The following is a 106,003-nucleotide window of genomic DNA, read 5'->3' on the forward strand; positions in this document are numbered from 1 at the left end:
AGTCCCGTATGGTGCAACATACACAGACACGGAAGACAATCACCCACCAACAAACAGTGTGAACAGCCTACCTTTATATGGTTCTCAATCAGAGGAAACGTCAAACACCTGTCCCTGATTGAGAACCATATAAGGCTAATTACACCTGACCTAAACATAGAAACACAAAACATAGAATGCCCACCCCAACTCACGCCCTGACCAACTAAACACATACAAAATTAACAGAAAACAGGTCAGGAACGTGACACTTAACTGGGAATATTGAAGAACTGGGAATATTGAACCACCAGCTTTCATACATTCTGAGCAAGGAACTTAAAAGTTTTTTTTTTTTACATGGCACATATTGCACTTTTACTTTCTTCTCCAACACTGTGTTTTTGCATTATTTAAACCAAATTGAGCATGTTTCATTATTGTCAATGGTGGGTGTAGCTGGTGCATGGAAGTCAGGTGCAGGAGAGCAGAGATGAGTGAACACGAAGCACTTTACTGAGGCAAATAGTAAGACCAGAACGCAACAGCGTCACCAAAACCAAATGCCCAAAACAAGTAAGGCAGCACAAAGTACCACAAGCAAAGTACAAAGTACCGGCTGCCAAAAAACACAGGTACACATAAAACCCGGTGCTAACCAGCCGGAAGCGTGCCAACCTCGACAATAAACAATACCCCACACAGACATGGAGGGAACAGAGGGCTAAATACACATAGTAATTATGAGGAGACATAAACCAGGTGTGCAGGAAAACAAGACAAAACAAATGGAAAATGAAAGGTGGAGGGGCGATGGCTAGAAGACCGATGACGTCGACCGCCGAACGCCGCCCGAACAAGGAGAGGGACCGAATTCGGCGGAAGTCGTGACAATTATTTATTTGAGACTAAATAGATTTTATTTATGTATTATATTAAGTTAAAATAAAAATGTTCATTGTTCATTCAGTATTGTTGTAATTGTCATTATTACAAATATACTGTATATAAAAATTGGCCGATTAATCGGTATAGGCTTTTTTGGTCTTCCAATAATCGGTATCGGTATCGGCGTTGAAAAATCATAATCGGTCGACCTCTAGAAGGCACCACTAATCTCGACAGGAGGCACAACATTCAGAGAAATGTACAATTCAGGGTAACATTAAGCATTTAACTTCTATTAGATAACTGGACAGATTTAGCTATGCACAACCATTTTTCAACAACCATTTACCATCTAGCTAGTTGGGCATCTACATGTTGCTAGCTATACATATAGTTATTTGTCTGTCATATTGAGATATCTAGCTATAAGTTAAACCTGACCAATCAAATGGAGATGGTGTGAGCAATTATGGTAATTCCAAATGCCCTTAACTAGGTGTCTTCGCTAGACAGAAACAGACAGAGAGAGAGGGGTGGAGAGCGAGGAGGAAAGTGAGAAAGAAAGGATGAAAGTGAGAGAGGTGGGAAGAGAGTGGAAGATGGAGAGAGAGAAACAGAGAGAGAAAGTCAGCAAAGCAAATATATTTAGACTTGAGTATTTCAACAGCTCGTCTCTCCAAACTTGTTAGGCAATCACATGTATCTACGGGGGAAGAATGGCCAGTCACAGAGGAGGGTGATTTTTTAACTAAGGAGGAGGCGGAGGAGGCCTGCTGACTGAGATGCATGCTGGAGTGAAGCGCATGATTGCCAAAATCAACCTAAACTTCTTCTGACGTGGAATTGTCAAGGTGGACAGCTACAATTTACAATGTTTTTTGTTTTTCCATGGTACATAATCAGACATATTTCAATATCTTACATTGTCAATTGATATCGCTTTCCTACCCCCTCCTCCAGGTTTGGTGAATGGACCAACCAGACCCTCAAGACTGCCATGGGCAAGTCCCTTGATGGGTACCAGGAACAGTGGGAGAACAACCTGAAGGTAATTCTCTTTGCACACAACAACAGCGTCCAGGCCTGGTAGTTAAGTGGTAGTTAAGCTGAGCTTATAAAAATTTACCTCTTCAATTTACCTCTCCAAGTGACTTTAGGACCATTGACTGTCTGAGCCCCCCAGGAGGTATCCAATCCACCAGAACCAGTGAGTTCTGATCAGTCTGATTCTCTGTGCTCTGAGTCGGAACAGCTTGGAGGTAGGCTATGCCTTCCAAAACGGTTGAAAAGTACATGCCTCCCATTTATAACATTGCACTAATCCATCAAATCTTCTCACAGTAAAGTGTAACCTGTGTTTGCTTGTTTACGTCTGTCTCCTACCCTGTTCCCTGTAACTCTGCTTCTGTTCTCCGGGACCTAGGGGTTCTGCCTAACACCCAGACGTGGATTCACCTTATGTACTCCATTACCAACCAGCCTCCAACTTTTCATTACATCATCTACTGTTATTGTCATGTGGTCATTACCTGCTAAGAACATTTTCTTGCTCTATCATACTGGGCACATAATATGTGAGATACACAGATTAACAAAAACACTAGCACTGCAAACACTCAGAACAAAGAGAGCCGCAGTGCCTGGACTTTGCAGTCTCCCTCTTCAGTCCCAATTCCAAGACTGGCTTCCTGTTGAGAATAAGTGGCAGGCAGAACCTCCCACCCACACAGCAACCACTCTATATGCCACACACCAGAATTCAGTATTTTAGTCTGATTGCCATGTGAATGTACAACAAATCTGTGAAAATAAATTAATGACAACTGTACCCCAAAAAATATCAAAGTTTAGATATTAAAGGTTGGCCAGGTTGGTTTTCACAGCTGTTTCACAAGGTGTTTCATTAATGTACGTTGTATGGTATCCTTTGATGCTATTTATTAGTTCCTCATTGTGCATTGCTGTATCTTAGCACCTACAATAGATATATTTAACCACACGTGTGTACTAATGAGCTATGCAAGATAGAACAAAATTAATCATAATATAGGACTACTGAAATTATATTATTTCAGTGTAGATAAAGGAAAGGCTGGTTAAAATAAGAACATGACATCCAGATAAGACAGTGTATGAATCGAATGGATTTGCATATGAATGGAGTGGAAATTAGCTGACTTTGTGATCTTTAAAGGTAAGTAAATTAATGTGTCAAGCAGATTACATGTTTTCTTTGCTATTTCTGGAAAGTAGCAACTGCTAAGAAATGGATTTCATGTTGTAATGTTAACAAGGTAGCCAAAAGTAGTTCGAAGTAAAGTTTTCATTTTATTAACTAAACAAAACAAGTTTAAACAGCAAAATTGTCGAGGACGAGGAAATCAGCCTTGTTTGCATACCAGGGATGAAAAGAACGTAATTTAGGCGGTAATGAGATACAAAATTAGAATCATTAGGTCATCACACTGTTGATATGGCAACGAACGCTAATAGTTTATCGAATCCCATTGTGACGCAGGGGGGACACACTTTTTGTCTGGGGGACATTATTTGGCATGACAGCCCCATGGAGGTCAGGGCCTCTGGGCAAGTGCCCTGCATGCCCAGTTGGTATTTCAGCCATGAGTATTACACTCATTGAATGCAAGGGAAGCCAGCGAGCATTTGGCCTCCCCTGATTAAAAAAAGTATAAAATAATAGCCAATCAGAGTTGAGCTAAACTGAGTGAGCTCAACTGTGAATGGTCCTGGCGCACCCCAAAAAATGTCAAGGGAAGCCAGTTTGGATTTGGCTTCACAACAATCACATCAAAAGCAAAACGTAATTGTCAGAAACAACTTGAATTGTTTAATCTCGTTGTGTCATTGTCATCCGGTGGCTAGATAGCTAAAGTTTGCCCTTTCCTAAATTAGCCATGAATGGAGATAGGGATTTGGACTTGTGGTTTTACTTAATTCTCTGCACTGGCCAATGATTATAACGGCGATTCTGATCCAAACATAAATTCATACATTGTGCCCCTGGCCTGAGACGGTGGAAGATCAATATGTAGCTAGATGTAGCAGGCTAATGTTAACTACCTGGCTCATCGTTGCCCATGAAAGGAAGTTAGGCTAGCGAGCAAGTATGTTAGCCAGGTAACCCAGGACAACAAAAACTCAAAGCGTGTACTGTATGACAGAGTTATAGACCGTTTAGGCAACATGAAAGAGGAGGATGGCATTGGCGTTTCTCTATAAGTAGGTCTAGGGTGAGTGAACATGTTTTTTCTACGTGCACATACACACATAAAGAGAGATATCAGAACCATGGACAGCCACATCATACTTATCTTATGTTGATTGGACTAAATCATTTTTGGTATCTTTTAGTTGTCACAGTATTACACTAAGCATAGGTGATTTGATGATGTTGAAATGTTGAAGTTGAAATCGTGCTAGAATAGTGGAGGCAGCTCCTGTTTTCTTTGCGAGTTGTGGTAACTCTCCATGGTTCTAAATCAATAGTTGTTTAGTAGTCTGAAAATGTCGGAAACATTAACTTGCTTGACCATGCTGTAGGTCATGTAACTGTTTGTTACATGCAATGTTTTGTGGACTTCATTGGACAGATATTACTCTCCTGTTAGTGATGAAACAAAGGTGTGGTTGAATTGATTCTGCCACTGTGTCTTCCTACTGTCTCAGCCTTAGGCCTATATATCATGGTGGCAAGGCATATAAACAAACAGGTTATAGAGAAAATGCAATTGTCACAACACAGGTTGTAATAGTTTTTTTTCTGGCTTCCCCAGTGATTTTACCCATGCACTGTTACTGGTCACTGATCTTACCGTGTGCTTCGCGGTGTGAGCTTCCTGTTTGACGCTTGCTCTGCCCCCTTCTATGATGTTTTTGATCATGTGGTTTCTCTGCAGGGGCTTAGCAACAATAGTTTTGATTTTCTCTTGTGAGACCAAGAAATAAATGCATCAGGATTAAGCTGTCCAACTCTTTCTGAATTCACCCTACTGCTTCCCACTTAAGCATAATTTATTCACATCACTTTACTTTAATAGAATATTTAAGTTGTTGTGTATGTGACATCTTTTTTATTTGATGACTTTATTATTTAATTCTGACAAATTCACAATTTTAGTAGTTTTCCTGCAGTCTGAACAGCCCAAAAGTACATGGAATCAGACATTTCAAGCCACATTTCAAACCACCTTCGTAGCTTTTCCAAGCTGAGGCAGACCCTCTGCACTCCTTGCTGAGACAGACCCCTTGAATTGCTCATTGTCAGGAAAGGGGCTTACTTACAGCTATCCTATGCCTGACTCTGGGCCCACATCGGGGAACCAAGACGTTGTCCAACCCTAGCTCCCCCCATGATATTGGCCCAACCCAGATTACCCTTAGTCTGGCTTTCTGACTTTGTGATCCCTCTGCTCTCTGATGGGCAATTCTCATTGCAACGGTCTCCTCCTATCTCGATCACACACACACACACAATAAACAGCAGTGACCGCTGAGAGTCATACACAGAGGCAAACGTTGGTACAACGGGTACAAAATGTCAGTGATAGAACACATACAAAAAGACAATCACATAGCTGTGAGCAAAGCCTAGAGAACAGCTGGGGCATGATGGCATAGTCTAAAATAGGAGACAATAGTCCTCTCTCATCTCAACCACAGAATCTCTCCCTCACACGCGCGAGTAGAAAAAAACATCCACATGGCCTCCAGAGGGGAAATATGAGAGCTAGCACATTACACTTACTATAATGACATGGCTTTTTATGTACTACTACAGTATGTAGTACTATATGCATATACTGTACATGCCCTTTATATTTTGACTCCAATTTATTGTGGATTAGTCCTTTGGGATGTAACTAGAGAAGTAATGACCCTTTAATGATGTGAAAGGATTTATGTGTATCAAGGTATAGAGGATAAAGCAAAATAGAAATGAAACGTTTGCGTTACGTCTAAGCCCAGAGGACGTACAGTACCATTACATAAAACAATTATTGTTATCTTGATATTAACCAAAAATCCAACAATGTACAACCTCCAACCAACATGTATACCCTGAAAAGGGATATCACAAGTAACTTAGCCTAGATATCAGTAGATCTGAAATGAATGGATACTGGGAATTTGGTGAAAACTCCATCAAAGGGATAGGTGGAACTGTGGACTACGTTTGGCCTCCCCCAGCCCAAGGTCTTGGTAATCCTATTTTGGCGTTGATGTTATACTCGGGGTGCATTCATTCGTGCACACTGTAGCAAACAGTTTTGCAACAGAAGATGTTTCCAATGAAAACCGCTTTCTTATCGGGCAGATTCAGGTAGGTCCCTCCCAGTTTCATCCCGTTTGCTTCCTAGTGAATACACCACAGCTTTAGAAGCTTCTCTCATCAGGGAGCAAAGAGGACAGTTGTGAAACAAAGAGATGGATAGGAGTGTCTTATTACAGATTATGGTCGGTATATGTTTATGAGATGTTGCTGGCCAACATTGAAAATAGGTTGCAAAACATCACTCGCAAATTGACCTTTAGTTGATCAATTGCCATGACAGAATGATGTTCCTGCTTTAATGTAAGCAGGAACATTGAGACAATTGCTGTAACATTACTTCTTCAGTGTGTACAGGACTACCCTGCCGTCTACTGGGGAAGAACGGTTACTGCGGCAGGTAGCCTAGTGGTTAGAGCGTTGGACTAGTAAGCGAAAGGTTGCAAAATCGAATCCCCGAGCTGACAAGGTAGAAATCTGTCGTTCTGCCCCCGAACAAGGCAGTTAACCCACTGTTCCTAGGCTGTCATTGAAAATAAGAATTTGTTCTTAACTGACTTGCCTCGTTAAATAAAGGTCAAATATACCAAAGCTGATCTATCATATTGACAAGATAGTCGAGCGGCAACTCTAACAATGGAAAAACATGTCTTCAAAGATGGAGGGAGGCGGCGAGATCAGGACCATTCTAGCCAATGAGAGGAAATACAGGCACAACTAAGTTGTTTTTCTCAAAGTTAACAGAATGCCACGCACATCTGCTTATATCAGTACATTTGTAACAGCCTAAACATGACAAAACGTACATTCGATCAAATAAGCCTCACGTAATTTGACACTCTCTCATAAACCTCCATACAAAAAAAAGGGCGTGATCTCACGCGGACAATTTCTTTAGGTCAATTCAGCTCGCTTTGCCTCATCCTCTCCGATCGTACGATCTCGCAAGCCCTGTATCTCAATGCCCTCAACAAATATAAAGAACGAATCGTCGTAACTTTCCATGTGCGAGATCAACTAATTCACATGTATTAAACAGAATAAAAGGTCACATTGTAACAGCAAATTGTGAGCTAAGATCCTTTATTTGGGTTTATTTACAAAGAATACAAAACTTAACCCCCGAAACACATGGAGGCTTTGAAACAAAGAGTTCATTCACACACGTCACAATTCATTCACAGCACTCCAGTCCTCTGCATCTGGGATGGAGACAAACACCTAGGACCCGCAGCAGAACACAAAGGTCATTCTTTTCGTGGCGGGATGAACACAAACGTTTTGAAGATATTAGTTGACGGTTTGTCTGAAATGGCAAGATAATTATATTCTTTCCACAAAGTGGCAATCGAAACATCGGAGGCTCATGCAAGTCGGTCAAGAAAGAATTCAATGGAACCCTTTCCGAGCAGGTAATGGCTACAACACAATAAAAAAACACTAAAGTAAGTCAGCTTAGTAAATGACTAAAAAACTCCTATTTATAATTTATTTACCAGGTAAGAACGAAGTCCCCTTCTTCACTTGTGGTGAGCCTTCTTTCCAGCAGCTTCTTTGCGGCCTTGCTTTAACCCCTATAACGGAAAAGAAAAGAAGCAACTTAGGCACAGATTTCCTTTTGCGTCGGAAAACCCGTTTACACCTGGTATTGAACTAAAAATGTATTTCCGATCAATCTTCACGCGATCCATGGAACCGTGCTCCAGATTCGTCAAGTTTTAATGTCACGTGCACAAGTACAGTGAAATGCTTTTCTTGCCAGCTTTAACCCCAACAACGCAGCAATGAATAACAATGTAATACTAAAAATAACAAAAGGTAGAACAAAAACAAACCAGAGATATAAAATAAGAACAGAACGTGTGTCCATGTAGATGCCGCTATGCGTATTAGACAGTGAATTATTCAACTTAACCATCAGTAATAAGCAATTCCTGTCTCATCTACAGCATGCAAGACATGATGCGGATGGCATGTAACTGTACCAGGTAGTATCCGGTGTGGTATCCACTCATGTACCAGGCGATCAGCATACTTCCCAAGGCCTCATCGTCCTCTCCGTCTGGACTCATGGGGGGAGGGGGAGGGATCATCTGACAAGAGACAAAACAACTCAGACTGGTGCATCTTTCAGAACGTTGCATGAAGAAATGTACCGGCGACACTGCTCAATAAGCGCCATACGATATGAGAATAGAGTCTGATCTCTACAGGCAACAGTTCAAAAGCCAGAGAATATTTCTGTGCTCTAGAAGCTACCTTACCGGTGGCCCAGAGGCCGTCATGGGAGGCCATCCCGGAGGGGCAGGCCCGGAGGCCCCAGGTCGTCTAGAGTCTCCCTGTAGACAGAACAACACTCTTCAATATGCACACTCCGTTGTCAAATATAGGATTTATTCCATCCACACATACAAGATGTCAAGTTTCAAATGCCACCTCTGCCTGTCAAGCAACTTCCAAATGAAAGTTAAAGCAAAAGTTCACCAAAATGTGTTGGTGCTTTTCGTACGTTAAGAAGTAATGCACGGATGAATAGTGACTGACAACCTACAATTAGGGTCTACTTACCGTTCTGAAGCCAGGCATGGGAGGGGGACCTGGGGGAAAGCCAGGGAAACCTGGACCCCACATCGGAGGTACTTTGGGGGATTTGGATTTGGGTTTAGAGCGTGGCGCGTGACTGTGAGGGTGTGGGGCGGACGACCTATCGCTCTCCTTTGTAGAAGACTCTGCTTCTTTAACCTGCAATACAGAGAGAGAAATAAGAACACTCCAAAAAATGTCCCCATTCAAAAGGAATTGAGGTCTGACTTCTATGCCTAAATCCCTTCTCTCCAATCCGTGAACGGAAACTGACTGTCCAGTGTCCACTAGCCTGACTGCTGAGTTCACCATTCTATTTCACTTCACGTGCAGTAAAAACAGAATGGTGAATGCAGCGATCAGGCTAGTTCCACCAGGCTAACCGTCAGTAGTTACAAAACCAATCATACACCTAGGGTCATCTTCACAAACATCCTTAACGTACCTTGTCGGGGGCTTCCTCCTCTACCTCGGAGCTCTCAGTCAGAAGGTCTCGGAGGTTCTGCTCCTCCTCGTTCCCATAGTCTGTGAACACAACTATACAGGTGCCCCTCTTCTCGTCTATGGAGGAGATGGTGGCAGCGTAAAGCTTGCCGTCTTCAGACCAGTAGGCACAGCAGGGCTCGCCGACTTGCCACTGCAACACGATAATTGTGGTACATCTGTCAGGCTAGACCCTTTCATTTAACAGTATTTGTATTATTGGGCAGTACCTACCTCTTTATCGGAAGGAGCACCGCTTCTCTTTCTGCTGCGGTTCTTTTTGTGGTTTTTCCGTTTCTTGCCAGGGTTGTCTTTCTTTGAGATTGTCGTGTCCTCCTCATCCTTCAGGGCAGTCTGACAGTCAAGATCAATGGTGAAAAAAGTATCGTGACGTCAGAGGGATAACAGAACATTTTCAAGGATACTTTTCTGAGACGCTACTTTAGGAGACGTGTTTGCCTACCATAATGCACAAACCGTAGCTGTGTAATGGCATGATGCCGATGCATGTTTCTCAACCCAATTATCAATCCATATGAGGAAAATAAGAACACAGTCAACATAATGCTATAACAACACTGTAGAGGCACCTTAAATGACGCAACTGCTTTGTCGTAGGCCTTTATCAGTGCAGTGTCATCCCAGATGTCAGAATCATCACTCTAGGAGAAAAATACAATTAGATTAATCAGTCAATCATCTGAGAAACTTAGAGTAAGAACGTTATTTATAATAAGGGTTACATGGAGAAAACTGTTGTGGGTTCGCAGACCACCGTGGACAACAGTAGGGGTGGAAAGATCTCCTTTATAGTAAAAAGCATCGCATGAATCTATCGTCGTATTTGCAGGTTTGAGAAAAAAATTGCCGTTTAGAAACATTTCATGCAATTTGCCATCATTTCACATATAAGCAGAATATTTTTTAATATCACACAAATGACCGAAATTACAGGCTAAGAATGGACAGCGGTATAGGCTTGCGTGTTCATCTTATATTTCTCCGACGCCAAATCAGTGTGCCTTGTTTGCAACGAAGCTGTCCCTGTTTGCAAATAATTCAATCTGAGAAGTCATTAAGGATCTGAGTATGGCACTTTCAAAAGTTAGGCCTACCAGACAGAGAAGGCCTACCAGACAGTGAAGGCCTACCAGACAGTGAAGGCCTACCAGACAGAGAAGGCCTACCAGACAGAGAAGGCCTACCGACGCAGAGAAATGCCAACTTTAACTGCTGGCTACTCTTCTTCCATGGCTTAACCCAACGAGAGAAGGTGTCAAGTGTTTCTCTAAAAGCTCTCTTTAATCAATTGGTAGTGAACCAAATTAAATTACTTTCCAAGCAAAGCCTATTTTTTTGTTTCCTCTGCTATCAAAGGTTGTATCTCAGCCTCTGAATGTCAAAGAAACAAAACAATGATATTCCCGTATGCATCAGTCACGTCTTTCCCCGGCTGGTCTCATAGACTAGACGTAACACAGTAAATGTAAATCAGGGATACTCAAATTAGCGTGATATGTTACGGTTGGTATGGTTACATAAGTTAGAAGGTTCCTTCATGTAAAATCCACCCAAACCCACTCATTCCTTTAATTTAGGGTGTTGAATAACACTAATATGCGAGAACAGTATTTTTTGTGAACAAATGTTTCAATTTGACATTATAATATGGTTGGTAGCAAAACAGAAAATCGTTGTGGAAATCTGTTGCAGCTCAAGTCGACTACAAAATCTACAATGCAATGCTCTCTCTATGGGCATGTAACGTAGCTAATTACATGACCTACTTCTTAAATAGGATGAAATAGGCTCCAACACAAAGCCCTCTTGTTGTTAGTAAAGTATAATTAAAATGAAGATGGTTGAAATGAATTTAGCCGACTCAAATTTGCTTACTTTCAGCACCACGAGCTGTCCATTTCAGATCGATTGTGCAGCGATGCTGTTTGAATCTTCAGCACCAAAATGTAAGTTACTTACATCTGGCTTATTGTGAGGTCATTAACTCAGAAAAATACATAATGGGTAATAAACATATTGTTTTTAATACAAAACTATTATAGTAGTAGCAAGCTATCAAAGTTGACCTCGGGTCCTCCATCTCATCGTTGCGCACTCCTTCTCAAACTGAACAGAACATACATAGCGCATAGGCCTAATGACATATTTTTTGGGGGGGAAGAAACCCTTGACTCTCCTCCTGCACTGCCACCATAGGACTATACAGCACAGCCATGAGTTAGGCAGCACACAACAAGTTGTTGATAAGTAAGAGCAGATTGGAATATCCATAGCAGTGTAATGCAGCCCAGTTGTATTTACACCATCCCAGCAGCTATCTTATAAATATCTATGCGCTGTAATTCTCCCGAGCATGCACTTCGTAGCCTATAGATCATTTCATTGAGACCACACTAAATAGCCTATAGGCGCACTTGATATCGCGCCCCGCGGAGAATCAGAGATGAGGGGCAGCATCTGGCACACATCGATATATAGCCTAATAAGCAACTCATTCTAAAACACTGAGAAATATTGAAATTTTATAAAATTATAAATTACATGACCCTCCCCTTGACTGAAATTGAAAAAGCATGACCCTGCCCCATTTTCCTCCAGGTACGCATTCTGTACATTTCGATCCATCCCTTACATTATGCTTTCTACTTGCTAGCCAATATTCCATCTAGCTTGTCGTGATGCACTGCTCAATATTCATAGCTTCATAATAAATGTGTCATAACTAGGTGGCCAAGCTAACTAGCAGGTAATTGCTAGATAGTAAAACATATCCAATGCTACGTGACCTTCCTGGTTCCCGTTAACTACATTTGGAATTGGCCATCAGTCTTTTTAGTGACTGATGCTGGCATATCAACTGGCAATCTGACTTGTTCCCACTAACACCAAAGATTATGAAAATTAACCCTACATCTGTGCTGCTAACACTAAAAGTCCGGTGCTACCGAGTAGCTCGCTATCTATCTCACGTTAGCTAGGTGGCTAACTTAGTTGGTATCTAGCGAATCTGCAACCATTAGCTTAAATTCAACAATAGCTACTAGTTAGCAAGCCAATCTACGCAGTTATCTACTTACTGAGTAACTATATAAATTATAACTTACTTGTCCAGCTCCACGAGCAAAAAGCATATCTTTACACCCATTTGCCATGAATACGCAGAAATGTGGCTGCTCTCACAGCTTTGATTGTTGGGTTTTTACTGAAGCGAAGCAACGTGCGTCGCTGACGTTCCTAAATAATGATGACGTTGAAAAGCTGCGACAAAATTGTTGGCACGTTGGCTTGACAACGAACTGACGTCCCTCTGTCCACAAATACTTTTGTTTACATTTGCTGGCAAGAAGAAGAAGAAGAAAAAAAAAGATATACATTTGCTGGCAAGTCGTGATTTGTCGACAAAGAAAAAGATAGATCCAGCTTTAAGTTCGTTGGATGCTCAGGTTGTCTTGGCTGCGCCCAGCTATGCGTCTATACTAAAAAATGCATTATTAAACCTTCCTGTACCTATGTTTGTCCTCTGTTGATGCGCGCCTTTGTTTGCTGAAATCCATACTTTTTAATAAAACGTTAATCAATTACAACCGCTGACAGTTTCCCTGTTGATATTCAATTTCCACATGTGCATTCACGCTGCGTTGCCATCTTAGAACAGCTATTAGGAAATAAAAAAATCAACGGATTGTGATTAAAAAAGCAGACAAAGGTGGTGCTACAGTAGTGTGGTGTAAAGACAAATATGTGACAGAAGCCTACCGTCAATGACGAATTCTACCAATCTCTTACCTTCAACCCTACAGAGGACCTAAAAACTGAATTGAAAGGGATCCTCACAGAAGCTAAGGAAAATGGTTACATTTCAGACTATGAGTTCAAATTTCTTTTCAATGGCAGTCCGCGTATGGCTTCTTTTTACCTTCTTCCAAAAATCCACATAAAATCTTGAAAATCCCCCAGGCAGACCAGTCATTAGTGGTAATGAAAGTCTGACAGAACCCATCTCTAAGTACATTGATTACTTTATTAAGCCTTTTCTGATGTCACTTCCAGCCTATCTTCAAGATACCACAGATGTGTTGAACAAAATTAAGGAATTGAACAATATAGGTACAGCTTCCTTTTTAGTCACCATGGATGTGGAGTCTCTATACACCACCATTGAGCATCAACAAGGTTTGGCAGCGATGCACCATTTCTTGAGTACCCGGCCTGAAACTGAGATGCCTCCTACAGAATTCATTGTATCACTGACTGAATGGACTCTTAATCATAACATCTTTATCTTCCAGGACTGTATTTTTAAACAGGTCAAAGGATGTGCAATGGGAGCTTGCTACAGCCCTTCCTACGCTGGTTTGTACTTGGGTAAATGGGAAAATGACTTCATTTTGGATCCTTCTAATAACCATTTCTTTGACCAGATTATATGGTGGGGACGCTATATTGATGATGTTTGCCTGTTTTGGTCCGGCTCAGAAGATGAACTTATTTCCTTCCACCAATACCTTAACAGCATTAACCCTAACATCAAACTAACTATGGAGTACAGCAAGGATAACATTCATTTTTTGGACCTCGACATTAGTAAAAATGACAAAGGTTGTTTGCACACATCAATCTTTAGGAAGCCTACAGATGGGAATACCATTCTGAGGGCAGACAGCTTTCACCCCAAAAGGCTAAAAGAGAATATTCCATATGGCCAATTCCAAAGAGTCCGCAGAATTTGCGATCAGGAAACAGACTACAGTGTCAAATCTGCTGAATTGGAGAATCGCTTTTTGGATCGGGGCTACAGCGTTCAGGTCCTGAAAGATGCAGGTATAAGGGCTGGATTACTTGACAGAGAGAACTTGTTACGAAGAGGAGTGCCTCGTGATACATCAGAGAGAGTGTATTTTGTTACAAAATACAGCACTGAAGCAGAGAACATTAAAATAATAATTAAAAATAATTGGGGAATCATCCAAAGTGATACGCTACTACGCCAAGTCTTTCCTGAACCACCAGTCATAAGCTTTAAGAGATGTCCTACCCTAAATGACAAATTAGTCCACAGTTATCTTCCGGGTGACTCTCAAAAAACTTGGCTTGACCACAAACCCAAGGGCTCTTTTAAATGTAACCAGTGCAACCATTGCAGAAATATTGCACAGAAAAAGTATTTTGTTGACACAGCTTCTAAAATGGAGTATTACGTCAAGCATTTCATTAACTGCAAAACCACTCATGTCATCTATAGATTGGAATGTCCACAGTGCAAGGTGTTCTACATTGGACGGACAAAGAGACGCCTTCAAGATCGCTTGGCGGAATACAAGTACGCCATACGGGTAGGCAATGAAGACTACCCCATGGCAAGGCACTACAAGTCCTTACACCATGGCAACCCTGCCTCCCTACAAGCTATGGGTATTGATCATATTCCGGCCTCTATTAGAAAAGGGGACCGTCTTAAACAGTTAAACCAAAGGGAAAGTTTTGGGATTTACAAACTACAGGCCACTAAATACCCTGGTTTAAATGAAGATATGGATTTCTCACCCTTCCTGTAGGGTCGTGATAGGTCCATTTGCTGTCATCTAGTGGACATTTTGCTCAATTGCCCTCAGCTATGTTTAGACTGTTGTTCATGTTTTGCTGTGTTCTAGTGTACTATGGAATATATTGCTTTCTTATTCTAGACACTTCTCCCAGTCATATTTAAGGTTAGAACTACCTTTCTAAGTGTTCTGATACTTCTAGCTTGGAGTTGTATGCTTATGATAACATAGCTACAGTATTTCACCTTTTAATGTGTATATTATTGCTTACTAGGTGTGTCCAATTTGGTAACCACTCCCTCTTCTAATTAATCATATATAGGTGGCTTGTTTTGTGTTGGGGTTTGTGGGTGGTTGTTTCCTGTCTTTGTGTTTTCTCTGCACCAGATAGGGCTGTATCGGTTTGCCACATTTTGTTATTTTGTATCGTGTTAAGTGTTCACTGTTTTATCGTTTTATTAAACATGTTGAGCACTGGCTACACTGCGTGTTGGTCTGATCCCTGTTACACCCTCTTTTCTCGTGACGAGAGGGAAGGCTGCCGTTACATTTGGTGCGAAAAGTGCAAATCAATCCCGGAACAACAGCAAAGGACCTTGTGAAGATGCTGAGGAAACAGGTGCAAAAGTATCTATATCCACAGTAAAACGAGTCCTATATCGACATAACCTGAAAGGCCGCTCAGCAAGGAAGAAGCCACTGCTCCAAAACCACCACAAAAAAGCCAGACTACGGTTTGCAACTGCACATGGGGACAAAGATGGTACTTTTTGGAGAAATGTCCTCTGGTCTGATGAAACAAAAATGGAACTGTTTGGCCATAATGACATCACTATGTTTGGAGGAAAAAGGGGGACGCTTACAAGCCAAAGAACACCATTCCAACCGTGAAGCACGGGGGTGGCAGCATCATGTTGTGGGGTGCTTTGCTGCAGGAGGTACTGGTGCACTTCACAAAATAGATGGCATCAGGAGGATGGAAAATTATATGGATATATTGAAGCAACATCTCAAGACATTAGTCAGGAAGTTAAAGCTTGGTCGCAAATGGGTCTTCCAAATGGACAATGACCCCAAGCATACTTCCAAAGTTGTGGCAAAATGGCTTAAGGACGACAAAGTCAAGGTATTAGAGCTGCCATCACAAAGCCCTAACCTCAATCCTATAGAAAATGTGTGGGCAGAACTGAAAAAGTGTGTGCGAGCAAGGAAGCTTACAAATCTGATTCAGTTACACCAGCTCTGTCAGGAGGAATGGGCTAAAATTCACCCAACTTATTGTGGGAAGCTTGTGGAAGGCTATCCGAAACGTTTGACCCAAGTTAAACAATTTAAAGGCAATGCTACCAAATACTAATTGAGTGTATGTAAACTTCTGACCCACTGGGAATGTGATGAAAGAAATAAAAGCTGAAATAAATCATTCTATCTACTATTATTCTGACATTTCACATTCTTAAAATAAAGTGGTGATCCTAACTGACCTAAGACAGGGAATTTTTACTAGGATTAATGTCAGGAATTGTGAAATGTATTTGGTTAAAGTTTATGTAAACTTCCGACTTCAACTGTACATATCATATGCAATCACACAACAAAACCCCCTTCAGGAGGAGGCTTCTGATCGGAACCAGAAATCCATGAGTTCAACGTTTTATAGCCTTGTTGTAATTCAAGTTGCTGGTGTGAACTGGTAACCGGTACTCTGGCAACCGGGACTGTCCCGGGACCACTCTTCACATTTCCCAGAAAAATAAAATGCAAGAAATGGGAAATTACAACATTTTCCTCCAATGTCGCACAAATGCAAATCCACAACATGTTCAGCACTGCCGGACTGCACACGACCTGAATGCAGTTTAGAGTTCTCATCAGAACTGAAAGTTCTATCTCGGTCCAAGCCCGGGCCTGATCCGACATAACAGATATTGAATGAGCCTGAATCCTAAAAAAGGCCAGATTTCTAGATCACTAGGCTATATTGATTTAAACTGGTGTTGAGAACATCGCAGCAGAGGCAAGAAGGTAAACTCACCTTAGTTATGATCAACTAAATTATGAAAATATTGGAATAAAGTAGGCTAATGCAATTGAAGGCATGTATCAAATTCTTGCTTATACTGAAACACCCAAAGTTATAGGCTATCCAACCGTTATACTAATTTAAAGCAGTAGTCTTGTGTGGTCACCTAGGTTATCAATTCTGGGACAGTGCCATTGCATCGTGCTCCTTTGAGACAAGCATGGTGGACTCCTATAGATAAATCGATCAATGCCAGATTTATGTTTTCACTCGATCTTTGTTTGCATTTTTGCTAACAATTAGGCTGGGAAATGTTAGCTAAAATTGAGGTGAATGCTAATGATCTTTATTCTAGTTTGCTCACACACTTCATGGCCAAACGTATGTGGACACCCATTGAAATGAATGGATTCAGCTATTTTTGCCACACACCCGTTGCTGACAGGTGTATAAAAGCGAGCACATAGCCACGCAATCTCCATAGACAAACATTGGCAGTACAATGGCCTGTACTGAAGAACTCAGTGACTTTCAACGTGGCACCGTCATAGGATGCCACCTTTCCAACAAGTCAGTGTATTAAAATTCTGGCCTGCTAGAGCTTCCCCGGTTAACTGTAAGTGCTATATTTGTGAAGGGGAAACGTCTTGGAGCAACAGCGGCCTAGCCGAGACAAGCTCACAGAACGGGACTGCTGAGTGAAGAAACGCGTAGTTGTCTGTCCTCGGTTGCATTACTCACTACCGAGTGAGTACAATAACTGTTTGTCGAGAGCTTCATGAAATAGGTTTCCATGGCCGAGCAGCCTCACACAAGCCTAAAATCACCATGCGCAATGCTAAGCGTCGGCTGGAGTGGTGTAAAGCTCCCCGACATTGGAATCTGGAGCAGTGGAAACAAGTTTTCTGGAGTGATGAATCACGCGTCACCATCTGGCAGTCCGACGGACGAATCTAGGTTTGGCGGATGCCAGGAGAATGCTACCTGCACGAATGCATAGTGCCAACTATAAAGTTTGGTGGAGGATGAATAATGGTTTGGGGCTGTTTTTCATGGTTTGGGCTAGGCCCCTTAGTTCCAGGGAAATCTTAACGCTACAGCATACAATGACATTCTAGACGATTCTGTGCTTCCAACTTTGTGGCAACAGTTTGGGGAAGGCCCTTTCCTGTTTCAGCATGACAATGCCCCCATGCACAAAGCGAGGTCTATACAGAAATGTTTTTTTGAGATCGGTGTGGAAGAACTTGACTGGCTGCACAGAGGCCTGACCTCAACCATTGATCAATGTGATTTTGTTTCACTGAATCTGTCTCTATATTTGGTTAATTGATTTCTGGCTGGACAAGTGGTCACTGATCTATCACTGATCCGAAACATTTACCATGCAATTATGTAGCCTAAATCAACTGTAGCCTATTATGTATCTATTGACTCACGTAGAAGCTTTATAGCCTTTTATATAGTAGAGCCTAGGATATTTTCCTATTGTTCCTAGCCCACTCAAATCCTGAAAATTCCTAACTTTATTCTGTAATCCATAGATTGCATTATCAAAGCACGTCTCACCTATGCATGTGATAATATGGCTATAACATTTCCCCCGCTTCTCTGAGCTGTCTCATAATTGCTGCCCATATGAGAGCTTCGGTAGAGAATTCGCTATTTTTTTAAAACAGAGTTGGTCCCCATTAAGATACCTTGATATTTAAACAATTGCCTCTCTTCATCTCATCATTATTCATGAGCTGATCTGCTATCTGTATAATCATCATCTCGATTTTGCCAATAGGAGATAATCTGTCATTCGTTGGAGGTTATCTAGCAAGCTTAGCAATTTTGGTCATTTGACTTTTGTTTGACAGCCATTACAAAGTTTATATGGGGACAGTAAAATAGCACTCTTAAATGTGCAGTTTTGTCACACAACACAATGCCACAGACTTCTCAAATTTTGACGGAGCGCTCAATTGGCATGCTGACTGGAGGAATGTCTAACAGAGCTGTTGCCAGAGAATTGAATGTTCATTTCTCTACCATAAGCCACCTCCAACATTGGTTTAGAGAATTTGGCAGTAGTAATATACATCCAACCAGCACCACAACCGCAGACCACGTGTTACCACGCCAGCCCAGGACCTCTACATCCGTCTTCTTCCCCTGCGGGATCAGTCACCTGAACAAATGATGAAACTGAGGCGTATTTCTGTCTGTAATAAAGCCCTTTTGTGGGGAAAAGCTCATTCTGATTGGCTGGGCCTGGCTCCCAAGTGGGTGGCCCTATGCCCTCCCAGGCCCACCCATGGCTGACGTAAAATCCATAGATTAGGGCCTAATTATTTGATTTAAATTGACTGATTTCCTTATATGACCTGTAACTCAGTAAAATCATTGGAATTGTTGCATGTTGTGTTTATATTTTTGTTCAGTATAAATATCAGTTTCCGAGCTGTAAAATCTTTACATAGTGGTGCAGCCATGCCGGAAATGTGACGCAGCAACAATTTTATTTTGGGAGAATCCTGGAATAGTGACCATATCTTGATTTTAAATGCTTTAAATGAGCACAACTGATTTTTTGGCTGTATTTCCAGGGCCTTTCGGGGTAAATATGAATTATTCCCGGTATTGAAACTATTAATCCCTAGTGTGAACCTAAAAGGTTTAGGATTCAGCCCAATGAGATGAAACTGTTAGTATGAGGTTGCCGTCCATGACTCCAAGTTACGTGAATGAGAGCATTAAAAAGTGCTCTTTTTTATATATGAAAGTGTTTATTTCCACCCATCATCCATATGATTAATCCGTGACATTTAACACTTCTGTGACCTTCCTAACAATCTCTCGCTCTCAACGATTCAGAGGAAAAGAGATGAGTAGATATAGTTAAATATTAAGGTCGCCATCCCTGCATCATATACGAAAAAGACTGAGGGAAAGTACATATGAAGTCATTGACCGTCTTACACAGAGGCAGAGACAGTGTGTACAAGCAGTGCACAGAATCTTGGAACATAATGGCTTCAATCGTAAAGCTCAGCATTCTACTACTTGCTTTCCTAAAAGAAAACCATCCATGCAGACCAAGAATTCAATGAGATTGTGGCGGAAGGTGATGTTTATTCCCGTTTCACTGCCGAGTTATTTCCACTGATTGGCAACTGTTTGATTTTCAAGTACAAAACTAAAGAAGGCATGTTGCTGTGGAACATTTCTAAACCTTCATCTGAGAATTTCATGCTGGCTGCTGGTTTAAAGGGTCGACTAAAATTATCTACCAGGAAAATACAGATCCATAATCTCACTCAGACTCTGCAGGGGACCTAGTTGGTCATTGCAGCACACAATACCGCTCACCGTTTGCAGAGATTTAAACTATAAACCACTACCGCATGTTCATACAGGAGAGACATTACACCTGCAGTGTAAGGGTGCAAGGAGTGGGGACAACATGACAGTTTGATAGTACCAGGCAGGTTTTTGGCCAATGGGCAGATCCAGGGCGAACCTTAAGGAGGACGTAGGTAGCCGGGTGCAGCTGGCTGAGAAAAGCACCTCTCTCCACATCCCTAACCTTCCCATAGACGACTTTGCGTTTACAGTTGCCTGGTATGGGAGGGACAGATTTGTGTTTACATATTTGTGTTAGGGATCTCCTCCCTATTTATTTCCTCATTGATGCTCAACCACACAGGGCATTATGAGTGTCGTGTGAATACAGAGTCATTTATGACAGTAACAGAGGTGAGTTCAACCAAGGTTCGCAACCATTTGGGAACCTTTTCCCCATTGAACCCACCTCAGTTCAAAGGTTAGATTATGTGCTGTTGGTCTGCCCCAAGTCTGAGCCCATCACAGAGTTATTATCAGACTGAGAAATAGGTTGCTCCCGTCTGGAACTCTAATCCTACCGAGTCTGACAGGGTTGTGTGGTACAGACTGACTGCTCAGGTGGACGGCGTCATTTTGGACACAGAATATGGACTAACGATGCCGAAGGATTTGGATGGCCGAATGAGTGCGTCTCACCCTTACTTCTCTGGTCCTGCGAGGAAAGTTTGAAGGTGTAAATTGATCAATAATCAAGTAAATGTCCACTGTGTGGACTGTACATTAGCCTCGGTCAAACATGTGAGGCTAATGTACAGTATGTTACCTGGTAAAAGACAACTCTGCAAAATGATTTATATGTACATAGCCATTGTATTTCTCAGAATATAAAAAACACAATTTCTCATGAATATGTGCAAGTGTTTTACGTTTAAAAAAAATGGCACAAAGCTGATTATTATGGGGAAAAATACATAATGGATGTTTTTGTTCAGCTCCATTAAATTAGAAGAAAAAAAAAGAAGAGAATTCTTGTTCCAACATCACTTCTAGGTTTCTGTGATTACAAAGGAACTTGTAGTAGTGTTTCCCTGTTGGTTGTTTAAAAAAAACCCTGTACGATATGCATTATGTAAAGTTACTTTCTACTTCACGTTTCATGCTTTGTATGCTGTTTTCACGAATAAAGAAATATACCTTTAAAATAGCATTTGTATTTTAATGTAGGAACAAAAACTAACGAGACCTGTAATATATATGAGCTAGAGGTTAAGAGTATTATGAGTTTGTAAATGGTATAGGCTACTATTTGTATATGTGGAGTAAATGCAGGGAACACAAACCATGACACACTTGTAGAATGACAAAGCAAAATAAACCAAAATGCATGTCACTATACGTTCTTATGTACAAGAGAAGTGTATTAAGACTTAATGACTTTAACAAGCTCTCACTTCAAAGAGACAGTTTGATTTACAAGTAGCATTATTCATTTATGTGAAATTAGCACAATACTATCAATTAGTATCAGATATAGGAATACCATGCTGCTTGGATTTAAAAAAAGAAAGGTGTAGATAAAACACAGATTATGCACACATAAAATAACACCAACACAGAAACAAAAAAGACAGTCCCTTACGTTTCAGTTCAAAAACATGGAAAACGCTGTTAAACGTACCAAGGGAATGACACATCCACACAGACAGTATGCTGTAACAGACAGTAACAACAATCATCAGAATATTAGGTTGTAATAAGAGGGACTCATTGAGCCTGCAGACATCCCATCTGGTGGTCCCTCTCTTTCCCAGTCCTCCTCCTTGTGGAGTGAAGGAAAGGGGGGGGGGGGGGGATCTTGCTCGTCCACAACTGTGTGTTTCTGCCAGCTCGGAGTCTGCCAGTGGTTAGAACAGGAGACACTGGCTTCCCCCACAACACAGCCGAGTCGAAAGGGGATAAAATTATCGCATGGAATCCAATGGAAGTTGTCCAATGTGTCTATTGAAGTTAAGGGGTCTATGTATGCAGCATGTATACTATGGTGGTTTCACTGTAGGGGAATGAGTGTTCAGTCCCTGAGTGTGTGTGTGTGTGTGTGTCTGTGTGGTGTGTGTGTGTGTGTGTGTGTGTGTGTCTAGATGGTCTCCACGTAATTGGCTGGGAAGAGTCCCAGGCGTCCATCTTTACTGAAGCCCCGCCACCAGGCCTTGTCCACCGTTTCCACAGCACTTATGATGTCACCTGGCTCAAAGGAGATCTCTGATTCGTCCTCTGTGGAAAAAAAAGAGAAAGCAAGGTTTAACACGCTCAGTGAGCATCGTAGCGCGGATAGGTGCGTATGTGGTCCATGGCATGAGTTACACCGGGGACTGACCTGCTTGGTAGTCATAGAGAGCTCGAACACACATCTGTCTGTCTGGTGAAATCTGAAAGAAACAGAGAAAAACTATCACACATGGCCCCTGTCTGAGATAAATTTCAATTTTTCCTATGGTAGAGCCCTCTCTTGGTTCTCATCGACATGGCATTCATATTAAATGAGTCATTCTTCAATCCTGTTCCTGGACTAGATTTGAAGCACCGTAGTAAACATGATGGCATAGCAGGGGACAGAGGCCATATTACTTTGTTGGTTGTGTTACATTCCATACCTCTTTCCCATTCTCTGAAATCTCCTGGTCCTCATTCTCTTCAACAAAGTCCCCCTCAATGTCATCATCGAAACAAACAGCCAACTCCGGAGTATCTTGGTCCCTTTCGGGTAGACTCATGGATCGTTCTGGAAAAGAGGAAACATGAGGGGCCTCATTCCCTATTAAACAAGCAAGTGTGTAGTATTTCAAACCCCTTCTTAAAGATCTTAAAAATGATCTTAAAAATCCACGAGGAAGAGGATTTCTGGAAAAGGATAGGAAATTGTAACATAGCATACCGGTATGTCTATTGCACGTTATCTCATCAATATAAAGGTTAATTCCGTTTGAGAGCTACTTGGGCAATGTAGGCTAGCGTAGAGTAGAGATAACTAAATGGGTGAGCGGGGTTACATACCTGTACCATTGTGTTCCACCAACTCCCCCTCGTCTCTCACCCCATTGGTGGATGGAACCACAACCTCCTGTGTGATTGGCTGAAGAATAACCTCTGCATCTGAACATAACAAGACATTGGTTAGATTGTGTTAGTTGTGTCAGACACCCTTTGCGCAACCTTCTTAAACATAAAACTCCTCACTCTTCTTCTCTTTTAATTGTTGTATTTGTATAACAGGACAGGCCTGTACAAGATACAAAACAAAGTACTTTACCTGTGACAGCTGGCTCCTCATCCTCTTCTGAAAGCTCCACCAGAACTGGCTTAGCAGAGGCCTGGCTGTCATCTGATTGGTCCTCCACCACAGGCTCCTGCACTGACAAAGAGTCTGAATCTGGTGTTGAGCCCTCCTCTTCCTCCTCCATGTTTGGGCTTGGCTCTCTATTCTCAACACTGGGCTCAGGCTCTGCCTGTTCTTCCTCATCTTCCTCTTCCTCCACCAGTACGGCTTGTACGGCTGTGTACTGTTCTGGATTGGAGACAATGAACCATTATGGTTTTAAGTACAGTCATGGCAAACTGAGAACACAATCTATAACAGCTTGACAGACCCCATCGGTCATTCTACAGTAGTAGAAGGCTGTGTGTATGATGAGGACCTACCTGTTGGCTGCAGTGGACTCTCTGGCAGGGGGACAGTGGGAGGCTGTGGTGCTGGGGCAGGCTCCAGGGAGACTAGTGGAGAGGGGGAGCACTCAGGCTGGGACTGGGGAGGGGTATCTGGGGGAGATGGTGGCAAGACCTGGGCCAGGTGCTGGTTCTCTGGAATGGTGGGGGTCAGGGTGGCTAGGAGGCCTGGAGAGGCTGGGGGGGCAGAGGGCTGGGTTGGGGGCTGAGACTGGGGGCTGGTTGATGGGAGGGTAGGCCGGGCTGAGACAGCAGGGGCGGAGTGGAGGGGTGATGTGGGAGGGGACACCAGGGGGGCGCGGGGGCTCTGGGGAGAGATGATTGGGCGGAAGCTGGTGCTGGGTGGAGACATGGTGCGGTGGAAGGGGGAGGAGGGGACACGGGAGAAGGGTGAAACCAATGTTGGACTGCGGGGGGAGGTCGGAGTGGGGCCGTCCCATTTCCCAAAGATGAATGCTGTGTCGGTCAGGCTGCGCTGGTACCGCCTTAATGGAGGTTTGCCTTCGTGGAGAGAGAGAGCGGGAGGGAAGAAAGACCCAAATTAAGAAATGCACTGCAACAAGACAGATAATGGTTGTTTAGGTTCATGCACGATTGACTGTGACTGGCTTCATAATCACACACTGGGTAGACGAGCCACACCTTGGTTTGCCAATGCTTATTAACAAACAGACACACAGACACACTGTGAATGTACCTGTGCGGGGGGAGCCGGGGCTGGATGGGCTTTGGGACGATGATGATGACAACTGTCTGAAGAACTCTCTGGGGTTCATGGAGCGCTGTGACACCAGCACTGCTGCCTCCTACAGGTAGAAAGAGGAATCACACCACACTATGTTTGCCTGAATGATGTAAAAGAAACTACAGCTAGGTCTCAATAGTCTAAAGATATCTCCTCTCTTCTTCTCCTCCTTTCCTTTCCTTCATCTGCACTGGTGTGAAAGAAATGGACAGGTTCCCATGATAGGTCATATTCCTTTTGACCTATCCTGTGTTTTCAGATCAGTGCAGATGAAGGACAGGAGACAAGGAGAGGAAGCCACTTCAGAGCGCTGGGATACACCATATGACATGAACAAGAGGTGAGGTGTTTAGGGAAGAGTAGGAGAGAGACACTTACTGCTGCTTTCTCGATGGACTCGCTGCGTCTCAAGCGAGCTCTCATGTCCTCCTCATGCTCTCTCTGCTGCAGCTCCTGTCACACACCAACAGAGAGGTCAGAGGTCAGACAGAGTTCAGAGTAAAGATACATGCAAACACAGAGTTCAGAAGTCAGAAACACCTAGAGTTCGAGTCGCCCAATAACTTCCTCACTCATTCGTTCTTTCTCTCACCCATCTTGATTTCTCCTGCTTCCTCACTTCTGCCTCCAGCTGGGCCTGCATTCTCCTGGGAGATACAGAGATGTCAGAAACCTCATGGGATATTAGCCTTAAGTAGCCTTTACTTTGACAACCCATTAAAATACCTGATAGTGACACAAGAGAATACCCTTGAGTCAGAGAATGTGTTAGTAAGTCTTGAGTCGGTGTGTGTGTGTGTGTGTGTGTGTGTGTGCGCCCAACGTCCTGACCTCTGCTCTTCGATCATCTGTAGCTTCTCGTTCATTTTCCTCTCTCTCTCGTCAGCCTCTTTCCGTTCCTTCAGTACTCTCTCTTTCTCCCAACGGCGTCTGTCCTCCACTGTCCGCTTCCTCTCTTCCTCCTTCCTCTCTTCCTCCTCACGCTGAGAGAGAGAGAGAGAGAGCGAGAGAGAGAGGGAAAGATGGAACACAATAGATGAAGACTTATTACAGTTGACAATGCGAACATTAAAAGGTCTGAAGTGATGTGAACATTAAAGACGACAAGTACTTTTACCCTGTTGCATTGACGAATTACTAGAAAACTGTCTAAAGCTATGAGGGTAACTGTGACTATGTTTCTGTGTAGGCTACCTCTGCACGTGCCCAGAAGGAGTCTCTGTTGGCCCGTCTCATCTCCATGGCAGCGTTAGTCTTCCTGTAGTTAGTGCCCTATCAACAGAGATAGGAAGACACAGTTTGTAACTTATGCTATTTGCAAGAAGCCTTGGTTGTTTGTAACTCATAATTGATCAAGTATGAAACAAATTCAAAACATACAGTAAGTATATAGCAAGTACAATGCATGATAGAGATTCAAACTGAGAGAATCTAAATGTGTGGGACCCTCCTCCATGTAGAAGCACAGTTCTGGGTTTTGTCCAGGTGTTAGCGCCCCCTCCTGTGGACAGAGATGGTATTGCAGGAGGAGCACTCACCACTGTCTCCTCCGTGTCCTTGGACCGACAGCTTCTTCTGACTTGCTCTGTCTGGGGGCGGACTTTACTGAGCTCAGCGCCTATCTTCTCCTCCGTGACATCCTCAGTACTCTCAGCACTGATAAACACATGAGCCTCCTGAGAGAGAGAGAGAGAGAGAGAGAGAGAGAGAGAGAGAGAGAGAGAGAGAGAGAGAGAGAGAGAGAGAGAGAGAGAGAGAGAGAGAGAGAGAGAGAGAGAGAGAGAAAGAGAGAGCGAGAGAGAGAAGAGAGGTTAACTACAATTAGGGACCTGCTGCAGAGACAGCTGATGTCAGGTCTATAAGGCTGTGACAGGTTGGTTGCTGTTAATCTTTGTCACACAGTGCCCTGACACTTGCTCCAAAGCGTGTAAGCAAGCTGAGGTCCTGAACATCCTTTCAGTATTTTAGGTTAACATTCCAAGGAAGGACTTCAGCTGCTCAGTAAATTTTTGGCCTGCACACCACAACTTTGCCACAGACACGTGATGTCACTTGATCCTTTCCAGAACTTTTGGGAACAAGAATGTCATTTTTATTGGCTGCTATGATCTACGGCATCAAACGTGTGAAACTTCAAACTCCAATACAATTCTGCTACAGCATTCCAAACGAGGGAAAGAGAAGGGGATATTTCCCATCCTTTTTCATGTACCCACTGACCCTGTGAATACATATGTGCACAGACGCACAAACACCAAAACTCGCACGCACACGCACACACAGATAGGCACACACACACTCACTCTGAAAGTAGTTCTTTGATAGCTTTTCCCCTCAGTGGTTCCTCTTGGCTGTGGCCTTTGGGCTGTAGCTAAACTATACAGTTGTGTAACAGCTTGTATCTAGTATCTGGCTTACACTAGAGAAGACAGGAAGGACTATCAATTTGGAAGAGATAGATGGGGGGGTAGAAACAGGAAAGAGTGTGTAGAGGGGAGGAATGGAGAATTCACAGAGATCACAAGGAAAGTGAAATGAGGTGAGAGTGGAGAGAGCAGATAGGATGCAGAGATTTCAACAATGACAAATGACCACAGAACAGTACACTGTGTTCCACTGCTAAACTGTCAATGTACTGATACACTTCAGATAGGCCTGTGCGTGTGTACGTGGGTACGTGTGCGTGTTTGCACCCGATTCTGTGTGTGTGTGTTGAGAAATATTAAAACACCTTCACAGGCCCAGCCCCAACTCTAAATCACACACACACGCGCACACAGTGCGAGGTGCCACTGAGGGAGGACAGAGGGAGTTGTGAACGGTGAAGAGGGTGTAAATGATCTCCTCTGTCTCTCCTAACTGTGTTATTATGCTTCAGACGATAGGCCTCTCCCTAATACTGTCTAACACGGCTAAGAGCGTGCTCATTAACCTTACACACACAGCTGCTACTCCTCCACCCCTCTTTTCCCTGTCCTCTCCCACCCACCCCCGTCCTCTCCTCCTTCATAGACGTCTCATATCCTTCCATTCTTACTCCCCCCCCTCTATCCTCACCTGTACTTTCCTCCTCCTGTCTTGTTCCCTTCATTCTCATCTTCTCCTGAATCCCCCACACCCAACTCCTTCCACCGTCGTGTCATTTAGCTGACGCTCTTATCCAGAGCGGCTTACAGGAGCAATTATTGTGAAGTGCCTTGCTCAAGGGCACATCGGCAGATTTGTCAACTAGTCGGCTCGGGTATTTTAACCAGCGACCTTTCGGTTACTGGCCCAAGGCCTGCTGGTGTGTACTACATGATAGAATGTACACAGTCCACTATGCAGACTTCCTGCTCAATACTAATCAATTACTGTTGTTGAGCAACAATGAGCCCATATGCAAAAGACTCCCACGCTTAGCTTCGGCATCGCCAACTGATACAATAATATTGTTTCACATTAGGATACACATTGACACTGCTGGTGATTCGCCGTCTCTCACACAGCCCTCTGTTGCTAGTTGAGACTTGCAGAGGTAGATGGAGAGAAAGAGAATGAGAAAAAGAGAGAAAGACCAGAGAATATAAGTGCCACGGGGCATTCTGACTCTGTCGAAGCACGTCCTAATCCTGACTATTAATTCTGAGGTTTTTGGACAACAAACAATAACCGAGTTCTCATTAGTCACTCAATCATAGATCCTTCATCGACACAAGGATTATTACTAAGCTTCAACACAGAGCAGGATCAGGCTTGCTGGAGGTCCTGCAGTGTCTATGCATATTGACTGCACTCGTGCCATTTCCACCACATCACACAAGAGCACCTCCTCCCAGCTGCCCACTGCACTGAGGCTAGGAGACACGGTCACCACCGATAAATCCATGATAATCGAACATTTCAATGAGCATTTCTCTACGGCTGGCCATGCTTTCCTCCTGGCTACCCCAATCCCGGCCAACAGCTCCGCACCCCTCGCAGCTACTTGCCCGAGCTTCTCCTTCACCCAAATCCAGATCGCTGATGTTCTGAAAGAGCTGCAAAACCTGGACCCGTACAAATGAGCTGGGCTAGACAATCTGGACCCTCTCTAAAATTATCCGCCGCCATAGTTGCAACCCCTATTACCAGTCTGTTCAACCTCTCATTTCGTCCGAGATCCCTAAAGATTGGAAAGCTGCCACTGTCATCCCCCCCCCAAAGCGGGTGACACTCTAGACCCAAACTGTTACAGACCTATATCCATCCTGCCCTGCCTTTCTAAAGTCTTTGAAAGCCAAGTTAATAAACAGATCACTGACCATTTCGAATCCCACCATACCTTCTCCACTGCGCAATCCGGTTTACGAGCTGGTCACGGGTGCCCCTCAGCCACGCTCAAGGTACTAAACGATATCATAACCGCCATTGATAAAAGACAGTACTGTGCAGCCGTCTTCATCGACCTGGCCAAGGCTTTCGACTCTGTCAATCACCGTATTCTTATCGGCAGACTCAATAGCCTAGGTTTCTCAAATGACTGCCTCGCCTGGTTCACCAACTACTTCGCAGATAGAGTTCAGTGTGTAAAATCGGAGGGCCTGTTGTCCGGACCTCTGGCAGTCTCTATGGGGGTACCACAGGGTTCAATTCTCGGGACGACTCTTTTCTCTGTATATATCAACGATGTCGCTCTTGCTGCGGGTAATTCCCTGATCCACCTCTACGCAGACGACACCATTCTGTATACATCTGGCCCTTCTTTGGACACTGTGTTAACTAACCTCAAAACGAGCTTCAATGCCATACAACACTCCTTCTGTGGCCTCTAACTGCTCTTAAATGCTAGCAAAACCAAATGCATGCTTTTCAACCGTTCGCTGCCCGCCCGACTAGCATCAGTACTCTGGACGGTTCTGACCTAGAATACGTGGACAACTACAAATACCTAGGTGTCTGGCTAGACTGTAAACTCTCCTTCCAGACTCATATTAAACATCTCCAATCCAAAATCAAATCTAGAATCGGCTTCCTATTTCGCAACAAAGCCTCCTTCACTCACGCCGCCAAACGTACCCTAGTAAAACTGACTATCCTACCGATCCTCCAACACTCTACTCAGCAAATTGAATGCAGTCTATCACAGTGCCATCCGTTTTGTTACCAAAGCGCCTTATACCACCCACCACTGCGAGCTGTATGCTCTAGTCGGCTGGCCCTCGCTACATATTCGTCGCCAGACCCCCTGGCTCCAGGTCATCTACAAGTCTATGCTAGGTAAAGCTCCGCCTTATCTCAGCTCACTGGTCACGATAACAACACCCACCCGTAGCACCTGCTGAAGCAGGTATATCTCACTGGTCATCCCCAAAGCCAACACCTCCTTTGGCCGCCTTTCCTTCCAGTTCTCTGCTGCCAGTGACTGGAACGAATTGCAAAAATCGCTGAAGCTGGAGACTTACATTTCCCTCATTAACTTTAAACATCAGCTATCTGAGCAGCTAACCGATCGCTGCAGCTGTACATAGTCCATCTGTAAATAGCCCACCCAATCTACCAACCTCATCCCCATATTGTTTTTATTTACTTTGCTGCTCTTTTGCACACCAGTATCAATACTTACACACCATCATCTGCTCATCATCATCTGCTCATCTATCACTCCAGTGTTAATCTGCTGAATTGTAATTACTTTGCTACTATGGCCTATTTATTACCATACCTCCTCATGCCATTTGCACACACTGTATATAGACTTTTTTTTTTTCCTATTGTGTTATTGACTCTACGCTTGTTTATTCCATGTAACTCTGTGTTGTTGTTTCTGTCGCACTGCTTTGCTTTATCTTGGCCAGGTCGCAGTTGTAAATGAGAACTTGTTCTCAACTAGCTTACCTGGTTAATAACCTCTTGACACTAGGGGGGCGCCATTTCGACTTTGTAAAAATTCGTTCCCAAATTAAACTGCCTCGTACTCAATTCTTGCTCGTACAATATGCATATTATTATTACTATTGGATAGAAAACACTCTCTAGTTTCTAAAACCGTTTGAATTATTTCTCTGAGTGAAACAGAACTCATTCTGCAGCACATTTCCTGTCAGGAAGTGAGATTTCTGAAATCGAGGTCCCTGTTCTAGGGTCAGTTTATAAGTCCCCATGTAAGCTATGGGGCTACATGCACTGCATACGCCTTCCTCTAGATGTCAGTAAGCGGTGAGAATTTGAATGGAGTGGATTGCACCATCTGGGGCGCTATAAAACGTCATGGAACGGAAGTACCGTTCTTTTCAACGGGGCGCCTGGCGCAAGAGGGACATCACAATGGCGTCCTGCAAAGCTTTCGTTTTAGCAGTTCTATATCTCCGGTCATGTTTTTATTCGTTATAGTTGTTAAAGACATCATAAGGTAGTTAATTTAAACCGACTTATAGCAGTTTATATCAGTTTATTGCGATTTTCTGGGATTTCTTTGTGACGCACTATCAGGAGTTGGACACCTCTCCTGCACATAGCTAACGTTAGCGGCTATTTCGACAGGATAAGAGGACATCTTTCAACCAAAAGACGATTGTTCTGGAGAAAGGACACCTTGCCCAAGATTCTGATGGAAGCTCAGCAAATAGTAAGCAGTCTTTATGCTGTTAATTCGTATTTATGTTGACAAATGTCAAATAATAATTCCGCCATGAATTTCAGTGCGGTCTCGCTTTAGCGCACGCTGTATTGCGCAGTAACGTTACTTTTAAAAATCTAACACAGCGATTGCATTAAGAACTAATTTATCTTTCATTTGCTGTCCAATCTGTATTTTTTAGTCAAGTTTATGATTACTTATCGATTAGAATAGGTGCCTCTCCAAGATGGCGCCGGACAGATTGCTTGAAGTTTTGGCCACTAATCACATTGTATAACCACGATTTGTGCCGCTAAATATGCACATTTTCGAACAAAACCTATATGCATTGTGTAATATGATGTTACAGGACTGTCATCTGAAGAAGTTTATGAAGGTTAGTCAAAAATTATATATCTTTTGCCTGTTTGTTACGATCGCTAACCTTTGCTGCTGGTAAATGGTGTTGTGTTTCTGGCTATTGTGGTAAGCTAATATAATGCTATATTGTGTTTTCGCTGTAAAACACTTAGAAAATCTGAAATATTGTCTGGATTCACAAGATCTGTGTCTTTCATTTGCTGTACACTGTGTATTTTTAAGAAATGTTTTATGATGAGTAATTAGGTAATACACGATGGTCTCTGTAGTTATTCTAGTTGCTTTGGTGAGAGTTGTGATGGTGGCTGCAATGGTAAACTATGATTTATACCTGAAATATGCACATTTTTCTAACAAAACATATGCTATACAATAAATATGTTATCAGACTGTCATCTGATGAAGTTGTTTCTTGGTTAGTGGCTATTTATATCTTTATTTGGTCAAATTTGTGATAGCTACTGATGGAGTAAAAAAATGGTGGAGTAAAAAAGTGGTGTCTTTTGCTAACGTGGTTAGCTAATAGATTTACATATTGTGTCTTCCCTGTAAAACATTTTAAAAATCAGAAATGATGGCTGGATTCACAAGATGTGTATCTTTCATCTGGTGTCTTGGACTTGTGATTTAATGATATTTAGATGCTAGTATTTACTTGTGACGCTATGCTAGGCTATGCTAGTCAGCTTTTTTACTGATGGGGGTGCTCCCGGATCCGGGTTTGGGAGGAATTAGAGGTTAAATAAAAGTTAAATAAAAATAAATAAAATAAACATGGGAAATAAGACAGAACGAGGCCTAACTCACCAAAGCAGGAGGTTATGTGAGTTTTGTACTTATCAAATAACGCAGTACCACTGTGTGACACAGGTCTCATGTGGTTTTAGAGACCCTACAAAGGCGATAAGAGATAATAGGTTGACAAATATGTATCTACAGGGCTACAGGACAATAGGCAAGCAGCTTGGTGAGAAGGCAACAACTGTTGGCGCAATTATTTGGGGCTCCATGCAAGATCTCACCTCGTGGGGCAACAATGATCATGAGGAAGGTGAGGGATCAGCCCAGAACTACACGGCAGGACCTGGTCATTGACCTGAAGAGAGCTGGGACCACAGTCTCAAAGAAAACCATTAGTAACACACTACGCCATCATGGATTAAAATCCTGCAGCGCACGCAAGGACCCCTGCTCAAGCCAGCGCATGTCCAGGCCCGTCTGAAGTTTGCCAATGACCATCTGGATGATCCAGAGGAGGAATGGGAGAAGGTCATGTGGTCTGATGAGACAAAAATAGAGCTTTTTGGTCTAAACTCCACTCGCCGTGTTTGGAGGAAGAAGAAGGATGAGTATAACCCCAAGAACACCATCCCAACCGTGAAGCATGGAGGCGGAAACATAATTCTTTGGGGATGCTTTTCTGCAAGGGGGACAGAAAGACTGCACCGTATTGAGGAGAGGATGGATGGGGCCATGTATCGCGAGATCTTGGCCAACAACCTCCTTCCCTTAGTAAGAGCATTGAAGATGGGTCGTGGCTGGGTCTTCCAGCATGACAACGACCCGAAACACACAGCCAGGGCAACTATGGAGTGGCTCCGTAAGAAGCATCTCAAGGTCCTGGAGTGGCCTAGCCAGTCTCCAGACCTGAACCCAATAGAAAATCTTTGGAGGGAGCTGAAAGTCCGTATTGCCAAGCGACAGCCCCAAAACCTGAAGGATCTGGAGAAGGTCTGTATGGAGGAGTGGGCCAAAATCCCTGCTGCAGTGTGTGCAAACCTGGTCAAGAACTACAGGAAACGTATGATCTCTGTAATTGCAAACAAAGGTTTCTGTACCAAATATTAAGTTCTGCTTTTCTGATGTATCAAATACTTATGTCATGCAATAAAATTCAAATTAATTACTTAAAAATCATACAATGTGATTTTCTGGATTTTTGTTTTAGATTCCGTCTCTCACAGTTGAAGTGTACCTATGATAAAAATTACAGACCTCTACATGCTTTGTAAGTAGGAAAACCTGCAAAATCGGCAGTGTATCAAATACTTGTTCTCCCCACTGTATGTCTCAAGTTTTTGGGGAGCGTGCAATTAGCATGCTGACTGCAGAAATGTCCACCAGAGCTGTTGCCAGAGAATTGAATGTTCATTTCTCGACCAACATCCTTTTAAAGAATTTGGCAGTTTGTCCAACCAGCCTCACAATTACAGAGCACGTGTAACCATGCCAGCCCAGGACCTCCACATCCAGCTTCTTCACCTGTGGGATTGTCTAAAACCAGCCACCCAGAAAGCTGATGAAACTGAGGACTATTTCTGTCTGTAATAAATCCCTTTTGTGGGGAAAAACTAATTCTGATTGGCTGGGCCTGGCTCCCCAGTGGGTGCCCATGTTGCATTTATATTTTTGTTCAGTACAATTTAACTTAGCTGAAAAAAATAGAAATTATATTTTTCCCATTATGGAGCGAGTGCGCATATGAAGTGGCTACGTTGAGCGTAAAAGTGCTCATTTGAAACAGGTCCTATATGCTAGATGTAGAGTTATTGGGCAACTTTAATTGTGAATAATACAAACCTTAGAATGTCTTAGAAAACAAAACATATATCGGCTGCATGGTGCGACTATAGGCTATTGATGATTTGAGAAAGTAGCCTTGCCTCCGGCTGCACAGTTAGTCTCTCATCAAGTGATCACCAGACTATTCTCAATTTAATCTTGTCTTTACTAATATCACAAATTAGTTTCGATTTAGAATGGCCCATTATCAAATGGGCAGGAACAGTGGCAGGGGGGAAAATACATGTCATCTGTATGCACTCGAATAGCGAATGGAGACGGCGTGCTTTCCCACCCGTTTTGTAGGCTACTTCGCCGAGCTGTGCTTATTAACATGAGAAGCTGAGAAATACATAAAATAACACGTATTTCACTCCAAGCATGAACCACTGTTTAAGGAGCATGCTCTCGCTGCCGACAGGTGATATCCCGCACAAACTGTTGGCCAGGGGCTCTCCAACCTTGTTCATGCAGCTGCCCAGAGCTTCATCTGGGAAGCTAAGTGAAATCTGTTCGGGAACATCGATTGTAACATGTTTTTTTAAACGAAATATATTTCACGAAACTGTTGACAGCCCGTCTGCGCGCACGAGAAAGGAATAAAGTAGAGATGAGGATATGGAAACGCGTGGTATAGCTAAAAGGTCATGTGTCACCCAATTAAATATGAAAATATAAGACATGACCTATTGCTAGGCTATTCAAAATGAAATGCACACATTTTTGGCTAACTAAACCAATCAATTAAACAACAGCATCGCCTAGGGCTATACGTTCTCTCCGGGACTCACGGATATACATTTTGAAGGGTACAGTAGCATAAGGTAACCAGGCCCATCCAGTATGCATAATAATACAGTCCACACTCAAAGGCGATTACTCGAATTTATTATTTTGGAGTATAGGCTAGACCAATTAAGTACCAAAGACAATCTTAAAAGCAGTTGTATGTGTAATATGCGGTAGGTTGAGTATTGTATAACAGCAAAATCATAATTTTAATTCCGTTTTTTTAAATTTGATAAACCTATGCATAAACTCTAATATTCATGTGGGTGTTTTGAATTAATCATCACCTTCGAAAAGCTATTGTGTTAGGCTTTGAAACAACATCCACAACAACCATGTTTTACACTGTTTCAACCTGTTGTTTATCTTCTTTCTGGGTTACGACATTACTTTTTGACTGGTACTGTATATATACACATGTTTCACATTGCAATACATGTTCATATGAAGTGATTGCCTTTCACAATGCTCACAGTACTTTTAATAGGATTATTTTCTGTTAAAAGACATTTTACTATAAACTTATTACTATATTACTTAATCCCGACTGCTCTTAATTGACGATCACTAAAACGTTTGGTAAACCTATAGATTTGACATGTAAACCGGTTTGTCTAGTACAGATTTGGGGAAGTACATTATGAAAATGTATGTCTGTATTGTAAAAACATAAAGTATGATCTATCCTCGAATGTACTTCTATCATGATGACTAATATGATTTAAAAAAAATCTGATATTGACAATATTAGAGCTGTACTGTATGTAACACATCAAATCTCTATGTATTGGTCGCATACAACGATTAGCAGATGGTACAGCAGGTGTAGCGAAACGCTTGTGTTTCTAGCTTCTACAGTGCAGTAATACAATACCAATACAATACAATACAAATATTCCAGAAGGTCCAAAACAATAAATAAATACACCCCTATTAAACATGGATCCAAAATGAAGTTGCTGGGGTCTTTTTGATGGGGGGGGGGGGGGGGGGGTTCACACTGCTTTACTAAAATGTCAGTGGGCAATTGTCACATTCGCTGGAATAATTATTGGACCAAGCTGCAGCGCGGTATGGTTTCCACATATTATTTTTTAGAAACGCACAAAACAACAAAGAAAGAACGAAACAAATAACGAACCGTAACTAAGAGGTGTAACATACACTAACTCAAAACAATATCCCATAAAACACAGGTGGAAAAAGGCTACCTAAATATGATCCCCAATTAGAGACAACGACTACCAGCTGCCTCTAATTGGGAATCATACCAATCACCAACACAGAAATAATAACCCAGAACCCCACATAGAAATAACTAACTAGAACAACCCCCAGTCACGCCCTGACCTACTATACCATAGAAAAACAAAGCCTCTCTATGGTCAGGGCGTGACACCAATAATAACTGTAATACCGTAATATATGCCATTTATGTAACAGTCCACACATTTTGGTATGAGTTCCCAATGAGGATAGAACCCACAACTCTGGTGTTTCTAGTGCCATGTTCTTATGAACTCAGCCACGTACAGGACCACTACAATACAATACAAGTACAATGCAAGACTATAAAATACAATACACAATTCATTCACCACAGACTTGTGAAAATAGCACCAAAGCGATAATAAAAAATGGTAATATGACATTAGTGCAGCCAAAATGCCATATTGTATCTGAATGGAAGTGAGTGTGTGTGTGTGAGTGTGTGTGCGCGTGCATGGGTGCGTGAAGCATACATGTGTGTATGTGTGTGTTTGGTTGGTTAGGGATCCTTCTCCTCCCACACTTCAGAAGGGTATTCCTACACAAATATGTGGGTTCAGACCCTGTCGACTACAGTGTGTCACCATCAGTCTTTTATCAAGGAATAACCCACAGTGCAACGCAGGGGCCAAGAACACATATAGAAACACACACATTCATATTACGTAATACACACACACACACACACACACACACACACACACACACACACACACACACACAGTCTTGTATATCTGAGACTGGGGGTCACAGAGGTGCCTGGCCAAATACCTAATTGAGTGTTAAAAAAAAGACAAAAAAACTAACATCAAACATTCCAGGGATGCTTCTGGAGTTGACCGGGTGATGCCTTAATATGGAAACTAGTTCAAATGGGGTCTGACTATAGGCTGAATGGACGACCCATAAACTTCTCTGCAGTTAGATGGAAATGTTAAATAAACACTGTTTTAGGGGCACACATGGAGGGACACAGCAGACAGAGCTGCCAGCATCTGGCCACTTAACACACACTGTGCGCACGCACACACGACAACACCACACACACACACACACACACGCACGCGCGTGCATACACATGTGCTCACATACACACCCACACAGCCACACACACACTCCTTCTTCTCCCTATATTCCCCCATTCCTTTCTCTGTTTCCTGCGAGGCTCTGTCACCACTTAGTAAGTGGGTGTTTGTGTTGTGCCTGTCGGTGGCCCATCTCCCCATCTTAGTGGCACCAGGAACAATAGGGTCAGGAAGAGTGGACCCCAGCCTGGGTATGGGCCCAGCCCACAACTGGACCAGACCAACCTATGCAGTAGGAAGTGCACCGAGGACAGGAAGACGTACAACAATGGAAGATAAACTACTGTGTGTAAATATAGAGCATGTGTGTGTGTCTATGTTTGTATGTGTGAGAGACAGAGAAGTTGTGTGTGTGGGGGAGGGTTTTGTGTGTGTGCCTGCTGGTGCGTATTTACTGATGTATGCGTGTGCACATAATGCCCGTGCTGGTGTGGGTTTGATGCGTGTGTGTGTGTGTTTCTAAGTGTGTGTGACAACATGACTATTCATTCCCTCGGGCCTGGTCAGGCGAGTCCCACCCTTCCCACACTAGCATCACTGACTCTCTGTATTGTCTTGACAGTTACTACTGGAGCCCATTTATCCATTATTCATCGTTAGAGAAACAGAGTGAAGAGACAAAACAGCCACCCACGGAGAGCAACATTCCACAACGGTACCGACACGGGATGGTAGGAGACGGATAGAGAAAGTGAGTGAAAAAGAGAACTATTTAGCATGCCTCTCCTGAATGCTATCAAATGCTGCAGATGCAATAAGGCCACTCAAACTGGCTGCATGACCAACAGACAAACTGGTAGCGCAGGGCAGGGCATGGCAGGGATAGGAGTGGTGTGGTACCGTACCTTGAAGAAGGCCTTGATAGCGGGCACATGGCTGGCACATTCCGTCCTGCGGTATTCATCCACGTTTGGCCCGACCTGGAGACAAACACAGGAAACACACAGGGGGTGTTAAGCACTTTTTAACCCAAGCCTCTGTTCACCATCAGAAAGTCTAGTTTCAGTCTTTTGTCATTAGGTACTGCATGTACACCATTTGACAATGTTAGAGAGTAAGCCTAAAGTTATTAGCAAGTTACATATCTTACACGAGATAATTAAGGTACACTGACATTTTTTGGAGGTACAGTACGTTTCACAATTTTCAGATTTGTGTGCGTGTGTTTGTGTTTGTATGTGTGTGTGTGTTTTGCTGCCTGACTGGTTACAGATGCACCCCTGACCCCACCACAACATTCCACAAGGTCACCATAGAGACGGGACCAGCGAAGCACATTGTGAACATTCTAAGCATCTGCTCCCCTGCTTGTGTGTGTGTGTGTGTGTGTGCGTGTGCGTGTGTGCTCATCGGTCAAAATATTTGGTATCAGGGCCTGGCGTCCCGAGTCCGCAAGTTCACTGACACATCACACACATTGACCCCTAACCAACGGGCCAATCAAAACACATCCAACAGTAGCTAGAACCAGTGGGAGACGACAGCTTGAAACAGCTTGCCTATAACCTCTGATACAGGGTCAGCTATTTTTCCATCCTCCTAATGGTTAAGGTTAGGTTTGAGGGTAGAGAATCTGATCCTAGATCTGTGGTTATGGGCAACTTCTACCTCAAGCATCATGTCATTGGAGTTCATCAGGTAACATACTGTATGGCATATCCATACGACTGTATGAGAGGGTCATGCTGTAGTGGATGACACTCACCCAGCAGATCATGGCGACCCGAGGGCCTCCTGTCTCGGCTGAGCCAGCCCTGCAGAGCCCATACAAAGGCCTGGCTATGTGGAACTTCCCTGACAACTCCACCACTCCACCCGCTGTAGGACAGACAGGGAGAAGGGAGAGAGAGAGAGAAAGACAGAGAGGAGAGAGAGAGCTTAATAAACAACACCAACTTTCCGTCTTTATCATTTAAAGGGGGAAAAGTCACAAAGAACAATGAAGTGGAAAGTTAAAACTGTCCAGTTAGCTTTAGAGTCATTTTATGTCATTTCAGCAAGCCATGACACCCACCATCTCAAATTGCTCTGAAATGGATTCTGTGGTGAGAAACAGGTAAGATTGGCATTCCTGAAACATGATTTTATTGAAATGTAATTTTATCTCAGATAAATTAAGCTAATTGATTGCACCCAAATTGGCCATTTTAATTTATAGGATTCAAATAATAATCAATAAATATGTTACCCAACATCCAATTTGGACCAGAATTATTGATGAGTAAGCCACCCACGGACTCCCCACACCCCATGCCAATCCCACCCCAACAACCAGCATACAGTTTCAGCTATCTATGTTTGACAAGTAGTATGAAGCTGTGGCTTGGAGTATTGCTTCTCCTTACTATGTCATGTATTCCCTGTGAATCTGGTGTTTTCCCCCCCTTGTTCAGAGAAATGTGTAATTGATGTCCCTTGCATTATTTACCATAAAGTAATGTGAAAGTACCAGGTTCTGACAACTAGACAACGCTGTTCCTGCTGTACCGCCACACTCTTTTATAAATGGTGCTGGTGTCATGTGTTTATTAAATAGATCACAACATTTCCTTTGCAACTTTGGGTAGAAAACCAATAGATTCGGCTCACGATGAAAATAAATTGTGTGGTCATCCTCACAATTCAAGCCAACCAGTTGTTAGGGTGGGATTGGCATGGGGTGTGGGGGGGTCTGTGGGTGGCTACTGACACATTTTGGGGGATTCCTCATCTTACTCATTGTAAGGAAGAAGTTTGGTCCAAATCGGATTTCGGGTACTATATTTATTATCAAAATCCTAAAAATGTAAATAGCCAATTTGGGTGCAATCAATTAGCTTAACTTCTCAGATATCAAATTATATTTCACCAAAATAATGTTTCAGGAATGCTAATCGTATCTGTTACTAACTACAGGTGGAACTACCCTTTACCTCCAGAGTCAGCCAGTTTGAGGTTGTTGGTGACCCCATCGTAGGTAAATAGAGCCCTGTGGAGAGATAGAGAAAGACAGCTTAGGGACAGGAGCACAAACACACTACATCATCACAACCATGATCCGGCGATTCAGTGAGCCAACATTTGGTTTGTTACAGCTTAGCACTAGTACCGCGTGGCAGGTAGACTAGCGGTTAAGAGCATTGTGCCAGTAACAGAAAGGTCGCTGGTTTAAATCCCTGAGCCGACTACGTGAAAAATATGTTGATGTGCCCTTGAGCAAGGCACTTGACCCTAGCTGCCGAGTTGTGCAGGGTTCTAAGGCACTGCATCCAGTGGTGTAAAGTACTTAAGTAAAAATACTTTAAAGTACTACTTAAGTAGTTTTTTGGGGGTATCTGTACTTTACTTTACTATTTATATTTGACTACTTTTTGACTACTACTATTTTTGACTACTTCACTACATTCCTTAAGAAAATATTGTACTTTTTACTCCATACATTTTTCTTGACACCCAAAGTACTCGTTCCATTTTGAATGCTTAGCAGGACAGGAAAATAGTCCAATTCACACACTTATCAACCGAACATCCCTGGTCATCCCTACTGCCTCTGATCTGGCGGACTCACTAAACACACATGCTTGATTTGGGAATTATGTCTGAGTGGCTTTCCGTAAATTAAATAAAAACAAGAAAATGGTGCCACCTGGTTTGCTTAATATAAGGAATTTGAAATGATTTATACTTTTACCTTTGATACTTAAGTATATTTTAAACCAAATACTTTTAAACTTTTACTCAAGTAGAATTTTACTAGGTGACTTTTACATTAACTTGAGTCATTTTCTAGTAAGGTATCTTGACTTTTACTCATGTATGACATTTGGGTACTTCTTCCACCACTGACTGCATCTCAGTGCTAGAGGTGTCATTACAGACCCTGGTTCGATTCCAGGCTGTATCACAACCGGCCGTGATTGGGAGTCCCATAGGGCGGCACACAATTGGCCCATCGTCGTCCGGGTTAGGGTTGGGCCGGGGTAGGCCGTCATTGTAAACAAGAATTTGTTCTTAACCGACTTGCCTAGTTAAATAAAAGTAAATAAAAACAAAACAAGCAGTTTGAAGAAAGTTGCTAAATATATCTAGTGCAATTGCTAACTAGTGTTAGGGGTATCTGCTAGCACCCAGATACCCATAGACTTCCAGTCATTGTGCTAGATACACATAAACTTCCAGTCATTGTGCTAGATACACATAAACTTCCAGTCATTGCGCTAAAGCTAGTTAGCATTGGCTAGTTAGCATTGGCTCATGAAAATACCCCTAACATAATGGACATAGAGACATACAAATGGTATCCACAAGTTCATCTGACTCTGGGGAGGTAGATAAAGGGCCTCATTGCCAAAATTCCAAAGTATCCTTTTAAGTCGACAGTACACGCACACACACACGCTCATACGCACTCTCATATGCGTGCACGTACAAACGCATGCATGCACACACACCCGCGCACACACACACTGTTGGCATTGGTTGCGCATACTTTTACCTAAATCCTAACTAGCATTCCCAGAGTGATGCGTGTCCAAAATGTGCCAGCAGATGAGCTCTGTTCAAGCATGACTCTCTCTCTCTTTCTCTCATTCTATCCCTCTCTCTTTCTTCCTCTCCATTATGCCCGTTCATTTATTTTTGACCCTTATTTTACCTTGTTGGCGAGGGGCCCTGCGTAAGACAGTGAGGCACTTATTACACAACATCTGAACAATAGCACACAGTGACATTGTTCCCTCAGTCTCGCCTGAAACCCATGTAAGCTATGCACGGTGCGCTGCAGGGTTTCCGTTCCACGCAAGAAAACCTGGCCTACTGCTCTCAGCTCAAGTCACACACTCTCTCAAAGATGACATTCGTACTGTAATGAGATCCCTGAAAATACGCAACACTACAGACACACACACAAACACACACAGACACACAAATCAGAGATGGCTGAAGATGTTGTATAGTCATAACAGTAGGTTCATTCACGTGACCGAGGCAGGTAGCATAACCAAACAACTAAGTCCTATCAGACCACTTCACCAGTATCATCATAATATAAAATATGTTTTGCTGTCCCATACACCGGATAGGTGCAGTGAAATGTGTTGTTTTACAGGGTCAGCATAGTAGTACAGCACACCTGGAGCAAATTAGGGTTAAGTGCCTTCCTCAAGGCCACATAACCAGATGTTTTACCTAGTTAGGTCTGGTGTTCGAACCAGCAACTTTTTGGTTACTGCCCCAATGCTCTATCCGCTAGGCTACCTGCAGCCCTACCTACCACAGTGTCATCTACATGTATGTTAGCATCCATACACATACTGAGCGGCAGCACCGCCCATAGAACTCACTACACATTAGGGGCGAGTTTCCCAGACTAAGACTAAGCCTAGAGATTATACATCGAAAATGCTTCGTAGTCCAAGTCTAGGCTTAATCAAGGTCTGGGAAACTGGCCCTAATGGCCTAATTCAGTGGACACAAGAGGTAGGGAGAGAGAGAGAGAGAGAGAGAAAGAGAGAGGGAGACAGACAGAGAGCGATAGTATGTTGGGTGTGAATATGTGTTTGGGGGGGGAGTAAAGTAAATAAATCAGAGAGAGAATATGTGATCTCTATCCCCTATGAGCAAAACACCATGAACCATTCACCTCACTTTCAAGCCCATGAGAAACAGAGCAGAAACAGGTTACTGTTGAGATAGTGCCTGCCAATCTCTCTCCGACTCGGATTACTTTATGGAGTCACATCGGGTGTATAGTGTAGAGCATGACCGGACAGGTAACATTGAATATCACATCATTTGTTCAAGTCTGTCCCATTGAGACTTTGATAGACTTTTTTTTAAAGAGCCCTTTCAAAAAAATCACCAGTATCAGCACATGCACAAATGAGATTACATCGCACATTTGCCTTGTGTCTATGAGCTAAGGACAAAGGCAATGACGTTTTGCTCTATGAATCTCCTATACAAAAGGCAGATACAGTACAGCCAAGTAGGACCTCTACAAAGACAGAATAGAAGACGTTATAATGAAGAGGTCACTGTGGCTAGTGCTGGCCAGAGGCAGGCCATTCTAAAAGACCTATACAGCAGCCCACAGACACTGAGGACATTGATTGACCCTTAAATCTCACCTCTATAAAGACCTCAGCAGACAGGCTAACGGGGTAACCATGTCTGAATTAGTGAATTATTGTGAAATCATTGTGCAAAATGAATAAGTCAGTGTGTGTGTGCGTGTGTGCGTGATGAGTGATGAGGACCAGTGTTGGGGAAATTAGTTACAAAAGTAACATGTCACAAAAAGAACGATCTACAGTAATATATGACTTTTAGGAGTAACAGAGTAATTCAACGAGTTACTGTTATATTATTATATTGTTATATTATTACAGTTTAAGCAAATGCATCCATTACTTTCAGAATCATCTCTCTCAGCGTGTTATATATATATATATATATATACATACAGTTGAAGTCGGAAGTTTACATACACTTAGGTTGGAGTCATTAAAACTCGTTTTTTCTTGTTAACAAACTATAGTTTTGGCAAGTTGGTTAGAACATCTACTTTGTGCATGACAAGTAATCTTTCCAACAATTGTTTACAGATTATTTCACTTATAAATTACTGTATCACAATTCCAGTGGGTCAGAAGTTTACATACACTAAGTTGACTGTGCCTTTAAACAGCTTGGAAAATTCCAGAAAATGATGTCATTAGAAAATATTTACCAAGTAGGCTAAAATAAAAAGTAATAACGATGCTCCAGATACTCAACTAGTCTAAAGAAGTCCAGTTTTATTGCTTCTTTAATCAGAACAACAGTTTTCAGCTGTGCTCACATAATTGCAGAAGGGTTTTCTAATGATCAATTAGCCTTGTAAAATGAAAAACTTGGATTAGCTAACACAACGTGCCATTGGAACACAGGAGTGATGGTTGCTGATAATGGGCCTCTGTACGCCTACGTAGATATTCCATAAGAAATCTGCCGTTTCTAGCTACAATAGTCATTTACAACATGAACAATGTCTACACTGTATTTCTGATCAATTCAATGTCATTTTAATGGACTTTTTTTTTTTTGCTTCTCTTTCAAAAACAAGGACATTTCTAAGTGACCCCAAACGTTTGAACGGTAGAGTATATATAAAACATGTTTAAATGATTATTGGGTTTGGGGCATCTCCGCCTTGCAAGTGGCTACGGAGGTGTGTGCTATGCCACTGCTTATAACTTTAAGAAATAATATCCAGCTCAGACCTCCAGCTATGCATTTGGTTTGCTAACATGCTAGCTAAGTGGCTAGATGTCAAGAGCAAGCTTCTTGGTTACAGCAGAGACATTCAATCCCTTCCTGGATCAAGATCCCTGTTGCCTATACAGTGCATTGGGAAAGTAATCAGACCTCTATACTTTATAAAAATGCTGTTACGTTACAGCCCAATTCTAAAATGGATTAAAAAAAGAAAATCCCCCCTCATCAATCTACAAACAGTGTCCCATAATGACAAAGCAAAAACAGGTATTTGGACATTTTTGCAAATGTATTCTAAATAAAACACTGAAATATCACATTTACATAAGTATTCAGAGACTTGTCCTGAAGCCACTCCTGCGTTGTCTTGGCTGTGTGCTTTGGGTCGTTGTCCTGTTGGAAGGTGAACCTTCACCCCAGTCTGAGGTCCTGAGCGCTGTCGGGTAGGTTTTCATCAAGGATCTCTCTGTAATTTGCTCCATTCATCTTCCCCTCTATCCTAGGTAGTCTCCCAGTCCCTGCTGCTGAAAAACATCCCCACAGAACGATGCTGCCACCACCATGCTTCACCATAGGGACGGTGCCAGGTTTCCTCCAGACGTGACGCTTGGCATTCAGGCCAAAGAGTTCAATCTTGGTTTCATCAAACAAGAGAATCTTGTTTCTCATGATCTGAGAGTCCTTTAGGTGCCTTTAGGCAAACTCCAAGCGGGCTGTCAAGTGCCTTTTACTGAGTAATGGCTTCCATCTGGCCACTCTACCATAAAGGCCTGATTCGTGGAGTGCTGCATAGATGGTTGTCCTTCTGGAAGGTTCTCCCATCTCCACAGAGGAACTCTGGAGCTCTGTCAGAGTGACCATCGAATTCTTGGTCACCTCCCTGACCAAGGTCCTTCTCCCCCGATTGCTCAGTTTCGCCGGGCGGCCAGCTCTAGGAAGAGTCTTGGTGGTTCCAAACTTCTTCCATTTAAGAATGATGGAGGCCACTGTGCTCTTGGGGACCTTCAATGCTGCAGACATGTTTTGGTACCCTTCCCCAGATCTGTGCTTCAACACAATCCTGTCTTGGAGCTGTACGGACAATTCCTTCGACCTTATGGCTTGGTTTTTGCTCTGACATGCATTGTCAACTGTGGGACCTTTAATAGACAGGTGTGTGCCTTTCCAAATCATGTCCAATCAATTGAATTGAAGGATGATCAATTGTAACAGGATGCACCTGAGCTCAATTTCGATTCTCATAGCAAAGGATCTGAATACTTTCTTTTATACATTTGCAAAAATGTCTAAAAACCTTGTTTTCGCTTTGTCATTATGGGGTATTGTGTGTAGATTGATGAGATTTCTTTTTAAATCAACTTTATTTATTTCTTTTATTTCACCTTTATTTAACCAGGTAGGCAAGTTGAGAACACGTTCTCATTTACAATTGCGACCTGGCCAAGATAAAGCAAAGCAGTTCAACACATACAACAACACAGAGTTACACATGTAGTAAAACAAACATACAGTCAATAATGCAGTAGAAAAATAAGTATATATACAATGTGAGCAAGTGAGGTGAGATAAGCGAGGTAAAGGCATAAAAAGGCCATGGTGGCAAAGTAAATACAATATAGCAAGTAAAACACTGGAATGGTTGATTTGCAGTGGAAGAATGTGCAAAGTAGAGATAGAAATAAAGGGGGTGCAAAGGAGCAAAATAAATAAATAAATAAATACAGTAGGGGAAGAGGTAGTTGTTTGGGCTAAATTATAGATGGGCTATGTACAGGATTAGATTAAGGAAATGCGTATCTGGAACATGTCTACTCCTTATATCTAATTAAATGTCAGAAATCCAGAAATATATATATATATATATACACTGAACAAAAACATGTAAAGTGTTGGTCCCAAGTTTCATGAGCTGAAATAAAAGATCCCAGAAATGTTGCATACACACAAAAAGCTAATTTCTCTAAATGTTTGTGCACAAATTTGTTTACATCCCTGTTAGTGAGCCTTTCTCCTTTGCCAAGATAACCCATCCACCTGACAGGCGTGACATATCAAGAAGCTGATTAAACAGCATTACACAGGTGCACCTTGTGCTGGGGGAAAATAAAAGGCCACTTTAAAATGTGCAGCTGTCACACAACACAATTCCACAGATGTCTCAAGTTCTGAGGGAGCATGCAATTGGCATGCTGACTACAGGAATGTCCACCAGAGCTGTTGCCAGATAATGTGACATTCATTTCTCTACCATAAGTCCCCTCCAACGTTGTTTTAGAGAATTTGTCCTTACGTCCAACCGGCCACGTGTAACCATGCCAGCTCAGGACCTTCTTCACCTGCGGTATCGTCTGAGACCAGCCACCTGGACAGCTGATGAAACTGAGGAGTATTTATTTTTGTGATAAAGCCCTTTTGTGGGGAAAAATGTATTCTGATTGGCTGGGCCAGCTCCCCAGTGGGTGGGCCTATGCCCTCCCAGGCCCGTCCATAGCTGCGCCCCTGCCCAGTTATGTGAAATCCATACATTAGGGCCTAATTTATTTATTTCAGTTGACTGATTTCCTTATATGAACTGTAACTCAGTAAAGTTGTTGAAATTGTTGCATGTTGAGTTCAGAATTTTTGTTCAGAATTGATAAAGACATCCCCTGATATTGACCCTAACAGCCGCTGGATGCACGGACCGTAACAGCTTCTGGTTTGTCAGCATTTTGAACTTGCAATCTCTGAGATGTTGGTTCAGGGCGCAGATGTCTAGAATGAGGCGTAAACCCCTGTCCCTTTCCAGAACCAGGAAATATCAACTGTACCAACCGTATAGGGCATCCGGGAAAGGAAAGTCGCCATTGGTAACCAAGCTTCCTCAAGAATGCTAGACGTCTTTCCAGGGAGTTTGCATGGAGCATGTGACAATGCGCACATGGACTGGTTTGAGCGAGGGCCGCCTGAGCGTGTGAATATCTTTCAGGGAAATAGTATAACCACACGTCTGGGGGCATGATCTCGACCCCGAACCCGGCTTAGCCATTGTAGTCTCGGTCGCTTTCTTAGCCATCTTACTCATTGCAACAGAAAATTGAAGAATAACTAAGTGTTTGTGATTAGGAAACTTGTGAGAACAAATACAAACTTCAGCACATAATGTCAAGGGGGTGAGCACGCTCTACCACTATGGGATAGTTTAGTTGGCGCAAGGTAAGACAGTCTTGTTTTCCAATTGTTTGTTTTTGTACCATGAATCGTTCCTATTCAAACCGAGCTGAAAAGCGGAAGGAGTGAATCCAAGCCTCACGCTTATCGCCTGCGGAAGGTGGGGCTTCCAGGGAGGTGCAGATCTCATTGGCCTTGTCAGGCGTGATTGTAGATCATTCAACCAACGTCGCGAGAGTGCGACTCCCAATAGTATGTTGTACCGAAGTTGACTGACTGAAAGGGAAACCCCTGTTAGTGTTAGCAGTGTGCTGGCTCAGCGTGTGACAAGGCAGACTGACACCAGCTCTCTCTGGGGGGGGGTTGTGGTGGGAACGTGACCATGCACAACACATTCAGTAGTCTGGCTTCGATTCAGCTCATCTCTACCAAGCACAACCACCATGAAAGCCATGCACCCATCCATTGTGTCTGTCTGACTGAGCTTTGTGTCGGTCTGTCTAGCTTCATCATACGAGTGACCTAAGTCTCTGTTTCCCACTTGAGATCAATGTGAATGACTTTGGTGGAAATCTTGCCCTTGGCTGCTCCACTCTGATTAGTGCTAGAGGCATTCCCAAAGGTCACAGGTCACCGTCTGCAACAGGGGCCGGTTCAAAGGTCACAGAGGCACGGAAGGGATCGTGATTTCATGCACAAATTCTCAACCCACAGGGAGTTGGCGGGCTGTGAGGGTCCACAGTGTTTAACAGGCTTGCTTTGTTAAAGTCTGTGGGAGTCAGGCTCTCACATATAGAGATGCAAATTCAGGCCACAGACATGCTTCCCAGATGAAAACGCCACAAGTGAATAAACAGATTTAACGATACAAACAATGTATAATAACTCATGTTGTACTTCACATCGATAGGGTGTGGCTAAATAATACAGGGGTAGGCAACTATTTTTGTCCGAGTGGATTCAACATATTTTGCAATGGTGCAAAGAGGAAATGTTGCAGTTTTAAAGCTAATATCCTGCATTTCTACACTTTTTGCCATGGAAAAAATATGGGATAGCTAATAGGATCCAGAGAAAGTTAGAGCTCTCTGTCCCTCTCTCGCTCGTTCTCTCTCTCTCTCTGGATTTACATAGTAAAATATGTCTAGTGGGATCTATCTCACAACTTCTCTGTTTACACTAGCCTTGGATGTGGTGTGACCAAAGCCACAGTCCTACTTCATGTGTGGGGGTGCAGCTGTTAGCATACCGTATATACCATATAAATAGGTAGTATATAGAGAAACAATATAACGATAGCAATTCAATACAGGAGCTTCTCGTCTAAACCATATTGCACATAGTGTTGCACACTTGATTAATGCAATGATTCACAAAATGTGTGGGGATTTTATAAGCCTTTCATTTAAAATGTAGCTAACTGAGAGAAAAAATACTGTCTACTAGTATTAAGGTGTTTCTCACAGGGACATGTGGTGTGGGAGAGCCATTGTCTTTACACTGTACCAACGATGGATCAATTAAGCTTGTTCACTCAGGCCGTTTACCATAAAATAAAACAAAGTGTGAATTTAGGTGTACTTAACCATAGACACCAATGCAATGGAATATCAGCTGGGTCTGGTCTACTTAGTTAACTGACTTTCATTGAACCAGAAACAAAATGGCGGAAAAAAACAGCGAGTGGGGTGTCTCACTTCCTTTGCCGTGTCCGACTGTTCCACTCAGGGTTTTTGGTGGTGTAGATGTCTCCCACACTACATCCGAAGGTCGTGTGAGAGACACCTCTTAAAGAGAGATTTGATTCTCGATGCGCCTCTTTACACTACGTACTGTATCTCTCCTGGACCTAGTTTGTGTCGTCTAGGTCGTGTAATGTAAAGATGCCCCGTCTTTCTCTTCACACACGTGGGTTTCCTGCGTGTACAAGGCTGATTGGAATAACAGACCAAGCTCTGTACAGCAGCCCACTTCTACGCCAGCCAGCTATGAGCTCAGACAGAGCGGGATGGATAGAAAAAAAAGAAGAGGAGGGAGGTGGTCAGCGAAAAGGGGGATGCTGGGAAGGAGAAAGAAGAAGTGGTGTTGAGTGGAGGGGGGGGGACCATTACCAAGGTGGCAGTGGAGACAAAGTGAGGATAGGGAGAACAAAAGAGAAGGATTTGAAAGGAAGAGAGAGGAGAACAAGAAAGATGCTGTCATAACTAGGAACTTTGTCAAATATTTTTGTGGAAGCAATTAACAATGATAATTACATTACTGGAGCCAACAAAGCTAACCTCAATGCAGTCATAAACAAACGAGGCAAAGATTGAGCATGCACGTTGTCTTTTGCACACACACACACACACACATACACATTTGTTTTACTATCCTTTTAGGGACCCAAAAATCTATTTTCCCCATAGGACCTAACACTAACCCTTAACCTAACCTTTACCCTAATCCCAAACTCCTAACCCTAAAACTAAACCTAACCCTAAATGCTAACCCTAAACCTAACCCCTGACCTTAATTCTAACCCCAACCCTAAACCTAACCCCTAACCCTAAAATAGCCTTTTTCCTTATGGGGAGTGGCGAAATGTCCCCACTTGTCAGAATTGACCTTGTTTTACTATCCTTGTGAGGACTTCTGGTACCCACAAGGATAGTAAAACCAAACCACACACACACACACACAAAGTGATTTCAATGGGTCTTTCTCTATTCTGATTGCTTTATACTGTTCAATTCAACCAAAAATCATTTTCAGCACTTTCATCAATTTCTGCATTTCCTGCACTCATTGGAGATCATTTCCACACTACCACGGCTACATTAGCTACTTAATGTAGTTCTGATTACCAACAATGACGAGACAGCCTACAGGGAGGAGGTGAGGGCCCTGGCGGAGTGGTGCCAGGAAAATAACCTCTCCCCCAACGCCAACAAAATGAAGGAGCTGATCGTGGACTTCAGGTCACAGCAGAGGGAGCACGCCCCTCTCCACATCCACATGAAAGTGGAACGCTTAAAGTTCCTCGGAGTACACGTCACTGACAATCTGAAATGGTCCACCCACGCAGACAGGAGCCTCTTCAACCTCGGGAGGCTGAATAATTTCGACTTGGCCCCTAAGACCCTCACAAACTTTTACAGATGCACAATTGAAAGCATCCCGTCAGGCTGTATCACCGCCTGGAATGGCAACTGCACCTCCCGCAACCGCAGGGCTCTCCAGAGGGTGGTGCAGTCTGCCCAACGCATCACCGGGGGCACACTGCCTGCCCTCCAGGACACCTACAGCACCCGATGTCACAGGAAGGCCAAAAAGATCATCAAGGACATCAAGCACCCGAGCCACTGCCTGTTCACCCCGCTATCATCCAGAAGGCGAGGTCAGTGCATCACAGCTGGGACCGAGAGACTGAAAAACAGCTTCTATCTCAAGGCCATCAGACTGTTAAATAGCCATCACTAGCCAGCTACCACCCGGTTAGTCAACACTGCACCTTAGAGGCTGCTGCCCTACAGTATGTACATAGACATGGCATCCCTAGTCACTTTAATAATGTTTACATACTGCTTTACTCATTTCATACAGTTGAAGTCGGAAGTTTACATACACTTAGGTTGGAGTCATTAAAACTCGTTTTTCCACTCCACAAATTCCTTGTTAACAAACTATAGTTTTGGCAAGTCGGTTAGGACATCTACTTTGTGCTTGACAAGTAATTTTTCCAACAATTGTTTACAGACAGATTATTTCACTTATAATTCACTGTATCACAATTCCAGTGGGTCAGAAATTGACATACACTAAGTTGACTGTGCCTTTAAACAGCTTGGAAAATTCCAGAAAACGATATCATGGCTTTAGAAGCTTCTGATAGGCTAATTGACATCATTGAGTCAATTGGAGGTGTACCTGTGGATGTATGTCAAGGCCTACCTTCAATCTCAGTGCCTCTTTGCTTGACATCATGGGAAAATAAAAAGAAATCAGCCAATTGTTGGAAAAATTACTTGTCAAGCACAAAGTAGATGTCCTAACCGACTTGCCAAAACTATAGTTTGTTAACAAGGAATTTGTGGAGTGGAAAAACGAGTTTTAATGACTCCAACCTAAGTGTATGTAAACTTCCAACTTCAACTGGATATAATGTTTTTTACTGTATTTTAGTCAATGCCATTCCGACATTGCTCATCCTAATATTTATATATTTCTTAATTCCATTCTTTCACTTTTAGATTTGTGTGTCTTGTTGTGAATTGTTGTGAACTGTTAGATACTACTGCACTGTTGGAGCTAAATATGTGTATGTGGACCAATAAAATGTGATTTGATTTGATTGACCATGCAGACTGGATGCAAGCGTCTCCTGGTCGAAGAACAACAAACGTGCTCCTTTAAGTGACAGGGTGAGGTGCTAGGTCTGTGTGGAAAGTGGCATGGAGAGGGAGCTGAGAGAGAGGACTTCAGTAGGGAAGTAAACTATAAAAATGGACGTTACACACAGCGTATCACATTTAACGAACCAAACGTTCAAATACCGTTATAGAAGGTAAAGTGAAAACTCAAAGTGGTCCGTGCATCAATTCCGGTATATCGTTAAATACGGTATACCGCCCAGCCCTAACACACACACACACACACACACACACACACACACACACACACACACACACACACACACACACACACACACACACACACACACACACACACACACACACACACACACACACACACACACAGAGGGAGAGAAAGAGAAAGCCAGTAACTACACCAATGGTTTATTTTGGACAGCAGCAGAACCTGTAGTACCTCCAAACACGCTCTGCTCTGCTCGACGATTTCAAAGATGAACATCACAAAAGCAGATGGTGCAGTACAGAGCAGAGGGCTAAGATTTTACTTAAAGACACTCTCCAGGGATGTTTGAACTTTTCCTGTTAAAGTGATATCCCAAGTATAAATACAAGTACACACACTAAAGGGTCATTTTAAAACATTTTGAGCAGAATAGTTTGTTTTGTGACACTACCGCAAACTTCAAGGAGTGAGTCTGATGGGAATTCGTGATGTCGTCGGCCTCCCCTCTTGCTTGAGGAACAATGGAGGAAAAGCCCCCCCCCCCCCCCCCCACTTGTGCTTTGTCATGACATACCTGGACCACCTATTGAGAAGTAAATCAGCTGTTAAATGAGGTGAAAAAGACTTGAATGTCACTTAATAGTCAGGCTTTTACCATTCCCTAGTCCCTCTCAGCGATTTTACTGTCTGTATCTGTCTGTGTGTGTGTGTGTGTGTGTGTGTGTGTGTGTGTGTGTGTGTGTGTGTGTGTGACACCACACTAAAACAAAGGTATCTTCCTGTTCCGATCTCTAAACAGACTTGGATCCTAATGTACACTGTATCACCGTCTTTCCGCTGGTGACTCATTGTCAGATCATTCCATAATGCTTTGTAAGGTTTCCAAAATGTACGTTTACATCCTTTACTTGAATGACGAGAACAGCAACTCCATGTCCTGCAAAATACTGATGTTTTACAACAAACAGGTACATAACATAACCCCTTAAAAAACAACTCATAATTTTAAAAAAACATTTTCATCACCCTTTTTTTATGACTCACTCCCTACCCATCCTACACAAAATGGCATATATTTCCACTCTTCCGGCCTACACCTCTCCTACAAACAATAGTAACATCCCTAGACACAGACAACCCCTCCATTGAAGACAGTGGAGAGTTGAGAGATTTGTAGGGTGCATACTCGGTACGTGATACAACTTCCTGTAGATGCAGAGATAGTGGGGAACAGATGGTTAGGTTTCATGCTACGATAAACTACTTAGATCAAACTCTTAACGGGATATCTAGGGGAAGAGCCATCTTGTTTTTAATGTTATATCTGTGCTCTGGGTATGACAGAACATCAGTCAAGAGCGCTCCCTCCTTTTCCCAAAGGTATCTCTTTGGTGATAACTATGGAGAGAGAATGAGAGGTTCTGTTGTGTTGAGGTTGTGTTGTGTCCTCCCAATCTTTTCAACCCTCTACTTTCCTCTGTTCTTCTTTTCGTTGCTATCTATTGGTCTCTTCTTTTTTTTTATTTTCTCCCGTTATGAATTTTTCCTCCTACATCTTCCCCTTCGTGTTCATTTTCACTTTCCTCCCCCATTCTTCCTCTCCCTCCCTCCCTCTTGGCTCTGTGTCTGAGTTGTGACCTGGGCTCAGGCTACTATTTATAGCCATTAGCCAGTCAGTCAGTCTGTGTGTCTGACTGTGTGTTGGAGTGGAGACAGACTGGAGCTGTGTGGAGAACACGGAGACATTGCTCAGCTCAGTACTCATTTCCTCTCTCCAAACATGGACAAAAACAGCCAGACCAGACCAGGCTTGGTGCCAGCACGGTGAACCTGTCGGTCGGTACATTCCTCCATCTGTGTGGAATGGCTGTACAGCACACAGTGGTAGCTACGGGCTGCTTCGGTTTCTCCTCAGTGTGAGGTGATGGGGTATCGGAATAAACATCCTTACTGACTTACCTGGTGCGGTGGAAAGCCATGGGCGAACACATTCCTCTAAACGTGGGTCGTGGCGCAGACAGAAATACGTCTTAAAGTCTTCAGAAATGCACTGTGAGCAGCGTAAAAAGGTGAGAGAAAAAAAATCAAATACCGAAGTTAAAAAAAAGTTATATTCACTTGGACAATATTGCGCTGAATGTGTCCACGTGGACACCACAACAACCAAGCCCTGGTCCAATAAGGGCTTCCTACATTGACCGAAGACCATCCCAATAAGAAAGGCCTTTCGCTTCAGTAAGCGCTGACAGGTGGAAGTCAGGTCAGGAGATGTAGACTGTGGCTGAGCCATGGTGCTTGTGAAAACCCTCTCTGTGCTCATCGAAACCCAATAGGGGAAATGACCTGTGCATAGAGAGGTGGAGGAAGAAAGAGGGTGAAAGATGGAGAGATGAAGGGGGAGAGATAAAAGAGGTAGAGAGCCCCCGCTCCGGCTATAGTGAGGACAGTCATTCAGGTACACCGCAGACAGACGCGGACGGGACGGACAGACACGGGACGGACAGACGCACACAGACAGAAATCCCCTCACAGAGCCAGGAGCCGTCCAATAGAATGAGAGCTGGTCAGTGGGGTAATGCATGAGGAGGTACATACAGGGCGACAGGCACACAGGGACGGACGGGGGGGCTAAAGGAACACACATACTGTAGCCAAGAGAGGAGCAAGCCAAACTGCCTCAGGCTAACACATTGTAATATCCCCTTTTACTGTTATCTCAGCTGCTGGTTAGCATTTAGCATGCTAGTCTAACTCCTACAGAGTGGAGATGGACGACCAGGGAGGCCCACAGGAGATGTAGCTGTACTTATTGGGAAGAGAGTCAAACGCAGCTGAGGTGCCATTTCCAGTGCCCGCAGTGTCAGAGAATGTGTTTTTCCATTAGTATTATACTCAAGTCTCATTCTGCTTCAGACAATAAACATGTTTTAATTGACTGCATTTTAACTGACTGTAATCTCCAATCCGAGGAATGTTGGTTTGCCCAAACTATATACATTTACATTTAAGTCATTTAGCAGACGCTCTTATCCAGAGCGACTTACAAATTGGAAAGTTGTTCTTTAGTAAAGTCCCTTGTCCTGGAGGAAGTTGTGCGTAGTCATAGAGGTTTCACTATGGAGACACCTTGGCACAGATATGCCCTACACTGTAGGCATGTTACTGCCTGGCAGAGTACAATGCCAAAGTCCTAATCAGCACAGTTTATAAGTGGCCAAACACTCTGGGAGACTCAGACTGGTCTGCTGCACACAAGCCATTTACTCTCAACACTACACATATAAATATCTCGTGTTGTATTTATCATTTGTATCATTGGGATAGTATGTGCTTCATGTCAGGATTGAATATGACGGACGCCAAATACAAGTTCCCATTTTATTCTGAACTTTTGAACACATTTCTTAATTCGTTGGAAAAAACGACATTTCCAATATAATAATCATAACTCCACAGCTGAAGGGGTGTGTTTCCTGCATATTTCCCACTGGTTGTAAATTCATACAGAGAGAGAACAGAAGGGGACCTTGTGCCGCCCAATACGTGAGAGAGCAGTGGCTGCTGGGATCTGGCTGGGTGAAGAAGGACTCCCCTGAGTAGCCATTACAGGCCAGTAGAGCTATTTGCGGAGAAGGAAAAGGAATGATAGAAATAAGAGAGGCTCCGTCGGGGTAGAGAAGGAGGGAATGGAAAAGCAGGAGAGAGAGGCAGTTGAGGAGAAAAGAAAGAAAACAGACCAAAATGGAGAGAGGCAAGAGTGCGTCAAAAAGACATGCACAAGAAGAAACACGGGCATGGGAAGGGAAAAGAGAGGAAAAGGTTTCAAATAAAGAGAAAGGAATTGCTAGGGAGTGGGAGAGAGGGAAAAGGGGGAGAGGGTTAGAGGGAGAGCGGATGGAATGCTGAGGGGAGGAATGGAAATGTCTGCTCCCAGCAAAACCTTAGAGCCAGAGAGCTTTAAAAAAAAAAGACAAACCAAATAAACAAATAAATAAATATCTCTGTCAAGGATCCGCGAGACGTAACAACTGTACTGAACGAGATTAGAAAAAAGGCTGGGGGGGAAAAGGACGAAAGGAGGTGGGGTCCCCTATCAAAAACATGCCTCTTTTTTTTAACTGTCAGATGATCTAAATCTGGCCCAAAATATAATCTCTAATCACGAATGAAACCAAGATTATCAGGAAGAGTTGAGCTCTAGTTCAACCTGGATCAAACCGGTGAGTGGAGCATTCATTGTAAGGGGATGGACACGGTGTTCTGTCCGAAGGGAGTGGAGTCTAGCGTTGAGAGGACAACAGCAAGTCTGCTGTTACAGGTAGTGGCTACTAATCCCAAGATAACCTTAGCCTCTAATTGTGTAAGTGTGTCACAGAACAGTCATTACTTAGTTACCACAGTCCTCACTCTGTAACCTAACCTAATAAGAAACGATCATGTGGAGGGCATGCAGTTCAGCAGTATATATTCCAGTCCGCCTAGAAATCACCACCAAAAATGTATTTCCTAGAAAGCATATAGGGCTTTTTCATGTTAAGGGGAAGTTGTCTAGGCCTCCCCTGGTGTCGTTATCAGTGTGTTAACTGGAGATGATGACAGAGAGGGACCAGACCAGCACCCATTTACACACAAACGGCATGGCTATATGGAATCAATCAACACTTCATTACCACTATAGAGGGAATTCACTATACTGAATAATGAGCTATCATTTGGCAATTAGAATGTCTCTATTTTTCACAGGTCTACAGCATTCAATGGGTCTAGAGTAAGATCACTGAGTTCAACTGTTGAGTGTACAAAATGTTCACACTAAAATTCAATGGAGCATGTTTCCCGTGTGTACGGTGCACCGCTGCAGCCAAACTTATCAGAGGAGCTATTCTCCAGGCATTGGCGACGATGAGAGTGTACTGTTGTGGGCCCATACAGGGGTGCGTTGCTAAGAAGGGGGTGTGAAGGGGTGCCTTGAGAGGGGTGCGTTAAGGGAAAAGGGGGCTAGACTACACACTGGGAGGGCTTAATGCTAAGGAGCTCTGGGAATTCGAACGAGCACTAAAGGCCTAGGTTGAGAGGGGTGCATAGTGCATACAGGGGTTGCATGCTGCTGTTTGCACACAGGGAAGGCTAAATTGGGGGGGGGGGGGGGGGGGGGGGGGGGTCGCGGGATAGGGATAGGGTGTGTGTGTTCAGAGGGGGGTACTGGTCCCTCTCTCTACAGATGATTATGGGACAGCTGAGGAGGACAGGTGATGGGAGGGGGAGGGGGGTGACTGATGGCCCAACCTGGTCTCAGAGCATTTCGTATTATTCTGTACGTAAATCAGTGTCATTCCATTTAGTATGGTATGTTACGTTTCGTATGGTAGGTATTCATTTGTGGATGTCCATCACCCATTTCGTATAATACGTATGATTTACAATTCTTATTATTTGTTACGAATTTCCAAAACGTACAATATGTTGTGAATTTGCCAAATGTATGATATGTTTACGAATTCTAGCTAGCTGGCTAGCATTAGCTAGGCTAGGAGTTAGGGTTAAGATAAGGGTTAAGTTCAGGAGTTAAAGGGTTAGGGTTAGGGGAAAGGTTAGCTAACATTCTAAGTAGTTACATAGTAGCTAAAGAGTAGTAAGTAGTTGAAAAATTGCTAATTAGTTAAAATGCTAAAGTTATCCGTGATGAGATTCGAACTCACAACCTTTGGGAGGCTAGACGTTTGCGTTGTCCCCATCCACCCTGACTAACCACCCTACTTTCGTTTTTAACTTAAGAAACCATATGTCTTATGTAACCATTCCAAACTTAACATTTTATATTATTTTGGGTGTCCCGCATTTACATTTACTATGTTACGTCTAGTCTATGTGACCAGGCTGGATGGCCAGATGGGCCCCTCTTAAATTTGCACTCCTCTGGGACAGCTCTGGCATTTCCTGCCCAGGCAGTCACACACACACACACACACACACACTCACTCACGATTGCACGCACACGCCACATACTCCCCTATTACGCACAAGGTTAAGAGCGAAATATACAGAAGTAAGAATCATTCCCTCACCCACAAAGTAGCCCCTCTACTTCTCTCTTTCACAAAACCTCTCCTGCTCCCTTATTGCTGCTCTTCTTCTCTGTAGCGTACGGTTTCATCTCTTTGATCCTTTACTCTCCTCTTACTTACTCCTCCATTCTTTCCTCTACTACTCTATCACTCTGCTCATCTCCATCCTCTCACATTCTCCTCCCTTCTATCTCTTCTGCTTCTTTTCTTAACACTGCCCTCTGCATTTCTTCCCACAATGCCTCTTCTTCTCTTGCTCTCCGTGTTCCTCATCTCTCCACTTCATCTCCCACTCTCCATGTCCCTCACTCCCCCTCTTCCCTTCTACTCACACAATCAACTTAACAGACAAACAACCGTGGCCCTCCCAGCAGGGTGAGCATGACAACGGTGCCCTGGAACAATTGTTCCAGTGTGAAGCCATGGCTACCACAGAAGCACACAGCTAGCTCGCTAGCCTTCAAACTGCTATGGAATCACTGTCTGTTTTGCTATCACTCCGGCGCTAAATTAGTATGTTAGCATACTTAGCTCTGACGCTACCTAACACTGTCAGACTGCTCGGATCTGAGTGAAGGGAAGAGAGAGAGAGAGAGAGAAAGGGGGAGGAAGAGGGTGAAAGTAGAGGGATGTGCCTGATGATATTTTAACACTATAATCATTGAACATTATAACCCCGTTGAACATTGTGGAGAGATTCATTGCTGTCAAACGGTGCTAGGGCTGGTTTGGCACGTGCACAAAGAACACTCCAGACAAGCCAAACCAGCGCAAAGCAAGACGGAGACCCTCCAAGTTTCAGCATGCCTCGCCTCGGTTAGAACCCCTCGCGTCACTCCTGTCAAAAGTCTTCACCCCCTGGCTCATCATTTATCAAACAATGTTATGCAATGTGGTCTACCTCAATTGACACCATCAAGAGATGCGTGTGCTGCCTCATGCAGCAACTGGCTAACAAAGGACGAATTTGAGTTGAGCAGTGATCAACTTTCCAGGTCATATCCGGACTAGAATCATATTTGCTTAGAGTCAGAGCAGTTGAAATGTCTCCAGAAGATGCCCCTCTTCCAGAGCTCTGGCTGAGGCGAAGACTGTAAGAGCATCATTTCCATAACCTCTTAGTTCCTCTGACATGAGCCATCTGTGTGGGAGCAGAACTGGAGAGCACAGTGGAGACACTACAACAGAGTACAATGTGTTTCTGTCGCCTGGCCTCCACACTTAGCCTCAGCCCAGGCAGCAGCAGCAGAGTGGAATGGCACAGCCTGCTTTATGGCAGTGTACAGTGTTTCCAGTCCCACAAGAGAAGTGGATTGAGGCCCAATAGGGGGTATGGGAATGAATACAATGTGTGTGTGAGGCTGTGTGTGTGTGTGTGTGTGTGTGTGTGTGTGTGTGTGTGTGTGCGTGCGTGCGTGCGTGCGTGCGTGCGTGCGTGCGTGCGTGCGTGTGTGCATGTTGACTACATCATATGGACAGTGATGTCATGCTCGGTCTAGTTCAGACATCCCAGAGCAATGTCTCAGCGGGGCCGAGGGCTGACACACATCTTATACTGAGTCTAGATCAGTGCCAGAGCAGTGTGTCAGTATGGCCAAGCTCTGACACATGTCTTACACTGACTCCAGATCAGCCTGTGTTTGGCGAAATGCCTTCTATATAAATATATGGATGAGCAATGACAGAGCGGCATAGGCAAGATACAATAGAAGGTATGAAATACATTATATACATATGAGATAAGTGATGCAAGATATTTAAAGATTATGACAGTGGCATTAATAAAGTGACTAGTGATCCATTTATTTCAGTGGCCAATGATTTCAAGTCTGTATGTAGGCAGCAACCTCTCTGTGTTAGTGATGGCTGTTTAACAGTCTGATGGCCTTGAGATAGAAGCTGTTTTCAGTCTCTCGGTCCCTGCTTTGATGCACCTGCACTGACCTCGCCTTCTGTATGGTAGCGGGGTGAATAAGCAGTGGCTCGGGTGGTTGCTGTTCTTGATGATCTTTTTGGCCTTCCTGTGACATCAGGTGCTGTAGGTGTCCTGGAGGGCAGGTAGTTTTCCCCCGGTGATGCGTTGTGCAGACCGCACTACTCTTTGGAGATCCCTGCGGTTGTGGGCGGTGCAGTTGCCGTACCAGGCGGTGATACAGCCCGACAGGATGCCTCAATTGTGACACAGCCCAACAGGATGCTCTCATCTGTAAAAGGTTGTGAGGGTTTTAGGTGACACGCCAAATTTCTTCAGCCTGCTGAGGTTGAAGAGGCGCTGTTGCGCCTTCTTCACCACACTGTCTGTGTGGGTGGAACATTTAAGTTTTTACGTGATGTGTACGCCAAGGAACTTAAAGCGTTCCATCTTCTCCACTGCTGTCCCATCGATGTGGATAGGGTGTGCTCCCTCTGCTGTTTCCTGAAGTCAGCGATCATCTCCTTTGTTTTGTTGACGTTGAGTGAGAGGTTATTTCCCTGACACCACACTCCGAGTGCCCTCACCTCCTCCCTGTAGGCTGTCTCGTCATTGTTGGTAATCAAGCCCACTACTGTTGTGTCGTATGCAAACTTGATGATTGAGTTGGAGGCGTGCATGGCCACACAGTCATGGGTGAACAGGGAGTACAGGAGGGGGCTGAGCACGCACCCTTGTGGGGCCCCAGTGTTGAGGATCAGCAAAGTGGAGGTGTTGTTTCCTACTTTCACCACCCGGGGGCGGCCTGTCAGGAAGTCCAGGACCTCCTGACGTGCTTCACATGTGAGATGGGTGGAGCTTAAGAGAGTGTGAACTATGCTGAATGGGTGTAGACAAAGAAGAGCTTTCTCAAAAGTTTATTAACTTTCAAAACAGAATTACTTTCCCATGGTTCCTCAACTGCAGTGTCTGATATACAATTTTCTAAAAGCATTTAGGGCTCAAACCAGGTTTATAATTGTAAATAAATCCCCTTTGTGCATGTGCATAACTCAAGCTAAATCCGACAGGGGAGTTTGAGTGATGAAAGTTGGACAGAGGATCTCGAAATCTCTGAGCAAGAAACACTTGGACGAACATCAAAAAACTGTTAGGCTATTTTCTGGCAATTGTGCTGTTATTATGTACCAGATGTCAAGACTACAAACCATTATAAATGGCCCATTTGCGAGATTGACTTGTCATTTCAATAGGCATAGGCTACAGACTCAAATCTGGGTTTATGATTCAACTTTGCCATTGTTTGCTTAGATAAAGGCAAGTATCATATAGCCCCTGATAGGCCTACATCTAATTGCAGATAGTCTACAGTAGCTTTGACAAGATGTAAAATGAACAATTTAGCAGCTTGCTTAGTTCAAATGAACAAATTTATTCAACATGAATAGCGAGGCGATTTCGAGGTAAGAAGTGCTTGTGTTTCCCAATAGCTTGCTGGAATTGGCTACTGAGGATGGGGTCATACTTTCAATCAATTAATTATTCATAATATGTATATGAAATGAATATGCTTGTCAACAACTTTTTTTTAACCTATAGCCTAATCTGACTACTGTTACCGTCAATCTAATGCGTTCTAAAAACTGATCGGCAATTGCGATAGAGCTTTGAAAACTTCCAATTTAATTAACTAAACATGTCCATTAATAATTGCATAATAACATAAGGCTAAAACAACAATATAGGGCTATTTATTAAATTGGTTTTCCATCTCCAGGTAGGCTACACAAGTGGCACAAATTGATTCGCAATTACTCCAGTGATATCGTCCTTTATTGAATCAAATGGTAGCCTAGAATGACATATAAATGAACAGGCTACTTGATGGCCTACAGAGGCAAATGTATCATTCTTTACATTTAAATGTCAGAGACTTAAGAAATGAGCATGCATAAAACACTTCGCTTGATACCGTTTTCTTTAAGCAAAGTCAACATTAGAATGCAGTTTATACCACCTCCGAGCTAATTTATTTAAAGCGCTCTAGTCCGCCCAAAGTAGTTTTCTAGTGTTTTGTCTCCATTATTTATTGATGTGCATCAGTTCTAGCGTATTAATATGTTTTACGGAAAAGGGTTGGAAGTATGTGTCTCCATAATGACAATCTAAATCACTTTTTGCCAGTTGTAGGTAGGCTAACACAAACTGCTCTCTCTCCTCTCGCTCACGTCCCTCAGCCAAAAACTGTAGTGCTCTCCCCCCCCACCCCCACACTCAGACACTCAGTCACTCAGCAGCAGGTCACAGTGAAATATATATATTTTTTTAAGAGAAACGCCATGGCGGCCGCTGTGCAACTTAGAAATAACCCAAAAACCCCGCAACCCGCGACCAATACATTTTCACCCGCGACATCGTCTTCAAAGTAGCCCAATTTTGCTGGAAAACCGCAAACATGTCAACACTGGCTGCATGAGCTCTGATAGGTTGGAGGACGTCCTCCGGGAAGTTGTCATAATAACAAATTACTGTGTAAGTCTATGGAAGAAAGTGAGAACCATGAACCTCCTAGGTTTTGTATTGAAGTCAATGTACCCAGAGGAGGACAGAATCTAGCTGTCCTCCGGCTACACCATGGTGCAACCCTACAGAGTGTTGCTGAGGCTACTGTAAACAGTGTGTTTTAATCAATTATTTGGTGACAAAAAGGATAACATTTTTAATGTTTCACTATTTTTACTTTTATGAAATTCACTGAGGAGGATGGTCCTCCCCTTCCTCCTCTGAGGAGCCTCCACTGGTGTAAATTGTTAAAAGTAGTCCTTGTGCATAGAGTTGTATGGTTTGTTAAACTTTAAAATCAATGGTCTTTGTCTAGCATATATTTTAAGTGAATAATCTGAATCTCAGCGCAATATCATTTCCGTGGAATTGCCCATATATACTGTAGTTTGAAACACACACACACACGCATGCACACACACAAACACACGCACATTCACGCACACACAAGCACACACTCTCTCTCACACAAACACTGTTTGTACAAGAGTCATGTCTCATCATGCCAGACCTGAGATTAGCTGACAGCCTCCACAACAACCCTACACACATAAACAGTGTTTAAGAGAGCAGTAGGCAGTTGTTTAAAGATTAACATCACTTCAGTTTCAAAGCTGACTTAAACACGGGAGCCATGCCCTTTACAGCAACCCCCATCACTAGCATCATCATCAACCTGCCACACACATATCTGGATGCCACCCTGCTAGGCCATCACCTGGGAAAGTGATGCCTAGAGAAAGAAAATAGAGAAATAATAAAAAGGTCATCACAAATACACAAAAAAATTACAATAATGTGGCTATATACACAGAGTACCAGTACCAAATCGATATGCAGGGGTACAAGGTAATTGAAGTCGATATGTACATATAACTAGGAATAAAGTGACTAGGCAACAGCATAGATAATAAACAGTAGCAGCAGCGTATGTGATTGTGCAAGGGCAGAGCTGTGCACCTAACCTGCATACGCCTGTATGGGATCCCTATCTCTTCCTGAATGTGTATTGATCAAGCCCCCATTCTCTTTAACCTCTCTCCCACACTCCAACCAACCGTAAACACATCCGGTACTGTAAAAAGCCCTCATCCCCCCCGCACTTATGATCATTAGAATGATAACCAACTACACAGGGAGTGAGGTCTGGGCACCTGCCCATAAGGACTAGTGTTGTCACGATACAATCATTTTGACTTTGATACCGATACCCGGTTTAGTATCACGATGCTCGATACAAAAATGATACCACTGCAAAAAAATTACAAGCGTAGTCACAGAATGACCTTTCGCTATCTTTTGAGTTTTTGTTGTACTTTTGTGTGAAGTTCTATAATGGTAGGCTGACTCACGTTAGCTGATGGAGTGGTGGGACTTGACGTCTGTGTTTAAAATGAGAGAAACCAATAACGTATAAGGACAGACGCCGGGGACAAGAAGCAGGTACAGGGAGTGAACATTTAATGAATAACGGACATGGAACAGAACAGGAAGAGAATACGGACAGCGTCTGGACAGGGGAAACGGAAACGACAAAAATGCTGATACAGGGAACACACGGGGAAGCAGACAGAAATAGGGAAGGCAGTCAACAAATTAAAGGAATCAAGGTGAGTCCAATGATGAGCTGCTGCGCGTGATGGTGACCGGTGATGAAGTGCAGGTGCGCGTAACGATGGTTACAGCTGTGCGTAATGAAGGCAGTCTGGCGCCCTCGAGCTCCAGAGGGAGAGCGGGAGCAGGTGTGACAGTAGGGGCACCACCCGGCATCCCACCTGGGCGAGACTGATGGGCCGGCCGAAGCATGGGCGCTGGACAACCTGGCTGGGGTGTAGAAGCCCGATGAACCGGCAGAGGCGTGGGAGCCTGACGATCCGGCTCAGGTCTGGGAGCCTGACAATACGGCTGAGGCTTGACAGCCCGACGATCCCGCTGAGGCGTGGGATCCTGTTGGCCTGCTGAAGCATGACTTAGGGTGGGCGCCTGTCGAGCCAACCGAGGCAAGAAGACCTCTCGAGCCAGCTAAAGGTGTGGAAGCCCGACGAGCTGACTGAGGCACCCCGGTTCCCTTGGCGACGGCACCCGGACCCGACTTCACCAAACAAAACAAAAAAACTAAACTCCCTGATGCTTCCTTAGTGGCATCAGCATTCTGTAATGACAGACGCAAGGGACGAGAAGCAGGTACAGGGAGTGAACATTTAATGAATAACGGACTTGAAACAGAAAAGGAACAGAATACGGACAGCGTCTGGACAGGGGAAACGGAAACGACAACAACGCTGATACAGGGAACACACGGGGAAGCAGACAGAAATAGGGAAGGCAGTCAACAAATTAAAGGAACAAAGTCCAGGTGAGTCCAATGATGCGCTGCTGCGCGTGATGGTGACCGGTGATGAAGTGCAGGTGCGCGTAACAATGATGACAGTTGTGCATAATGAAGGCAGTCCGGCGCCCTCGAGCTCCAGAGAGGGAGAGCGGGAGCAGGCGTGACAAATGAGATGTAGAAATGTAGCCTAAAATCCTTCTACAAAACTATACATGAGACTCAAGAGCAAACAAAATAATTGTGCAATTGAATCTAAAGTGTTTTAAAATGTAATTTGATACATATCAATATATATTTCAAAGTTAATTTGAAGATATCTCACATTTCGAAAAAAGACATTGCCCCTTTAAGAAAGATCGAATCTGATCTCCAGGATCCATTTCACCGTGGGAATCTGGTGTGTAACTGTGAATAAGCATAGCTAGAGATAAACTCCCTGGAAACGTGTGTGTGTGTGCGTGTGTGTGTGTGTGTGTGCGTGCGTGCATGTGTGTGAGTTTGTGTCTGCAACTGTGATAAGCAGCAACGACACTAGAAGATCTGTGGCTCAGACATTGGGACAACTCTAAATAGCAGCCAGAAAGATAATGGTTGTTTAGGTTCACGCATGTTTGACTGTGACCAGCGTCATAATCACACACTGCATAAGAACACACCTTGGTTTCTCAGTGCCACACACACACACTGCATTCACTAGCCCACACACACACGCGCACACACACACACACACACTCCCCCCCCCCCCCCAGACACAGGTGTGTCCTCCACCAGGTAACCTTAGACACCGGCACCCTAAAGGTCTCCCTTTATCATGCACCGATGGAAGGCCTCCCAAACACAAACACCTGCGATAAAATCACCAAAACCATTTCAAATCAACAGGTGATTCCTCTCACACAACATCAAAAGGCCTTAATGTGACAGATAGGACAGGGAGGGGGGGGGGGGGCTCAGTGGGTTGTTTGATGACTTAGATAAATTGCATTTTAGCATTACTATTCCCAAAGACTAATCCACCGGATGGGGATACACAGAGTAAGAAGGTATTATAATTCAAACAGGTTAAGCAACATCATAGGGAAATAATATGGCAGAAAAAAGGAGGAAGAGTAGTGAGAATTGGAGGGTTGAGGACTTGTTCGTTCAGGCCTTTCATGAAACTATAAGAAGTCGTACATAACATGCACTACTAGTTATATGTCCAAAGACTGCATTTTGAGGTTTCTCCCTACTATGTACATGGCATGTGTGCCATCCTCTGGAAATTCCTACACTGTCAGATCATTGAGGAGTTGTCCTTGCCTGTTGCTAACAAGATGTAATTTAAACAACAGCTTCCTTGGAACAGGGAATGAGTCAGTGTGTCACGCTGGATTCAAACCAGAGTGTGTGAAAACTATGGCTTGCACAATTCCCGTTTAACTGTGTAACCGATGGTTATGGTTGAAGACCGTCATGAAAATAAAATAACCGTCATAAGCATAAAAAAACCCTATATATATTGTCCTTTTTGGGGGAAAAAACAGCTGACTGAAGACGGAACGGCCGGGCATTCGTGCGGTTGAGTCCGTTTTTGCGCTGACATGGACTCTTAACAACATGATTACACTTTGTTGCTCCTTGCTGAAACAACCAAGGTGTCGTAGAACCTCTAACCCTGGCAATTTGACTGGTAAACTCATGGATACACTAGCAATGCCTGCCTGGTATTGTGATGCAATAATTTCCATGGTAATGTAGAACGTTCATCCAAATGATGTTGACTGATGTGGCTCATGCAATGGAATGTATTCTTTGTAATGTCAGTTGAGTTGAATCAACAAATCACAGCACACATTGATGGGTACACTTTAACTTCCTACTTTGTTCCTATGGGTACATTCACAATCGCCACCAGTCCGCCTATTATGCCATAATTGACTTGAATGGGGATGCCCGTTCTATTCATTCTATTTCTATGGCAGCACATGCAGTCAGGAGCGGGGGAGAGAAAATGTGCTATTTGAACGGCTATTACAGAGACCACAGTCATTTGGCTGGCCAATTACCATCATCCCAAATTCCCAAGACCGTCACAGCCTTAGTGAGAACACCAAAGCCAAGAAATGATAGAACACACTAAAACACAGATTGCACCATTGTCTTTGGACAGCCTGTGACCCTTTTAACACAATATAATAACACATTCTACCAAATCATTGTGTCCTGACTGTCCACGAGAATCCAAATAGGTCAGATCAGGTTTGCAATGAATAACTTCAACCAGACCCCCTCTCCCCCTAGGGGGAAGGAAATAACTAGTCGGGGTTAACAACTCACACCCTGTTGTAAATCAAGGGAGAAGATTCAGCCTTGCGCTCTCAAGATTCACCAAAGGAATGTGCATGTTTCAACAGACTTTTTCCCGCTGAAACTCTAACACATTCAAAAGCGAATACTGGGACAATATTTCTAACATACAATGTGGGGAATGGTCAGAGGTGATCTATAGACCACCAATGTCATTGTGTTTGTTATTTTGTGATGTCATTAAAACAAATTATAAAATAAATACTTTATCTACATATATGAAGTTTCCATACTCTGCGTTGTGCATGTAATATGAAAAATGATGAAAGTATTTTTGTTAAGAGAGGGAAGCTGTAAGAGAGAAGCTATAAGAGATACTTGTTTTACCTAACTTTGCACAGTGAGTAGTTACCGCCCGGAGTGAGGTCAGAGAGCGTGCCAGCCTGCCGCCCCTTTCCAGCAAACTGTATGAATGGTGGGTTAAGAAAAAAACACGTTTAAAAGTAGTTTGACCTTTGAATCTCAACACGAGTTGGAGACGATAAACTCACCTCCCGGACAATCACTGGTACTACTGATTAGCTGTCCTAAGTAAAGTATCTTCGAAAACGAATTTAGGTAGGGCCATCCTGTTACTCTGCTCAAACCATCGATATGTCTGGCTAGCCTGTCTTCAAAGAAGCATCTTCAAGAGCGAATGGAAGGAAAATAAATGATGTTGTTCTGTTCAGGACTACACGACAAGTCACTGGATACCGGACCCCTACAAAGGAGGACAAAAGTAAAATACTTTTTGGAACCATTTTGGACAATCAGAGCCTTACAAGCATGCCGCGAACAGGCCCAACCCCCTTTCCAAGGCTGCCCTGTCCACCGAGAGATCCCCGGCGAACCCAGGCATTTCACGTAAATACAGTCATGATTTCTCATTCAAAGCAGGCGGCGGTTCGTATGCAAAGTATATGGTTACTGTAGGTGAGAGTAGTTTCTGAATGTACCAATGTTACGTGTCACTGTCCCTCTCTCCCTCTCCCTCTCTTCTTTAACTGAATCATAAGTAAGGCCCAGGTTTTTGCAGATGCAAGGAGATTACGACTGTTCAGAATAATGATATGATACGAGGTTATGATTAGTACGTTGACTGTTTATAGATGTGATAGGTAAAGACCTTTCAGAGTTTCATTCTGGAGATGGTAACTCTTTAAAGAACTGCTCTCGTGGTGCCCCAGATCCTAATGAGTTAATTGTTACATGATTAATTTAATTGGGTAACAATTAAACATAGTTAGTTAATTAGATAAATAACAGTTCTCAGATTAATGTTTAAATCAAGTCATGACAATTGCAACTTCTCACAAACTTATCTCAGCTTAGCTTTGGAAGCGAACACATCTCACTTCTCTTTTGAAAACACTATCACATTTCCAAACACTTTCACAATTTCTTTTTTTTTTTAAAGATTGAAATGTTACTTTGGGCAGTTTGGGAAGTTATTGAATGTGTACCGTATCGCCATTCAAATCAGCAGTGGTTAGATCTTTGCAACTTGTCAAAACCAACTAATTGTGAAAATGCTCCCCCACCCACAGTCAACACAGTCTGCCAAGAGCAGTGGGGAGAACAAGGTGTGTTTGACAGTGTTCAAAGTCACCAGGGCCCACAGATGGTTAGATACAGCCCATACCCAAAGGTGATGAATAGGGGTCACGCTCCCATTGAGCTCAAAATGAATTCCATGTGATAATGTGCAAACCAAGACCTTTAGTCTGATGAAACATTTGTAGAGCATTACTCTGAAGTGAACTGCTTATGTTCCTATCTGTTTTCATATGGTCTACTTAGGGTTGAAAAGGAGGGTATATTACTGGAAACCTAAGTAAACTATCAGAATGTTGGTTTCTTTCAAGGATTAAATATAACCTATCACAAGACATCTAGAGGCCCTTTTGGGTACTTCAGATTATCACAGGCGTCTGTAATAATCTTTGGCCCTCTGTGTTAATTGAATGAGATTATAAAAAAAAATATAGAATGACAAAGCTGTAAAACATTATCTTGAATATAAACCATCTATTTAGTGAATACCAGGGGTGATTAATATGAGGGTTTCAGCATGAAATATCCTTTATGTATATTTTCTTACAAAGATGTCTTTATTTTACTATGTCAATATGTACAGTGCCTTCAGAACTATTCACAACCCTTGATTTTTTCCCCCACATTTTGTTGTGTTATAGCCTGAATTTAAAATGTATTCAATTCAAGATTTTGTGTTACAGACTTAGACACAATACCCCATAATGTCAAAATGGAATTTTCTTTTTAGAATGTTGTTTACAAATTAATTTAAAAAAAATCTAAGCTGACATGACTTGACCACAATAAGTATTCAACACCTTTGTTATGGCAAGCGTAAAGCAGACACTGAATATCCCTTTGAGCATCGTGAAGTTATCAATTACGCTTTGGATGATGTATCAATACACCCAGTCACTACAAAGATACAGGCGTCCTTCCTAACTCAGTTGCCGGAGGGGAAGGAAACCGTTCATGGATTTCCCCATGAGGCAAATGGTGATTTTAAAACAGCTACAGAGTTTAATGGCTGTGATAGAAAAAAACGTAGGATGGATCAACAATAGGGCTGTCCCCAACTAAAAAAAATCTTGCTTGACCGAGAGTCGTCTGTTCTTTCAACAAATCCCTTTCTCCATATACAGTGCCTTCGGAAAGTATTCAGGCCCAGACCTTTTCCACATTTTGTTACGTTACAGACATATTCTAAAATTGATTAAATTGTATTTTTCCTGATCAATCTACACACATTACCCAATAATGAAAAAGCAAAAATAGTTTTTTAGAACATTTTGCACATTTATAAAAAAAATCTAAAACTGAAATATCACATGCTAAGTATTCAGGCCCTTTACTCAGTACTTTGCTGAAGCACCTTTGGCAATGACTACACTATTGAGTCTTCTTGGGTATTACGCTACAAGCTTGGAACACCTGTATTTGGGGAGTTTCTCCCATTCTTCTCAGCAGTTCCTCTCAAGCTCTGTCAGGTTGGGTTGGGGAGCATTGCTGCACAGCTATTGTCTGGTCTCTCCAGAGATGTATGATCGGGTTCAAGTCCGGGCTCTGGCTGGGCCACTCAAGGACATTCAAGATGGCGCCGACATACTTGGCAGCTCTGCTCCCAGCTCCTAAGCAACTTATTTTTTGGGGGGGGGGGGTGTTATTTCTTAGATTATCAGCCCAGAACGTTTTTTTTGTGTTATTACATACAGCAGCAAATAACTTTTGGATATTAGAGCAGCAGTAACTCACCATCATTACAACCAGGAATACAACTTTCCCGAATTTGATCCTTGTTCATACCCCAAAGGCTGCTCCAAGACGCCATCGGAGGAGAAGAGGTATTCGTAGTGGACTTCTAGTCCGACTCAGGAGGCGTGCACACCATCCACTGCTTCTGAGTATATTACTCCCTAATTTTCAATCTCTGGACAATAAAGTAGACAAGCTCAGGGCGAGGATCTCCTTGCAGAGAGACCTCAGGGACTGTAACATACTATAACATACATAAAACATACTGTTTTACGGAATCATGGCTCTCTCCGGATATACTGGATAGACAGGAATAAAGAACTCTCCGGGAAGAAGAAAGGCTGTGGTGTATGTTTCATGATTAACTACTCATGGTGTGATTGTGATAATGTACAGAAACTCAAGTCCTTTTGTTCACCCGACTTAGAATGCCTCACAATCAAATGCCGACCGTATTACCTCCCAAGAGAATTCTCTTTGGTTATAGTCACAGCCGTGCATTTTCCCGCTCAAGCCGATACCACGACAGCCTTCAAGGAACTACACTGGACTTTGTGCAAACTGGAAACCACATATCCTGAGGCTGCATATTGTATCTGGGGATTTTAACAAAGCAAATTTGAGGAAAACGCTACTGAAGTTCTATCAACACATTGACTGTAGTAATCGTGCTGCTAAAATACTCGACCACTGCTACTCCCCCATCCGGGATGCCTACAAGGCTCTCCCCCGCCCTCCCTTCAGCAAATCAGATCACGACTCCATCCTGCTCCTCCCTTCCTATAGGCAGAAACTCAAATAGGAAGCACCCGTGCTAAGGTCTATTCAACGCTGGTCTGACCAATCATAATCCATGCTTCAAGCTTTTTTTGATCAAGCGGACTGGGATATATTCCAGGTAGCTTCTGAAAATACCATTACAAATCATTGACTCAGTGGGTTTTGTTCAACATGTCTCCGGCCCTACTCAATGCCACAGTCATACCCTGGATTTAGTTTTTCCTCATAATCCTGGACTATGGGACCACCATTTTATTAAGTTTGAAATTGCAACAAATAATCTGCTCAGACCCCAACCAAGGATCATCAAAAACTGTGCTATAAATTCTCGGGACAACCCAAAGATTCCTGGATGCCCTTACAGAGTCCCTCCACCTACCCAAGGACGTCGGAGTACAAAAATCGGTTAACCACCTAACTGAGGATCTTAATTTAACATTACGTAATACCCTAGATGCAGTCGCACCCCTAAAAACAAAATACATTTGTCACAAGAAATTTGCTCCCTGGTATACAGAAAATACCCGAGCCCTGAAGCAATCTTCCAGAAAATTGAAACGGAAATATCGCTCCACCAAACTGGAAGTCTTCCGACTAGCTTGGAAAGACAGTAACGTGCAATATCAAAGAGCCCTCACTGCTGCCCGATCATCCTATTTTTCCAACCAAATTAAGGAGAATAAGAACAATCCAAAGTGTATTTTTGATACTGTCGCAAAGCTAACTAAAAAGCAGTATTCGACAAGAGAGGATAGCTTTCACTTAATCAGTGATAAATTCATGAACTTGTTCGATGAAAAGATCATGATCATTAGAAAGCAAATTACGGATTCTACTTTGAATCTGCATATTTCTCCAGAGCTCAGTTGTTCCGAGTCTGCACAGAACTGCCAGGACATAAGATCAATGGAGACACTCAAGTTTTTTAATCCTGTATTTCTTCACACATTCATGAAAATAGTTATGGCATCTAAACCGTCAAGCTGCATACTGGACCCTATTCTAACTAAACTACTGAAAGAGCTACTTCCTGTGCTTGGCCCTCCTATGTTGAACATATAAATGGATCCCTATCCACCGGATGTGTACCAAACTCGCTAAAAGTGTCAGTAATAAAGCCTCACTTAAAAAAGCCAAACCTTGAACCGGAAAATGTAAAAACAAAAATCGGCCTATATCGAATCTCCCATTTAAAAAGAAAGCTGTTATGCAGAAACTCACTGCCTTCCTGAAGACAAATAATGTATAGGAAATGCTTCAGTCTGGTTTTAGACCCCATCATAGCACTGAGACAGCACTCATGAAGGTGGTAAATTACCTTTTAATGGCGTCAGACCGAGGCTCTCCATCTGTCCTAGTGCTCCTAGACCTTAGTGCTACTTTTGACACCATCGAGCACCACATTATTTTGGAGAGATTAAAACCCCTAATTGGTCTACACCAGGGGTGGGCAATTCCAGTCCTCGAGGGCCTGATTGGTATCCCAGTTTTGCCCCAGCTAGCACACCTGACTCCAATAATCACCTAATCATGATCTTCAGTTTAGAATGCAATTTGATTAATCAGCTGTGTTTGCTAGGGATGAAAAAAAAGTGTGACACCAATCAGGCCCTCGAGGACTGGAGTTGCCCACCCCTGGTCTACACGGAGAAGTTCTTGCCTGGTTTAGATCTTATCTGTCGGAACGATATCAGTTTGTCTCTGTGGATGGTTTGTCCGCTGACAAATCAATTGTATGTTTTGGCGTTCCTCAAGGTTCAGTTTTAGGACCACTATTGTTTTCACTATATATTCTACCTCTTGGTGATGTCATTTGGAAACACAATGCAACTTTTACTTCTATGCGGACGACACACAGCTGTACATGTCGATGAAACATGGTGAAGCCTCAAAATTGCCTAACCTGGAAGCCTGTGTTTCAGACAAAAGGAAATGGAATGGCCGGCAAAGGTTTTACTTTTAAACTCGGACAAAACAGAGATGGTAGTTCTAGGTCCCAAGAAACAAAGAGATCTGCTGTTAGATCTGACTATTAATCTTGATGGTTGTACAGTCGTCTCATATAAAACTGTGAAGGACCTCGGCGCTACTCTGGACCCTGATCTCTCTTTTGATATCAAGAATATTTCAAGGACAGCTTATTTCCATATTCGTAACTATTTGTCAAAAAAATATGCAGAAAAGCTAATCCTTGCTTTAGACACTTCTAGATTAGACTACTGCAATGCTCTACTCTCTGACTACCCGGATAAAGCACTAAATAAACTTCAGCTACTGCTAAACACGGTTGCTAGAATCCTGACTAGAACCAAAACATTTGATCATATTACTTCTCTCTACATTGGCTTCCTGTTAAGGCTAGGGCTGATTTCAAGGTTTTACTGCTAACCTACAAAGCATGACATGGGCTTGCTCCTACCTATCTCTCCCATTTGGTCCTGCCGTATATTCCTAAACGTACGCTATAGTCACAAGACGCAGGACTCCTTATCGTCCTTTGAATTTCAGGTAGGGCTTTCTCCTATAGAGCTACATTTTTATGGAATGGTCTGCCTATCGATGTGAGAGACGCAGACTCGGTGTCTACCTCTGTCTTTACTGAAGACTCATCTCTTCAGTAGGTCCTATGATTGAGTGTAGTCTGGCCCAGAGGTGCGAACGTGAACAGCAAGGCACTGGAGCGACAAACTGCCCTTGCGGTCTTTTCCTGGCCGACTAGTGCTGTTCCATGCCGTCCTTAGGAGGGGTGCGTCACTTGAGTGGATTGAGTCACAGACGTGATCTTCCTGTCTGGTTTTGTGCCTGTTTGGGATCGTGCGGTGGAGGAGATCTTCGTGGGCTATACTCAGCCTTGTCTCAGGGTAGTATGTTGGTGGTCTGTTGATATCCCTCTAGTGGTGTGGGGACTGTGCTTTGGCAAAGTGGGTGGGGTTATATCCTGCCTGGTTGGCCCTGTCCGGGGGTATCGTCGGATGGGGCAACAGTGTCCCCTGACCCACCCCTGACTCAGTCTCCAGTATCTATGCTGCAATAGTCTATGTGCTGGGGGGGCTAGGGTCAGTCTGTTATATCCGGTGTAATTCTCCTGTCTTATTTGGTGTCCTGTGTAAATTTAAGTATGCTCCCTCTAATTATCTCTCTCTCCCTTCCCTCCCTGAGGACCTGAGCCCTAGGATCATGCCTCAGGAATACCTGGCCTGATGACTCCTGGCTTTCCCCAGTCCACCTGATCGTGCTGCTGCTCCAGTTTCAACTGTTCTGCAGGCGGCTATGGAACCCAGACCTTTTCACCGGACATGCTACCTTGTCCCGGACCTGCTGTTTTCGACTTTCTCTCTCTCTACCGCACCTGCTGTCTCAACCTCTGAATGCTCGGCTATAAAAAGCCAACTGACATTTACTCCTGAGGTACTGACCTGTTGCACCCTCTACAACCACTGTGATTATTATTTGACCCTGCTGGTAATCTATGAATGTTTGTAATCTATGAACATCTCAAAGACCAATCTGGCCTTAAATGACTCTTATAATCTCCACCCGGCACAGCAAGAAGAGGACTGGCCACCCCTCAGAGCCTAGGTACTCTCTAGGTTTTTTCCTAGGTTCCCTTCTTTCTAGGGAGTTTTTCCTAGCCACTGTGCTTCTACATCTGCATTGCTGGCTGGTTGGGGTTTTAGGCTGGGTTTCTGTTTAGCACTTTATGACATCTGGGGGATTTATAAATACATGTGATTGATGATGCTGCCACCACCATGCTTCACCGTAGGGACGGTGCCAGGTTTCCTCCAGACGTGACACTTGGCATTCAGGCCAAAGAGTTCAATCTTGGTTTCATCAGACCAGAGAATCTTGTTTCTCATGGTCAGAGAGTCCTTTAGGTGCCTTTTGGCAAACTCATAGCGGGTCACCTCCCTGACCAAGGCCCTTCTCCCCCGATTGCTCAGTTTTGCCAGGCGGCCATCTCCAGGAAAAGTCTTGGTGGTTCCAAACTTCTTCCATTTAAGAATAATGGAGGCCACTGGGACCTTCAATGCTGCAGAAATGTTTTGGTACCCTTCATCAGATCTGTGCCTCGACACAGTCCTGTCTCGGAGCTCTACGGACAATTCCTTCAACCTCATGGCTTGGTTTTTGCTTTGACATGCACTGTCAACTGTGGGACCTTATATAGACAGGTGTGTGCCTTTCTAAATCATGTCCAATCAATTGAATTTACCACAGATGGACTCCATTCAAGTTGTAGAAACACCTCAAGGATGTTCAGTGGAAACAGGATGCACCTGAGCTCCATTTCAAATCAAATCAAATCAAATTGTATTTGTCACATACACATGGTTAGCAGATGTTAATGCGAGTGTAGCGAAATGCTTGTGCTTCTAGTTCCAACAATGCAGTAATAACCAACGAGTAATAAAACCTAACAATTCCACAACTACTACCTTATACACACATAAGTGTAAAGGGATAAAGAATATGTACATAAAGATATATGAATGAGTGATGGTACAGAACGGCATAGGCAAGATGCAGTAGATGGTATAGAGTACAGTATATACATATGAGATGAGTAATGTAGGGTATATAAACATAAAGTGGCATAGTTTAAAGTGGCTAGTGATACATGTATTACATAAAGATGGCAAGATGCAGTAGATGATATAGAGTACAGTATATACATATACATATGAGATGAGTAAATGAGTAAATGTTAGTGGTGGCTGTTTAACAGTCTGATGGCCTTGAGATAGAAGCTGTTTTTCAGTCTCTCGGTCCCTGCTTTGATGCACCTGTACTGACCTCGCCTTCTGGATGATAGCAGGGTGAACAGGCAGTGGCTCGGGTGGTTGTTGTCCTTGATGATCTTTATGGCCTTCCTGTGACATCGGGTGGTGTAGGTGTCCTGGAGGGCAGGTAGTTGCCCCCGGTGATGCGTTGTGCAGACCTCACTACCCTCTGGAGAGCCTTACGGTTGTGGGCGGAGCAGTTGCCGTACCAGGCGGTGATACAGCCCGACAGGATGCTCTCGATTGTGCATCTGTAGAAGTTTTTGTGTGCTTTTGGTGACAAGCCGAATTTCTTCAGCCTCCTGAGGTTGAAGAGGCGCTGCTGCGCCTTCTTCACAACGCTGTCTGTGTGGGTGGACCAATTCAGTTTGTCCGTGATGTGTACGCCGAGGAACTTAAAACTTACTACCCTCTCCACTATTGTCCCGTCGATGTGGATAGGGGGGTGCTCCCTCTGCTGTTTCCTGAAGTCCACAATCATCTCCTTTGTTTTGTTGATGTTGAGTGTGAGGTTATTTTCCTGACACCACACTCCGAGGGCCCTCACCTCCTCCCTGTAGGCCGTCTCGTCGTTGTTGGTAATCAAGCCTACCACTGTAGTGTCGTCCGCAAACTTGATGATTGAGTTGGAGGCGTGCATGGCCACGCAGTCGGGAGTGAACAGGGAGTACAGGAGAGATGGCTCAGAACGCACCCTTGTAGCGCCCCAGTGTTGAGGATCAGCGGGGTGGAGATGTTGTTACCTACCCTCACCACCTGGGGGCGGCCCGTCAGGAAGTCCAGTACCCAGTTGCACAGGGCGGGGTCGAGACCCAGGGTCTCGAGCTTGATGACGAGTTTGGAGGGTACTATGGTGTTAAATGCTGAGCTGTAGTTGATGAACAGCATTCTCACATAGGTATTCCTCTTGTCCAGATGGGTTAGGGCAGTGTGCAGTGTGGTTGCGATTGCGTCGTCTGTGAACCTATTGGGTCGGTAAGCAAATTGGAGTGGGTCTAGGGTGTCAGGTAGGGTGGAGGTGATATGGTCCTTGACTAGTCTCTCAAAGCACTTTATGATGACGGAAGTGAGTGCTACGGGGCGGTAGTCGTTTAGCTCAGTTACCTTAGCTTTCTTGGGAACAGGAACAATGGTGGCCCTCTTGAAGCATGTGGGAACAGCAGACTGGGATAAGGATGGATTGAATATGTCCGTAAACACACCAGCCAGCTGGTCTGCGCATGCTCTGAGGACGCGGCAGGGAATGCCGTCTGGGCCTGCAGCCTTGCGAGGGTTAACACGTTTAAATGTTTTACTCACCTCGGCTGCAGTGAAGGAGAGCCCACAGGTTATGGTAGCGGGCCATGTCAGTGGCACTGTATTGTCCTCAAAACGAGCAAAAAAGTTATTTAGTCTGTCTGGGAGCAAGACATCCTGGTCCGCGACGGGGCTGGTTTTCTTTTTGTAATCCGTGATTGACTGTAGACCCTGCCACATACCTCTTGTGTCTGAGCTGTTGAATTGCGACTCAATTTTGTCTCTGTACTGGGACTTAGCTAGTTTGATTGCCTTGCGGAGAGAATAGCTACACTGTTTGTATTCGGTCATGTTTCCGGTCACCTTGCCCTGGTTAAAAGCAGTGGTTCGCGCTTTCAGTTTCGCGCGAATGCTGCCATCAATCCACGGTTTCTGGTTAGGGAATGTTTTTAATCGTTGCTGTGGGTATAATGTCGCCGATGCATTTTCGAATGAACTCGCTCACCGAATCAGCGTATTCGTCAATGTTGTTGTTGGACGCAATGCGGAACATATCCCAATCCACGTGATCGAAGCAGTCTTGAAGCGTGGAATCAGATTGGTCGGACCAGCGTTGAACAGACCTGAGCGCGGGAGCTTCTTGTTTTAGTTTCTGTTTGTAGGCTGGAAGCAACAAAATGGAGTCAGCTTTTCCGAAAGGAGGGCGGGGGAGGTCCTTATATGCGTCGCGGAAGTTAGAATAACAATGATCTAGGGTTTTACCAGCCCTGGTAGCACAATCGATATGCTGATAGAATTTAGGGAGTTTTGTTTTCAGATTAGCCTTGTTAAAATCCCCGGCTACAAGGAATGCAGCCTCAGGATGTGTGGTTTCCAGTTTACATAGAGTCAGATAAAGTTTGTTCAGGGCCATCGATGTGTCTGCTTGGGGGGGAATATATACGGCTGTGATTATAATCGAAGAGAATTCCCTTGGTAGATAATGTGGTCGACATTTGATGGTGAGGAATTCTAGATCAGGTGAACAGAATGACTTGAGTTCCTGTATGTTGTTATGATCACACCACGTCTCGTTAATCATAAGGCATACCCCCCCGCCCCTCTTCTTACCAGAAAGATGCTTGTTTCTGTCGGCGCGATGCGTGAAGAAACCAGCTGGCTGCACCGACTCCGTTAGCGTCTCTCTCATTTTGAGTCTCATAGCAAAGTGTCTGAATACTTACGTAAATAAGGTATTTGTTTTTTGCAAAATATTTCTAAAACCTGTTTTCACTTTGTCATTATGGGGTATTGTGTGTAGATTGCTGAGGAATTGTTTTATCTAATCCATTTTAGAATAAGGCTGTAACGTAACAACATCTGGAAAAAGTCAAGGGGTCTGAATATTTCCCGAAGGCACGGTATTACTAGAGGGAGTCTGACCGCAATTGATTGGATTGCTGCGCTGTGTTAAAAAAATGACAGCGAGTGACTAGCAGCTGTTGTCTCTCTCTCTTCCATTTTGCAGCAACCACTGCAGAACTTCAACAGTGTTAATCACACAGTCCATGTTGCTGAAGCTGCAACATGTAATTACAGCCATTTCTTACTGAAAAGTTCTGTTACCGAAATCCCTCATTTGTTTAGGAAAAACATTCCCTATTCCCTTGCTCTCTCCACACTACACATGTATGCATCGCATACACGTGACCAATAGGGCCTGACCTATAGCATATTACAATCACAAACAAACTCTGAACATGTGACAGCAAAATGGATGCAGAGGACATGACAACTAAACTTGAAATGGGGGAATGTTTACTTGTTGCTCAGGAGGGAAAGGAGAAGTCGGATGTGTGGAATCAATTTGACTGGTTGTGGAAAATCCTGGAGATCAAGAAACAGAAGGTAAGGCGCAAGCGTCGCGTGCGTCACGCCTGCTCCCGCTCTCCCTCCCTGGCGCTCGAGGGCGCCAAGCTGCCCTGCATTACGCACTCCTGCCACCATCATTACGCACACCTGCTTCCCTCGTTACGCGCATCAGCGATTCATTGCACTCACCTGGACTCAATCGCCGTGTTATTACCTCCCCTATATCTGTCTGTTCCCCAGCTCTGTTCCCCGCTTCTGCATTCATGTTTGTATGTCTTGTATAACCAGTTCTGATGCTGTTCCTGTCTTGTTCATGTCTGAGCTAAATTAAAATGTTCAACTCTTCGTACCTGCTTCTCATCTCCAGTGTCGGTTCTTACAGCGTGCATATTATGTGTGCCAAAACAGGTGCTGTTAGATTACAATATCATTTTTTCTGACCATCTGGAACAAGAGAGTCTGTTGCAGTGTTTACTTCATTTTTGTTTTCGTGAACGCAATTTCCGACACGGAACAGTTTATTTGATTGTTTCCGCTGATTATTCAAGGGTCGCTTTGTTTTGTTTTCAAACGAAAATGCTCGATTGCATTTCAAATCATAAATGACTCATATGTGTGATGACATGAACGAATGAATGATTGATTGATACAGTAGCCTATATACGTTTTGAAATATAGGCCTAAGTGAGTGACGGTATTAAGACTAAACAGTGTGTCTTTGGCCTAGAGCACGATAGTGGTTCTACAAGGCTGCTATACTAAGCCTACTAATGATAACGATATGACTTATTATAATGATGATCATAATAATAATAATAATAGTAATAATAACAATAACAAGGAGATCAAGAAAAAGGAGGGTTATTTTATTTTTTCGGACAATTTGGAAGAGCGTAAACAACACTAAATAACTTATAAGTAATACCAGAGAGGCTGTTCTAATAAAAGAAAAAGTGTAAAGCCTTTTATTACATCATTGCAAAGATTAAAAACAGCTGAATTTGTGAAATTGTTTATCCCACATGTTGTGGTTGCGTGAGGCTTGGTGCTCACAGAATCAGTAGGCTATTGATCAATCACTCAAACAGAAGCAGGATCTGTCTTATTTCTCTAGATATACAGTATATGGAGGATTTACAGTATAAAGCCAGGCACATTTAACAATTAGGTTATTGATTATAGACCTAATTAAGTTGCCGTTTCCGCTCTCCTCACTTTTCTTAGAAAATGAAGACAAGTGCTGTTTTCTCGTCTCCTAACTCGGCTGCTGCTTCCGCCGCATTCTTCTCAACACCAATATGCTGGTTAACTTTGCTATAATGCACATAGCATCATGGTCTAAGAAAAGACGGCAATTCAACAGTGCACTGATATTTCAGAACCACGGTCAGCAACCGCTATCCAATGAGAGAGAAAGCAAAATGAATAAAAAATAATATTATTTTTATTAGTGTTGCACCATTGTTCTTATGTAATATAACCATATAACATTTTAGTAGCACGTCTTAGTGATGGACTGTGCCATCCCCACGGCCTCCACAATGGATCAGTCCACTCAGACAGGCGCGAATCAGAGAAATGTCTTGTATACCATGAAATTCGATATATTTTTTGCTACTGCTCGACTAAAGAAATCTCGGCCAACCAACAGCCTATCGACTAAATGGGGTCAGCCCTTAACAGCATTGTAAATACTCCACAATACTAACCTAAATGACAGGGTGAAAAAAAGGAAGCCTGTACAGAATAAAATATTCCAAAACATACATCCCGTTTGTAATAAGGCACTAAAGTAATACTGTCCTGAAGGCATTGTATTTGTTGTCAATGTTTTGAATACATTAAAAAAAAAGTTATTCTAGTATAAATCACCAAAGTTACGATAGATTGGCATAGATCTTCTGTTAATTACCTTTTGTAAATTACTGGTAGCTTTGCAACCCTAGTTCTACTGGATTGGTACAACAATACTCTGTCTATTTGGTAGGCCAACAACACTGCTGCCCATATACGCAGTCTGTCACGCCCTGACCTTAGTTCCTTTTTTATGTCTCTATTTTGGTTTGGTCAGGGCGTGAGTTGGGGTGGGCATTCTGTTTTGTTCTATGTTTTGTATTTCTAGGTGTTTGGCCTGGTGTGGTTCTCAATCAGAGGCAGCTGTCTATCGTTGTCTCTGATTGAGAACCATACTTAGGTAGCCTCATTCCCACCTGTGCTTGGTGGGTAGTTGTTTTCTGTTTAGTGTATTGCACCTTGCAGAACTGTTCGTTTGTCGTTTTGTTGTTTTTGTTCAAGTGTTCTTATTGATTAAAAATATTATGAATACTTACCACGCTGCACCTTGGTCCTCTACTTCCAACAGTCGTTACAGAACTACCCACCACCAACGGACCAAGCAGCGTGGAAAAATGGACTCCTGGACATGGGAGGAAATCTTGGACGGCAAGGGACCCTGGGCACAGCCGGGAGAGTATCGCCGTCCGAAAGAGGAGCTGGAGGCAGCTAGAGCGGAGCGGCGACACTACGAGGAGTTGGCTCGAGGTAAAGTGCACGAGAGGCAGCCCCAGAAATTTTTGGGGGAGGCACACGGGGAGATTGGCGAAGTCAGGTAGGAGCCCTGAGCCAACTCCCCATGCTTACCGTGGCGAGAGAGTGACCGGGCAGGCACCATGTTATGCGGTGAAGCGCACGGTGTCCCCAGTGCGCACGCATAGCCCGGTGCGCTACATCGCAGCACCTCGCATCGGCCGGGCTAGAGTGGGCATCGAGCCAGGAGGGATGATGCCGGCTCAGCGCATCTGGCCTCCAGTGCGTCTCCTTGGCCCGGGTTATACGGCACCAGCCCTACGCACGGTGTCCCCGGTTCGCCAGCACAGCCCAGTGCGGCCTGTTCCAACTCCCCGCACTTGCCGGGCTACAGGGGGTATCCAGCCAGGAAGAGTTGTGCTAGCTCTGCGCTCGAGACCGCCAGTGCGCCTCCACGGCCCAGTGCATCCGGTGCCAAGGACAAGGCCTCCTGCATGTCTCCCCAGCCTGGTGAGACCTGTGCCTGTGCTAAGCCCTAACCCTCCTGCATGTCTCCCCAGCCTGGTGAGTCCTGTGTCTGCTGCCTGAGCCAGGGCTCCTGTGTGTCTCTCCACTCCAGTGATGATCCATGGCACGAAGCCTCCAGCGATGATCCATGGCACGAAGCCTCCAGCGATGATCCATGGCACGAAGCCTCCAGCGATCATCCATGGCAAGAAGCCTCCAGCGGTGATCCATGGCAAGAAGCCTCCAGCGGTGATCCATGGCACGAAGCCTCCAGCTGTGATCCATGGCAAGAAGCCTCCAGCGACGCCCTCCAGTCCGGAGCCGCCAGAGTCGCCCTCCTGTCCGGAGTCGCCCTCCTGTCCGGAGCCGCCAGAGCCGCCCTCCTGTCCGGAGTCGCCCTCCTGTCCGGAGCCGCCAGAGTCGCCCTCCTGTCCGGAGCCGCCAGAGTCGCCCTCCTGTCTGGGGCCTGCTGCTAGGGTCCCCAGTCCGGGGTCGGTGGCGAGGGTCCACGCTCTAGAGGCGCCACCTAAGTGGGCCAAGCCAGAGGTGGAGCGGGGTCTACGTCCCGCACCAGAGCCGCCACCGCGGTGAAATGCCCACCCAGACCCTCCCCTATAGGTTCAGGTTTTGCGGCCGGAGTCCGCACCTTTGGGGGGGGGTACTGTCACGCCCTGACCTTAGTTCCTTTTTATGTCTCTATTTTGGTTTGGTCAGGGCGTGAGTTGGGGTGGGCATTCTGTTTTGTTCTATGTTTTGTATTTCTAGGTGTTTGGCCTGGTGTGGTTCTCAATCAGAGGCAGCTGTCTATCGTTGTCTCTGATTGAGAACCATACTTAGTTGTTTTCTGTTTAGTGTATTGCACCTTGCAGAACTGTTCGTTTGTCGCTTTGTTGTTTTTGTTCAAGTGTTCTTATTGATTATTAAAATATATATAAAATATTATGAATACTTACCACGCTGCACCTTGGTCCTCTCCTTCCAACAGTCGTTACACTGCCTAACAAGAGTACACCCAAAAACACCGGCAGAGAAATTACATTTAGATCGTGAAATTCTGGCATAAACATTCCTCAAGTCTACACAGTGCCCAGTCCTTTTGGATGGAAAGTAAATTAAAGTGTGTCTGCCTTTGATCAGCATTACGAGCATGGCTACTGCCTGAGGTATTTTATGGAGTCATGAAAAGTGAGAAAGGGGAATTTTTCGGCCCTTAGTGTACTGCTGCTAAAATAAGCTGTAGCTGTACTTTTATGAGGGTTACAATCAGAATGCAGAAGTTTGCGAGTAGTGTGCGTGAGACAGCTTACAACAATTCCCATTTGCGGCCTTGTACATGGCCATATATGTCTCTTTGGACTTCCAATAAGTGTCTGGTTTACAAAGTTACAGTAGTAGGGTGTATGTTCATGTACTTTTGTCTACTGCTTCACACACACACACACACACACAAATAACACACACCAGTTTGGAGGTTATGTGAGAAACAGTCTAAAGTCTGCGGTCATTAGAGGGAACAAGGAGAGACCTCCGGGGCTGTGTTGTCGAATAGGCAGCCCCTCTATTCTTAGGTGCCTTCCCATACAGAGGCCGTTTCCCATTCACAACACAAGGTCATTAGATAATACACAGTGGGACCTCAAAGACCAACACGGTGGGGGTGGGAGGATCACGCTACAAAACAACCCTTTCCCCGACTCAAACTCCCCCTTCTCGGTCTCTCTACACACAACACACACAGGAATTATGATGTCATTACTACGCCCCCTTCTCAATTCAGTCCAGTGTTATTCAGCCTTTCAGTGTGGGTTTCCTCTCTCTCGGTTTCTGTTATTAGAGACAGAGCATCAACATATGCTTCGACACCTGCATTGCTTGCTGTTTGGGGTTTTCGGCTGGGTTTCTGTACAGCACTTTGAGATATCAGCTGATGTAAGAAGGGCTTTATAAATCAATTAGATTTGATATGTGACCTACTGTCACAAGAAAAGGGCAACCAGTGAAGAACAAAGACCATTGTAAATACAACCTATATTTATTTTCCCTTTTGTACTTTAACTATTTGCACATCGCTACAACACTGTATATAGACATAATATGACATTTGAAATGTCTTTATTCTTTTGGAACTTCTGTGAGTGGAATATTTACTGTTGATGTTTATTGTTTATTTCACTTGTGTTTATTATCTATTTCACTTGCTTTGGCAATGTGTTTCCCATGCCAATAAAGCCCTTGAATTGAATTGAGAGAGATATTTACTGAGTGTTTGGTAAGACTCACACACAGGACTTCCTCAGGCCTCACTGATCTCGCTCAGCTCCCAGCATGCTCTATTTTGGTGATCACAAGAACTAATGCTGAGGGAGCACTATGGCCTATTGATTTACACTGATGCTCAGCTCAGGAATGAGTGAGAGACAGACACAGAGACACAGACACAGAGACAGACCAGGTTGGAGAAACAGAAACAGAGAGAAGTGTGAAAACCAGCGAGACACAAAGATTTGTAGTAATTGAGCTTTCATCCACACGAGCAAACAATTAGGCTTGTGCCCTGCTACAATCCACTAAAGCTGAAGCCTGTATTTTTATTTACCTTTATTTAACTAGGCAAGTGAGTTAAAAACAAATTCTTATTTTAAATGACGGCCTAGGAACAGTGGGTTTCTGTACAGCACTTTCTGGGTTTCTGTACAGCACTGTGAGATATCAGCTGATGTAAGAAGGCCTTTATAAATCAATTAGATTTGATATGTGACCTACTGTCACAAGAAAAGGGCAACCAGTGAAGAACAAAGACCATTGTAAATACAATGGTTCAGGCCTTGTTCTACCCCTTAACGACAGATTTTTTACCTTGTCAGCTCGGGGATTCGATCTTGCAATCTTTCGGTTACTAGTCCAACACTCTAACCACTAGGCTACCTGCCACCCCAATTTTAATCCCACTTTGTAACATAAAAAGTCAAGGGTTGTGAATACATGTGTCATCAGTAGGGACAGGTATGTGGACACAGCATAGTGATGGTAACAGCCCAGTTCCTTTGGGGATAGCTTGGCAGCCAATGACGGTATGTCTGCCCCTCCTAGCCAAACGGAAGTCACCATGACGACGGAGCTGCCAAGCCTCATTTCAAAACCTCTAGTCTGTGCTCAACTCTGTGGATGAAATCATCATGGAGTTGAGGTACTTGACAATGACACAATGTACTCCTGCACGCGTACATTTCTCTGTCAACCTACTCTTTTGTCGGAGGGAGACTTTCTTAGTTCACGGTTTGAGAAGGCATACTTACTCTGGTTGAGACTGTCGAGGTTTTTTAGTCAACAGAGCAGTTATTATGCATTCATGAACCATCAACGTATCTTCTATGATGTTCAACATCATACGACCTATAACAGTTTGTTGAAAAACACAGCCACAACCTCGGATGGGTGATAGATGAGTGGTAAAACCACAAAGCGGAGCCCACAAATCATTATGACATCACCATGGCAACATATCTCTATTATCTATAATTGTGTGGGATCACGTCAACATAACAGAGAGATCACCCACATTCAGAAGTTCATCAAAGGAACAGGGCACTAATTGGGCATAATTGAAGGCGTCCTTAAATATGTGTCTCTGAGCTATCTGCCACAGGGTTCAAACATAGGGGGATGCAGATTATTTTTTGTTTGCCTGCACCACAGACGGCTATATCCGTCGCTAATACAGGACTAGTAAAGGCCCAGTGCACTACTTTTGTGTTTATTTATTTATTTTATTCAGATTTTTCAGGGGGTGCTGCCCTCGAACTTCTCGGAGCTTTGGGTTCAAAGAGGGAAATTGGTCCATTAAAGTGTATTTGCAAATATTAGCCCACTAATAGAATTCAGGAGGGGAAATAAATAGGCTATTTATTCTCCATTACAATGCATGTCATTCTATACGTCAATGTTGTTCGTGTGTGTCTGTATGTCTGTGGGTGCGTGTACTGTTCAGTACCTCTCTGTGTTGAATTACAGTCCATCTCAAAGATCGCCGTGTAGGCAGACACCCGAGCTGTGCGCTGAGCACAAAGAATAAAGTCAAAGAGCCCTGGGGAGAATAGCCGAGTCACTACACGCGAGGCCGGAAAAAGCGCAGGTCAGGTGATAGATGCAAGACGTGCACGCCACACAGGTAGCCAACAGTTTGGCACGCGCACTAACCTCCGTTGGTTGTACGGTAAGGACACTCTGCAGACTACCTGCACTAACGCCCCAATCATACCTACAGTGAATTTTTGCGCAAAATGGTACGCAGCATCATCTGGATATGTGTGCAACAAAAGTTCAACATTCACCTTCCGTTAATATTTCTGGCAAGCTGTCAACGCATACAATGTGATGCATAGCCTACGTTCGTAATGTTGCACGGCAAACGCAGCGTTCCGTTCCATTGGAAATGTATGTTCTTCTGGTGTCCCAGGATACAAAAGACACTATCGGTGTGATCGAGGCGTAACTGTGCCACCTGCATAGCCCTGACTATCACTGATACTATCACTATGTCTTCCTCTATACGTAGAGCATCTATACCTAGCCTACATCTAGACCTAGAGCACCGTTTTATGTTATCCTTTGACTACCTCCATAATCGTTCCACTCCTGGAACCAATTAAATCAAGTTTGAATTACACAACACCCTTTCTTCTTGTAAACGAGAAAACAAGATCCAAATGCTGGGACCGTTTACGTAGCTCTGAATGAAACCGGATATTTATGTAACGAACTATCAAGTAAGTATTTAGAAACTTCCTTTATGGGAGTTAAAAATGCGACTAAAACCTAAAAATAGCTATGCTTGGTATACTCAATAACTTGAGCTTGCAACTATATTCAGGCACTTAAGAGCAAATAAGGATATTTAGGCCTACCAGTTGGTTGATGAGCGGGGGTTGAGAATGTCCTCTTTGGCCGTGAGCAGTGACAGGCTATAGGTATCGAGGTTAATCGCTCGCATCGTGATAGTGAAGTTTTCTACAATCCACTCCCGAAGATTTCTTCACTTCGCAAATCGCAATAGAAACGTACTAGAAACTTAACACAGCCACACCGACGCGCTTTCACGGCCGGGAGAACGATCAGTAAGTAGGCTTATCTCATGCAAAGTGGTGGAAGTTTCAAGTGGAGAAGAAGGTGACAGTCCGCCAGCAAGCTATGCAGGCTGCAAACACACACACTGGGTGGTTGAGGCTGTTGCAGACTTTCTGCAGTGAGATGGAAATACGTTTTCACTCAAAGCCCCACCTCCTCCTGAGGAGTGGGGGAAAAGCTGAGTTACATTCTAGCTGGTCCAGGTCCAAACTTCAACTACGCACACCCTTCTCTTCACCTCCATTCCGCACTTTAATAATAAGGTGGAATTGTGGAAAATATATATATTTTTTATCATTAAAGCTAGAATCCTTAATTGAAACAATAACAAAGCTGACACCACACCTCTGTTTTGGTATAAAGCAAAGGGATCGGCTTGGAGAAATGTAATCACTCTCAAATTCATAAACAGAGCTATGGATGCAAGGACTGACCATCCCTGTTTTGAAGCTGTACAGTGTTGGTTTACGTTTACATTGTTTTACGAACATTGGAGTAAAACAAGCTTATATTTATGATGGGGGTACAACAGTTGAACTAAGTTCACGAGGCATTTCTAAGTTCTATTCTTCAAGAATCAATCGGTATATACTGTATCGTTAATTTATAAGTCCAAAAATGGAAGTAACTAAGGGTTCTAGCATTAACTTGCCTTAAAGATACATTCTGGAACTTTGTTGACTAGGGGTAAGTCATTTTTTTTACCTCCCGCTATGTGTCAATGTGTAGTTCATACTTCCATTTTATATGAGCAGAATTACTGTCTTACCTCAATTAGCCACGAAACCTTTAGTTTTGTAGCGCAATTTTGAGTACTGTAAACTTGACCTGCCGGGCCAGCCCCTAGCAATTTGAGTTCCAGCCAATGAGCTTCAGCCCCTCGCCATTTGAGTGACAAGTTGCACATGCACATTGGACGAGTTACACAGTGAAAGAAGAAGGCTGGGCCAGGCCTGCCCAGCATTATCCATTGAGGTTGCATAGCTGGCTCAGTGACACAGCAGAAAAAGCGCGAGAGAGAGCAATGATGTACTGCACATATCTGCACATCTATGATGTAGTAGGCAATTTTCGGGGACCGGTTTTGGTTCTTGAGCTTTACTTTCAGAACTACTAGCTAAAAATGTATGAAAATCTTCCACAAAGTATCGTCAAGTGATGTGCACACAACCACAACGAACTAAATTTGAGAGCCATTCATGTACATCATCTCTCACTTTCTGTGAGCTAATATCATCCAGAAAACAACGGCTACACACGACAGCTGATGATGTGTATCTGTCCGGGTATGGTTTATGTCAGGTTCATGAAAAGCCGCAGCAAAACACACCACTTTATATTGGCATTCGGAGGGATGGGGAAAACGTCAGTGTGAGGAGCGCCAGGGACGGAGAGGTGCTGCTGCTGCTGAGGTTTAGAGGGGGCATGGGGATGGAGGGGGGTGGGGGCAGGTATGGAGCTGTCACTCTCTCTCTTTGTCCCCCCAGCCCTTTGAGTAGGCCCCAAGCAGCCCTTGGCAGGTGCCTAATAAGCCATTTACAGTGAGGGCCATCTCCATCAAGACCCTTGAAGAAACAGAGGGACCAATTTCATGGGAACTGTGTCTGAGGTAGCCATCATGTACAGGGGTACAGGGGCCTTTTTCTGTGTTCGAGAACAGCTGGGGGTCTGGACAATACATGCCCACGTAACAGTTTAACTTTAGTCCGTCCCCTCGCCCCGACCCGGGCGCGAACCAGGGACCCTCTGCACACATCAACAACAGTCACCCACGAAGCGCCGTTACCCATCGCTCCACAAAAGCCGCGGCCCTTGCAGAGCAAGGGGAACCACTACTTCAAGGTCTCAGAGCAAGTGACGTCACTGATTGAAAGGCTATTAGCGCGCACCACCGCTAACTAGCTAGCCATTTCACATCGGTTACACCCAGTGCCAAACACACGTTACACACGCACACACGCACACACACACACACACACACACACACACACTTTAAACACATTTTCAGACTCAGTTCTCTGTTATTTGAGTGCCGGTCAGGGGAGGGGGTATGCATAGACCTTACGTTTAGGAAAGTTTCTCAGCATTTTCTTCATTGTCATTTTGTGATAATTCAGTGCAGATGTGTCATTTGATAGATGGTATTTTTGTTTCTGGTGTGTCAATGCAGAGTTTCCCCTTAGATCTTCAGAGATTCAGTGGACAGACAGAGAGTGACTAAGCCCCAGTGAATATATGCTCATCAGACTCTGGCATATCAAACCATAACTGTAACTACCTTAAAATAAAAAATACGGAACCTTGCTTTCTCCATCTTCCTCTTTTTTTGTTGTCCAATCACCAGGCTTTTGGGGACCCTAAGCGCAATTTGGTTGGGGGTCCCCCACTTCGCTGCAAAACATTTTAATGGCCCCCCTCTTGACGGTGAAGAGAAGAATTTAAGTTTAAATGTTAATATCCTGCAATTCTATAAATTTGCCATGGGGAGTAGATAAAATGTTGCAGTTTTGAAGGCCCAGTGCCGTCAAAAACATGATTTCCTGTGTTTTTTATATATTATATTTCCACACTATGAGGCTGAAATAATAATGTGAAATTATTAACATGATGATAATGCCCTTTTAGTGTAAGAGCTGTTTGAAAAGACCACCTGAAATCTCTACCTGTTTTGGTGGGATGGAGTTTTGGCTTTCCATGGTGATATCCCCATGCAATAAATGAGTTATTAGACCAATAAGAAAGAGAGTTCCAAACCTCTCTGCCAATAAGAGCAAATTTGTAGTTTTCCCCTCCCCACGCAGACGCCTCACAGACAGTCCTAGCAATATTCTTGCTTGAGAAATTGATCTTTGCTAAAAAAGCTATTTTCATTTATTTCTTACAATTTTAATTGAAAACAATCACAGTCAGGAACTTAATTGTTACCCAGAATGTATTTGAAATTGAAATAAATACAGCTGCATTGGACAGTTGAAGCATGTTTTCTGCAATTCTACACACTATGCCATGGGATGGAGAGAAAACGTTTAACAAATATCATGCTCATTTTGCCATGTGGCAGAGATCATTTATTTTCTACAGTTTTACAGCTAATTTCCTGCAATTCTACCCATTTTGACATGGGGTGGAGAGATATTTTTGCAGTCTTAAAGTTAATTTAAATTCTACACATTTATGTCGCTTATGCCTGGAACCGGCCCTGTCAATCCCTTTAACTTCTTATGGCTGCAGGGGCAGTATTGAGTAGCTTGGATGAAAGGTGCACAGAGGTGCCCAGAGTAAAGGGCCTGCTCCTCAGTCATAGTTGCTAATATATGCATATTATTATTAGTATTGGGTAGAAAACACTCTGAAGTTTCTAAAACTGTTTACATTATGTCTGTGACTATAACCAAACTCATATGGCAGGCAAAAACCTGAGAAGTTTCACTTTCTGTTTGGATTTTTTCTGAGGCTGGTAGATTTTCAACCAAGCTCCCATTGAAATTACAGTGAGATATGGATGAGTTTTCACTTCCTACGGCTTCCACTAGATGTCAACAGTCAATAGAACTTTGTCTGATGACTCTACTGTGAAGTGGGGCCGAAGGAGACAGGAATGAGTCACCACTGGCATGAGGTGACCATGCTTTGACCACGCGCGTTCACGTGAGAGGCAGCTCCGTTCCATCGCTCATCTGAAGTCAATGTAATTCTCCGGTTGGAACGTTATTCAAGATGTATGTTAACAACATTCTAAAGATTGATTCAATACATCGTTTGACATGTTTCTACTGACTGTTATGGAACTTTTGGACATTTCGTCACGTTTTAGTGAACGCACTTTGTGACTTTGGAATTGTTTACCAAACGCGCTAACCAAAGTAGCTAATTGGACATAAATAACAGACATTATCGAACAAATCAAGCATTTATTGTGGACCTGGGATTCCTGGGAGTGCATTCTGATGAAGATCATCAAAGGTAAGGGAATATTTATCATGTAATTTCTGGTTTCTGTTGACTCCAACATGGCGGCTAATTCGACTCTTGTTCTGAGCTCCGTCTCAGATTATTGCATGGTTTGCTTTTTCCGTAAAGTTTTTTTGAAATCTGACACAGCAGTTGCATTAAGGAGAGGTATATCTATGATTCCATGTGTATAACTTGTATTATCATCTACATTTATGATGAGTATTTCTGTTGAAACGATGTGGCTATGCACTATCACTGGATGTTTTTGGAACTAGTGAATGTAACGCGCCAATGTAAACTCAGATTTTTTTATATAAATATGAACTTTATCAAACAAAACATGCATCTATTGTGTAACATGAAGTACTATGAGTGTCATCTGATGAAGATCATCAAAGGTTAGTGATTGATTTTAGCTATATTTCTGCTTTTTGTGACTGCTATCTTTCGCTGGAAAAATGGCTGTGATTATTGTGGTTTGGTGTGACCTAACATAATCGTTTGTGGTGCTTTCGCTGAAAAGCATATTTGAAATCGGACACTTTGGTGGGATTAACAACAAGATTACCTTTAAAATGATATTAGAAACATGTATGTCTGAGGAATTTTAATTATGAGATTTCTGTTGTTTTGAATTTGGCGCCCTGCACTTTCACTGGCTGTTGTCATATCATCCCGTTACCGGGATTGCAGCCATATCTGACAAGGCACTCTCTACACACGCTTTACTCTCTCTTTACTGCATGAACAGTAGCGCTACCACAAACTCCTATCCACCTGTGCCACCTCTGCAGTCGATTTCACTGCATCGCTCCTTAAAAGGTTAAACCTCCACGGGAGCCCACCTACAACCCCCCCCCCCCCCGCGCCTACCACCCCAGCCACCCCCTGCCTCCCCCTCCTGGTTCATCATCAAGGCTGTAGGCCAGAGGGCAAGACATCCCTATATCCCCATGCATCTATTATTCTTACAACTTCCTGTCATTAGGGGCTTCTCTCTGGCCTGTCTGGTGCCCCTGGCTGGATGTGAACTGTTGTGCTGTAACGCTTCACTTCAGACAGCTCTGGCATTTCCTTCGCTTGGGTGCGGTGGCAGGCAGTTTTTGTTGGATGTGGCTTTTAGTGAGGGAAGGAGGGAGGTGAGATTCGGAGGGGGGCTGTTTGGGAGGCGGGGGGGTATTCATTTGACTCTTTACTGAAACTCGTTCTCTCTCTAAATTGGCTTAAGAGAATCTGTTGCTGTCGGTTGTTTTCCTGTGGCCTGAAATAGCCTGAACAAACTCAGTGTGGGTAACAGAGTGTTGAGATGAGTATCCCAAAGACAACATTCTCTCTCAGCTCTCTCGATTGTGCGTCTAGGCGGTCGTCGTCGGTCACTATGTACAGTATATCCATTGCTAGAAATGGTGGGCTCATTCACGTTCATACGCATGGTTATAGGCACGGTTGATTACACAGTACATTGTTGCACGGTGATGTAGTTCCTCGCCGTATACAAGCAGAGGTTTCCCGCTATAGAAAGGTGTTCTGTAATGAAGACGTTCTTTTGTGAGTGAGGTGTAATGTGCACAGCTGCCCATACCTTACATGGCTAGGTCATTCTCCAGGAAGAGAATATCTTCTCAAAATGAACTTGAAAAACACTTGCGCAGTATGAGCTATGGCTGGTGTGCTTTACTGTCTGCTTATTGAACCAATAAGTACAGCCTTTCCCGGGACATTATCGCGCTCAGTTGTCTTGTGAATTTACTACTCGCTGGAATGTGTCCTACCTTTGAAGGCCGTGTGCTGTATTTTGGTCATTACCGTGCTACACAGCATTATCTATCCTCCAAGGGAAATACTGCCATAGGCAAATCAGCAGAGGGAATCATTCTCAGGCATTCGACGCCTACTGTGGTCTTTCCATCTATTCCCGATCTATTAAGCTCACAGCCATGTTGAGGCTCAATTATGAATTAAGATTTGCAGGCTTATCTGCATTTTTTTTCTCTTTACGCATATCTCTCAAGGACATCAGCACATGATTTGTATGACGTTCCAAGCTATGTGATCATACACTATATATACGAAAGTATGTGGACACCCCTTCAAACTAGTGGATTCGGCAATTTCAGTCACACCCATTGCTGACGTGTGTAAAATTGTGCACGCAGCCATGCAATCTGCATAGACAAACACTGGCAGTAGAATGGCCTTACTGAAGAGCTCAGTGACTTTCAACGTGGCACCGGCATAGGATGCCACCTTTCCAGCCAGTCAGTTCGTCACATTTCTGCCCTACTAGAGCTGCCCCGGTCAACTGTAAGTGCTCTTATTGTGAAGTGGAAACGTCTAGGAGCAACAACGGCTCAGCCACGAAGTGGTTGGCCACACAAGCTCGCAGAATGGGATCACAGAGTGCTGAAGAGCGTAAAAATCGTCTGTCCTCGGTTGCAACACTCACTACCGAGTTCCAAAATGCCTCTGGAAGCAACGTCAGCACAATAACTGTTCATCGGGAGCTTCATGAAATGGGTTTCCATGGTTGAGAAGCCGCACACAAGCCTAAGATCACCATGTGCAATGCCAAGCATCGGCTGGAGTGGTGTAAAGCTTGCCGCCATTGGACGCTGGAGCAGTGGCGGCGTGATGAATGACGCTTCACCATCTGGCAGTCTGACGGACAAATGTGGGTTTGGCGGATGCCAGGACAACTGTAAAGTTTGGTGGAGGATAAATAATGGTCTGGGGCTGTTTTTCATGGTTCGGGCTAGGCCCCTTAGTTACAGTGAAGGGAAATCTTAACACGACAGCATACAATGATATTCTAGACGCTTCTGTGCTTCCAACTTTGGGGAAGGTCCTTTCCTGTTTCAGCATGACTGCTCTGGACTATGCTTCCTAACCCAGCTGGGATGAGCTAACACACTGATAGCCTGATACTAGGGTGTGTTCTGGAAGCACCCTTTACCAGGGTGTGTGTATGTGTGTGCGGGAGAGAGAGAAAGGAGGGAGAGAGAGAGACTGCACAGATTCTGTCAGACCTGGGCCCTGACAGTAAATCTCAGTAGGACAAAAATAGTTGTGTTCCAAGAAAGGTCCAGTTGCCAGGATCACAAATACTAATACTATCTAGACATCAGCGCCAGAGGTAACTTCCACAAAGCTGTGAACGATCTGAGAGACAAGGCAAGAATTGTTTATTTAATTTGTATTTAACCTATGTTCAACTAGGCATGTCAGAAGGGCCTTCTATGCCATCAAAAGGAACATAACATTTGACATACCAATTAGGATCTGGCTAAAAATACTTGAATCAATTATAGAACCCATTGCCCTTTATGGTTGTGAGGTCTGGGGTCCGCTCACCAATCCAAAATTCACAAAATGGGACAAATACCAAATTGAGACCTTGCATGCAGAATTCTGCAAAAATATCCTCTGTGTACAACGTAAAACACCAAATAATTAATGCAGAGCAGAATTAGGCCGATACCTGCTAATTATCAAAATCCAGAAAAGAGCTGTTAAATTCTGCAACTGCCTAAAAGGAAGAGATTCCCAAACCTGCCTTAACAAAGCCATCACCTACAGAGAGATGAACCTGGAGAAGAGTCCTCTAAGCAAGCTGGTCCTGGGGCTCTGTTCACAAACGGATCCCACAGATCCCACAGAATACCTGACCACTGTGACTGACCCAAACTTAAGGAAAGCTTTGACTATGTACAGACTCAGTGAGCATAGCCTTGCTATTGAGAAAGGCCGCGGTAGGCAGACCTGGCTCTCAAGAGAAGACAGGCTATGTGCACACTGCCCACAAAATGAGGTGGAAACTGAGCTGCACTTCCTAACCTCCTGCCAAATATATGACCACATTAGAGACACACATTTCCCTCAGATTACATAAACCCACAAAGAATTCGAAAACAAATCCAATTTTGATAAACTCCCATATCTACTGGGTGAAATACCAGTGTGCAATCACAGCAGCAAGATGTGTGACCTATTGCCACAAGAAAAGGGCAACCAGTGAAGAACAAATACCATTGTAAATACAACCCATATTTATGTTTATTTATTTTCTCTTTAACTATTTGCACATCGTTACAACACTGTATATAGACATAATATGACATTTGAAATGTCTTTATTCTTTTGGAACTTGAGTGAGTGTAATGTTTACTGTTCACTTTTTATTGTTTATTTCACTTTTGTTTGTCCATTTCACTTGCTTTGTCAATGTAAACATGTTTCCCATGCCAATAAAGCCCCTTGATTTGAATTGAGGGAGGGAGGGAGGGAAGGAGAGAGAGAGAGAGAGAGAGGGAAAGAGGGTGGGAGGGAAGGAGAGAGAGAGAGGGAGAGGGAGAGAGGGAGGGATGGAAGGAGAGAGGGAGAGGGAGAGAGAGGGGGAGGGAGGGATGGAAGGAGAGAGGGAGAGAGATAGAGAGAGAGAGAGAGAGGGAGAGAATGCAGGCCTGTAGTAGTATATATTGAGTGTATGTGTCTGCTCTCTGACAGGGTTGAAGCTCCTGGCCTCTCAGGTGAGGTCACTCCTCAGCTATGCGCCTCCCCAGCTACTCTGGCTGACTTATCTTCCCCTGGAGCCCCAGTGTGTCTAACATACACCTACAGACACATGCACACACACACGCGCACGCACGCACTGGCAAAATACGTAGACTTGCTAAACACATTGTATAACTCTCTCTCTTTCTCTCCACCTTTCTTTCTCTCTTCCGGTCCCTCTCTCTGTTTGACAAAGACTTTACTGAAGAATCTTTACTTTTGACCAATCACCAACGAAGGGGCGTAGACTTTGGCTCCGAACATCGGCTTGCCTCCAGAAATAAATATTGGTGCCCGAACAGCCGAAAAAACCCTCACCGAAGTCCAAACAAAGAAAAACGTCACAAAATGTCATCATAATATATGCACAATCTCTACTGAACTGTTTCGGCTGGGAAGCATGCGGACGCCTTTAGAGTCCATCCCAAAGTTGCCATTTCTCTGAGAGATAGGTTGCTTGAGTCGATTATCTATATTTTCATCGCAAGTTGACATGCTTGCTCTTGAAACGTCAGCTCAAATACCATTGTTAGCTGCAAGGCAATATTCTCCCTCCTTTCTTCACAGATTCCCATCTTCTCATCCTCTTCCTGGAGAAAGCTCTGAAACGAGAGCCACATGTGGTGGTGATGTCACCGTGTGTCACTAGCTCTGAGACTGCGTTAAACGAGGCTGTGGCGGCCTGGCGGTAGTGCTCAGTGGGAACGCTGAACACATCCCTGATAAAGCAGCTGACACAGGGTTAAGGCCTGTAATCACTGCCTCACCGACGTCTCTGGCCAGGCGACACACAGCAACCCAGCGGTCACCGCCACACACACACACACGTTTGTAAATCCCCCCCGTTTACTACAATATGAGGAGAAATGACGTCAGTTAAAAAGGAGTTTGGGTGGCAGTCGGTTACTGGTGATGCAGGGGTGTTGTCAACATTGTGGCACATGTGAGGGTTGTTATTGCCATCAAACAATTTTGCAAGCACGCAGGCACACTTACACACTCACGGGCACACGCACGCACACGCACACACACACACACACACACACACACACACACACACACACACACACGGATTGAGATGGCGTGGGTACAAGAACTCCATGACCTGTAACCACCCACCCACCCCCACTGCCCTTCTAATATTACCCATAAGCCACATCACTACAAGTAACCATGGCAACCCAGCAATCCCCAGCCCAGTTTGTGTGGCGTTTACTAAACCCTTACCAGACTTCCTCTATTAAAACACAAAACTCTGACGGTTGGAAAGACTATATCTTAATGATTAATGTCTGCTATGAATAGACCAGTGAGCAAAATGGCATAGATTTGCGCTTACTCAGTATACAGTCTGTCTGTCTGACTTCCAGAACCTTTCAGGAAACTTAGAAAGTAGAATATTATCCTGGATGCAGGCAGAATACTAGATGTTTTGTCAGAAAGCCATTACATGTTGGAGGGAACAAGTAGAGCAAGCTGGGAAATGACATTTCAAAATGGGGTAACGGTTTGGTTTGTGTGGGAATTGTTATTAGACAGTCCACAACCATTATGGGGATATACAGTCACATCCAAAATGATTCGTATAAATAAAATCAAACAAAAATGTTATCTGCATTAACATTCTACTTTTTTCTCAATTTAAGGAACTGTATTGTGGCCTTCCACGTCTTCCTGTTTCACTGGGGTATAAAAATGAGGTACACAAATGTTAAATCCCTTTGTCATCCATCACCATGGAAAAAGGCAAAGAACTCACAAACCAAAAATATACAACTTATCACTATTAGGGCAATAATTAACTTCTTATGGCTGCAGGGGCTGCAGGGCTGCTCAGTCATAGTTGCTAATATATGCATATTATTATTACTATTCGATAGAAAACACTGAAGTTTCTAAAACTGTTTGAATTATGTCTGTGAGTATAACAGAACTCATATGGCAGGCAAAAACCTGAGACAAAATCCAAACAGGAAGTGGAAATTCTGAGGCTGGTCGATTTTCAACCAAGATCCCATTGAAATCACAGCGAGATATGGATGAGTTTGCACTTCCTACGGCTTCCACTAGATGTCAACAGTCTGTAGAACCTTGTCTGATGCCTCTACTGTGAAGGGGGGCCGAATGAGAGGGGAATTAGTCAGGTCTGCCATGACCTGACCATTCTTTGACCATGCGCGTTCACATGAGAGGGAGCTCTGTTCCATCGCTCATCTGAAGTCAATGTAATTCTCCGGTTGGAACGTTATTCAAGATTTATGTTAAAAACATTCTGAAGATTGATTCAATACATCGTTTGACAAGTTTCTACTGACTGTTACGGAACTTTTGGACATTTCGTCAGCTTTTAGTGAACGCGCTTCCTGACGTTGGATTTGTTTACCAAACACGCTACAAAAATAGATATTTGGACATAAATGATGGACATTACCGAACAAAACTAACATTTCTTGTGGAAGTGGGAGTCCTGGGAGTGCATTCCGACGAAGATCAGCAAAGGTAAGTGAAGATTTATAATGCTTTTTATGAGTTTTGTTGACTGCACAATTTGGCGGGTAACTGTATGGCTTGCTTTTGTGGCTGAACGCTGTTTTCAGATTATTGAATATTGTGTTTTGCCGTAAAGCTTTTTGAAATCTGACACAGCGGTTGCATTAAGAACAAGTGTATCTTTAATTCTATGTAAAACATGTATCTTTCATCAAAGTTTATGATGAGTATTTCTGTTATTTGACGTGGCTCTCTGCAATTTCTCCGGATATTTTGGAGGCATTTCTGAACATGGCGCCAATGTAAACTGAGATTTTTGGATATAAATATGAACTTAATCGAACAAGACATATATGTCTCGTGTAACATGAAGTCCTATGAGTGTCATCTGATGAAGATCATCAAAGGTTAGTGATTCATTTTATCTCTATTTGTGCTTTTTGTGACTCCTCTCTTCGGCTGGAAAAATGGCTGAATTTTTCTGTGAGTTGGTGGTGACCTAACATAATCGTTTGTGGTGCTTTCGCTGAAAAGCCTATTTGAAATCGGACAATTTGGTGGGATTAACAACAAGATTACCTTTAAAATGGTATAAAATACATGTATGTTTGAGGAATTTTAATTATGAGATTTCTGTTGTTTGAATTTGGCGCCCTGCACTTTCACTGGCTGTTGTCATATCATCCCGTTAACGGGATTGCAGCCATAAGAAGTGAAGTTTAAAACCACTGGAACAGTGGTCAACTTTCCTGGTATTGGACTCAAGTGTATCTTGTCCCCACGTACAGTGAGGAAGATGGTTGGTGATGCAACGAAAAATCTATGGGCCAAAATATGAGAATTACAGGACTCGGTCACATCTTCGGGTCAACAAGTATCCAAATCTACAATTAGACGCAACCTCCATGCCAATAGTCTCTGTGGAAAAAAAAGCCTTTATTGAGAGCGACCAAAAAATGTGAACGGCTGGAGTTTGCTAAATGGCATTGGCACTTGGATTGGAACCGGTCAGATGAGAGAAAAATAGAGCTCTTTGGCCACACACACTAGTAGGGGGTTTGGCATTGAAAGAAGGATACATATGCAGAAAATAACCTCATACCTACTGTAAAATATGTTGGTGGATCTTTGATGTTATGGGGTTGTTTCGCTTCCACTGGTCCTGGGGCACTTGTTAAGGTCAATGGCATCATGAACTTTACCCAGTACCAGGACATTTTAGCCAACAACCTGGTTGACTCTGCCGGGAGGTTGAAACTTGGCTTTAAGTGGATCTTCCACAAAGACAATAACCCCAAGCACACATCAACATCCACAAATAAATGGTTAATTGACAACAAAATCAACATTTTGCAATGGCCATCTCAGTCCCGGACTCAAAACCCCATTGAAAAGCTGAGGTTTGAATTGAAGAGGGCAGTATGTAAGTGCAGACCGAAGGACATACATGATATGGAAAGATTCTGTAGGGAGGACTGCTCTAAGATCCCGCCCAATGTGTTATTCAGTCTCATAATACATTTATTACAAAGGCTCAGTGCTGCTATCCTCAGAAGGGGATGGTGCCGGTGTATTGAAAACAGCGGCATTTTATTACTTATTCAACAAAATGGTTAAATATAGCTCAGCATTTGTGTTATTTATTTTATAGTCTTTTTTTTGCTCATCTTTATCAAGGGTGATTATTTTGGACGCGACTGTATAGGTCAACGGGCTATCGTCCGCTGATCAGTTAACTGAGTAGATGATCAATATCAATGGGTTGTGATGATGATCCCCCCCACATGTCAGCCATCTTGCCAAATGAGGAACTTCGCTGGAGTTCGCTCTTTTTTTCTTCTTCCGCCTTCTCTCCACTCAACAATCTGTCTCCTTTATGACTATAACAGCAGCAATAATAACAGAGCTTGAGGTGACTTGCTCAGTGTGCATGTTGTGGCGCTAGAGACAGAGACCCAGTGTGTGTGTGTGTGTGTGTGTGTGTGTGTGTGTGTGTGTGTGTGTGTGTGTGTGTGTGTGTGTGTGCAGTGCTACAGCTTCACGTCTTCATACTCCATTCCCTCTGTATAGGCCAAGGCTGGGATCGTTCCAATAGGTCCACAGGCTGACTGAGACTCTGGCGTTGTCCTTCTCTCCAAGGGAAAACCGGTAGAGCATGGAGAACACATGAGCTTATGTGAAGGAAGGAGAGCAGGGTACTGCTGTTGAGATTATGTGAAGGAAGGAGAGCAGGGTACTGCTGTTGAGATTATGTGAAGGAAGGAGAGCAGGGTACTGCTGTTGAGATTATGTGAAGGAAGGAGAGCAGGGTACTGCTGTTGAGATTATGTGAAGGAAGGAGAGCAGGGTACTGCTGTGGATCAGGTGTAGGTAGGCCCCACTTTTATAGACTGTAGCTAGGACCCAGAGTTTTTAAAGGTCAGGTTACAGGATAGGCCAGTTCATATTCAAAACCACTGGTGGGAAAAGTACCCAGTTGTTATACTTGAATAAAAGTAAAGATAACTTAATAGAAAATGACTGAAGTAAATGTGAAAGTCACCCAGGAAAATACTACTTGAGTAAAAGTCTAAAAGTATTTCGTTTTAAATATATTTAAATATCAAAAGTAAATCTAATTGCTCAAATATACTTAAGTATCAAAAGTAAAAGTTCAAGTATAAATCATTTCAAATTCCTTATATTAAGCAAACCAGACTGAACCGTTTTCTTGTTATTTTAATGTACAGATAGCTCTGTGGTACACTCCAACACTCAGACATCATTTACAAATGAAGCATGTGTGTTTACTGAGTCTACCAGATCAGAGGCAGTAGGATGACCAGGGATGTTCTCTTGATAAGTGCTTGAAATGGACCATTTCCCTGTCCTGCTAAGCATTCAAAATGTAACGAATACTTTTGAGTGTCAGGGAAAATGTCTGGAGTAAAAAGTACATTATTTTCTTCAGGAATGTAGTGAAGTAAAAGTAAAAGTAGTCAAAAATATAAAAAGTAAATTAAAGTACAGATACCGCCAAAAAACGACTTAAGTAGTACTTTAATGTATTTTTACTTAAGTACTTTACACCACTGTTCAAAACCAATAAAATGTAGTGATGATAGGGCTATGCCTGTCCCTTTAATTTCAATCCAGTATATCTGCAATGATGTGATGGTTGACTGTGGTTGATGTGGTTATGCAGTGTCCTATAAAACTATACACCAATACCTTACCTAAACAGGTCTAAGTTTAAATACATCAAACTTGAATTCTCAAGAGGATCTTGATTTGTTGTGATGATTGAGGCATTATTATGACATAAACCGAGGCAGGAACTATGAGGAAGAAAGAGCAGGAGGCAACGTTGATCTCTGGCTCCATCTACTGGTTACATAGATGCATCTCCTGACACAGACAAATGACGGTATATATGAACGTACAAAGCCATTGAGATCACATGACACCATTCATTCCTTTGTGAAGACTCAATAGCCATTGAAGCCAAAAAGTCGGTTAAGATGGCGTCTCATTATAACAGAACATAAACAGTTTGAGGTACTCCAGGAAGTGACGTTGCAGGCTAGCTCAGTGCTGCCCCCTCTCACTGAGTAACTCAAATTGAAGGCCCGACCAGGCTACTGCAGGCTGCCATAAATCAAATCAATCAAATCTAATTGTCACACACTTCGCAAACAACAGGTGTAATCTATAAGTGAAATGCTTACTTATGGGCCCTTCCCAACAATGCAGAATACAATAAATAATAATGATAGAAAAAATAGTAACACAAGGAATGCATACACAATGAGCAATGATAGCGTGGCTATATAAAGTGCCTTCAGAAAGTATTCAGACCCCTTGACTTTAAAAAATTGTTGTTACGCTACAGCCTTATTCGTAAATTGATTAAATAAAAATAAAATCCTCAGCAATCTACACACAATAACTCATAATGACAAAGCATAAACATGTTTTTAGAAATGTACAAATAAAAAACAGAAATACCATTATAACATAATTATTCAGACCCTTTTCTATTAGATTCGAAATGGAGCTTAGATGCATCCTGTTTCCAATGATCATCCTTGAGATTTTTCTACAATTTGTGGAAAATTCAATTGACCGGACATGATTTGGAAAGGCACACACCTGTCTATATAATGTCCCACAGTTGACAGTGCATGTCAGATTAAAAACCAAGCCATGGGGTCGAAGGAATTGTCCGTAGAGCTCCGAGACAGGATTGTGTCGAGGCACATATCTGGGGAAGGGTTCCAAAAATTGTCTGCAGCTTTGAAGGTCCCCAAGAACACAGTGGCCTCCATCATTCTTAAATGGAAGAAGTTTGCAACCACCAAGACTCTTCCTAGAACTGGCCCAATGGCCAAACTGAGCAATCGAGGGAGAAGGGCCTTGGTCAGGGAGGTGACAAAGAACCCAATGGTCACTCTGACAGAGCTCTAGAGTTCCTCTGTGGAGATGGGAGAACGTTACAGAAGTACAATCTCTGCAGCACTCCACAAATTAGGCCTTTATGGTAGAGTGGCCAGACGGAAACCACTCCTCAGTAAAAGGGACATAACAGCCCAAAGGCACCTAAAGACTCTCAGACCATGAGAAGCAAGATTCTCTGCTCTGATGAAACCAAGATTGAACTCTTTGGCCTGAATGCCAAGCGTCACGTCTGGAGGAAACCTGGCAACATCCCTACAGTGAAGCATGGTGGTGGCAGCATCATGCTGTGGGGATGATTTTCAGCGTCAGGGACTGGGAGACTGGTCAGAATCGAGGCAAAGATGAACGGAGCAAAGTACAGAGATCCTTGATGAAAACCTGCTCCAGAGTGCTCAGGACCCTAAGCACACAGCTAAGACAACGCAGGCGTGGCTTCTGGACAAGTCTCTGAATGTCCTTGAGTGGCCCAGCCAGAGCCCGGACTTGGAACCCGATCGAACATCTCTGGAGAGACCTGAAAATAGCTGTGCAGCGTCCCCATCCAACCTGACAGAGCTTGAGAGGATCTGCAGAGAGAAACTCCTCAAATACAGTCTGCCAAGCTTGTGGTTATACCCAAGAAGACTTGATGCTGTAATCGCTGCCAAAGGTGCTTCAACAAAGTACAGAGTAAAGGATCTGAATACTTACGTAAATGTAATATTTCAGTTGTTTTCTTTTTATAAGTTAGCAAACATTTCTAAAAACCTCTTTTTGCTTCGTCATTATGGGGTATTGTGTATAGATTGATCAGGAGAAAAAAAACAATTTAATCAAATTTACAACAAAGCCGTAACGTAACAAAATGTAACAAAAAGTCAAGGGGTCTGAATACTTTCCGAAGGCACTGTATATGGGGTACCAGTACCGAGTCGATGTGCAGGGTTGCAAGGAATTTGAGGTAGATATGTACATTTAGGTAGGGGTAAAGTGACTAGGCAACAGGATAGATAATAGACAGTAGCAGCAGAATGTGTTGGCGTGTCAGTGTAAGTACTGTATGTGTGAGTGTGTGGGCATACTGTCTGAGTTATTGCAAAAAGGGTAAACTATTTAGCAGTCTTATGACTTGGGGGAAGAAGCTGTTCAGGAGCCTTTTGGTCCTAGACTTGCTGTGCGGTAGCAGAGAGAACAGTCTGTGACTTGGGTGACTGCAGTCGGACAATTTTTAGGGCCTTACTATGACACCGCCTGGTATAGAGATCCTGGATGGCAGGGAGTTCGGCCCCCGTGGTGTACAGGACTGTACGCACTACCCTGTGCAGCGCCTTGCGGTCATCTGCCGAGCAGTTGCCATACCAAGCAGTGATGCAGCCAGTTAAGATGCTCTCAATGGTGCAGCTGTAGAACTTTTTGAGGATCTGAGGGCCCATCTTTTCAGCCTCCTGAGGGGGAAGTGGCATTGTTGTGCCCTCGTCACGACTGTGTTGGTGTGTGTGGACCACGATAGGACAATGATCGGCAGACTTGATGATGGTGTTGGAGTCGTGCGCAGTCACTCAGTCGTGTGTGAACAGGAAGTACAGGAGGGGACTAAGCACGCACCCATGAAGGGCCCCCGTGTTGAGGGTCAGTGTGGCGGATGTGTTGTTGCCTACCGTCACCACTTGGGGTCATCCCTTCAGGAAATCCAGGATCCAGTTGCAGAGAGAGGTGTTCAGTCCCAGGAACCTTAGCTTAGTGATGAGCTTGGAGGCCACTATGGTGTTGTAAGCTGAGCTGTAATCAATGAACAGCATTCTCACATAGGTGTTCCATTTGTCCAGGTGAGAAATTGAGATTGCCTCATCTGTGGATCTGTTTGGGCGGTATGTGAATTGGAGTGGGTCAAGGGTTTCTGGGATGATGGTTTTGATATGAGCCATGACCAGCCTTTCAAAGCATTTCATGGCTACAGATGTGAGTGCCAGGGGCAATAGTCATTTATATAGGTTACCTTGGCGTTCTTCAGCACAGGGACTATGGTGGCCTGCTTAAAACATGTAGGTATTACAGACTGCGTCAGGGAAAGGTTGAAAATGTCAGTGAAGAAAGGCACTTGCCAGCTGGTCAGTGCATGATCTGAGTACGCATCCTGTTAATCCGTCTGGCCCTGCGGCCTTGAGAATGTTAACCTGTTTAAAGATCTTACTCACATCGGCAAAGGAGAGCGTGATCAGCTGGTGCTCTCACACATGGTTCAGTGTTGCTTGCCTCGAAGCGAGTATAGAAAGCATTTCGCTCGTCTGCTAAGCTCACAAACTAAATAACAAAATTGGTTAGGAGCCCGATAATTGCGGCTATGCATCCAAGCGCCATCTTTATACAACAATTAGCAACTAAATTAGCGGGTTAGCATTTATTGAGATGACTCATGTACTGGATGCAGCTATGCAGTGGTCACAAGCTGCATAGCCACAAAGTCATAAAATCTGATTTTAAACCTAACCCTAACCACAATGTTAAACCCCAATGTGTAACACTTACAGTACCTTAAATTAAGTCCAAAAAGCACATTTTCGTTTTCATTAAGTTTTACAATATAGCTATTTTTGACTTTGCAGCTGGTCCGTCGAGCAGAAACCGCTCATTTCTGCCTCCAGGGCAAGACTCATGACAATAAATGTCAAACTGAACTAAATTGTTCCTTCTTTGTGTGATTTTAAAATAATCAATTCAAGGACATACATTTGGTGTATTAGAAGGAACTTTTGGTAACATGATTGTCTTTCAAACATTTATTTTATTTACACAAAGATTGACCACGAAGATCACCTTTTTAAAATCACTATAATAGGGGATACTGTTCTGTTCTAACGATGCCTGCAGTACCTGCGGTTGCCCTTGAACCTCCGTGGTTTCAATGAGGGGGCGGTTGCTTTCCCCTGACACAGACATGACACACACACACATTTTACTATCCTAGTGAGGACCAAACAACTGATTCACATTCAAAATCCTATTTTCCCTAATCCCTAATCCTAGCTCCTAAACCTAATTCTAACCCTAACTCCTAAGCC

The 106,003-nt window shown here is 43.5% G+C and overlaps 2 protein-coding genes across 4 annotated transcripts; both read right to left on the reverse strand.

Annotated features, from left to right (window-relative positions):
• Positions 1-7,223: 7,223 nt before the first annotated feature.
• LOC120063048 (survival motor neuron protein 1-like) lies at positions 7,224-12,466 on the reverse strand. 3 transcript variants are annotated; one of them, XM_039013170.1, is made up of 9 exons: positions 12,349-12,466; positions 9,814-9,885; positions 9,458-9,577; positions 9,186-9,377; positions 8,726-8,899; positions 8,422-8,496; positions 8,143-8,250; positions 7,654-7,731; positions 7,224-7,378 (listed from the first exon to the last, which is right to left on the reverse strand). In XM_039013170.1, the coding sequence occupies exons 1-8, from the start codon at positions 12,394-12,396 to the stop codon at positions 7,678-7,680; spliced, it is 843 nt and encodes a 280-aa protein (XP_038869098.1). In that variant the 5' UTR covers positions 12,397-12,466; the 3' UTR covers positions 7,224-7,378; positions 7,654-7,677. The 3 variants fall into 3 exon arrangements, with proteins under 3 accessions (XP_038869098.1, XP_038869100.1, XP_038869099.1); XM_039013172.1 differs by having other exon boundaries at positions 7,224-7,409; XM_039013171.1 differs by having other exon boundaries at positions 7,224-7,463.
• An 8,970-nt stretch (positions 12,467-21,436) lies between these two features.
• On the reverse strand, positions 21,437-87,623 carry LOC120063049 (drebrin-like protein A). Its single transcript, XM_039013173.1, has 16 exons — positions 87,314-87,623; positions 40,184-40,239; positions 38,977-39,089; positions 38,117-38,191; positions 26,147-26,284; positions 25,803-25,880; positions 25,440-25,591; positions 25,201-25,255; positions 24,987-25,061; positions 24,561-24,669; positions 23,840-24,364; positions 23,451-23,705; positions 23,195-23,293; positions 22,795-22,922; positions 22,518-22,569; positions 21,437-22,414 (listed from the first exon to the last, which is right to left on the reverse strand). The coding sequence occupies exons 1-16, from the start codon at positions 87,397-87,399 to the stop codon at positions 22,278-22,280; spliced, it is 2,133 nt and encodes a 710-aa protein (XP_038869101.1). The 5' UTR covers positions 87,400-87,623; the 3' UTR covers positions 21,437-22,277.
• Positions 87,624-106,003: the final 18,380 nt, after the last annotated feature.

The sequence above is a fragment of the Salvelinus namaycush genome, chromosome 18 (genome assembly GCF_016432855.1).
Source record: "Salvelinus namaycush isolate Seneca chromosome 18, SaNama_1.0, whole genome shotgun sequence".
Classification (NCBI taxonomy): domain Eukaryota; kingdom Metazoa; phylum Chordata; class Actinopteri; order Salmoniformes; family Salmonidae; genus Salvelinus; species Salvelinus namaycush.

What these genes read in the sequence shown, in the direction of transcription:
- LOC120063048 (XM_039013170.1), bottom strand. Translation starts at nt 12,396, where the DNA reads ATGGCAAATGGGTGTAAAGATATGCTTTTTGCTCGTGGAGCTGGACAA. An exon ending in TTGCTCGTGGAGCTGGACAA is followed by an intron (nt 9,886 to 12,348) that starts GTAAGTTATAAT and finishes TTTTTCTCCTAG; the next exon opens with AGTGATGATTCTGACATCTG. An exon ending in GTGCTCCTTCCGATAAAGAG is followed by an intron (nt 9,378 to 9,457) that starts GTAGGTACTGCC and finishes ATCGTGTTGCAG; the next exon opens with TGGCAAGTCGGCGAGCCCTG.
- LOC120063049 (XM_039013173.1), bottom strand. Translation starts at nt 87,399, where the DNA reads ATGCGAGCGATTAACCTCGATACCTATAGCCTGTCACTGCTCACGGCC. An exon ending in TTTCAGAGAATGGGAAAGAG is followed by an intron (nt 22,570 to 22,794) that starts GTATGGAATGTA and finishes TGTTTCTTTCAG; the next exon opens with ATTTCACCAGACAGACAGAT. An exon ending in TCTCTATGACTACCAAGCAG is followed by an intron (nt 22,415 to 22,517) that starts GTCAGTCCCCGG and finishes TTTTTTCCACAG; the next exon opens with AGGACGAATCAGAGATCTCC.